At 43.2% G+C, this 144,179-nt stretch overlaps 2 protein-coding genes and 1 pseudogene across 2 annotated transcripts; all 3 read right to left on the reverse strand.

Moving 5' to 3' along the window:
* Positions 1-33,094: 33,094 nt before the first annotated feature.
* Positions 33,095-79,291, reverse strand: SDG40 (SET domain group 40). Its single transcript, XM_086483158.1, has 6 exons — positions 79,128-79,291; positions 78,903-79,050; positions 35,361-35,492; positions 35,140-35,280; positions 34,474-34,791; positions 33,095-34,406 (listed from the first exon to the last, which is right to left on the reverse strand). The coding sequence occupies exons 1-6, from the start codon at positions 79,244-79,246 to the stop codon at positions 33,669-33,671; spliced, it is 1,596 nt and encodes a 531-aa protein (XP_086339284.1). The 5' UTR covers positions 79,247-79,291; the 3' UTR covers positions 33,095-33,668.
* Positions 79,292-81,893: 2,602 nt separating this feature from the next.
* Positions 81,894-82,830, reverse strand: LOC147441576 (uncharacterized; annotated as a pseudogene).
* An 85-nt stretch (positions 82,831-82,915) lies between these two features.
* On the reverse strand, positions 82,916-83,937 carry LOC147441577 (uncharacterized). The gene is made up of 2 exons (XM_086483453.1): positions 83,034-83,937; positions 82,916-82,953 (listed from the first exon to the last, which is right to left on the reverse strand). The coding sequence occupies exons 1-2, from the start codon at positions 83,935-83,937 to the stop codon at positions 82,916-82,918; spliced, it is 942 nt and encodes a 313-aa protein (XP_086339579.1).
* Between the last annotated feature and the right edge of the window lie 60,242 nt (positions 83,938-144,179).

Below are 144,179 nucleotides of genomic sequence, written 5' to 3' on the forward strand. Positions count from 1 at the left end.
AAAATTAGTTTGGGAAGTCCGAGTATAGATATCCAAGGTGGCCCAAAATCACTTCATTTCCACTAGTCACTCTTAGAGAAAAGAGCTCTCGCCCTTCTTCGCGCGCGATTTTCGGAGTCCACAATCACCCTTTTACAGCACCATCTCACATGAGACATGAGGGGTAAGTTCTAAGCTTATCAATGATCAATCCTATATGGTCGGGTAGCAAGTCTAGGCTCAGGAAAAAAAACCCTAGAAACCTAGCAGTGCACGAAGTCCTATGACCAAAAATTGACCATAGCGGCCTGTCATCTCAACCAAATTCAACAAGACTTGAACTGTAGCATGCCCCTATATAATAGAACACTTCTATATCACCAGATGACCATTCGGTCGGGGTCGAGGGGGGTCCCAAGTAGAAAATATAGGTTTTTCCTAGATGCGAGAATTGGATTATGACTCCACAGACAACTTATAGACTGGTTCTATACACAATGTACATGGATGGTTTCATGAAAATAGTCAAGGAAAGCTCTGGAAAAGCAAAAAACAACTCAAAGGCTACAAAGCGTCAAATTTGACATATAAAGTCAAACTGACCCCAAATGGGCCAAAACTAGATAGGTAGCTTCAGGACTATGTAGCGGACAAGTCCATAGCTTCAAAAGTGACTAACCAACTCCACAGGCCATCTAGTCACAAAAATCAGTGATTTCAGAGTCGACAAAGCACAAAGTGATGTCAACACGACAAAACTTTACCAAATTCAATTTAGGACTTGTTTTAAATGTATTGAATGTGTCTAGGTCAAAAATTGTCAAGTCTTGCAAAAAAAATGACTGCTGTAAATAATCATGATTATTCACCCAATGCACTCAAATGAGCCCACAGTTCACTCAGAGCACCTAAATGCCATATAGTTCAAGCCTATCATGTCAGAAATGCAAAAATTTGGAAAAAATCCCTAGCTGTAAATAATCGTGATTATTTACTTTTGTTGCAAATTTTTGCATGAACTGTATGATTTTGATCTCTACATGTTTTTATGCATCTATACATGCTCCAAAATTGATTTGAAGCAAAATGAACATCATTTGTCAGCAATTCAGACTCGGGGCATTTCAGAGCGGGATTTGCAAAATTTTCTAACTTTGACACTGTATTCCCTTAACAAGAGCAATGCAAACTGCTGAGAGGCCATCATTTGTCAGCAATTCAGACTCTAGGCATTTCAGAGCGGGATTTGCAGAATTTTCTAACTTTTGACACTATATTCCCTTAACAAGAGCAATGCAAGCTGCCGAGAAGGCCAAGAAAAGGGTGTCCCAGAAAGAAAAGTTGCAAGAGTTTCCACCCTACCAACTAGACCCAAGTTCAGTTAAAGATGGCAAACGTAATGTACTTGTCAAGAGAACAGCTTGAAGAAAACAACACCACGGTTTTCATAGGCAGGTTCAAGAGTGAAGAAAGACACCAAGTGAAGAAAGACACCAAGTGGAACTGCAAATGCTTCCAAAAGAGATATATGATGTAGCTGCCAAGCTAGACATCAAAGAAGCTAACAGAAGGCTGGGCCTCAAAGACTTCTATGACCAGGAACCATGCAGTGTAGATTTCCAGAAAGCATATGAGCTATTGTCTACAATCAAAGAAGATGGGTCAGCCCAAATCACCAACCAACAAGGGCAGAAGGTAGAAGTAGTAATCACAAAAGAAATTTTGGTTGAGGCACTGAAGCTGCCTACTAAAGGTATGACGATGCGGGCCCGAGATAGAAAGACAACTAGCACATTCACCAAAGAGATAGCTACTGCCACTTTTTCAGACCTCATCCAAAGGTAGGTGGAAGAACCAGCTCGCCTATACCATTAGCACTTCCACTTTTTATCAAAGAGACCGCCACGGTACACCACCCCAAATCATGCGGTTGTGACTACCTTCACCAAGTGTTGAAGTTGACAACCAGGCAGCCAATTGATCATGCACAGTATGTGCTGACAACGTTGAAGGGCACCAAGAAAGGAGGTAAAATCACATATCTGGGTGCCCTTGAAGTGCTAACAAGAATAGCATATCATGCTATTGCCATGGCTAATAATTTGTCGCCAGCCCCAAATCAGAACACATGGATTATATCTGCACAACCTTCTCCCAGAACCACGCGTTCATCAAAGAAGGTATGTAAGTCAGATGAAGAATCTGCAGAAAGCTCTCATGAAGCTCATAGTGTGAGAGCTTAGACAATGAGGAAAGAAGGGCCCGAATTGAAGAATGAAGAAGAAAGTTGTAGCAGCACACCAAGAAGAACATCAGCAAAAGAAGGCGACATTTGAAAGAGAAAAAAAAACTTATGAAAGGAGCCATCAAGCCATAGGTGAGGACCCGGAAAGATGGGCTCCAAGAGAGATAAGGGGACCCAGAACCAAAAACCCTGCAAGGAAAGGAGGAGAGGATCCCAAGGACTTTCTTGAACACATGTATGCGGAAGCAGAACCCCTAAAGTTGAAAGAAGCTCAAGAAGCTGAGACGAAAACAAGGGAAGATGTAGCAAAGCAACAGAGACAAACTGAGGCTACTGAACAAAGTGAGACACATCACGACCAGGAGGAGATGTCTCCGAAGCCCACCTCACCCGCTACGGAGCAAGAAGGCCACCCAATACCAAGCCCGCACCTTTCACCAATAGCTAAACCCAATGAGGGCGAGGAAGCCAAGGAAAAAGAGCAGGAACAGACAGTAGCAAGTTTTGAACAGCCAAAAGAAATCGAACAAACAGAGGCAGACCCTTCTACGACCACCCAACAAGCAACAGTTGAGCCATGTACTAAGCCTCAAGAAACAGAAGCAGTTGAGGCAACCGTAATGCCTCAAGAAGAAGTAGAATGCCAGCCGCAACCACAAGCAGCCACCACAGCACCACCCAAAGAACCACGCACTGAAATGGCTGAAACCTCTAGACAGACTCAGGCAGAGCATGAAGATTGGGAAACAAACGATGAAGTCATCATACAAGTAAATGAATATGCAAAGCAGATGCAGTAAATGACAGAAAAAATGCAAACAACAGCACTTAGCCGCAACACTTAGCTGACGGATGAAGCTGAACAACACTAGCTTGTAAAAGAGAAGCAGCAGAAAGAAATGGAGGAACTGGGAGAACTTTTATTCAAGTTCTCCAATGCCTGCAAGACCAAAGATCAACAGCTCACAGAGATAACAAATGAACTCTTAACTACTACTCTATCAGTACAGAAGATCCAAGTGCAGCTCAATGTAGCAAATGCTTTGATGCAGTACTCTGAGCAAAGCATCAATGATCAGGCAACCTTTTTGAGACAAATAAGAGAAAATCCTATTGTCGCCTCGATCAAAGGTACAGATGAAGTATATAAGACTTTGGAAAAGAGAAACAAGGATCTCAAGCTAGAGCTGAAGCTAGAGCAATCATAAAGAAGAGACCTTGCAATGATGCGGATCCAAAGAGAAGAGCAACTGCTAAAAGAGATAGCAAAGCTGAAGAGAATCAATCATCTCTGAGAGAGGGAAAACCAGAGACTCAAGACAAAGCAGGACACTCTGAACAACCAATTGTTGGGATTCCCTCAGTCTCTTTTGTTGAGATGGAAACACAGTTGACAGAAGGGCTAGAGGGAGAAGCGGATTTTCAGGTACCACTCACTGAAGTTGAGCAAGTGCCAATGGTCCAGCTTTCTAAAGCTGAGGAAGATGCACTCAAAGAGCAGATTTCCCAGGAGAGAGATGCAGAATGGAAAGCAGCGATGGATTGGGAGTTGAGAGTTCTCCACTCATTCAATGTAACTCAACTCACTCCCAACCAAATCAATGCACAATGGCATCAGCAATCATTGCCATACCCTTTGATCAAAGTAGAGCTACTACAGGTAAAAGAAAGATTATACAAAGATATGCAGGCAGAAGGCTCAGAGGATATCCACCCCAAGTGGAGAAAGAGCTGGTTGAACAAGAATCCGAGATATCTGATTATTTTCTCAAGAGCACCTACATCCCTTCAAAAAGACCCAACATACTGTCCTATCTCAAGAGTAAGGTCCTGGCAGGCATACGAGGCGCTAAAAAAAAAGAGGCCTACATGGTTGAACTATCCACGTCTACCAGCTCTAGAGCAGGGACTGGCGACAGAGGAATACATGGTGAAAACCCTAACGGGCGCCATGAATTTCTTCAAGAGCCTCCCTGACCTCTCATGTGCCATGTTGTATAAGATTTGTAGAATGCTGCTCACATGCATTCAAGATTTTCACAAGCCAAAGCAAGCTAGAGCGCCATGGATGTATTTCATTGAAGGCAATAAGGGTCTGTGTTATGACCTAAGTGGCCAGCCTTCCAAAGAAGTCCTTTACAGCTTCTACGCCCGATGCATGTTTTTGCCCTCTAGCAATATGTTGGAGTTTGAGGAAGCCTTCTATACAGGTTTCTTCACTTGGCAACGAAGATATTTGGGCCAGTGATAAGCAACCTTACATCCAGATTTGTTGGCTATTCAGTCATTGAGCTTAAAAACAGAGTCACCATGCAATTCTTGCAGGTTCCTGACAAAGAAAGAAGACTCAGATATAAGAAAGCACTCCATGCGCTTAAAGACTGCCTCATCAGCCGTCAACCCGAAGACTACTTCAGTCCATGAAGCTGTGTCAAGGGATGACACGGTTGAGGAGGGGGGAATGTTAGCAGAAGGCTAACTTGGATATCATTTTTCGAAGCTTCCATTGTAAACACACATATTATTTTGATGAATCAGGAATATTGTAACTCCTACTTTCTAGATAAACAGTGTAATTGATGAGCTGGGGCTACAAGCTTCCAGATTGTATCAACTTGTTGTTAGTTAGAACTCCCATATGATTAGTTTTGACCACAAAAACCTTGGCTAAGGTATAAAAGCCAATTTTTGTAAGTTTTGATAATGAAACACAGTGTGAGCTAACGACACTCACTTCTCTCCTTCTCGCGTTTCCTACACCCTTCCCGGTTGTCATATTACTGTTGCATTGCAACCGTAGGTAAGAGCTCTACGCATTGACGTAAGCATTTCATGGTAATTCGTAGCTTTTGGTGTCGTCAACCCGCAGTTGAATTTCATCATAAGTAGGAATTTAAGCATAAAAATCATAAAATAAGTATAGGCGGAGTATTGGGGCATCATTGCTAAGCATTTAGATGCATTCTGGGTCAAAAACGACTGGGTCAAAAACTCATTGTTGCTGTTAATAATCGCAATTTTTTCACTTGACCTAAAGTAAAATATGAGACCAGAAGCATGTGTGCTTAGGTCTTATAGACATGTCCTAAAAGTTTCGTAACGTTTGGATGTCCTTTGATGTTGTAATGGTTATGATTTGTTTACCGATTAGCGACTAGCTTTTGGTGATTTCTGTCATTTGAGTGTAGCATGAGATAGATACAAGTTGTGTGTTGTTTTCCAAGAGATTGAAAACCTCATGCAGCCTCTATGCACTAATCGGGCCAGCTTCATCCCATGGATTGACAATCATATTTGTGGTTCTCGTTGTGTCTGCAATAAGATAGGAGTGAGGTTAGACACCCGTCCCACACATATGTAGTTGTGTGGCATGAACTGTAATAGTTGAATTTATATTGTAATTCATTTTGTCGGATTCTCAGTTTGAGAGGGTGGCTTGTGTCTTCTTGTCCTTCTCCTATGTTTGAAGCATATTTTTTTCCAATGCACATGTCACTTTAAATGTTCTATTAAATTTGTGAAATAACAAAAAAATATTCCTCCAAAAAGCTCTCTCCAACTAGGCGCAGAAATCTTTTTTCCTACAAATACTATACCAGTAAAATGCTTAGAAAAAGCTCCCTCCAAAAGCTCTCTCCATTCCCATCCCCACTGATTTGTAAAATTTTCAGAAACCCCCATAGGTTGTACATTTGCCTCATTGGAATTTACATTTGAACTTCCACCACTGAAAAGAGGCAACAAAGTGTCATAAATGTCATGTGAGCTTACATTATTGTCTCTAATTCATGACAGCAAGGGCTGGACAAAAACTTCCACAAACACAACATCCATTGAAATCAAAATACGCTTTGTTTGTGGATGATACAACCTGTAACCTTTGTTTTCAGCACTATAACCAACAAAAATACATTGGACAACCTTATCATCCATTTTTTTGCGCTATTTTTGTGGCACCAAAGCATATGCCAAACAACCAAAAACACGCATGTGCTCAATAGAATGCTTTCTATCATGCCAGGCTTCATGACTACAAAGCTTTTGTAGGGCTCGTATTTAGTACATAAGTGGCACACATGATGGCCTCAAGCCAAAACGAATACGGCAAAGCTTGACATTTGACCATACATCGTGCCATTTTTGTAAGTGACCTATTTTTCCTCTCACAAACACCATTTTGATGAGGCGTATAAGGCACTATACAGTGGTGTTTTATCCCACGACTAGCCAAGATTGCATTAAATTCATGAGACATATACTCCCCCCCTCGAACTAAACGGAGGGAACCCATAGTACATTTTGAGACATTTTTAGCCATAGCCAGAAATTGTTTGAAACACATAAATACTTCGTACTTCGCTTTAAGCGGAAATGCCTATGCATGCATGGAGAAATCATCAAGGAAAGTCACAAAGTAAACGTAATTGCCTAAGGACGGAGTTTGCATGGGCCCACGAACATCACTATGCACTGGCTACAACTTGCATGTGGCTCTAACTAAACCATCCTTTGGAAACTTTGAACGCTACAACTTACCCAAAATACAGCCTTCACAAACATGTTTGAAAAGTTCTTCAAGAGGCGGCAAAGAAGCAACCATATCAGATTTTTGCAAACGCAGCAAACTGACAAAATTCAGATGATCAAAACGTGCATGCCAAATTTTTGCATCTGAAATAGCCTTTGAATCCATAATTGCATTTGCAAAATTTTTCCCACACTTGTTATAGAAAGTGAGCTTATACAATCCACGGTATAAAATGCCAGATGCAACAATTTCATCACCGAAACTGAGATCAGATAGTGTACATCTGACATCCACAAATTTTACTACAAGACCAAGTCTAGCAAGTGCAAATACAGACAAAAGATTCTATTTTATCCCAGGTACATAACGTGCATCAACAAGTATGAAAGAAATACCATTTGCAGCAGTAAGCACAACCTTTCCAACTCCCTGAATCGGATAAGAGGCATTGTTGGCACAAGTAACTGAATTCCCATGAGGGACAGACTCAAGAGAGGTGAAAAAAATCACGATGTTAGGTAATGTGCTTTGTAGCACCACTGTCAAAATACCGCAAATGTGAATTTGCAACAATTGACATGCATGCATCATGGACAACAGGATTATAGGTACACTCTGCATCAAAAGCCCATTCTGTAGCATCACAGTTTCCTTTCACAAAAGACTCAACAATAGCTGCATTTGTAGTGGAACCACCCTCTTTCTTCTTAGCCTCTTCGGCCTCAACTTAGGACATTGTTTGATCAAGTGATCATTAGCTTTACAATAATGGCAATGCATATTCTTTTTGCCCTTATCACCAGAATTGCTAGACAAAGTGCAGCCAGCAGAAGCATTCAAAACACGTAATTTTCCACTCAAAGAAGTGGTTGCATTGTTGTTACCACCCTTTCTTTGAGCAGCAATAAAAGCATGTTCAACTGCACGCTGTCTGGTCCTGTTTTTTCTGGAAAGTGACTCTTACAACAGCAATGTGCACAGTGCATCAAAGTTGACAACTTTAGGATTTCCTTGGGTCATAAGTCTCCAAGTACTAGCAAAAGTCTGGTAAGAGTCTGGCAAGGCATCAAGAACAATCTGTACAAGGGAACTGTCTGAAATGACTTCACCTACAGAAATAAGTTTCTCATTGATATCCTTGACACCAGTAACGAAAGTGTCCATGTCATCTTCCTCATGCATGATCTTTGATTCTAGCTCTTTACGTAGCAATGCAATTTTAGCCTCATTGCGACTTGCATTAAGACCAACCAGAATATCCCAAGCCTGTTTTGTAGGTTTCAATTAACAAATGTGAGGAGTAATAGGGCGCTTCACAGACAACACAATCAATGCATGAGCCTACGCATGTTTTACATCCCAATGAGCTTGTTCTGTCGTAGGCAAAACAACTCTAACAACAGCAATCTTTGCACCAAGACTGTTACCAAAAACATGTGGTAGTGATGTGTGTGAACACACTTAGGACCGTCGGGGCATTTTTTCCCTCTTTAGGAGGTTTTTCCCCCCATGCATTGTATATACGCCCATTCATTCCAGGGCTATCTATCTTTCCATTGCACACTAAGTAATACACTCTCTGTTGTGTGCCTTGAGCTTCCTTCATCTTCTCCAAGCTGTGTGCATTTCCCTGCAACCCTACTTTCAACAATTGGTATCAGAGCAGGTTGCGTCCTCTCGGGCTTAGTCGCCAGCAGCTCCAGCACACGCTTGCTCACTTTCTTTGATTTCAGTGAGCTTTGGTGAGTGTTCGCAGGTCGTCAAAAATTTTGGGAGTACTCATAGAGCTTAGTCGGCTCAGATTTTTGATTCGGGTCATTTGGCCTCCGTTTCCACTACAAGCAGTATTGCATAGGCTATTTTGTCATTTTGTGTAGAATTCTTGTCAGTGTCGTTTTTTGTTTTCACATCAGGTGCAGCATTTACCATGATTGACAACAACACAGATGTGTTCAAGATGTTTGCTGCTGAGGATAGATTGGATGGGGACAATTACCCTATGTGTGGGCTTACATGATGCAACATGTTCTTGTATCAAAGGGTATCTAGAATATTGTGTAGGGAATTGATGTACGTCCTGGTTCTAAGGATGTAGGCAATGTTGAGGATGTTGCAGGTCTTGCTGCAAGGATTGCTATTGTTAGAGTTTTTTTGTCTACGAAATAACAAGCTCGTTGGGATGTAAAGGATGCGTAGACTCATGCAATGTTTGCGTTGTCTGTGAAGCGCACCATTACTCCTCACATTTGTTCAGTGAAATCTGCAAAACAGACTTGGGATATCCTGGTTGGTCTTTATGCAAGCCGCAATGAGGCTAAAATTGCATTGCTGCATAAAGAGTTGGAATCAAAGATTATGCATGAGGAAGATGAAATGGACACTTTCCTTGCTGGTGTCAAGGATGTTAATGAGTAACTAATAACTACAAGAGGTCATTTTCTGATAGTTCACTTGTGTAGACTATTCTTGATGCTTTGCCAGATTCTTACCAGACTTTTGCTAGTACTTTGAGACTTATGACCCAAGGAAATCTTGAAGTTGTCAAGTTTGATGCATTATACATATTGTTGTTGCAAGAGTCACTTTCCAAATAAACAGGACTAGGCAGCATGCAGTTGAACAGGCTTTTATTGTTGCTCAAAGAAAATGTGGTAGCAGCAATGCAACCACTTCTCATGGTTCTGCTGCGAGTGGAAAATCACCTGTTCCTAATGCTTCTAGTGGCAGCACTTTGTCTAGAAATTCTAGTAATAAGGACAAAAAGAAGATGCATTGCCATTATTGTAAAGCTAATGATCACTTGATCAAGCAGTATCCGAAATTGAAGACAAAAGAGGCTAAGAAGAAAGAGGCTAGATCCACTACAGGGTCCAATACAAGTGCAGCGATTGTAGAGTCTTCTATCAAAGGAGATTGTGATGCTGATGTTGATGCAGAATGGGCATTTAGTGTAGAGTGCACTTATGATCCTAGTGTCCATGATGCATGTATATCAGTTGCTGCAAATTCACATGTGTGGTATCAGTGTCCATGATGCATGTATATCAGTGTCCATGATGCATGTATATCAGTTGCTGCAGATTCACATGTGTGGTATTTTCACAGTGGTGCTACAAAGCACATTACCTCACATCGTGATTTGTTTACCTCTATTGAGACTATCCCTCATGGGAATACGCTGACTTGTGCCAACAATGTCTCTTATCCTGTTCAAGGAGTTGGAAAGATTGTGCTTACTGTGCAAATGGCAGTTCTTTCACGCTTGTTGATGCACTCTATGTACCTGGGATCAAGAAGAATCTTTGGTCTGTATCTGCACTTGCTAGACTTGGACTTGTAGTCAAATTTGTGGATGACAGATGTACAATTCATGATCTCCGTTTTGGTGATGAAATTGTTGCATCTGGCCTCTTGTACAGTGGGCTGTATAGGCTCACTTTGTATGACAATTGTGGACAAAATTTTGCAACTATAGTTGCAGATTCAAGGGCTGTTTCAAATGCAAAAATGTCGTATGCACGTTTTGGGCATCTGAATTTTGCCAGTTTGCCACGTTTTAAGAAATCTCATATGGTTGCTTCTTTGCCGCCTTTTGACGCACTAGTCAAACATGTTTGTGAAGGTTGTATTTTGGGTAAAATACAGCGTGCTAAGTTTCCAAAGGATGGGTCAATTCGTGCTACATGCAGATTGCAACTTGTGCATAGTGATGTTTGTGGGCCTTTGCAAACTCCGTCCTTGGGAAATTACTTGTACTTCGTGACTTTCATTGATGACTACTCCAGGCATGCACGGGTATATCCGTTGAAAGCTAAGTCCGAAGTGTTCCTGTGCTTCAAGAAATTTATTGTTATGGCTGGAAATGTCTTGAAATATGCAGGAAGGGACTCATTGCAAGATGTAGAAGTATTTCTTGGTAAAGGGCAATGTTTAGAGGGCATGTCAAAGGTTCTATGGGCACCCACTGTTCTGATCGAGGGGGGGAGTATATGTCTCATGAATTTAATGCATTTCTGGCTAGTCGTGGGATAAAACACCAATGTACAGTGCCTTATACACCTCAGCAAAATGGTGTTTCTGAGAGGAAAAACAAGTCACTGACGGAAATGGCACGATGTATGGTCAAAAGTCAAGCTTTGCCGCATTCTTTTTGGCTTGAGGCCATCATGTGTGCCACTTATGTACTTAACAGGTGTCCTACGAAAGCTTTGCAGTCTATTACTCCATATGAAGCATGGCATGATAGAAAGCCTTCTATTGAGCACATGCATGTTTTTGGCTGTTTGGCATATGCTTTGGTGCCACAAGTGCAACGTAGAAAATTGGATGATAGGGTTGTCAAATGTATTTTTGTTGGTTATAGTGCTGAAATCAAAGGTTACAGGTTGTATCATCCGCAAACAAAACGTATTTTGGTTTCACGGATGTAGTGTTTGTGCAAGATTCTGTTCAGCCCTTGCTGTCATGTACTAGAGACAATAATGTAAGCTCACATGACATTTATGACACTTTGTTGCCTCTTTTCAGTGGTGGAAATACGAATGTAAGTTTCAATGAGGCAAATGTATAGCCTATGGGGGTTTCTGAAAATGTTACAGATCAGCCTATACTCATGCAGATGTGCATGATGTACTTGATGAGGAAAGGGCTGAAAATGAGCAGGCTAGAAGTATGCCAAAATGGCTGGTGCACACTTTGCGTGATAGTAAATTGGATGAACCTTTGTCTAGTCGTACTCGTTCAGGCTCTCTCCATGCATCTTATGCATCAGATTATTATGCTTTTGCTGTGTCTAGCCTACATGGTGTTGAGGAACCTCTGTCTTTTGATGAAGCACAGAATTCAGAAAATTGGATGGCTACCATGCAATCAAAGTATGATGCACTTATAGCCACGGGATTTTGATACTCTTCGTAGGCTGCATTTCCGCTACGATGGGCTACTTAAGCCAGTGCCTATCCGGGATAGTAGAACCATGGATATTCTCAACATCCCCCCTCTCCATCCTCGTGCACGACAGACAGAGCCGTCTAGGGCTGAAACAAACAACAGAAGGACCCGATCACGGGTCGAGAGAAACGACACAGATGGGTAGGCTAAGATAGCCGCAGAGGGGCATGAGCAAGCCAGAGTGGACCCCGAGGCAGTCATGGAAGAAACAGAGACAGTTATTGAGGAGCCAGCTACACACCAAAATGAGCAAGTCATGGAGGATCCATAGCCAGTAAGGGATGATGAGGGGCAAGAGCAGGCCAGGGTGGAGCCTGAGGCATCTATGGATCAACCATGTGAAGGAAAATGATCCGGAGCCTGAGGAGCCTGAGGCAGCCAGGGAGCCAGCTCAAGAAAGGAAAGGGCAAGGCTCTGCATCACAAGGGCCATCCAACGTATTGGATGAGTCAATTACTTTAGAGAAAATCAACAAAGAGAATGAAGAGGAGTTGAGAGTTCTGTTGAGCTCAGCGCCTCTGCATGCGCAGATACAGTTGCCTGCAAGGTCAGAGGAGGCATGCATTTTCAACCTCGATCATCTAGACTTCCTGTGCATGCGCAGTTTCACCAACTCCAATGCAACGAATGAGGTCGTCAACGTTGCTTTGTGGTAATTCTCATGCTCTTTAAAAGTCACGTTTGGTTCATTAAATGGGTCTCTACCGAGACATGGGTCAATACCAATCGAGACAGTGGCTTATGGAATTGGATAGTGGTACTACTCGCTCGGTATTGACCCATGTCTTTGCGACAGTCGTCAAGTTTTTCTTTATAATGGCTCACTTACCTTAAAGACATGGGTCAATACCAAGCGATTCAGTGGCTTATGGAATTGGAATCCGCCACTGACTCGCTCGGTATTGACGCATGTCTTTGCGGCAGTCGTCAAGTTTTTCTTTATAATGGCTCACTACCGTTAAGACATGGGTCAATACCAAGCGAGTCAGTGGCAGATGGAATTCGATAGCTGCCCCACTCGCTCAGTATTGACTCACACGTTTGTGGCAGTGACAACCCGCTGAAATACCTCAAGTCTAATCTCTGCCATTTGTTCATGTTAGCCATGCTGTCTTGCTTCTGCCCCCTAAGGTTCAAGACAAAGTATACGTAATAGATCCACTGATATCGCCTTATCTACAGAACAACTCAGTTTCCTTTTTGAGTCTGATGAATTGGTTTAGTAGAGTCAACTTTGATCTAGCGCGCTTTTTGGTCACTACGTACAATCAATCGTGAGTATTTTCTTGCCTTGTAAAAAACATGTTGCATTTAGAATCTCTCCTCATCTTTGATGGTGTCTTTGTAGTGATCATTGGAGTCTGATGTTATTTGACATGGAAGCTAAGATTTTTTACTACGAAAAATCCGGGCAAAGCAGGGCGTTTCACGGTCGTGTAAAAACATAAGGCCCATTTGGGTACATTTGGAAAGCAGTGTCCCTTTGTAATGTGTTGCTAACTCAAATGGTTATGTATGTAGTGCCACGAAAAAACTTGTATGCTGTGTAGAGCATCTTTTGTTAGAACATGATCTAGGAAATATAGTCTGGCACAAACGGGAGACAACGCCCACGCAGACTGATGACTATAGCTGTGGCTGGCGAACCTGTTTGAATGCCTTGTTGCTCATCAGTCAAATTATGGATGTACCGAACGTAAGTAATATGTTGTTTTATTGTTTGCTGCAACGTATGTATGAAGCAACAAATGTTTGTATCATGCTTCTACAGGAACTTCGATTACATAACTACACCCCCAACGATGTGCGACATTTTTCTGTAATGGCCATCCAACATATTATAATCTCGGTAAACAAACGCACAAGAGAGGAAGCGGCGAGAGCTGAGGAGTTTGAAGAGGCTCGCATTAACGAAATGACGCAACGCCACAATCAGACTCAAGAAGAAGTTCGAAATATGCAAGAAGCAATAAATCAATATTATGCGGACGCCGCAAAAGTAGAGAAATGGGCTACATGTCGACGGCAAGAGCAAGAACAGTGGGAAGCTTCACAGGGGCAAGAAGCATGGGAAGCCATGGAAGAGGCCCATGATTTCGAGCGACGCGAAAGGATGTTCGAGACCAGCGTTCCCAGAGGCAGAGGTGCAGCAACCGCAGCAGAGGGCAGGGGAGCAACCAGAGTAGAGGGCAAGGGACGAGTGGCACAAACTGGGGGAGAGGACAGGGGACGAGTGGCACAAACCGGGGGAGAGGACAGTAGCAGGAAAAGGGAGCAATTTACTTGTATAAATCTTGACAGAACAACACAATATGTAAAGTTTGAAACATTGAAAATGTACATTTTTGAAACATTGTTTGACCGCCATAAAATGTCTCTGCATTAGTCATTTTGAAGAGTACATCATGGTTTGCATGGCATCAAAGCTCTTTGCGTGCACAAGGTATGTGACCTAGCTTCCAGTGGAAGCTAGGTCACTTAATTGCTTCCGGTGGAAGCAATTAAGTGAAGTGTATTTGTTAGTGACTCCTTGCACAATGTTGTTTTCTCCTTGCGCCTTGGAATCTGAAAAGAAGAAAAAGTTAGATTCTGTCTTAATGTATTAAAGACAATCAAAATTTATCGATTTAGTAAGCACCTTTCTATTGTTGAGACTGAATACATACAATTCTGGCAAAAGTGGAAGTTCTTCACATGTAAGATCTATCCTGAGTTGTGCTTGACATTGTCTCCATCACAGTAAGTAGGCTGTCTTGAAAGTAGAGCTCCATTGATAAAGGTTTGTTCTCGAGGCTGTTCTCTGTATCTTGGTCGAGTGGAATAAGCTTCCCACTAAGAAGATGATAACTAATATAGTAAAACGATACTAAGAAATTTTGAGAGCTTATAATTGAAGGAGTACGAGCGGAAGTGCGACGCGAGAGAGAGAGAGAGAGAGAGAGAGAGAGAGAGAGAGAGAGAGAGAGAGAGAGAGAGAGAGAGAGAGAGAGAAGAAGAGCACGACGATATGGTGAACTCGCTCTACTGTAATGTGTAGAGCATAGTGAGTTCTTATTAGGTTTTTACAAAAGAATATGTGTACATACCTGGCGGCCCGCCCACTTACCTGGGCGACCACATTGGGCTTTATACCCCAACAACCTCCCACTTAAATTCCAATGTGGTACTTTAAGTGTGAGAGAAGCTACTATACAAGCTAATATACAAGAGATGTAGAGAAGTGATGTACTACCCTACACCTAACTGCTTGCGAAAATACGCAAAGCTCTCTGAGGGAAGTCCTTTTGTAAGTAGATCAGTAGGATTTTCTGTGGTGTGAACTTTGACAAGCTGAAGTTGCTTATCCTCGAGCATTTCCCTGATGAAATGATACTTCACATCCACATGCTTTGTCTTTGAGTGATAAACTGGATTGCGAGCCAATTGTATAGCACTTTGACTATCACAATATAACACAGGCATCTCTTCTTTGATTCCCAAATCTGTTACTAGTCAATTAAGCCAAATTGATTCTTTGCATGCCTCTGATGCTGCAACATATTCAGCCTCTGTAGTAGACTGAGTAACACAATCTTGTAATCTAGAACGCCATGATACTGCTCCACCAGCCAATGTAAAGACATACCCTGACGTAGACCTTCGGTTGTCTAAGTCACCTGCATAATCTGAGTCTATAAAACCCTTTACACTTAGCTCCTGACTCCCATAGCATATACGCATACTCTTTGTAGCTTTCAGGTATCTCAATATTCCTTTCACTGCCTCCCAGTGTTTCTTGCCTGGGTTTGACATGTATCGACTTACTACTCCCACTGCAAATGCAATGTCTGGGCGAGTAGCAATCATTGCATACATCAAACTACCCACTGCAGACGCATATGGAATCTTATCCATTTCAGCCTGTTCTTCCTCAAACACAGGACAATCTTGTTTGCTAAGTTTCACATATGGTGGCAATGGAACACTCAGTGCCTTTCCCTTCTCCATATTGAAACATTGCAAAACCTTGTCAATATACTCTGTTTGAGATAACCAAATCAACTTCTTTGATCTGTCTCTCTCAATGCGCATACCAAGTATATGACTTGCCTCACCCATGTCTTTCATGTCAAACGATTTTGCCATCTTTGCCTTCAAAGCTTAAATTTCTTCCAAGTGCTTGCCAGCAATCAACATGTCATCCACATACAAAATAAGGATCAGCCAACTACCATCCTTAGCCTTCTTTGTATATAGACAGTGATCGAACTCACTACGTTTGTAGCCTTGAGAAAGCATAAACTTGTGGAATTTATGGTACCATGCCCTCGGTGATTGTTTTAAGCCATAAAGACTCTTTAACAATTGGCATACCCAATCTTCCTTGCCTTTCTCAACAAACTCTTTTGGCTGCTGCATGTAAATTTCCACATCTAAATCACCATGCAAGAACGCTGTCTTGACATCCATTTGGTGCAACACCAAATCTAATATGGCAACCAATGCAAGAAAGCATCTCAATGTAGTCATCTTGACCACCGGAGAGAATACTTCATCAAAGGCAATGCCTTGTTCTTGCTTAAAGCCCTTGGCAACAAGCCTTGCTTTTTTGTACTTTGGCTGACTATCATGAGCGGTGATCTTATACCTGTAAACCCATTTACAAGGTAGAGCCTTTTTGCCCTGTGGTAATTTAACTAGCTTCCATGTCTTTTTTTATGCAGAGCTGTCATCTCTGACTGCATGGCCAATTGCCAATTCCCAGAGTCCTTCATTTGCACTGCTTCCTTGTAACATGAAGGCTCATTGCAATCAGTCAACATGACATAGTTCATAGATGGAACAAACCTATCAGGAGGTCACGTGACACGTCCAGATCTACGCACAATAGGTGGCTCAGGCTTAGCCACAACCTGTGGTTCCACTCTATCCTATCCTTGCTCCTCTTGAGCCCTGACATTTTGTCTTGCACGTGCAGGTCCATCTTCTTGGAAGACAAATCTTCTAATCTCCTCAACCCTCTCTGGTTTAGAATGATATTTGGATTCATTAAAGTGAACATCATTGCTGCAGACAACCTTTCTGGATTCGGGATCCCAAAGTCTGTACCCCATCTCACCATAATAACCATAGCCTAGAAAGATGCACTTTCTATTCTTTGGCTCAAGTTTGTTCCTAAATTCCTTTGGAACGTGAGTATATGCCTCACAGCCAAAGACTCTGAGATGCTTGTATGAGGGCATTTTGCCTGACCATACCATCTCTGGCACTGAATCCTTCTGCAAAACCTTGCTAGGAGATCTATTTACAAGATGAATAGCTGTTGATACAGCTTCAGCCCAAAACCCATTTGGCAGTTGTGCATTAGACAACATACTTCTGCCCTTCTCTTGTATGGTCCTATTCATCCTCTCAGCAACACCATTTTGAGGAGGATTGTAAGGAGCAGTAAGTTCACGTTTTATACATTTTGACTCACAAAAGTCTTGAAAGGCCTTTAAAACATACTCTCCACCATTGTCAGTGCATAAGCATTTAAGCTTCTTGCCACTCTGATTCTCCACAAGTGTCACAAACGTTTGGAAAACACTAAACGCTTCATCCTTGTGCTTGAGAAAGTAAACCCATACTTTCCTCGAGTAATCATCTATAAATGTCATAAAGTAAGAAGCTCCCCCTAGAGATAGGTTAGGCATAGGTCCACACAAATCACTATGAACAAGTGCCAACTGTGTATCTCTTCTACTGCTTCTATGCTTATGTGGCTGCTGTGTTTGCTTACCATACAGACAATGTTCACAGAATTCAAAATCATTAAATGAAAAGCCAGGCAAATAACCAGAACGAGACAAGATTTCCATTCCCTTCTTGGACATATGTCCTAACCGGCTATGCCACAAAGAAACGTTCGGCTGCTCGGTTACATTGATTACATAGTTAGAGACATTTGATACATAAATCATGTAAAGTCCTCCAGACTTTACTCCATGTGCTACGGTCATAGAACCCTTGGATATCTTCCACATGATCTATCCAAAAGTGGTGACGTAGCCAGCATCATCAAGTAAACCTGTGCTGATCAAGCTCTTTGTAATTGCAGGAACATGTCTCACATTCTTCAGCATGAAAGAAGAGCCATTCTGAAACTTCAATTCAACATCTCCAACACCTAAGATCTCACATGTCTGCCCATTGCCTAGCCGAACATGATCTTTAGTGGTCACATAAGAGGTAAACCACTCCTTGTTTGGAGATACATGAAGTGATGCCCCTGAGTCTATAATCCAGTCACTCGGTTCATTTCCATCAGATGCTGTAAGAAGAGCTGAGTCCATTGTATTCTTCAAGAAGTAGATGTCTCCTGACACTAGACTGTCATCCTCTGCAACAGTGTTTGTCACATTTATTTCTTGAATCTTCACTGAGGACTTGTTCTTCTCACCATGGTCTTCAGCTTTCTCTTTGCCTTTTTCTGCTTTCCATTCTCTGCAGTCTCTTTTCATGTGACCCTTCTTGCCACAATGGTATCATTCTATGTCACTCTTGCCTTTCGCACTGCAGGACTTGCTACGAGACTGATTCCTCTTTCCACCTTTGTACTTTTCTTTGGTCCTTCCCCTGACAACTAAGGCTGTTCCTTTGCCTTTGTCCATTGTCTTTCTATTGGTTTCTTCAGTAAGCAGACTTCCTTCTACACCTGCTATGTTCAAACCATCTGGAGGTGCAGAATTACTCAAAGCTGTGCGAAAAGTGTCCCAACTTTCCGGCAATGTGATCAACAGGAACATAGCTCTAACAGGTTCATCAAACTTGACACCTTGAGCTGACAACTGACTATAGATTGTGTTGAATTCATTTAGATGATTGGACATAGGTGTCCCTTCTTTCATCTTCAAGTCAACAAGCTTCTTAAGCCAGTATACCTGTGAAGCTGCACTCTGCTTCTCATAAAGATCACTCAGCTTTAACCATGCTTGATAAGCCGACATCTCGTCTGCTACATTGAAGTAAACGCTTTCTGCCAAAGTCAGCATAATGGTAGAAAGTGCCAATTCATCCATTTCGCTCCATTCATCTTCGTCCATATCTTCTGGTTTTATCCCCTTGAGCTTTATAGGTTTTATCTGCTTCTTTTGTACCAACACGTGCCAAATCTTCTTCTTCCACAATGGGAAATTGGTTCCATCCAGCTTCTTGATATTGTAAAGAGCAGTGTCCTGTGATCCAGCCATACCTACGCTTCACAGTAGTTTACTTTCCTGGGAAAAATTCGGCAGAGTTTTCCCTGTAAACTGACCTCTGAACCAATATCAACCTGATGAACTAGTGCATGTCGCCTATAGTCTGTGTGTAGATGCGCCCGTGTCGTATGTGACACGCCTCCAAGAACTGTGAGCCGTCCTTCGATGTGTAGACAGCCACAAATCAACACTCTGGGAGTGTCGATATCCTCAGCACCTGCAGTCGTAGGCCGAAAACCCCAAATTTGCAGAGTCGGATCTGCACCCGCTGAGACCACGTCAAAAATGGCCTGCACAGAACTTTGTCGAAGCCGAACGGTGACCGAGATGACCTCAGAATGAAATTCTGAGCACACCATACCCTACGGGCTTTCCCACAAGATTTGGGGCCGTGTCCTTGCCTGTCGAATTTCACTCCAATCTGAGCTGGTGACTCAAGCCTCCTGCAGTGCTGCCCCGAGCCTCGATCTGAGCTCTGATACCAGTTGAAGGAGTACGAGCAGAAGTGCGACGCGAGAGAGAGAGAGTGCGAGAAGAAGAGCACGACGATATGGTGAACTCGCTCTACTGTAATGTGTAGAGCATAGTGAGTTCTTATTAGGTTTTTACAAAAGAATATGTGTACATACCTGGCGGCCCGCCCACTTACCTGGGCGACCACATTGGGCTTTATACCCCAACAATAATGAACTTGCAAATTATGGACTTCTTTTTCAAAATACAGATTTTGTTATGTGATTGTTTCCTATCCCAATTATCATCTAAAAAGTCCAAACAGCTCTCAGACTTGCAAATGAACAGTGTTGCGGTAGTTCTTATTTGCTCATCGAAGAAAAAATCTACAAACACTTCAAGAGGCATAAATAGTGCGAGCCGAACTATTTTTGTGGCAATTGAATACTTGAGGGACTTTTGTATATCCTGAAACAACTTATTCCTTCACTAGTTTACGAAGCAAGCAAGGACCAATCCTTGTTGTCAAAGGATGGAAGTGACAAAGGAGCTACACGACCCCAACCAATGGAAGTTCTCGGTTCCACATATGACATACCATAAAAGAAAATTCCACTATCTACAAGTTCCTTGTGTTGTCTTCCTCGGTACATTTGGTCACCAATAAACGCATGGAAAGCATCAAAAATCCCAACTATGCTCTCAACTGGTTGCCAATCTGTCCTATTCGATGGATAAATATCTGAAACATACCAAAGATGATATCCACCACTTAATATTCGAATATAATCATGTACTAAGCGAGATACGGAAATAACTTACAGTTGGGTCGATGCCTTGGAAAACTTGAAGGAGATGTTTGCAACCTTAAGTCTGCATGCTGGAAAGTATGTTGTATGAGGACCTCTTTCACCCGCTTGCTTTGTGCACACACTTTAAACTCTTTAACTTGACCTTTAAAAGCCTCCACAAAATCATTGCATTGCCTCCTCTTCCTCCTCCTAGTTTGCATTAGAACCCAACTTCCGATAGTTATTCGAGATGGAATCCATGCTTGATCGTCTGTAGTATAACTGTTAAAAATGCTAACAGAGTCAATGGTAGTGCTAGGCCTTCGAGAAGTAGACATGGTGTGTAATAGAATGAATACACAGAAAGGTTAGCGCAAATATAAAAAAGGAAAGAAGTTTTGAGAGGAAAGTAGAGCTACTCAAAGTCATATTTCGGCGGGAACAAAGATACTAGATAGAGTCTTCAATGAAAGTTCTGAAATTCCTCGGTACAGAGTTAGTACGACTTACGGCATTTATGCCTTGAAAGCGTGAAATTGTGCAATTTGATGAACCAAAATAATATTTCCTCCCTTACTCCAAAATGTCGATTTTCAACGTAACGTTAGCCTCTTCCTCATTGGTCGAGCGCCACTCTCTCTCTAGAACTGAAAGGCCCAAAAGTGAGTCCAGCTTTCTCCTAATGGCTAGCCCAATGGAATGTGTGTAAGATGATCGATTCGCCGACGCATATTACATGCAGTGTGTTGTAGTTGAATGTAATTGTCTAGTCGGCGCTCTTGCTCCATTTTCTGATGCTCTACTTTTTTATGAGCTTTGCCACCTCATCGTTTAGCTGCTTCGTCTTCTCGTTGGGTTTCTCTCTGACTTGCTGAATGTCTTTCACATACTTCTTGCAATGACGAACAGGCAGCAAAGAGATGTTTTCTTGCTTCTCTTTCATTGATGAAAGCTGAAGCCAAACAATCCATCTCTCCAATCTCCAATAAAACGCAGTAGCTCAGTGACGTTACGAAAAGGTGGTAATACATTGGTCATTGGATCTCCATGGTAAATATAGCCATCAACCCATAAGTTGATTGCCTTGTCACCAATGTTCGTAGCTGATTTTGTAATGTCTTGCAGTGGTAGGAGATTGAATGACATTTGTGTTAGCTGTAATGGTGACAGCTAGAAGCAGGTGGAGCTGGCTATGGAGGGAAGAAGTGGAGAGTCCTCAAAGATATGAGAAAATGATTATGTAGTGGAGGGAAGAAAGAGAGGGAGTGCAACTCAAATTCAAATTGTTGATCATGAGTGTAGGGAGAGAAATGTTGTTGCACATAGAGTTAATAAAGGTTTCCATTGCTCTCACATGGAGCTGGAGTAGGAGAAGAATGAGAGAGAGAGAGAGAGAGAGAGAGAGAGAGAGAGAGGGAATGGGCGAGAGAAAGACATTAAAGGAAGAGAGAGTGGGAGAGAGAGCAGATTTGTAACCTTGGAGAATTTGCATTTTTTGTTAGAAGTAGGCAGCAAAGAATGTCCCCTTAATGATTGGGAGGGGGAAGTGACAAGAGAGAAAAAGGGAGGGAAGAGAGAGAGAGAGAATAGAGGAGAGAGAGAGAGAGAGAGAGAGAGAGAGAGAGAGTTGACTCATATTTTAGAGAGAGAATACAATGAGAGAATGCGGAAAATTTGCTTTTCTGGCGGGGGCGGGGGGGGAGAGGGGGGGGAGGGAGCATGAAAAGTGCCTCCCTTAATTAGATCTAAGTGAGAGAGAGTGGTTTATATGTTAGAGAGAGAGAGGAGAGGGATGGACAAAAGAAATTTTAAAATTCATTTATCCACCTCTCTTTTGGGTTACTAAATAGACTATTTTCAAATACAAAATATAGAAATGGCATTTTTAAAAATCCTTGCATAGGCCTTTTTGCCCTCTCTTTTAGGCTTGGTCAAACTTGGCTTAAGCTTTAAGAATTCCCTTAAACTGCCAAATAAAGAGGCCCTCCTATATCCCATTCACTTCCTAATGTTTTACCTTACCAGTTGTAGAAGCTATCCTAGGATCACCTTCTATTGATTGAGCAATAAGTCGGATCTTGAGATGTTGTGCATGTGGTCCATTTCCTTCTCCACAATGGTTGGTTGTCGAGGATTTTTTGAATTTGTGTAGCAATTACATGGACATCCTTGTAATCCACTTTGTGGTTGCAATAATATCGGGCCCACGGTTCTTGGCTATCTTGTCAAGTGTGATCATTAGAAGTGCAGCCGACTCCATTACCTTGAGTTCATACTGCATATATTCTTTGTGAGAGGGATCACACACTTTTGAGATCCACCTCTGAATTTCCTCTCGAGCATCTGCTTGATCTTCTTTATCATCTGTATCTTCATCAAATTCATGTAATCCTGCTTCTATAGAAGTGCTAGGAATTTCTATAGCAGGAAGATCCATGGTCCTTTGTTCTTGCTCGGCTCTTTTAGGAACTTCTACTGTGGTTGGATGGGCCTTCATGGCACTAATGTCTAGATCTTTATGTTGTAAATCCACGGCATGTGTGGCGCTTTGAGCAGATTACTTAATGAAGAGAGGTAGATTTCACACACAAGAGATTATAGAGTAGAGAGAGAGAGAGAGAGAGAGAGAGAGAGAGAGAGAGAGAGAGAGAGAGAGATAGTACACAAGATATACGTGGTTCACCCAATGTGGGCTACGTCCACGGGAAAGCAGCCACTCAATGGATTTATACTTCAAAAAAAAAAGTAGTTTACAAAGGGATTATACTCTTAATAGAGCTCTCACCTTGCTTCACTCTCACCACCTCACACTCACCTTGTTGCATCAACTTCACACTATGAAATGTGTGTAGAAATGGCCTCCTTTTATAGGCCAAAAGGGTTGCCCTCTCTCATGAGAGGCAACCATCTGTAGCCGCCTTTGTGTAGATAAGTCCAAATCGGACCCTCCAATCCGCCCATGTGTGGTCGCCCTTGAGAAGACAAGTCCGCTTTTGAATTCGGCCACTGGCCATTGACTTCCGACCACCGGCCATTGGCCATTGACTACCGGCCACCGCCCAAGCGGCCAACCGACCGGTCATTTTTCGACCACTTTCCGACCGCTGTCCGGCCATAATATTCCAGCGAAAAGGAATATTCTGGCGAGATTGTTCGTGAAAATTTTGGTTCTCGACGAGTTATTTTATTTTTCGACGAGTTATTTTTCTTCACGCACGATGACTTCTCCTCATAATGGGGGCCTTACAAATGTCCGGTTTTACCATAGAAAATTACAAGGGGTAAATCAGGCTCCATACTTAACAATCTCCCACTTGGAGACTGATCTCCAAACCAAACCTGTGACTGCTTTCCATCCTGGCTTCTTATCCTTGAATGTCGATTGAAGATGAGAAAAAACTCAACTTCTCCTTGTTGACCACCTTTGTAAACATGTCTGCAAGATTTTCACTTGTATGCACCTTTCTTAGCTTTAGCTGTCCCTCTTCCAAAAGAGTGTGTATGAAGTGATATCTCACCTCAATGTGCTTTGTCCTTGAATGAAAGGCTGAGTTCTTCGCAAGATGGATAGCGCTTTGGCTATCACTGTACATGACACAATTGTCTTGTTTGAATCCAAGCTCTTCTAAGAATCTATGAAGCCACAGAATTTCTTTGCTTGCCTCCGTCATTGCTACATACTTTGCTTCCGTGGTAGAAAGTGAGACCACTTTCTGCAGCTTTGAAGCCCAGCTTACTATTGTGCCTCCAACCATAAATATATAGCCCGTAGTGCTCCTTCAAGTATCTTTGTCACCTGCTATATCTGCATCAACATACCCTTGAAGAAAAATATCAGTTCCTCCAAAATACAAAGCATTTGTATTTTGGAGGAACTAAGTATCCCTTTTAGATACCTAAGTATCCACTTCACAGCTTGCCAATGCTCTTTACCTGGGTTGTCCATGAACCTATTGACAACTCTCACTGCATGTGCAATGTCTGGCCTTGTCCACACCATAGCATACATTAGAGAACCTACCGCTGCAGCATATGGAACTTTAGACATATAGGCTATCTCCTCTTGTGTCTTTGGACACATATCCTTCGTTAATTTAAAGTGACCAGCCAAAGGTGTAGAAACTGGTTTTGCATTTTTCATTACAAACCTTTCTAGTACCTTCTTGATGTAATCTTCTTGAGATAGCTTTATTTTCTTCTTCGTCCTGTCCCTTGATATTTTCATACCAAGTATCCTCTTTGCAGCACCTAAATCTTTCATTCAAAAAGATTGAGACAGCTCCTCTTTTAGGTCTTTGATGTCCTGCATGTTAGCATGTCATCAACATACAACATTAGGATGATGAACTTCCTATCTCCCAAATTCTTCGTGTAGACACACTGATCCAAGTTGCATCTTGTGAATCCATGATCCAACATCCATCGATCAAACTTCAAGTACCATTGTCTTGATGCTTGCTTTAAATCATACAAGTTCTTCTTTAATATGCAAACCATTTTCTCCTTACCTTTTACTTTATATCCCTTTGGTTGAAGCATGTAGATTTCCTCCTCTAAGTCCTGTGAGGAAATGCCGTATTTACATCTATTTGCTCGAGATTTAAATCATGAGCAGCCATAAGGCTTAAGACAAGCGTAATTGAGTTCATTTTTACAACAGGAGAAAATATTTCATTGAAGTCAATACCTTTCTTTTGAGAAAACCCTTTTACTACAAGCCTAAACTTGTACCTTTTCTTCCCACCTTCTTCTTCCTTCAGCTTGTACACCCATTTGTTTTGAAGTGCCCGCTTACCTTTAGGCAACTCAACCAACTCCCATGTTTGGTTGCGATGTAGTGAGTCCATCTCCACTTGCATGCTCTTCGTCCATTCTTCTTTGGATTCGTGTTGCATAGCTTCTTCATATGATTCTGGCTCTACAGAATCTGAGATCAAGAGATGGTTGAAGAAATAAGCAAACCTTTCTGGAGGTCTACTTGCTCTTGTAGATCTTCGGGGAATAGGTTGAGTCTCTTCATTTGGTTGACGTTGTTGCACATTGTCACCGTTTGTAGTCCTTGAGTCTTCACCGTCTTCAAGCTCCATGTACTCATCACCTGTTTCTTTTGTTTGTTTTCTTTCCAAGTAATCTTTGTATATATTTTATTCATTGAAAATTACATCCCTACTTCTAAAGATTTTACCATCTTCAAGATTCCATAGGCGATACCCAAAGTCACCTTCTCCATAGCCAATGAAGAAACACTTTTTGGACTTTGTATCTAGCTTTGATCTTAGGCTTCTATCTATGTGCATGAAAGCCTCACACCCAAACACTTTGACAAATGCATAATTAACCGGTTTACCTGTCCATGCCTCTTCTGGAACTCCCCCATCCAATGCCATTGAGGGTGACCGGTTGATTAAGAACACAGACGTACTTACAGCTTCCACCCAAAGCTCAAGCGGTAGGTCTGCATGTAGCCGCATGCTTCGTACTCGCTCCATGATTGTCCTGTTCATCCTTTCCGAAATCCCATTTTGTTGAGGTGTCCTTGGGGTTGTCCTTTGCCTCCGAATGACATTTATAGCACAAAATCTTTCAAAAGCTTGGCTGCAATATTCACCTCCATTGTCGGATCTGAGGCATTTAACCTTGGTACCTATTTCATTCTCCACAAAGGCTTTCCACCTTTGAAATATGAAAAATACATCGGACTTATTCTTCATGACATAAACCCATATTTTTCTAGTCACATCGTCTATGAATGTTACATAGTACAATGAGCCACCAAGTGATGATGTACTTGCAGGACCCCAAACATCAGAATAAAACAACTCAAGTTTTTTATTTTTTCTTTCATTTCCTGATTTTTGAAATTCTACCCTCTTTTGTTTACCATAAACGCAATCTTCACAGAACTCTAAGTCCACTTCTTTCAAACCTGGTAGAAGCTTCTTTGTTTGAAGGATTTGCATTCCTTTGGCACTCATATGCCCAAGCCGGTAGTGCCACACCGCACTGTCAACTTCTGTAGTTGTTGCACAAGCTGAAAGTTGCATGCTGATAGTACACAAGTAAAGTGTACCGACCTTTTCTCCCTTGGCAACCACCAAAGATCCCTTTGAAATCTTCCACCGTTTGTTTCTGAATGCAATGTTGTGACCTTCATCGTCCAACTGTCCTGTAGAGAACAAATTTTTTCGAAGAGAAGGAACATGCCTAACATCTTTAAGCTTCCATTCATTTTCGTTAGCAATTTTGACATAAACTGTATCTTTGCCGACAATCTCACAAGCTTTGTCATCTCCCAAGTATACCCAAAATTACCTTTGATGTAATCTTGGAAATGTTGCTTGTGTGGTGTCGCATGGAATGAAGCCCCGGAATCTACTATCCAAGAATTAGACACATTGTCTAATGAGAGAATTAGAGCATCTTGCTCTACTTTACCTGCCACATTGGCCTCCGATGTTGGCTTGTTGTCTTGAGACTCAGTCTCCTTCTTCTTCTTGGACCAACAATCTTTCTTGACGTGTCCCTTCTTGCGCAGTTCCAACATTCAAGAACTGACTTTATGCGTGACTTGCTCCATCTTGAGCGATCACGACCCTTTTGGTTTTTGAACCTCTCCTTATGCCTTCCTCTTATTTCCACTGACAGCAGCACTTGATGATTCTCCTATGCTTTTCCTTCGTATTTCCTCGCTTAGGAGAACACCCACAACATCATCAAACTTAAGAGTATTTGTGCCAAAAATAGAATTACTTATAGCCATCATAAGGCTGTTCCAACTATCCGGTAGAGATGATAGTATAACAAGAGCTCGTACTTCGTCATCGAAATTGATCGAAGTTGACTTATGTTTGTGTTAAAGTCATTTAGGTGTTCTGCAACTGAACCATTCTCTGCCATCTAGATCTTTAGATTGAACAAGCGCTTCATAAGAAATACCTTATTGGATGCCGATGGTTTCTCGTAGAAGTAGTGAAGTGACTTCATCAAGTTCTCCGTGCTCTTCATCTCCGAAACATTGAAGGCCACCGTTGACACCAAGCTTAACCGGATTGTTCCCAGTGCTTTTCGATCAAGGACAATCCATGCTTCATCTGCCATTGTTGCGGGCTTCTTTGCAAGACCGCCTAGTGGCAAATAGAGGTCCTTCTGACAGAGATAGTCTTCAATATGCATCTTTCAATGTTGGTAGTTTTTGCCATTGAACTTCTCAATCTTGAGCTTCCCTTCCTCCGCCATAACTCCCACTCAATTCAAGGAATCCTTTCCTTGAGATAATTTAGCTGCGAGCAAACCTTGCTCTGATACCAGTTGTTAGGAAATATGACGTAGCTAAATAGATATTTGAGTAGATTACTTAATGGAGAGAGGTAGATTTCACACACAAGAGATTATAGAGTAGAGAGAGAGAGAGAGAGAGTACACACGATATACGTGGTTCACCAATGTGGGTTACGTCCACGGGAAAGCAGTCACTCAATGGCTTTAGTACTTCAAAACAAAAAGTAGTTTACAAAGGGATTATACTCTTAATAGAGCTCCCGCCTTGCTTCACTCTCACCACCTCACACTCACCTTGTTGCATCAACTTCACACTATAAAATGTGTGTAGAAATGGCCTCCTTTATAGGCTAAGTTCAAATCGGACCCTCCAATCCGCCCATGTGTGGCCGTCCTTGAGAAAACAAGTCCGCTTTTGAATTTGACCATCGGCCATTGACTACCGGCTAAGCGGCCAACCGACCGGTCGTTTTTGAACCACTTTCCGACCGTCGTTCGGCCATAATATTTCGACGAAAAGAAATATTTCGACGAGATTTTCCGTGAAAATTTTGATTTTCGACGAGTTATTTTTATTCACGCACGATGGCTTCTCCTCATAATGAAGACCTTACAAATGTGCGTTTTTACCACAAAAAATTACAAGGGATAAATAAAGCTCCATACTTAACACAAAGATCACAAAGAATTTACATATTGCCTCGGGGGTGCACCTCCAAAAATGTTAGTGTACGATGTGAGTTGAGAAAAGGGGTATATTATTTGATGAAATTCTTAAAACCGAGATGATCACATTTACACAAAAGGATTTTTACATGTCATATAGAAATACAACTCAAAAGTTTCTTAAGAAAAGGGAGCACTTTATTGCCTCATTACAAAATGCAATCAGTGTTTCTCTTAAAACTTCTCTTTTTGGGCATCTCAATTTATATTGTCTGCTACAGCTTGCACAATCCCTATAAATTCAAAAGGGTTATAGATGTATATCAATACAAGTGTAATATGGTTAATACTTGAGCTAGATTTATAGAATGCATTTGGAATTCCTTTTTGCTTAGCATTTGGTACTATCCTGGCTCTCTACTTATAGAGTATCTCTCCCCTTTCAACAATGAATAACTTAACTCTACGTCTTTTGAAGGCGTACAAACATTTAATCCAATTTTTGTCACAATGAATGAGTGAGTTATGTCAAAAAAATTGCAAATTTAGCTACGAGTCCTTCGGGTCTTTCACAAATTTTCATTTTTTAAGTTACCTACACATCCTATACCAAGATCTCACATGGATTGATTGTTTGAGCACAAACATGATAAGTTTTGGGGAATGTTCAACCCTTGGTATGGTTCTTAGATTTTTTTTATTTTTTTATTTTTTGGTTAAGGCGATGTTTTTGAAATCCAAATGAGCTCTAAACTAATCCACACTTACTCCATACAACACAAGCATACAAAACAGATAGCCCATAGGGCAAAATGATGAAACTCCAAAAAAAAGCATTAATGGTTAGTGGGCATACGAGTGTGTGGCCCGTTTTGTTGTGGGGGTTTTTTGGGGGTTGGGGGGGGGGGGGGGGGGGGGGGGGGGGGGGGCGGGGGGGGGGGAGAGAGAGAGAAAGAGAGAGAGACCTTTTCTAAGCATCCAATCCACTCATGACTCCCCATGAAGTGAGGGTCTCCCTCTCTTTCTTTCTTTGCCTCAAACACACACACACACACCCCCCCCCCCCCAAAAAAAAAAAAAAAAAAAAAAAAACCCAAAAAGAAGAAAAGAAAAAAAGATCCATATGTTAAGTAGATTTTTTTTAAATCCAAATGAGCTCTAAACTAATCCATACCACTCCACACACAACACAAACATAAAAGATATACTGCTACTCGGTCTGAACCCATTAATGGCCAAAATTCTCAAGGAATGCCCCCATTCAAAGGGGAAACTCCTCGGCATCTCGTCTGTGCCTTGCCAATAATATAGCACCCTCAATATATTAGGCTGCCCTGGATCCGCTGCCTGCATTCGCTGACCTGGAGTGTGCAACCCCTCCCCCCCAAAATCGCGCAGTCCTCCAACCCGTAAAGTCTTCCCTCCTGTGCATCACCACGCACCACCCGACTCTACTGTTACGTCCTTGTCTACAAAACGGCCCTGCTGTACAACAGTTCGCCCTCCCACCATCGCTTCAATATTTCCGCTCCCCATTGCAGCTGCTCTTGGGGTACCTCGCGACTATAACCTGCACCACAGCTGTAGCATTCACACGCCGTCCTACCCCACCTCTCCTTATCACCATGATATGTTGGTCGTTGGCTGCCACCATGACGACCAGCTAGCCCTCTCTCTAGGTACGCCAATACGTTGACACAGAGCATCGACTATGTCATGCACAGATATCTCTACCTCTCTCAGATTCACAAACACACAATAACGATTGAGAGGGAGAACGGAGAAGCCCTCATCTAGATTATATTGATTGCTCTGTGCCTCTCAAAGGCTGGAGCCGGCTTTTGCCACCTCGCATTTCATGGCTGCTTCACGCCTCTTGGACTACTCACCTTGATATTTTAACCGAGAGACAGTATGCGCCTTCACCCAAGGGGCTCTCTCTCTCTCTCTCTCTCTCTCTCTCTCTCTTGCCCCCAGAATAACATTTCTATCTTTTTGTGCGTGCACGCAAAACATTGAGAGTGAGAGATGGTATGCACCTCCACCAGAGGCCCTCTCTCTCCCCATCTCCCTGCACCCCATCTTCCTACGCTCCATCTCCCTGCGCCACTGTCCAGCAAACCACTCCCCAAGTCCTGCACGACCTCTGCCCTCCTGCCTCATAATGTTGATGCCAATCATCAAAGCCGGCCTGCACATGCCCTCCATCACCCTATCACCATGTGAAAACACCCTATCACCATTTGATCCGCGGTGTAGACAAACGAGAGAGAGAGAGAGAGAGAGAGAGAGAGAGAGAGGGAAATAGAGAGCGAGCCACGAATCACGGTAACCCCCGTCTCCTTGCCTTGCCGCCCAACCTCGCACTGCATTCCTTCATCTGTGCTGGCAGCTCAAAATATGCGCAAGCTCACAAAAATGATAGATACACAGACACGTGTGGAGAGAAAGGAGAGACTCCAAGATATTGGTTTCGAAAATTGGTCTGGGGTCAAAATGATGCAACTCCAAAAAGTAAAAATTAATCATATGTTCAACCCTTGGTATGGTTTTGAGACTTTTTCTGTTAAGTTGATGTTTTTTAAGCCCAAATGAGATCTAAACTAATCCACACAAAACAAACATACAAGCTATATAAAACCCAAAGGGCAAAGTGATGAAATTTCCAAAAGGCAAACAATTAATGGTTACTAGGCATATGTTCAACTCAACCCTTATAGGATTTTCATTTGTTAAGTTGATGTTCTTGAGGGGTTATTAGGCATATGCAAGGCTTTTGTATATTCAAAGTTTCCACAGTGTTTGCTTTTTTCTTTTTAAAGCAAAGAATGCAAAAAACACCAACCCATATTTTAGAGAATAGGTTGATGTTTTCCATTGGCCTTTTGAAGTTCAAACGTGACCACAACATTGGTGGATAAACTTAAGTACTAGTATGGTCAGAGATCAATTTGTGTGAAGCTTTCCAAAAATGCAATTTTGACTTTTCTTTTGTAGATTGGCCCTCCTTAGGCTTCTAACGACCCCTTAGCGTTTGCAATTGAGAATTGAGCCCATAGGCCAAAAATTTCAGTATGTGCTAAGCTTTTGGACTTAAATTATCACTCGGTTTTAACTTCGTGAAACGCTTTTGGATACTTGAACATAAATGAAACGTTGTGTAAGTAGGTAATTTCCAACAAAATTCTTGCATAAATTATTTATGAATGTCGACCATAGTAGGTAATATTGTGTGACCTCCCCACACATCCAAATTGTCAATTCAATAGGAAATTCTATCTTTAAGCCTGACTATGGCAAGGACACAATCAAGAATTGAAAAGGCGGCTTTGCAATCAAGGGTGAACAACATTGTGTACTACGCTTCATATTTCCCTCTCCTTTCTAGGCCCGTCTTGCAAGGAGGTACATGGTGCTCAAATCTCCAAAGATGTGGTGATGTAGCACTACTCCTTGTATAGAGTGAGACACCGCTTACTATACCACCCAATGATGGAATGGACCCCAAAATTTGCCCCATACCATAATCCCAAAGTGGAAAAAGGGAGCAATACAAGCAACAATAATATGAGATGATCTCAATTATTGAACAATAGCACACGCATAACCTTAATTTGTTATTTCATAGAAGAAAGGAGAGTGGAGAGATAAGACAATTAGAAGCTCCCCAAGCATGGAAAGTTTGGGAGCTTGCAAAAGCACATGTAGAAGCTTAGGGAGTGAAGAAGAAGCCTTGTAATTTATCTATAAATCTCTTGGGCTACTCAAAGAGTACTCAAGCCTCTTTCCTTAAGGTGAATATATTTGATGTGTAATGGTGGACTGTTTATAGTGGTCAAAGAATCCACTTTAAAGTAGCACCGATTCTAGCAATCTTGACAATCCTTTTTATTTTCAATTCAAAAAAACAAACTAAACAAAACAGTCCAAAATAGTTAGTGCACTATTTACCTAGGCTTCTACTACCAAGAAACACATGGTCTTAGAGGTAATTTTTTCTTTTATATACAATTGCCCAAGATTACCTTACTCTCTTTATTACCACGTACAGCTCTTTCGGCTAGAGCAAGAAATTGCTAAAAATCAAGTTACAAAGCCAGGAAGAACGGAACACCTTCCCCTAGCCTTTTTAATTAATGCACAACCAAAGCTTGGTATGTGCACAAGGCTCTATATGTTCGTATAGCATGCAATGCACATATCCATGTATCATAAACTCGTTTTTCGTCTTTTGCTTATGGAAGGCGATTATGCAGAAAGGGAGGCCACACCACAAGGGACAAGTATGTTCCTATCCAATTTACCATGGGGAAAGACGCCTAACAACAAAGGGAACAGAGGGATGAGGGAAGGGAAAAGTTCCCAACATCCAAAGCCCTATCGACTAAGCATCCCACGTCATCCAATAAGCAAATTTCGAATTGTAAAAGACTATTCAATGCTCTAATACTACAATTAATGTTTTATAGCGAAGAGGTTCAAGTTAGACCTTACCACAAAGGTCACCATGTGCAAGAAGATGTTGGAACATCAATTTGCTAAGCGTCTCCCGGCAAAGGTCCACAAATGAAGCGTTAATGTTATCAAGTCATGGAGTACGTTTCTGTTTACATGTCCTAGTACATGATGATATAACTACTGAAAGTAATGTGGGAGTGATGAAAATGTTGACAAGTGAAGACCCAAAAGTTCACAGGCTAGTGTCAAGAAGTGAAACAAAAAAAAAAAATCCATGGCAAGTGCAAACTAAACCAACACAAAGACATCGTCTGGTTAGATTAAAAAAGGAACTAAGGAGCTCTGAAGTCATGGCAAGGTATAACCATTAGCTTTACCATAAGGAAACCTAAAAATCAAAACTATACTCACAAGAAGAAGCCTCACATGTCTCTTAATGACAATTTGTAGCATATGACGTGTATCCTAGGATAGACAGCTCTCTCTCTCTCTCTCTCTCTCTCTCTCTCTCTCTCACACACACAAAGATTGAACCACACTCTTACCACCTCACAAATTTCAAACATATATGGTGAACAATAGGACAAAGCCTAGGACATTGACTCCAAACTGGGACATGAAATGTGAAGTGATGGAGCCCAGCAATTTCCAAACTAAGGGGGCCACCCAAGACATGCTCTGTAGCACCCCATCTAAGCTAAATTCATGAGTGCTCCAAACTGCCTTTGCTCCTGGAGAGGAATTTCTGCACTTGTGCTGGAGCAAACCCTGCCATTCAAAGACCACATGACACACCGTTGGATGCTGGCAACTGCAAAACAGAAGCTTTAGGTATAGTCAACCACAAGGCAAGATACAACTGAGGTGTTTGCCTGCATTAAGGAGTGTCCTTGCTTGCTGTTTTTACTTAATTCCAGTTGCTCTTTTACAGCAGTTTGCTCCATATTCAACCAATCGTTGGTTACAGGTGCCTGATAGCAAAACCCTTTTGTGGCTCCATGAACACCAATCAAAACTCTTGCCTTTGTGAACTCTTCAATACGATCATGCAAGAGATTTGGATGCCATCCCAATACGCAAAAAATAAGATATATCTTTCATCATTTTCTCTTCTCCCGACGTAGACGTAGTAGCTGTCGAACACAACGCGATATACATTTATGAAGAATCCTTTTGTGACAAAATCTCCAATTTATGGACAGCCACCATCTTTCCATCTGCATGTTTTGCTCTTTGCATGACCTTTTCCCAACATGGCAGCTTTGATCTTGAACAAACCTCCACAGCTCATCAAATATTTGCTCCTGCTCACTGGTGGATAAAGAGCTCCACCCACATACTGCATCCAGCAGCAATTTACGGCCTGCCGCACAAGGCGATTCACGATCTCCAATGAGATCAAGCAAACCTCTCAGCCCATCAAATGAGCTGCAAAGACTCACTATGTGACATACAGCTGAATCCATCAGCATGGTTGAAGGAAACCTTTTCAATAAAGTTGAGCATGTCTCTTTTAGTTGCTGATACACAATGAGATCATTTTCTATAGAAAGTTGCTGTCCTGATAGAGCAAGATGACCTTTGTGATGGCGAACATCTCCTGGAGCAAAATATAGGCGTAGCAATGCTAGAAGCTGAAATGATGGCCTACCATCAACTTCTATATGCATGCTACCATGCTTAATCGATCCAGCCAACTGCTCAGACAGTAGAGTTGATGTGAAGCCACTGAAGTTTTCTAACCTCACAAATACCTTGTCATTAGGGTTACAAGGCAGAATAAAGCCATAATGCTCCAGAAGTTCTAGATTGGTGTACAAGCCATAGCACAGAAGAACCTGAGCAAGCAGATTTTTATAATTAAGACTTGAAACAAATTAGGACTATAGCAATACTGCAGCTTACCTGATCTCCTTTCTTGTAGTCTTCTCGGGCATAGAAACAATAAGAGCATGAATTCATATCGTATCCCCCATCCGTAAGTCTATCTGTGAAATGAAGGTCTCCTCCAGCCTCATATAAATCGAGCTCACTTCCTTCTACCATACCCCTCTCCTCAACCAAAGAGAGATTCTCTACATGTGTGTCAGAAAGATTGCAATAGCTGGTCGCCTTAATGCCCTCAACATCAATATCTCCTGGGGGTGCATAGTTGAACAAGTCTCCCACAGGACATAATGTACCAGCACTGCTCCATGACACATGCAAAGTGCGTGAAGAGACCTGATTGTAGATTCTCGTCATCCGAAACAGGTACATGTTAATCAACTTAAGATAGCTTATTCATACACAAAATCTCTTTTGTATATAATCATTTTATTATATTTAACAAGCAGCTATGAACTTTTGTAATACATCTTTCTTTGTATACTTCTGTGCATTTCAAGAATCTAAATGATTGAAAAATGGTAACATTGTCTGCAAGTCTGCAGATACATCCAAGCCCAAGTACAAAGAGGATAATATAACAGGGAAAGCATTCAAGCAATAATTAACGTACATAATTGCTGGCTCCTCTCTATTTCCATCAAAACCACGAAGATATGGATGTGATGCGAAGTACTCACTCACTGTGGAGCATGCCCATTGCCAGGCCTTGAAAGTGACAAAACGGCCCTTCAATCCCAAGTTTTCCAGGAAGGGCTTAGTTTCCATCCACTCGTTGTGCGCTGTAGAGACAGCATGTTCAGCTGTCCAAACTGCATCTTCTGCCTGCAGATTTCTTATGCACAATGATATCATAACACTCTCCTCGGTGTTGACAATTCAAAATATACTATCAAGCCTAGTACCTGCAAGGCCTGAATTTGAAATTTTGAAAATTGAGCAAATGTATGATAGGATCGTGGAAGAGTCTTCAAGTAAACAAACCATCTAGACAATGGACCCTTCCCAACCTCTCTCAGTAATAGTGCAACCAATATCTGTACCAAGAATAAACAAAGACTGAGATGCTACACATAAACAGCAATACAAAAATACCATTAGCAGCACCAGGTTATTTCTAGCATATCTAAAACTCTGGCGTCTTATTGAACCGTCCAAACAACCAGATTTAAGTGTTCCACACAAGTAGACGTTGTCTGAGCTTGATGTGACTAGTAGCTCAACATAGTTGTCTCTATTCATTCCTTCTCTCAGAAATCATGAGAGGTGAAGGTGAAGTCAATTGTGCACGTTGCATTCCTTACGAAACATCCATTTTGGTGCTTCCTTTTCCGGTTCAGTTTACAGCCAAGATTTCATACAACTCACAACCCAATGGTTGTCCATCTTCTTCTTCTGCACCCGCACCCAACTCTATCCGAATAATTTACCCCCCAGGTGGTTGAATTCAAGCTCAAAGAGGTAAAAACCCGTGATCACGGATCGCCCCTTCTATCCATGGCATGGAATATAGAGTCGCACCATCAATGGACCACAACAATCCCCATTGAGCTCTGCACGCGTGAACTGCCAAGCAAGAGGAGCACTAGCCATGAAAGAGCGGGGAACACGAGGAGGTGGCAGAGCACAGAAAAGGGCGGGGGTGGAGAAGCTGCAGGTGGGGGAGCTCAGGGAGATAAAGCACAGCGGAAGCAGGTGATAGGAGGTGCCAATGCAATACAAGAAGGTGGAAGAGGGAGAGGTGTCAGGTGCAATGGAAGGGTTAAAGGATTTTAACTCATATCTAGTACTTTGCACAAACACATGGTTGCTTTACTGAATTGAGAGAACTAAACCGAACTGAACACAATGAACACGAGAGGCAAAGAGAGAGAAAAGAGAGACCTCAGACAACACATTGGTCCCAGCCACCCTCAAGGGCCCCCTTGCTCTGTTGCCAAAGCAAGTACTTGCTTTAAATTACTTGCACAAATGCTGATACAAATACCGAGCGTTTCGTGCCAATGTTGATACAAAAACGCTAAGGCTAATCTGGTGCAAAAACGTTGGGCTGAACTGATGCAAAAACGCTGATGTTGGGTTGCTGGATGGAAAAGCTAGGTACTAAGGTCTTGTGGGCGATGGATGCTCCTGCAGGTATTGGGTTTTGATGTGCTTAAAACTGAAGACCAGGTGACTCTTTTATGGGTTTTCTTGTCATTTGCCCTGCCTACTTTTTATAAATGTCATGTCAAAATCACTTATCAATAAATGGCTTAAGTGATTGTTCATATGCCTGTATGCTTAAGTGATTGTAATGTGCAAGTGAGGGTGTGCAACTATGACCTGCATGATCATGCACATCCTTCTAGAGGCTCACAAAATGCCACGCTAGATCCTAAGCTTTACTAACTAAGATTGATGTTGACCTATAGCAATAGCTTGTCCACGTGGCTCAAGCGCAATGCACATGTGACATTCCCCCCTATTACGAGTGAGACAAAATTGCCGAACTTCTTCCTGTGGATGCTTTTTATACTTATGATGCTAAATACTTCTAAGACTCATGGATGCATAAACCGATGAAAACTCCTCCAAGAAGCCAAGGCTATCAAACAGATTACCAATAAAGAAATGGGGAAGTTTGTTTACAAGCATATAAGTTGCAAATTTGGTGTGTCCCTAGAGCTACTTTCTGATAGAGGACAAGGATTTAGAGGAGAGTTGTTTAATTTCTTATGTCAGAAGCTCAATATACAGCATAGGTACATTTCTCCTTATTATCCACAATGCAATGGTCTTCATGAGAGGTTCAATGGAGAGTTGGTGAAGATCTTAACAAAGGTGACCCAGACATATGGGAAGACTTGGGATTCAAAGTTGCCTTGTGCATTATGGACCTACAGAACTGCTATCAAAACAAGCACAGGATTTTCTCCTTACCATGTTACAAACTGGTGACGTGGCTGCCCATGGTACACACACACACATGCCCCGACTGGCTGCTATGCTAATGTGGTTGCTTCAGATTTCCGGAATTCACGCGGAATGCTGACGTGGCATGACTAACGGACCCCCGCAATTTGAGGCGCAAAATCCGATGGAAGTTTCGGGCTGTTGACGTGGTAGAAGCGTACGGAAACTCCTACGCTGGCAACTTTTGGCTACGCAAAGCATAAGAGAAAGAGAGAGAGCTTTTGATAAAATTGCTGTATTTTTGCAAGGCTTTTGATTTTCAGTTTTTGGGGCTCTGCTTTTGGCATCCCTTGTAAAACCTTTAGCAGGGCTTCCACTTCTCAGAGCATCTGGATGTAGAGTCTGAGAGTGAGACCCTCCCACTCCCTTGTACTTTGAGTTGCAGATTAATACAAAAAGAAATAGCAAAAGGGGCGCCAGTCTTTGGGGCCGATATCTCTAGGCACGGAACTCCGCCGGGCCGTGCCGAATCAATTCTGAACTGTGAATTGTTTTGAAGCGAATTCCTGTCATGTCGAGGTAGAATCGTGTCCAAGTTTGTTACAATGGTATCATAGCGCGGCCAATTTCTCTTCTACCGGGAAATCCGATCCTTTTTCTAGCGCCACTTATAAATTCAAACAGAGACCAGTTGACTTCCTCATACTCAAAGGATGTTTATGTCACGTGACACATCCAGCCCTATGTGTCTGTGGACAAGCTACAGCATGAACAGGGTTCAGCCAGTCTTGATTTAGCAGTGATCTGGCACTTTTTGTGAGTCTATTCGTAGACCGTGCATGCCCACTCACTTAGTATAGATGCATATCCTCTAGTTGCACACAGCATGATCATCTGTATTCCCTTCAGAATCCATCAGATTCAGTCAGGGGAATTTTCCAATGCATTTAGCCTATTTTCCCTATTTTTTGTATTTTCACTTATTATTTTTAAGTGACTTTCCAACAAAAGTAGGTAGGGCAATTTTGCTATTAATATATAAGCAAACCCAAGTTAGCACTTTCTAGCAGAAGAGGCAACAGGAGCTCCGCGCTCAACAGGCACCTTCTCAGCAAGAACTCTCCAAGTTCCCCTTTGTGATCCCAGAACCCCCTTGGCGTTTGTTGGTCTCCTTCATCACCATACTCGGCCCTGGCATTTTTCCCATGATCACCAGCAATACCCAGACAAGGCAGTGTTTGTGGTTTTCAGCCTAGCGACCACCTCAAGGTTGTTTCCGTACGTACGTACGGTATGGTTCCGTACCGTACGGTACATCCGTACGGTATTCGTACGCACCGTACGATTCCGTATGTACTCGGAAAAAAAAAACCTCTGGAAAAAAAAAAATCGCCAACGGTGCCTATTCCCCGTGGTCGGATTAGGTGGGCGAGGCCTTTAATAAGTCCACCTATCCTATACTGGTTATTGTCACAACAGAGAATCAGAGAGTAGAACAAAGTCTCTGCACAGTGTCTGCACAGAGACCAACGAAGGATTTGCCGCCACCGATAAGGTTCTTTCTCCCTCCCTCCCTCCCTCCCTCTCTTTGTGTTTGGAGTCTGCAAGGAGGCACTCTGGAGTCCTGACCTCGCGAAAGATTGTAAGTTTTGTATTCAACTTGGAAGTGTGCGTTAATTGTGTTGCACAGTTATCTAGCGGTTACTTAACTTGTGGGGTGATTTTAAGTGTTTTCTGAAAGTTGTGGCTATGTTTAAGTATTGTGCAGTGTTTTTAAACTAGATAGGTTGTATATAAATTTGAAATTCTTTGTATTTTTAGCTTTTAAAAAATATACTACGAATTTTACGTACCTTATGGCCCAATCCATACGGTACAACGTACAGTACGTACCGAACACGTACCGAATACTACGTACCTTACAACCTTGGACCACCTTCAGATGCATTAGCGTTTTTGGATTTCATCAATAACAGACCCAGAACAGCATAGCATTTTTACTAACGCTCGGCAAACAGATCAGCGTTTTTTATTTTCAGCCTCAACTACAGCAATTTGTCAGCGTTTTCAGCCCTATGGGACAGCAGACAATTCAGCCCTAATTGGTTGCAATAGAACCCCCATTTTCAGCCATAAAAACGCAGCCAAAACAATCATTTTCAGCCACCGAAACAGTCCCGAAATTCAGCAGATAGAAGACCACAGATTTCAGCCCTAAAGTCGTCGTCGTCATCATCGGCATAGTCCCAAGTTGCATCAGTCCATTGCATCCGCATTGTACCACTTTGTGCAATCATAAGTAGACCACTCTCGCCGACAAAGTGGGGCCTTCGGAGGAGGGTTTTACAACGTCTCTGGTGTCGTATCTCTCTTCTCTCTCTATCTCTCAGTCTCATACACTTGCACGCACAGTGTCCATTCACTTTGTTCGTGATCATAGCACTTTCCATTAAGAACGGAAGGCTCTCCCTTCCATAAGAACTAAAAGGAACCTTGAGCACAGTTCAGAGCACTCATCTTGAGCAAAGCGCAAACAATCATTCCGCTGCACCTAACATTGGTATCAGAGCTTTGGCAGTATTTTGTATCACTCAAGGAAAGAACCACAAGATCCACATGAATTTTTTTTGCTTGTTGAGGTCACACGAACCCAAGCTCGCTTGGGCGTGTCGATTCCTAATCGTGTTTTGTTGAAGAGTGACAGGAATCCCAAGAAAGAAGGGCTTGTCCAGCCTCCCCTTGTGTCTCTTTTCACTCATTGAGAACGGACCGTGCACTTAGCGGCCAGCCAATCGACGTGAGGTGGGAAAAAGCAACCTTGGAAAGGAGTAGAACTCGGGTGAAGAGAAGATCCTTCTCAAACGCGATTTGCAAGCAAAAGAAAACCTCAAGAATCCAAGACCCACAAGAACCCAAGTTCCTCGTGAACTTAAGAACCCAAGATCCCACAAGAACCCACGACTTCAGTAGATGGTCATCACTCGAAGCGGAATGGATACTTCGCTTGGAGGTGATGAGCATGAGAGAGGAGAAGAAGAATTTTCCCCACCATGAGGTTTTTCTGACCCTTCCCCATCTACGTCAAGGATTGCACTAACTCCTATGAAGGAGTTGCCGCAGTTGTTTATGGACAAGAAGTAAGACCGAAAAACAAAAATAGAGCGTGAACATGAAGAAAAGATGGCAGCCATAGAGCGTCAATACACAGAAAGAGTGGCAGCCATACATCGCGAGAACAGAGCAAGACAAGCAGAACATGACCGCGAGACCAAAGCAAGAATGCAAGAGATGTTGCGACTCTTTTCTCAAATGCAGGCACAGATTCAACAGGATCAGGAAAAGGAGACTCTCTCAGTCTCTTCTTCTCCAAAGCATGACACACAGGAATTGCATGATTGTGTGAAGCATGATGATGATTTGATTGACAATGACTTGCATGATGTTTTGATTGACAATGATGAGCACCATGATTTGGATGACAAAGATAAGCATGATGATTTGAATGACATTGCTAAGCATGATGATTTGGATGCCAATGACATGTCAAGTGACACACCCCAACCCTATGTGTCCGTGGACGCTACACCAATTCCTATTTTTGGTTATTTTCACTTATTATTTTTAAGTGACTTTCCAACAAAAGTAGGTAGGGAAATTTTGCTAAGTTAATATATAAGCAAACCCAAGTTAGCACTTTCTGGCAGAAGAGGCAGCAAGAGCTTCCCGCTCAACGAGCAACTTCTCAGCAGTATCCCACACCCCCCCCCCCCCCCCCCCCCCCCCCCCCCAGCAGATTACCATCACCATCCTCTTCCAGACTTTGGCGTTTTCCCCCACAGCATCCAACATCGCCATCAAGTCCCATTGCCTTGCGTTTTCCCGCGACAAACACCGCCCAGCCATTAGCATTTTTACTAACGCTAGCTAACCAGCATCTTCACAGTTTTTTGCAGCGTTTTTCAGCATTGAGGAAACTGCAAATATCAGCGTTTTCAGCAGGTGCAAACAGCCTAAAAACGCAGCCTCACACGTACAGATCCTCAGCGTTTTGCCATCAGCATGACTGTCACGTTTGTGACTTCACTACATTACAATACTTACTCGTTGATGCAGATACGCGAAGTGCCATGCCAAGGAGAACCCCTACGCTTGGATGGTTGCCACTCTTCGCTCAAAGGACATGCCTCTTCGCCAAAAGCCACACTCCTTCGACAACTGGTCACACCCCTTCGCTCTACGAGTGCGACTCTTCGCCCAATGGTTGCAGCTCTTCGCCAAAAGGATGTGTCTTTACGTCTAAAGTCATGTCTCTTCACCAAGAGACGTGTCTTTTCATTTGTGTCTATTCGTCTCCTATATAAGGAGCCCTTGTATCACACATTCAATCAATCAAACACAGAGTCTTCTAAGTCTTGTTCTAAGTTCAGTTTCAGTTTCTTAAGTCTTAATCATGAGTTTAAGTACTTAATTAAGGATTAGCGACTAGAATCCTTACAGTGGTATCAGAGCAAATTTTTTCCCGGGACCCGAAGGTTGTGAGCCTCTCACCCTCGCCGCTACTCTCCCCCCCCCCTTCCCGGAGTGACATGGAAGCAGAAGAAAGGTGGTACGCATGTGCATACGAGCATATGAGGTAACCTAAACCTTATTTCTCAATTCTGTAAACTGAAAACAGAACACAGATGTGTGTGTGCGCGTGCACGTACCCGTGAATGGTGATGCTGGTGGCCCTGTTGTTGCCCTTTCGAGGGATGTACCCTATGGCTGTCCCTTCGTGTTCGCACCCTTTCCCGCCGGCGTGCCTCTACGTGCTCGCACCCCTTGACGTATAACCTGTTGACTGCCGTGCCTCTTCGCTTGCTACCCATTGGCGCATGAAACGCTGGCTGAATGCTGGGTTGAATTGAGCATATGCGTTGGCAGCCAGCACCCCCGTTTTCTCCTGTACTCACACCCCTTCCCAAGCGGCATGACCTTTGGCGCTCCTGGCTGTATTGAAACATAAAGTGCCGTACCTGTTGGCTGAAAGTTTCAAGCACCTCTTCGCCGAGAGCCGGTGCTCGCACCTCTTCACACACCCCTCGTTGGCTGAATTGCTGAAACGCTGCCATGCTGAAACGCTGGCTGAAAACTCTTCGCTGGCCTGAAATTCTGAAGCGCTGGACTGAAACGTCACAGGCAGCAATTCGCTAAATTTTTTTTTTCTCTTGCGCTGATTCACGCTGCTGGGCATTTTGTTGCGCTGAATTTTAATACACCAAGTGGCCTTTAATTTTAAAGAGCTTAATTGGCCAGCCAGCCCCAATTTTTTAAAAAGCCCATGTGGCCAGACCTTTTAAGTGACCAGCTCTAAACTTACCCAATGTGAACTCACTAAGAGTTACATTAAAAGAAAATGGGACAACAATGTGGCTTGTTCCTTGTGGGCAACGGTATTACTCGTGTGTTCTCTTTCCGCATAGCCCTCACCATTGGCTCCTTGCACGTGTGGGGCTCCCTCTACCATGGACACGGACTTCGAAATTCCGATACCCTATCTCTTGTATATAGAAAAAGTTCCCGCTAGCAAACTGTGGCAAATTTGTTCCCTTCACGAGATTCTTGTCATTCCGGATTCACCCTACCCAAGTCGGAGGTTATCATTATTCTCGATTCCCCGACTCCAAAGCCGAAACCTGTTCTAGACGCAGTTTCCGCTCCCAGCTTATTCAAAGAAACAGTTACTTTCGCTGAACAGTCGACATGGCCGAATCACACAATGATGACGACAATATTTTACCCGAGGATCCAATAGCAGTTCTCAAAAAGCAGATGATAGCAATTTCATCAAGCCTCGCATCGATTCACACTCGCTTGGATCAAATGCAAATGCAAACCCCTTCTCGGAGTCAACCAACAACTTCTCCAACAATACATGCATCTTCTTCCGACGCTTCAGTGGTCGACCAGAAAGAACCACTCAAACATAAGCCTTCGGAACCAAAATTTTCTCACCCAAAGCATGGTTTCTCAGAGACAACTAGACGCAAAGTACCTTCGTGCGAGCAGCAAAAGTCTCATCATGAATATTCTTGGAAATGCTACAGTTGTAAGCAACCAACTTCTTATTCGAATCATCAACAACAAAAGCAGCAATATAAAGCTTCCAACAGATCATCAGCAATATCAAGATGGGCTTACTTAGTGGCACATATATCCGACCCTAGTCGAGTACTCGGTCGTGAATGCTGCGACGCTAAACAAGTTCCCCTTCGCGAGCCATGCCCTACATTTAAGTCTTTCTTATCTGATGGTGGTAAAGTTGAAGATTTATTGATCCTTTCCTTGTGCAAGAGGATCCTTCAGAGGTCTAAGAGGCAACACTTCCCTCGACCTCCCCCTTCTCAATTGGAAGCCTTAATACCCGCTGAGAAAGCTGAAGATTCAGAAGATTCCAGTTCTTACGTGACAACCAACAAGCACATAACCCCTTCTTTGGCCGTGATCCAGGAAGAAAAAGTAGCCTCCTCACCGCCCTTGCAGAACCAAGTCTTTGTCTTTGAACAGATACCAGATGCTGTGGTGAATGAAGATTCTTCTTCAAACTTGAAGACTTTAATCCTTACCTTCAGCAGTGCAAAGGATAAAGCAGATACAGACTCTTGCAACACGACTTTAGTCGCTGCAACTGAATTGTTGGACACAACTTGTTCTATTGATAAACCTTTACAGATGGATATACCTTCAAAAACTAATCTATCTCAGTCTACAACATCCCTTCAGGAGGATTTTACTGTTCCAAACAAACCAATGGAATACCTTACAAATTTCCAACTTCAACAAAAAACGCAAGTCAATTTACCAATTTCACTCGAAGCAGATACAGATTCAATCTTTTATTGGACAAAGCTCGAAGTTACAAATGACTTTGACAAAAGCACTAATCAAGTTGCAGATGTGATACTGATACTTTTGAAAAAGATGAGACAAGTTGCAAATATGATCAGTTTTCAGTTTGGCAAAATAGTCATGATCAATAACAATGCCATGACGTGGGAATTAACAAAAAGAGCTTTGGATGCAGAAGCACAACAACAATACATTTCCTCCTCCCGGAGTTTCTACAACTACCCTCAGTTTTATTTTAAGAGGGAGGGAATGTCACGTTTGTGACTTAACTACATTACAATATTTACTCGTTGATGCAGATACACGAAGTGCCATGCCAAGGAGGACCCCTACGCTTGGATGGTTGCGACTCTTCGCTCAAAGGACATGCCTCTTCGCCAAAAGCCACACTCCTTCGACGATTGGTCACACCCCTTCGCTCTACGGGTGCGACTCTTCGCCCAATGGTTGCAACTCTTCGCCGAAAGGATGTGTCTTTACGTCTAAAGTCATGTCTCTTCACCAAGAGACGTGTCTTTTCATTTGTGTCTATTCGTCTCCTATATAAGGAGCCCTTGTATCACACATTCAATCAATCAAACACAAAGTCTTCTAAGTCTTGTTCTAAGTTCAGTTTCAGTTTCTTAAGTCTTAATCATGAGTTTAAGTACTTAATTAAGGATTAGCGACTAGAATCCTTACAATGACCCCCCGACAACTCCACCATTTTCAGCTCTTAAGATAGCAGTAAAACAGTCAATTTCAGCCCCGAAACAGTCCACGAAATTCAGCCAATAAAAGATCACAGATTTCAGCCTAAGTCGTCGTCATCGGCATAGTCCAAGTTGCATCAGTCCATTGCATACGCATTGTACATCTTTGTGCAATCAAAGTAAACCACTCTCGCCGACCAGAGTGGGGCCTTCGGAGGAGGGTTTTACAACCTCTCGGTGTCGTATCTCTTCTCTCTCCTTCTCTCAGTCTCATACACTTGCACGCACAATATTCACTCACTTTGTTCGTGATCATAGCACTCTCCATAAAGACGGAAGGCTCTCTCCTTCCCTAAGAACTAAAAGGAACCTTGAGCAAATATAGATCACTAATCTTGAGAAAATACAACATTCATTCCGCTGCACCTAACATTGGTATCAGAGCTTTGGAAGTGTTCTGCATTACTCAAGGAAAGAACCACAAGAATTTCTTTTGCTTGTTGCGGTCGCATGAACCCAAGTTCGCTTGGGCGTGTCGATTCCTAATCGTGTTTTGTTGAAGAGTGACAGGAATCCCAAGAAAGAAGGGCTTGTCCAGCCTCCCCTTGTGTCTCTTTTCACTCATTGAGAGCGGACCGTGCACTTAGCGGCCGGCCAATCGACGTGAGGTGGGAAAAAGCAACCTTGGTGCGAGCGCAAGGCCACCAAGGGGTGCGCCCGCAGAAAAGAGTAGAACTCAGGTGAAGAAAAGATCCTTCTCCAACGCGATTTGCAAGCGAAAGAACACCTCAAGAACCCAAGAACCAAGACCCTCAAGAACCCAAGTTCCTCGTGAACTTAAGAACCAAAGATCATAGTACATGGTCGTCACCCGAAGCGGAATGGATACTTCGCATACAGGTGATGAGCATGAGAGAGGCCGCGAAGATTTTTCCCCACCAGGAGACTTTTTTGACCCTCCCCCTTCGCCATCTATGCCACGAGTTGTTCTAACTCCTATGGAGATGATGGTCAAGTCAATGACGGACATGATGCTGGCACAACAAGAAGCGACTCGCGTCACTTTGGAAGCGAATCGCGTTGCGTTGGCACAACAAGATATCAATCGCCTTGCTTTCGAACGCGAACGCGATGAACGAAATGAACGAAATGAACGAAATGAACGAAAAGCAAAAAGGGACACCGAGCGTAAAGCTCAAAGGGCTACGCACTCAAGAATTTATTTCCCACGTGCTAGCCTCGGAGACCGAACCACCCAAAGATCCTGGAAGTTCATCAAGTGACGCAAGCCACGATGCGGATTCCAACCATCCAGTCACAGAGAAGTTGACTTTTAGTAAGTATGACGGTAAGATGGATGCTACAATTATTCATTCTTGGTTGCATCAATTTAATACTTATTTTGCGACAACTAAGAAGACAGGAAATAACAAAGTTTTGACGGCAGCTATGTACCTTGCCGGTGATGCCATCAATTGGTACCACGCATGGCAAGAGGCACAGCTAGCTGCGCACCTAGAGGCAGCCGACGATTTCACGCCCCTCTTTTAGTTGGGCTGATTTCCAAGACGAGCTCAAAGCGCGGTTTATGCCACCTCAGTACCTCGCACGATTGAAGCACGATTGGCGCGCTGTCAAGCAAAATGGTATGCCGGTTATGTCTTTTTCTAATCGTGTTTTGCAGCTAGGTACCCAATTACGCATGTCGGATGATGAACGCAAAGAGGCATTCCTTTTTGGATTAGACGACTATATCAAGTTCAAATGTTTCATTCGTGATCGTTTCCTGTATTTTAGTCAACATCGTTATGTGATCCCTTTTCCTAGGCATGACATATTGTATGTTGAGCACGTTTCTCTCATGGATGAGCACGAATGTATGCGGATTTTTCATGAAAAGCTGAAAAGTATGTATGTAAGGAAGTCACATTCTATGTCTCTTCCTTGGCATGACACAGTTGTAGACAGAGAGCATGAAAGTATGAGCACCAAGCGTGGGCATTTCCATTGTGTTTTGCCACGGTTGATTGCTCTAGATCATACGAGAAAGATTCGATCTCATTGTTTGCGTGTATGTGGTGAACGGGTTGTCACTCCATCTCTATGTTCATCTACATTGCATACACAGTCTTTAGAGAAGACAAGATTTTTTCCATTCAATTTACATGGAATAGGTATGTTCATGTTTTTGTGTTGGAAGTGGTTTCAGCAATTTTCAGCCATGGAGATTCTTGAAGACGAAAGAAGCACGACTCTAAACGAAGTTGAAGCATGAAGGAGCCACATAAGACTTTGTGTCGCTTTCGGAGCGGCCCAAAGAAGCAAGCATTGCAGACCGTTATGAAGTTCAAGTACCGCACGACTCACACCTCAAAGTGGGCCGACGCAGAGTCCCTTCCAGGATTCCGGATGCTATCGACGATCTCCCTCGACGCCATATAGTTCGGTACCAGTACCTCACTTTGAAAAGGAGGGGATGTCACGTGACACATCCAGCCCTAATGTGTCCGTGGACAAGCATGATCAGGGTTCAGTCAGTCCAACCACTCTAGATTTAGCAGTGACCTGGCACTTGTTGTGAGTCTATTCGTAGACCGTGCATGCCCACTCACTTAGTATAGATGCATATCCTCTAGTTGCACACAGCATGATCATCAGTATTCCCTTCAGAATCCATCAGATTCAGTCAGGGAATTTTCCAGTGCATTTAGCCTATTTTCCCTATTTATTGTATTTTCACTTATTATTTTTAAGTGACTTTCCAACAAAAGTAGGTAGGGCAATTTTGCTAAGTTAATATATAAGCAAACCCAAGTTAGCACTTTCTAGCAGAAGAGGCAGCAGGGGCTCCCCGCTCAATAGGCACCTTCTCGGCAAGAACTCTCCAAGTTCCCCTTGGTGATCCCAGAACCCCCTTGGCGTTTGTTGGTCTCCTTCATCGCCATACTCAGCCCTGGCGTTTTTCCCATGATCGCCAACAGTACCCAGACACGGCAGCGTTTGTGGTTTTCAGCCTAGCGACCACCTTCAGATGCATTAGCGTTTTTGGATTTCATCAATAGCAGACCCAGAACAGCAGAGCGTTTTTACTAACGCTCTGCAAGCAGATCAGCGTTTTTTATTTTCAGCCTCAAGTACAGCAGTTTGTCAGCGTTTTCAGCGCTATGGGACAGCAGACAATTCAGCCCTAATTGGTTGCACAAGAACCCCCATTTTCAGTCATAAAAACACAGCCAAAACAATCATTTTCAGCCACCGAAACAGTCCCGAAATTCAGTAGATAGAAGACCACAGATTTCAGCCCTAAAGTCGTCGTCGTCATCACCGTCGTCGTCATCGGCATAGTCCCAAGTTGCATCAATCCATTGCATCCCACTTTGTGCAATCATAAGTAGACCACTGTCGCCGACGAGAGTGGGGCCTTCGGAGGAGGGTTTTACAACGTCTCTAGTGTCGTATCTCTCAGTCTCATACACTTGCACACACAGTGTCCATTCACTTTGTTCGTGATCATAGCACTTTCCATTAAGAACGGAAGGCTCTCCCTTCCATAAGAACTAAAAGGAACCTTGAGCACAGTTCGGAGCACTCATCTTGAGCAAAGCGCAAACAATCATTCCGCTGCACCTAACAGTTTGCAAAGCAAGAATTAGAAGAGGTGGTTGATACACGAATTTCTCAGCTTTTTGACGTGCAGAACAAAGTTGAAAAGCACGACAAAAAGCAGAAGAAAGGAACTAACTTTCCGGGTTATTTGGGTCGTCAATCTGCTTTCGCCTTGGCAAGAAAACAAAAAAGCATGTCAGATTTGAAGGAGTATCCACTTCTTCTTCTTCTTCTGACAGTTCTTGTAGCTCTTCTGACTCGAGCGAAGAAGATAGAAAAGGGAAAAAAGCGAAGCAAAAAGCGAAGCAAAAAGCAAAGCTTCGGAAAGGGCAAGAAAAAGGCAAAGAAGCCTAGATTTCGCCCACTTTCTGATAGTTCTACAGAGGACTCGTCTTCAGACAGTTTGGACCCCGATGATCATAGATTCTATGCAAAGAAGAAGAGTTTCTATAAAGCCAACCAATATGACTTTCTCGAGGATCAAAGCAAGAAAGCCCGAGAGTTTAAAGAAGGTGGACGATCAATTAAATTTGACACGTTTTCTGGATTTCGAGATGCTTCGAAGGCTTTGGCCTTCATACAACAGTTTGACATAGCTTTCTCTGGAGGACATTACTCAAAGCACTCCAAGATTCGGATGGCTGCCTCTTACTTCAAGGGAAATGCTCGAACTTGGTGGTCCACTCTACTGTTGAACAAGAAAGCACCAGTTAAATGGCTGAAATTGAAAAGGCTTTTTATTTCTTCTTGGTTGACTCCAAAGTACGAACACGACATACGAACTGCTTGGACCATCTTCGGAAGACCACGAAAGATTCATTGGACGCATATTGCGAAAGATTCTGGAGCTCTTTTCTACCAACCTCTTCATTTCAGAAGATCTCGTTCAAAGAACAGATTGAGCGGTTTACCTTGGGACTTCCTACAAAGATCCGAGATCGCTGCTTAGAGCAAAAGTCAGATTCCATTCAGGAACTGATGAGGCATGCGAAACAGGGTTTTGCCATTCATTCAAGTAGTTTGACCTACCCCACAGATGAAATCATGACGCAAAGGACCGAACAGACGTCGAAGAATGAAAGTAGAAAGAAGAAGAGCAATCCAGAAAAGAAAGAAAAGGATGCACGACCCAAGCTCACTCTTCGAGAGAGAGCTCTCTACATCAAAGAAGGGAAGTGCTTTGGATGCGGGGAAACGGGGCACATCCCCACGAAGTACCCTAAAAAGGCACCAAAAGAACAGAACGACAAAGATGAAGACAGACCTAAGGGTTCAAAAGAAGCTGAGGAACATGGACGAAAAGGCAAGATGAAAGCAAGATTGGTGTCAGATTGCATGGGTACTGACCCAAGCACGATCGATGAGAGTACAGAACTTTGCCGAGCTTGGGGCAAAGTGAAAGACCAAGAAGCCCTAACTTTCTTTGATGGAGGAGCCAAGGCCAACTTCATTTCACCTGAATTGGCGGCGCGGCTCGAGATCACACCTGATCGGGTGGGACCACTAGCAGAGGCAGTTCTAGCGGCACCCGACAGGGACGTAGCCATTACACCTATCATTGGCAAACTTAAGTTGCATTGTCAGGGGTATTTAAGGCAGGAGGACTTCTACATAATGTCCTTGGAAGGTTGTGATGTCCTCCTGGGAATTCCCTGGTACCATAAGAACAACGCCATGGTCGACTATCAGGCGAGAAAAGCGACTTTGACTACAGAGAAGGGCCGAACTATTGTACTTGATGTGAAACTTAAGGGCGAGTCTGTCCCTATTGTATCGGCTTCGGCCGTTTCCAAATTAATGAAATCCAGTCTGTTTGTTTACTCGATCTTTTTGAAAGAGTTGAATGATGAGAATAGGACAAATATGTCTGAACTTGATAAAGAATGACAAGATTTTCTCAACAGTCATGCTGATTGCTTTTCAGAGGGCTTGCCAGGCGAGTTACCACCAGCTCGTCCTGAGGATCATACCATTGATCTGATACCTGGAAGCACACCACCAAACCGGCCACCTTACCGTGTGAGCCGAGCCCAGAATGAAGAGATTATAAACCAAGTGAGGAAAAGGGTCTTGTCCAACCTAGTACTTCACCGTATTGCTCTCTGGTGTTGTTGGTTTTGAAGAAAGACGGATCTTGGAGAATGTGCATCGATTATAGAGCTCTCAACAAAATCACCATCAAGAACAAATTTCCAATTCCTAGGATCAATGATATTCTTGACCGACTACAGGGATCCTCGTGTTTTAGCAGGATCGACTTAAAGAGCGGATATCATCAAATTCGAATCGCGTCGGGAGATGTCTACAAGACAGCTTTTCGGGCGACTTTTGGGTTATTTGAGTTTTTGGTGATGCCTTTTGGCCTAACCAATGCTCTTGCGACATTTAACCGGATGATGGACAGGATTTTTCGAGAGTACAGACTATTTGTTGGCACTTTTGACGACATCATTGTTTTCTCCAAGGATGAGGCAGAACATAGAGAACATCTGCTACAGGTCTTTCAAGCATTACGAGATCACAAGTTGGTGATTAATGCGAAGAAAAGTGAATTTTTCCTAACCGAGATACATTTTTTGGGACACGTTGTCTCAGCAGCAGGAGTGCAAATGGACCCGGCCAAGATAGAGACTATCGTGATAGGCCCGATTTGAAGAATGACCATGAAGTTAGAAGCTTCTTTGGCTTGTGTTCGTACTACAGGCGGTTCATTAGAAAGTTTGCAGAGGTTGCTTCCCATTTGCATATGTTGACGCAAAAAGGAGTCCCTTTCTTGTGGGGACCCACAGAGGTGACTGCCTTTCAGACAGTGAAAGAGAAATTGACTACAAGACCAGTTTTGACTTTGCTGGATTTGCAAAAGTCATTCGAAGTCAATTGTGACGCTTGCGGTCGTAGTCTGGGTTTCAAGGTCGGAATTGACAGCACAGATTTATGAGAAAGAGCTTTTGGCGGTCATCCATGCTCTTACTCCATGGCGACATTACCTACTCGGAGCAGATTTTACGGTCTTCACAGATCATCAGAGTTTGCGCTACTTCTTGTCACAAAAGCAGCTATCGGAAAAGAAGATGCGGTAGGCGAACATCTTGTCACAGTTTCACTTCCAGATTGTCCATGTGTAGGGACAAAAGAATTTGGTGGCAAATGCTTTGTCCTGAAAGCAGTTGGTTCTGGCTATTTCCGTGATACATCATAGGAGCTTCGAGGATATGGTCGATCAATATGCCACAGTTAAGATTTTGCAGATAGTTTCACTTGGATATGGAATAGGGAGATCGTAGCGGGATATTCCATTCGGGATGGCTACTTGATGAGGAAGACGATGTTGTGCGTTACACAACTGTTGAGGGAAAAGATTTTAACCGAATGCCACTGTCCACCTTTTACGGGTCACCGCGGCATAGCTACCACCTTGAAAGGTGTGGAGAGATACTTCTTTTGGCCAGGACTCAAGAAGGATGTGGACAATTTTGTACACAGTTGCTTGGTATGCCAGAAGGTCAAGTTTGACAGGCATAAAGCACAGGGATTATTACAGCCTTTACCCATATCCACCCGCCCCTGGGAAAGTATTGCAATGGATTTCATTTTTTATCTCCCGAGAACACAGAGTGGTCACGATGGTATCTGGACTATTATTGACAGATTTAGCAAGCAAGCTCATTTCATTCCAGTGAAGAAAACAGTGAAGCAAGATCACTGAGCGAGACTGTTTGTGGCCCAGATCTTCAGATTACATGGCATGCCTGAGACGATTGTCTCCGACAAGGACCCCGTATTCACGAGTTTGTTTTGAAAGGCTATTTGGGAGAACATTGGCACGCGGTTGCAGTTCTCGTCATCATTCCACCCGCAGACTGACGGGCAATCAGAGATTGCCAATTCAGTGGTACTAGATTTATTGAAGTCTTACATCTCGGATCAAAAGACTCGATGGGAAAAGTATTTACCTTTGGTGGAATTTGCCTACAATAACACAATACACTCTTAGACGGGGAAGGCGCCATTTGAGATTATTGAAGGTGCTACGAAAGGTTCCACCCTTCCTAAGCACGCAAGATAAGATTTTCGAAGGCAATGAGTACACGTGTGACTTGGACACAGCTTTTGCAAAGGTCCGCGAGGCTTTGCAGAAATCTCAGGAAAGACAGAAAAAGGCAGCAAATCGTCATCGTCGCGATTTGAAATTGAAGGAAAACGATTGGGTGCTCTTATGTTTTGAGAAGGCACGCCTAAGAAAGAAAAAGGGAAAGGAGAGGCTTTTTCCAAAGCTTAGTATGCCATACTACGGACCTTTCCAGATCTCCGAAAAGATAAATGATGTCTCCTTTAGACTAAAGCTGCCCGACACCTGGAGAATTCACAATGCTTTTCATGTGAGTCTCTTGAAGCCTTATAAAGGCGATGTGCCCGAAGATGGGGAGCCTGATGAGCAACCCAAAGTGGAAGAAAACGAGGAGATCCTTGTTCCAAAACAGATATTCAAACCGGCCCTTAGTGGGGCGGTGGGCTTTGGCTTTCACCCGAAATTCTTTACTTTAAACACACACAGAGAGAACGTGCAAAGGAAACCTGCGACGGGAATTAACACTTAATACACACGGCTCGGAAGCTAGAATGCTCCGAGCAGACGCCGACAACCTGTAGGCCCCAAAATTGGCGCCCCTTTTGGTATTTCTTTATACTTTGAGAGGGTAAATTTACAAAGTAGAGTCCTGGGAATCCTTTACCTGTATCCAACTTGGCCAAATTTTGGCAACGTAACAGCCCCAAAACTTGCGCGAAACCAATTCCCATGCTGGAACTCACTTGACACTTTTACTGGCATAAACCCTCTGATTCCTGCCCAAAAATAGTAAATTCAGCACATTGTATTTACTAGTTTTTGCCCTGTTTTCAGCCCCAAACAGTCCCCTAACTGTCCTCTGCCAGTGGGGCACTATTCCCAATGGTTCTGGCGTCCGTATGGCTGAAAAACACTCAATTTACAGCGCATACACAGCATTGAAAATGCACCTATACGGTGAGGTTATGACCCTCACCGTTGCCTGCTTTGGAGTAGCAATTAGCTACCCCTGTTACTGCTCAAGGAGCCTCTTGCCTCAGCACAAAAGCATGAAACCACACAGTTGTACATCAGTCAAATGAAGAGCCCTCTTGTGGGGCATCACATAACTGCGCGTAGGAAAGAGAGAGTAGTGTGTAGCGTGCAGGGCATCACTCCTAGCACCACACTGTACATGGGAGGGAAAGAAAGCACTCCATAGCTCTTAACTTGTGATAGGTTCTCAATGAAGTATCCTCCCAGCATAAATCGAGCGTCCCCCTCTGCTGCCCTTGACCTGTAATGCATCTGTGAACAAATAGATGCAAAAAGGGGAAGATTTCCATGGTTGCCAAAACTTGCGTATCGCTGAAAACGCAGCAAAACAGCCATGTAAACACGCATCTGATGCCTTCCAATGTTGAAAATGAGCTCCTTGGTCCTAGGTGAGGTCATGGGAAGCTCAAAAATGGAGAGAAATGGCTGAAAATCACAGTTATCAGCCTCCAAAACTGCTCCAAAGAGTCAGTTACGAGTTCTGTTCTCCCAAACTTGGTAAATAGACCAAAAAGTGCCACTTGGCACTCATACATGAAATTTCCCCGCATTGGGCTTCCTTGTCACGTGACACATCCCAACCCTATGTGTCCGTGGACAAGCTACACCACAGCAGGGTTCAGTCGGTTTAGTCAAGTCTAGATTAGCGGTGATCTAGCACTTTTGTGAGTCTATTCGTAGACCGTGCATATCCAGTCACTTAGCATAGATGCATATCCTCCGGTTGCACACAGCATGATCATCGGAATTCCCATCAGAATCCATTAGCATCAATTAGTGCATTTAGCCTATTTTCCTATTTATTGGGATTTTCACTTATTATTTTTAAGTGACTTTCCTACAAAAGTAGGTAGGGCAATTTTGCTAAGTTAATATATAAGCAAACCAAAGTTCACACTTTCTGGCAGAAGAGGCAGCAGGAGCTTCCCGCTCAACAGGCAACTTCTCAGCAATACCCCCCCTCATGACCCGCCATCGCCATACCTCCCACTCTTGGCGTTTTTGTCCAGATCAGCCATCGCTTGAAGCTTCCCCCTTCTGGCGATAATCCCCGACAGCTCAGCCTAAGACCTAGCGTTTTTGCTTGCAAAAACACTACAGATTCAGCCAGCGTTTTCCTCAGCAAAAACACCAGCCTCACCTCAGCCCTTAGCGTTTTTTACCATCAGCAACAACAGCAGATTTTAGCGAATTTCAGCATTGCATAGATCTGCAGTAACCAGCGTTTTCAGCCCCAAATACTAACACTAGCAACTTGCAGCATCAGCGTTTTTTCAGCAGATACCTCAGCGTTTTGCCCTTATCATTTCAGCCTGACAAAACAGTCATTTTCAGCCTTAAGACAGCGGTAGAAAACAGTCATTTTCAGCCTTGAAACAGCCCCAGAAATTCAGCATCAAGAAGATCCCAGATTTCAGCCCAAGTCGTCGTCGTCACCGTCGTCGTCATCGGCATAGACCAAGTTGCATAGTCCATTGCATACGCATTGTACACCTTTGTGCAATCAAAGAATAGACCACTCTCGCCAACGAGAGTGGGGCCTTCGGAGAAGGGTTTTACAACCTCTCGGGTATCGTATCTCTTCTCTCTCCTTCTCTCGGTCTCATTCACTTGCACGCACATTATCCACTCACTTTGTTCGTGATCATAGCACCCCATAAGACGGAAAGCTCTCTCTTTCCCTAAGAACTAAAAGGAATCTTGAGCAATAAAGATCACTAATCTTGAGAAAATACAACATTTATTCCGCTGCACCTAACATTCCTGCTTAAAAATCTCTCAACTTGTGCATCAGTTGACTTTGCAGCAGAGCAATAAAATGTTTCTTTTGTCATACCAAAGGTAGTGACGCGAACACATTTCACGACCCGAAATAGCAATTCCCTAATTTTTAGGAGATGCTTCCGTTGGGCTCCCACTGGTCATCTGACCATCTATCCTCATTGGGACCGCATCCAAAAGTGCAATGTGGCCCAACTGTCGGATACTTTCTATTGGTGATCCAACCTTGACTTTATGCCTTTATTGAGTTCACTTCCTAGTATCCACCAACTTGCTAAGTGCGACGGGGATACCTACATGATCTTGAACTAAGCCTAGACATCCTTTTACGTTACGAGTTCGAGTGCCGACCAACTTTCCGTCTGCGGGTGAAACTACCGTTCACATTGGCCATACAATGTCCGACCATTTGCAACTTCAAAAAGAGGGTCTCAAAAATTAAACAAAAATCATTGGAAAGAAACCAACAACTAAGATTAGCAGCTGCCACGTCCTCGTGACAGATATTGGCACATAAAGACAAAAAGATTAAGGGTAAAGTAATAAGGCGGTTCTTGGTTAAATTCAAGAACTATCCTGCATTGGATGCGAAGTGGATGGAGGAGGAGGACCTGGCACATACTGCTCAAATTGTGAATCTTTACCTCTAGCATTTGGATTAGCATAGTCTATTCTAAATGGAACCCCGAACTCAGCTTGGGCAGAATCTGGTGTAATGAGTATGCACAAGAGAGGAGTCGCTCCACTCCTTTGTCAATTGATTGCTTCGATTTTTATATTAAAGTCATTGATGTCTCTTTGAGTTTCAGGGATATTGTGGGCTGACAGTATTCTACTGTATGACTTTATCAACTGAAATTCCCGATAATATGATACTGATTTGTTCTTGAGTTGTTTAAGTGCACGAATTGAGAGACGAAATGACTGCAGCATTTCGGTTTGAAAGATCTCGATAGACATGGTTGCAATAAGGATTAGTCAATCGGACATTATTGAGGTCCCGAGTGGATCTAGATACGATTGCTAAATACGTTGACGATAAATCATGGTCTGAGATCCGAATGAATTTTGAATGTGATTTGTCATGTGATGTGACTGTCGATTGGTACATGTGCTAGATATGTGTTCCTAGTGCGTCGGTACTAACAGTCAGTGTCTGCTAAAACAATTTATGGCCTCTGTCTATTTTGCAGGCGTAATCGAGGGCGATTACAATGCTTTCAAGAAGGGGGTATGTCACAAACTGGTGACGTGGCTGCCCATGGTACACACACCTGCCCCGACTGGCTGCTATGATGATGTGGCTGCTGTGCAGATTTCCGGAATTCACGCGGAATGCTGACGTGGCGTGATTGTACGGACCCCCACAATTTGCGACGCAAAATCAGACGGAATTTTTGGGTTGCTGACGTAGCAAAAAGCGTACAGAAATTCCTACGCTGACAACTTTTGGCTACGCAAAGCATAAGAGAAAGAGAGACAGAGCTTTTGATAAAATTGCTTTATTTTTGTAAGGATTTTGATTTTTAGCTTTTGGGGCTCTGCTTTTGGCATCCTTGTAAAACCTTTATAAGTGTGGACAGGGCTCCCACTTCTCAGAGCATCTGGACGCAGAGTCTGAGAGTGAGACCCTCCCACTCCCTTGTACTTTGAGTTGCAGATTAATACAAAAAGAAATGCCGAAAGGGGCGCCAGTCTTTGGGGCCAATATCTCTAGGCACGTAACTCCGTCGGCGGGCCATGTCGAATCAATTGTAAACTGTGAACTATTTTGAAGTGAATTCCTGTCGTGTCGCGGTAGAATCTTGACTTGGGAGTGTCCAAGTTTGTTACATACCACCTAGTTTATGGCAAGGAAGCTTTATTGCCAATTGAAGTGGAGATTCCTGCACTCAAATTGTTGTCATTGGGAGATGAAGAGCAAACAAATACTTGGCAGAAAAGGTTATTGGATTTACAATGTTTGCAATTGGACAAAGTTTTAGCTTTGAGCTACTGTGAAGAAGTGACAAAGAAGGCTCAGCTAAAAGCAAATGAATGCGTACAGGATAAGGGAATTGCATAGTTACATGGGACGGTGGATCGGGGTCGGGAACGAGGATGGGACGGCAAAAGTCGGAAAACGGGGACAGGGGTCGGAACGGTATAAAAAAAAAAAAAAAAAGTTTTTTTGGCATTTTTTGACCTACACACATGCCACACACATAGAGCATCACTTTGACCACAAATTTACACTAAATAGACCAAAGAACACGAGTTATATAGGCGGAAATCTGCTAATAAAACATCGATGGATAAAAAAAGAAAAGTGCATGCAACAAGGGCTCAAGCGTCAAAAAGCCTAAAGGACTTAGGACAAGCCTCAAGGATAACAAAAAGTACAAAGGGCTATGTAGTAGGTAGAGTCGTAGACTCAAGAGTCTAGACTAGAGAGTGATCAATGATCATCAAACTCAAGAAGTGCTCATGAGTTAATCCTAAAAACTTAAACTCGAGAAGTGCTCATGAGTTATCAAACAAAAAAGAATAAGACATCTTAAAAACTTAATCCTAGAAATCAGACTTCACACAACAACTTCTAAATGAACAAATTCTAAGTCCTAACGTAAGTTTAATACGAAATTGAAAAATGAATACTACTATAAACCTACGAAGAAGAGGCTAGCACAAAGATCCAAACTTGACAATATGTGCCCTCAACTTCGCTGCTTGTCCAAACAGGAAGAATAAGATTATCACCTTTATCATGCATAGCTTGGACAAGAGCTATGACATCCCTATTCACGTCGTGAGTGCCCACTACCCAAGAGTAGGTGCAGGTTCTTTGAATGTACTTTACAAAACCAACGAGCTGAGTTTCTATCACCCTCCGTAGGTGATGGGCATACTCAACCATGATAAAGGCTAGCAATTGTCAAGCTAGAGTAAAAATACTAGAAGCGCTAGAGATCAAAACAACAAAAAACAAAAAAAAACAAAATAATGTGTTACTAAGTCAAACAATAAGTGGGCTTTTAAGCTCCCTACTTTTATTTAATTTACTATAGATTATCTTGAACATTCCAAAGGAAGAAACATTAAAAATAAACTTACTACGATGCAGAAATGAAAAGACGTTTTTCATTATTATTTTGAATGAGTATCCTTCTCACTGAGTAAAGAAATAAGATGGCACGATTGAACAACAAAAGCAAATTTACTGGAACAAAGAGGAGAAAATCTAACTAGTTGAGAGCAAATGATACAATACTTAGCTAAAAGAGAAATGTCTCACTATTTATGTCCACTATGAGCTACAGAGAGAATGTTAAAGTTATGGCATCTCAAGTGAACTCCCTGTAATAGACTTGGACACTCCAAGTCAAGAATCAACCGCGACAGCACCAAATAACCACTTCAAAACAATTCACAGATCACAATAGATTTGCACTGGCCCGGCGGAGTTCCGTGCCAAGAGATATTGGCCACAAAGACTGGCACCCCTTTCGGTATTTCTTTTTATATTAATCAGATCAAAGTACAAGAGAGTGGCTAGGGTTTCACTCTCAGACTCTGCGTCCAGATGCTCTGAGAAGTGAGGCCCTCACCACTAATTTAAAGGTTACAAGGGATGCCCAAAAGCAGAGCCCCAAAAGCTTGAAAGCAAAAGCAGATTCTCTCTCTCTCTCAATGAGAATTAGTAAAAAGCAAGTTCTCTTTTTCTCTTTCTTTCTCCCAAATCAAAGCGAAAAGCTGAGATTTGCATTGCTCAAAATTTCCCAAAAAATAATAATAATAATAATAATAATAACGCCTCTGCGATTTTCGGAAATTAGGGTTTCTGGCAGAAATTAGGGTTTGCGGGAATTTTAGGGTTTCTAGCAGAAATTAGGGTTTCTGCTGTCCACCACGTTATCACTTTGTGACATACCCCCCTCTTGAAAGCATTGTCATCGACCGCGATTACGCCTGCAAAACCGACAAAAGCCATAAACCGTCTTAGCAGACACTAACTGCTAGTACCTACGTACTAGGAACACACATCTAGCACATGTACAAAATCGAAAGTCACATCACACGACATCACCAGACATCACATGACATTCAACATTCATTCGGATCTTAGACCATGATTTATCGGCAATGTAGCTAGCAATCACATCTAGGTCCAATCGGGACCTCATCGATGTCCGATTGACTAACCCCTATTGCAACCATGTCTATTCGAGATCAAGTAGACCAAAATGCTGCAGTCATTTCGTCTATCAGTTCCTGCACTCACAAGAAGTCAAGAACAAATCAGTATCATAATCAGGAATTCCATTTCATAAAGTCATCTAGCAGAATACTGTCAGCTCTCAGTATCCCTGAAGCTCAAAGAGACATCAGTGACTTTAGTATCAAAATCGAGGCATCTGTTGACAAAGGAGCGGAGTAACTCCCCTCTTGTGCATCCCACTGCACCATATCTTCGGCCAAGCTGAATTCTGGGTTCCATTTGGAGTAGACTATGCTAAACCAAAACATCGAGGTAAAGTTTCACAATCCGAGGAGTATCTGCTACGTCCTCCTACTCCATCCACTTCGCATCAAATGCAGGAAAGTTCTTGAACTAAACCAAGAACCGCCTTCGGACTTTACCTTTCTTCGTATCATTATGTGCTAAAATCTGTTCAAGAACAAGGATCTCCTCCTTTTCTTCCACTGCGGGTTGCTCATCAGGCTCCCCATCATCAGGCACATCACCCTTAACAAGGTTCAAGAGACTCACATGCAATGCATTGTGAATCCTCCAAGTATCTGGCAGTTTCAATCGGAAGGAGACATCATTTATCTTTTCAATTATCTGGAAAGGTCCGTAGTATCGCATACTAAGCTTTGGAAAAAGCCTCTCCTTTCCCTTTTTCTTTCGTAGGAGTGCCTTCTCAAAAGTAAGAGCACCCAATCATCCTCCTTCAGTTTCAAGTCGCGACGATGGAGATCCGCTGCCTTTTTCTGTCGTTCTTGAGACTTCTGCAAAGTCTCGCGAACCTTGGCAAAAGCCGTATCCAAATCTCGCGAATATTAATCCGCTTCCAATATCTAATCTTTCGTGCTCAGGAAGGATGGAACCTTCGCAGCACTTTCAACAATCTCACATGGCGTCTTCGCCGTGGAAGAGTGTATCGTGTTATTGTAGGCAAATTCCACCAAAGGTAAGTTCTTTTCCCATTGAGTCTTCTAATCTGAGATACAAGACTTCAATAAATCTAAAATCACTGAATTGGCAATCTCAAATTGCCCGTCAGTCTACAAGTGGAACGATGACGAGAACTACAACTGCGTGCCAATGTTCTCCCAAATTGCCTTCCAAAACAAACTCATAAATCTGGGGTCTCTGTCGGAGACAATCGTCTTAGACGTGCCATGTAATCGAGAAATCATCGTGATCTTTCTGTGTTCTCGGGAGATCAAAAATGAAATCCATTGCAATACTTTCCGAGGGGTGGGTGGGTACGAGTAAAGGCTGTAACAATCCCTGTGCCTTATGCCTGTCAAACTTGACCTTCTGGCATACCAAGCAACTGCGCACAAACTCTTCCACATCCTTTTTGAGTCTCGGCCCAAAGAAGTATCTCTCTACCCCCGTCATGGTGGTAGCAATGCCGCGGTGGCCCGTAAAAGGTGGACAGTGGCATTCAGTCATAACCTTATCCCTCAACGGCTGTGTAACGCACAACATAGTCTTTTTCATCAAGTAGCCTTCCGAAGGGAGTATCCCGCTACTATCTCCCCATCCCGTATCCGTGTGAAAATATCTGCAAAATCTGTATATGTGGCATACTGATCGACCATATCCTCGAAGCTCCTATGATGTATCGCGGAAATAGCCAGAACCAACGGTTTCCGAGACAAAGCATCTGCCACCACATTCTTCTGTCCCTGCACATGGACAATCTGGAAGTGGAACTATGACAAGATGTTCGTCCACCGCATCTGCTTTTCTGAAAGCTACTTCTGTGACAAGAAGTAGCGCAAACTCTGATGGTCTATAAAGACAGTAAAATCCGCTCCGAGAAGGTAATGCCGCCACTGAGTAAGAGCATGGATAACCGCCAAAAGGTCTTTCTCATAAATCTGTGTTGTCATCTCCGGCCTAGAGAACAAACGGCTCTCATAAGCTATGACATGGCCTTCTTGCATCAAGACCGCACCCAGACTACAACCACAAGCATCACAATATACTTCAAATGACTTCTGCAAGTCCAGCAAAGTCAAAATAGGTCCCGTAGTCAATTTCTCTTTCAGTGTCTGAAAGGCAGTCACCTCTGTGGGTCCCCACGAAAAAGATACTCCTTTCTGTGTCAAGGTATGCAAAGGGGAAGCAACCTCTGCAAACTTTCGTATGAACCGCCTGTAGTACGAACACAATCCCAAGAAGCTTCTAACTTCATGGACATTCCTCAAATCGGGCCAATCACGGATAGTCTCTATCTTGGCCGGGTCCATTTGCACTCCTGCTGTTGACAGAATGAGTCCCAAAAAGTGTATCTCTGGTAGGAAAAATTCACTTTTCTTTGCATTAATCACTAACGTGTGATCTCGTAATGCCTGAAAGACTTGAAGCAGATGATCTCTGTGTTCTGCCTCATTCTTGGAGAAAACAATGATGTCGTCAAAGAAAGTGCCAACAAATAGCCTCTACTCTCGAAAAATCATGGCCATCATCCGGTTAAATGTCGTAGGAGCATTGGTTAAACCAAAAGGCATCACCAAAAACTCAAATAACCCAAAAGTCGTTCGAAAAGCTGTCTTGTAGACATCTCCTGGCGCTATCCTGATCTGATGATATCCACTCTTCAAGTCATTTCTGTTAAAGCACGAGGATCCCTGTAACCTATAAAGTATATCATCGATCCTAGGAATCGAAAATCTGTTCTTGATGGTGATTTTGTTGAGAGCGCTATAATCAATGCACATTCTCCAAGATCCGTCTTTCTTCAAAACCAACAACACTGGAGAGCAATACAGTGAAGTACTAGGCTGGACAAGACCCTTTTCCAAGAGGTCTTTCACTTGGTTCATAATCTCTTCATTCTGTGCTCGACTCACACGGTAGGGTGGCCGGTTCGGTGACGTGCTTCCAGGTATCATATCAATGGTATGATCTTCAGGCCCTCTGAAAAGCAATCGACATGAGTGTGGAGAAAAATCTTGGCATTAGATCAGGTCAAAACATATTCAACCTTTATCCAGCGTTCACTTCTCTCCCAAAAGAATGAGCAAGAAACTGAAGTTCATCAAGTACAATCTCTAAGCCCTTCATTTATCAAAGTCGCTTTCTCGGCCCGGTAGTCAACCATGGCGTAGTTCTTGTGGTACCAAGGGATCCCGAGTAGAACGTCACTCGCGTGCCCTGAACACCCCTGTCATTGCAAACAAAGTTTGCCAATGCTCGGTGTAATGGCAACATCCCATCCGGGTGCCAGTCGAACTACCTCCGCCTGTGGCGTCAATCTGTTGGGCGTGATTTCCAAATCGAGCCGCCAATTCCAAGTGAAAAGAAGTTGGCCTTGGCTCCTTCAAAAGAGCTTCCTGATCCTTCACTTTGCCCCAAAAGCGGCAAAGTTTGTACTTTCATTCATTAGATTCTGTGCAGGTCCCACGCCATGTGGTACCAGTTTTGCTCTTCTATCTGCCTTTTCTACCACATTCCTCAGCTGCTCTCGAACTCTCATACCTGTGGTCATCTTTATCATTCTGTTCTTTCTGTGCCTTTTTAGGGCACTTCGCGGAGATATGTCCATGTTCCCTGCATCCAAAGCACTTCCCCTCTCGGATGAAGCGAGCTCTCTCCTAAGGAGTAAGCTTGGGTCGTGCATCTTTTTTTCTTTGGGTTGCTCTTTTTCTTTCTACTTTCATTCCCAGAAGTCTGTTCGGCTCGTTGAGTCATGGCCTCATCTGTGGGGTAGGTCAGACTGCCAGAACGAATGGCAAAACCCCGCTTCGCATGACTCATCAACTCCTGAATAGAAGCTGACTTCTGTTCCAAGCAGTGATCTCGGATCTCTGTAGGTAGACCCAAGGTAAACCGCTCAATCTGTTCTCTGAATGAGATCTTCTTGAATGAAGAGGCGCGTAGAAAAGAGCTCCAGAATCTTTCACAATAATAATTCACTGTATCGCTCTTGATCATCCGGAGATGGTTCCAAGCAGCTCGTATATCTCGCTCAAACTCTTGAGTCAACCAAGAAGAAATAAAAAGCCTCTTGAATTTCAGCCATGTAACTTGCACAGTCTTGCTTAATAGAAGCGTGGACCACCAAGTACGAGCATTCCCCTTAGAGTAAGAGGCAGCTCTCCGAATCTTGGAGTGCTCTGAATAGCGTCCTCCCGCGAAAGCGATGTCAAACTGCTTAAAAAAAGACAAAACCTTCGAAGCATTCGAGTATCCTGAAAAAGTATCAAACTTGATCGAGTGGCCACCTTCCTTAAACTCTCGGACTTTCTTGCTTTCATCTTCGAGAAAGTCATACTGGTGGGCTTTGTAAAAAAATTCTTCTTGTTCGCATAAAAGTTTCCATCATCGGAATCTGAGCTGTGTGTAGACGAGTCCTCAGTAGAACTGTCAGTCTCTGGGCGAGATGTAGCCTTCTTTGCCTATTTCTTGCCCTTTCCGAAGCTTTGTTTCTTGCTTCGCTTTTTACCTTTTCTGTCTTCTTCGCTCGAATCCGAGGAGCTAGAAGAACTATCAGAAGAAGAAGAAGAAGAAGAAGTACTGGGTACTCCTTCAAATCGAGCACGCTTCTTCTGTTTCTCCTCGTCCAAAGAGGTCTGGTTCATATATTTTGCCATCTTCGGATCCTTGGCAAAATTGAGCATCATCTTTGTTGCATCGCCGATCAACTCGCGACACTCCATCTCTCGCCGCTCCGCCTAAGTAGGCCAAGGCGGGCCATACTCTCTGTCTGAATCTTCGTTGTGATCCCAGCCCGCATCTCCAGATGCAGAGGGAGTTGACTGATCCTTGTATGAAGCCATAGGTGCCGCGGAAAAAAATTCGGGGATCGGATTTCCCGTAGAAGAGAAATCGGCCGTGCTCTGATACCACTGTAACAGAATTGGACACTCACAAAACTGAGCATCATCTTCGTTGCATCGCCGATCAATTGACGACGCGTCATCTCTCTTTGCTCTGCTTGAGTAGGTCGAGGCGGGCCATACTCTCTGCCAGAATCTTCGTTGTGATCCGAGCCCGCATCTCCAGATGCAGAGGGAGTCGACTGATCATTGCCTGAAGCCATAGGTGCCGCGGAAAAAAAAATTCGGGGATCGGATTTCCCGTAGAAGAGAAATCGGCCGTGCTCTGATACCACTGTAGCAGACTTGGACACTCCAAGTCAAGAATCAACCGCGACGGCACCAAATAACCACTTCAAAACAATTCACAGATCACAATAGATTTGCACTGGCCCGACGGAGTTCCGTGCCTAGAGATATTGGCCCCAAAGACTGGTGCCCCTCTCGGTATTTCTTTTTATATTAATCATATCAAAGTACAAGAGAGTGGCTAGGGTTTCACTCTCAGACTCTGCGTACAGATGCTCTGAGAAGTGAGGCCCTCACCACTAATTTAAAGGTTACAAGGGATGCCCAAAAGCAGAGCCCCAAAAGCTTGAAAGCAAAAGCAGATTCTCTCTCTCTCAATGAGAGTCAGTAAAAAGCAAGTTCTCTTTTTCTCTTTCTTTCTCCCAAATCAAAGCGAAAAGCTGAGATTTGCGTCGCTCAAAATTTCCCCCAAAAAATAATAATAATAATAATAACGCCTCCGCGATTTCCGGAAATTAGGGTTTTTGGCAGAAATTAGGGTTTGCAGGAATTTTAGGGTTTCTGCTGTCCGCCACATTATCACTTTGTGACACTGCCCAATGTGATCTCAAAATTTATTTTGACTTTTAGGTATTTATTTTACTTATTTGTCAAAGTCTGCGTAGTGCAATTTGCTAAGGTGACTATATAGGTCATAGTTACCGCGAAACGCTCATTTAGGGTGTTGGAACGCCAGAACGGCGTTCCTAGGCATAATCATGGTAGGGAACGTCCTAGAACGGCCCAACGTACCGGCAGGTTTGCTCATATCGGAACGGGGAGGCTGGAACGGACAGGATTGGACGGGAACGGCTGGAACGGCCGGAACAGGGTAGCAAGCAGGCAGGTAGGCCGAACGGCCTGATTCAGGTCAACAATCATTTTTCCGGCCAACAGTAAAAAACGAACAGATTTATAAACGTTGGATTAAGTGTGCAAGCCTCAAGGGCCTATATAATGCAAACCCCTTCCCTTCACAACATACAAGTGAATGCTTCAATGCACCATTGCATTGTTCTACACTTCTATGCTCTACCCTCTCTCTCTCCCTCTCTCCCCCTCTCTCTGTCTCAATGCTCAAGCTCTATCTCTCTCTCCCTCTTGAGTCTTGACTCTTTCTCGAGCTGTCAAGGCTCAAGCCTACATGACATGCATTCGCCATTGAAGATTCAAGAAGCTCTCATTGCTACAAGGCTCGCCGCTCTCTCTCTCTCTCTCTCTCTCTCTCTCTCTCTCTCTCTCTCTCTCTCTCTCTCTCTCTCTCTCTCTCTCTCTCTCTCTTCATCCATGGCTTCTTCTCGTTCAACCCCCTCCGTTCAAGCGGGCAACACTCAAAAGGCGAAGGAATGGTCGTGGTGGGATAAAGTGACCTCAGAGAGCACCTTGTCGACGGCGGGAGATTCTCGTGCATGGGCATGCAAGTTTTGCTCTTACACACGGAAAGGGGGGCATGACAAAGTGAGGGCACACTTTCTTGGAGTGTCGAGACATGAGGTGAAATTTTGCACCAACATAAGCGTCAAGAAGAGGAAGGAGCTTGAGGAAAAGGATTGGCAATTCAATCATAAATCCAAGCCCGCACGCAAAGGTATCGACCCGAAGACCCTCATTTTCCCTTCTTCTTCTCTACCCGGTGTCGGTGCCGGTGGATCTTCATCGGGTCCGATTCGTTGCCAAAGGACCCTTGCCACCTCTTGGGACCCAAAGAAGAAGGAATAGGTGAATGCCACCGTGGCACGATTCTTCTATCACGACGATATCCCATTTGTCGCGGCGAGGTATGTTTTACCGATCTTCTCTCTCATTTCTTTCGTTATCACCGTTTCCGCCACTATGATCTCTAAAGTTTAAACTATAAATATTCATACTAACCTCTTCTATGTGTGATCGAAATACGTCGGAGTATTGGAAAGTTATGGTGCAACGGATAGGAGAGTACGGCACCGGTTATGTGCCGCCATCTACACAGGCTCTCTGAATCACTTTGCTCGATTGAGAGAAGGCGATCGTGGAGCAAGAAACACTCAATATTCAACATCTTTGAGCAAAACATGGCGTTTTTCTCATTGCCGACGAGTGGAGCGATACAAGCAAGAGATCTATCCATGGCCTCGTCGCATATTCGAGTGAAGAGATGTACTTTGTGCATTCTCATGATGCCACCGAGAGTGGCAAGTCCGCCGATGTCCTCTCTGCAGAGTGGACAACGGCCATAGAAACAATCAGTGAGCAACATGTGGTGGCCTTTGTCACAGATGGGGAGGCATCAAACACGGCAGCAGCAGCTATTACAGATGGCCACTATCCGCATGCGACAATGTGCTTTTGCATTGTACACTGCAACAACCTTCTAAAAGACATCGGCAAGCTAGAATGGATCGCTCCAATCATTGCTGATGCAGTGAAGATTGTTACTTTCATCAACAATCACAACTTAGTTCGGAGCGAGTACCTCGAGAGGTCGGGTAGCAAAGTGCTTCTGAAGTATTCACACACCCGCTTCGCATTCAACTTTCTTCTTGTGCGTAGGCTGTCTGAATGTCAAAATGCGGTCCGACAGGTCTTCATCAGTGATGAGTTCACCACCTCCCCCTATGCAAAGACAGTTGCAGGGATTTTGTGAAAGGAGAATGTTAGGTGCAGCGGAATGATTGTTTGCTTTGCTCAAGATGAGTGCTCCGAACTGTGCTCAAGGTTCCTTTTAGTTCTTAAGGAAGGGAAAGCCTTCCGTTCTTAATGGAAAGTGCTATGATCACAAACAAAGTGAATGGTCACTGTGCGTGCAAGTATATGAGACTGAGAGATAGAGAGAGAAGAGAGATACGACACCAGAGACGTTGTAAAACCCTCCTCCGAAAGCCCCACTCTCGTCGACGAGAGTGGTCTACTTATTGATTGCACAAAGTGGTACAATGACGATGCAATGGACTGATGCAACCTGGGACTATGCCGGTGACGACGACGGTGATGACGACGACGACTTTAGGGCTGAAATCTGCGGTCTTCTATCTGCTGTCCATAAAAACGCTATGGCTGAAAATCTGGACTGTTTTCGGTAGCTGAAAAGCGCTGTTTTGGCTGCGTTTTTTAGGGCTGAAAATGATGGATCTCTTGCACTGACTAGGCTGAATCTGCTGATGTTCATACATGCTAAAAACGCTGACTATCTGTCCCAAAAGTGGGCTGAAAATAGAAAACATTGGGGCTGTCTTGTAGCGTTAGTAAAAACGCTGGCCTGTGGGAATGATGGCGATCACTGCAAAGCTGAAAACGCCATGGCTAGGGAGAGGTTGACGATGTTCCAGAAAACGCTAGGGTTGTGGAGGAAAAACGCCAAGTCTAATGGGGTGCTTGAAGGGTACTGCGGGGTTCTTGCTGAGAAGATGCCTGTTGAGCGGGGAGCTCCTGCGGCCTCTTCTGCCATTTAGTGCTAACTTGGGTTTGCTTATATACAAACTTAGCAAAATTGCCCTACCTACTTTTGTTGGGGAGTCACTTAAAAATAATAAGTGAAAAATGTCAAAAATAGGGAAAATAGGCAAAATGCACTGGAAAAAACCCCTAGCTGATTCTAATGGATTCTGATGGGAATTCTGATGATCATGCTGTGTGCAACCAGAGGATATGCATCTACACTAAGTGACTGGGCATGCACGGTCTACGAATAGACTCACAAAAGTGCCAGATCACTTCTAATCTAAACTAACTGGACTGACTGAACCCTGTTGGATTAAAGGCCTAAATAACCCCTTTTTGTACATTTTTATACTTTGTCCAGGTTCATATTGAACCTGGACACATTTTTTAAAGGTCACTTATAATAAAAGTCAAAAAACCTAAAACTCACTTATTGAGTTTTTCCCAAAAACGTGAGCCCTCTCTCTTCTGCTAGCGCTTCCTCTCCTGCTGGCCTTCGCCTCCCCTCTCTGCACACACACTGCACTTCCTCGCGTGCTCTTTCACTTGCACACACCGCCGCGTGCTCATCAACTGGTATCAGAGCCTCGATTAGGGTTTACCCCAAACCTGCAAACGCTGAATTTCAACCAAGAAGGTCAACTTTCACACGAGATTTTGCAATTTCGTCGCCAAAGGACTAGTCCCCGGACACTAGAGAGCTGCCGGCAACCCAAATTGACCCAAAACAGGCTGAAATTAGGTCAAAAACAGGAAATTACAGGTTATGACAGCGAAAATACAGGTTTTGCAAATGATGTATTAAGGTGTGGGAATACTTTTGCTGAGACCCCGCTACCCGAAAACCCTGAAATTGCCGAAAAACAAGCCCTAAAACAGGTGTTTTAAGCAAATTTCAGATTTGCGCAGGTTTTTGCAAGTGTTTTTATGGTGCGATTACATTGGGGAAAGTGCAAATTGATGCAATCTATGCACATTTGACAAATTTTGTCGATGTATGACCATTTGTGGCTCAATTTCATGCAATTTTGATGCTACAAATTGGGGCTTTTGCGCTTACATGCTTCTAAAGGTTGTGTATTAGCCTTATGTATGTCTTCTGAGGCTACAACAACTAAATTTGTTGTTTTCGAGCACAAATTCGCTCGTTGAAATTTCCTAAATTTCAGAAATTGAATTTTGTGCCCAAATCGTCCTATTTTGCCCCAAATTGCTCCTGTGACCATTTGGAGCTGTAGTACACATCTCTGTGAGGCTATACTCTGATTTTTGCGCATTTTACCCAAAAATTCAACGTATTATCCCTCTTATTTCGTGCAACTATGGCCTCATCTTCTTCGGATGTGAAGAACCTCTTCAAGATTAGGAGGTTCGATGGAACAGGTTTCGATCTTTGGAAAGAAAGGATTCAAGGAATCGTATTTCTTAAGGATTGCGAAGGGACACTTGAACAGGGGAAGCCACAGAATATGACGGATGAAGCATGGGTTAGCATGAACAGGAAGGCCGTTACATACATTAAAATGGCCATGACCGATGAGACCGTCATTGATGTGAAAGGTCTCACGATTGCTTTTGATGTGTGGGAGAAGTTGAAGGGAATGTATGAAAATACAACGCCTGTCAACCAGGTGCACTTGATGCGAAAACTTGTTGGCATGCAACTAGATGAGTCCAAGAGCGCAGCAGAGCACTTGTCATGGTTCGCAGCTACTTTGTCGCAGTTACAGGATTCTAGTTTGCCCCCTTTTGATGATAAGCTGAAAGCTATCTTCTTGCTTATGACCTTACCTGAGTCGTGGGAAACTTTGGTGGTTTCGTTGTCCAATAACCCCAATTTGACCTTTGATGGTGCTGGGGGTTCTATCTTGAATGAAGAAATCAGGAGGAAAGCAAGTGGAGAGGGACGCAGCTCTGCCAACATGGTTAGAGGCAGGACAGAAAAGAAGAATGCTTATGCACAAAGGAGTAAGAGTAAGAGTAAAGAAAGGAGAAATGCAAGCAAAGGCAAGGGTGATGTGACTTGCTATCAATGTGGCAGGAAAGGTCACAAGAAACCCGATTGCAGGTACTATAAAGCTGAGTTAGAAAGGAAAAAGAATGGCAGAGACAAAAAGAAAGAGAAGAAGGAAGTCAAGGCAGATGCACAGGATAGCTCAAAGGACAAAGAGAAGGCCAATGTGGCTTCTAGTGTCGTGATTGAGGAGCTGTCAGATGTAGAGAACATCTTGTGTGCCACTTTGTCAGATAATGATGCTTATGACTATGATGCCTCTCTTAATGTTCATTCACACGACATGCAGATCACCAAGAGTGATCTTATTGATGCTTTGTTGACTGTCAATGATGCATTGTCCCAGACTTGGATTGTTGATTCCGATGCTTCATTTCATGTGACTCCTATCAAGGAGTGTTTCTCTACTTTTGATGCGAGCAAGCGTGGCCATGTATACCTTGGAAACAATCATGCATGTTCCATTGAGGGTATTGGTACTGTGCATCTCTCCATAGATGGCACAAATGAGCTTATCTTGCATGATGTTAGATATGTGCCGAGAATCAAGAAGAGTCTGCTTTCTGTTGGTCAGATGGATATGCATGGTTACAGCATCTTGTTTGAGAGAGGATCATGGAAAATGACCAAAGGCTCAAGGCTGATTGTAAAGGGCACAAAGAAAGGGACACTTTACTGCATGCATGGAAAGGCCGTGTTGGGCAAGTTTATTGCATTGGCTGAAATTAACTCTCACATGGAGTTGTGGCATAAGAGGCTTAGCCATATGAGCCAAAAGGGCCTTTCTAAGCTTTGTACTTTGAACAAGCTTGATGCTAAAGGCACAAAGCTTGATTTTTGTAATGAATGTCAATATAGCAAGCAAGTAAAGCGTTCTTATTACTCTGGTGTCTCTCGTAAATCTTGTGTGCTTGATCTTGTACATTCTGATGTATGTAGCATGCCTACTAAGTCTATGGGTGGTGCATGTTATTTTGTCTCCTTTGTTGATGATCATTCTAGGAAAATTTGGGTTTATTTGCTTAAGTCCAAGGATAAAGAATTTGCTGCGTTAAAGAGATTTCATGCATTTGTGACCACCCAAACTGGTAGAAAGCTAAAATGCTTGCGTATAGACAATGGGGGGGAGTACACAAGTGCTGAATTTAACAAGTTTTGTGAAAATTTGGGCATTAAGAGGGAGCTTACTATGCCATACAGCCTCTCTTCTAATGGTGTGGCTGAAAGATTCAATAGGACACTTTGTGAGAGGATGAGATGCATGTTGTCCACAGCTAATCTCTCTCATGGATTTTGGGGAGAAGCTTTGAAAACTGCAGTGCATATATGCAATCGATCCCCTCACATGTCTTTCAAAGGTGACATCCCTGAAGAGGTTTGGTCTGGCAAGCCTGTTTCATATGATCACTTACGCATTTTTGGTTGCGAAGCTTTTGTGCATGTTAGACCTGAGTTGAGGAGTAAACTAGATGAGAAGTCCATTAAAGGCCTCTTCATGGGATATGGTGAAGAAGGCGAAATGGGTTACAGGATTTGGTTACCTCAGCTCAAAAGGGTTGTACGCAACCGGGATGTTGTTTTTAATGAGGCAAGGCTGCTTCAAAACAATTGTGCCTCAAAGCATGACCATAAAAGGGTGAAATTTCAGCATGACCAGCCACCTGTTAGGCCTATTTTTGACCCTCAGGATGCACCACAAATGGCTGAAAATGTAGATGATCCAGTGGTGTTTGAGCCAGATGATGTTGGACAGCAAATTGAGGCTCCTGAAGGGCATTTGCAGCCAAGAAAAAATGTTGAAAATGGTGCTGAAAATGATGTACAGCAGCCCAATGTTGTTGATTTTGTAGTGCCACCTGATGTAAACCCATTGCCGGATAATGTGGATCATTGGGTGAGGTGGTCTACTCGTCAAAGACGGCCTGTGAGTCGATATGACCCCTCTTTGCATTACATTATGTTGACAGATGAGGGAGAGTCTCTTACGTATAAAGAGGCAAAGACATGTGAGCACAGCGACAAGTGGGAGCTTGCTATGCAGGAAGAGATTAAAGCTTTGCATGCTAATCATACTTGGGATTTGGTTGAATTGCCCAAAGGAAGAAAGGCTATTCCTAACAAATGGGTGTATAAAATCAAGACTGTTGATGCAAAACCCCCAAGTATAAGGCAAGGCTTGTTGCAAAGGGATATGTTCAAACCAAGGGCATAGACGTTCAGGAAGTGTTATCTCCTGTTGTGAAGATGACCACTTTGCGTGTATTGTTTGCCATTGTGGCTGCTCTTGATTTGGAAATGGACCAAATGGATGTACATACCGCTTTCTTGCATGGTGATGTGGAAGAAGAGCTATACATGAAGCAACCCGAGGGTTTTGTCATCCCTGGCAAGGAACATTTGGTATGTATGCTCAATAGAAGCTTGTATGGGCTGAAACAATCATGTAGACAGTGGTACAAGAAGTTTGATCGCTTCATGCTTAAACATGGTTACAAAAGAAGCCATGCAGACCATTGTTTGTATACCAAACGTGATGAGGATGGCAGCCCGATCATTCTTGTGCTCTATGTAGACGATATGTTGATAGCTGCAAAGAAAAGAAGCACTGTAGATGCTCTTAAAGGGCGGCTGAAATCTGCGTTTTCAATGAAAGACCTTGGGGCAGCTGAACATATACTTGGAGTGCATGTTACACGGCAAAGAGACAAGCGCCTATTGTATTTGTCACAAGAAAAGTACATTGAAAAGGTGTTGGACAGAACATGGCTGAAGCAAAGCCTCTTGGTGTGCCATTACAACCATATGTTAAAATCTCCAAGGATGATTGTCCCAAGTCAAAGGAAGAAGCCAATGACATGCAAAGTGTGCCTTATGCTTCAACTTGTGGTTCACTTATGTATGCTATGGTTGCTACTAGGCCTGACATAGCCCATGCAGTGGGAGTTGTGAGCCGGTTTATGGCTAATCCAGGGAGGTTGCATTGGGATGCAGTGAAGTCCATTATGAGGTACTTGAAAAGGACTAAAAACAAATGCCTCTGCTATGGTAAAGGCCCAGTGGAGTTGAAGGGATTTTGTGACTATGACATGGCTGGTGATGTGGATACAAGGAAATCCACAAGTGGCTATGTATTTACTCTTGCAGGAGGTGTTGTTTCATGGTGTTCTAGATTGCAAAAGATTGTTGCATTGTCTACTACAGAGGCTGAATATGTTTCAGCCACTCAAGCTTCCAAAGAAGCTATTTGGTTAGCACGCCTATGCAATGAGTTTGGCTTGCCTACCAAGGCACCTATGCTTGGTTGTGATAGCCAAAGTGCTATATGTCTAGCAAAGAACGCCATGTTTCATGCACGCACAAAGCATATTGATGTGCGGTATCACTTCATACGAGACGTGCTTGAGGATGGCCTTATTACATTGGTTAAGGTCCATACATCACAAAATCCAGCCGATGCTCTCACTAAGTGCTTACCCAAAGCACATCATCTATGCATAGAGATGGTGGGAGGCACGTAGCTTAAAGGCGCCATTTATGCCTTTAAGTGGGAGGTTGTTGGGTTAAAGGCCTAAATAACCTCTTTTTGTACATTTTTATACTTTGTCCAGGTTCATATTGAAAATATGAACCTGGACACATTTTTTAAAGGTCACTTATAATAAAAGTGGGAAAACCCAAAACTCATTTATTGAGTTTTTCCCAAAAACGTGAGCCCTCTCTCTTCTGCTAGCGCTTCCTCTCCTGCTGGCCTTCGCCTCCCCTCTCTGCACACACACTGCACTTCCTCGCGTGCTCTTTCACTTGCACACACCGCTACGCGCTCATCAAACCCTGTTATGCTGTAGCTTGTCCACGAACACATAGGGTTGGGATGTGTCACGTGACATCCCCTCCTTTTCAAAGTGAGGTATTGGTACCGAACTGTATGGCGTCGAGGGAGATCTCCAATAGCATCCGGAATCCTGGAAGGGACTCTTCGCCGGCCCACCCTGATGTGTGGGTCGTGCGGTACTTGAACTTCATAAAGGTCTGCAACGCTTGCTTCTTTGGGCCGCGCTGAAAGCGACACAAAGTCTTCTGTGGCTCCTTTGATGCTTCAACTTCGTCGAGTGTCATGCTTCTTTCTTCTTCAAGAATCTCCATGGCTGAAAATTCCTCAAACCACTTCCAACACAAAAACATGAACATACCCATTCCATGTAAAGTGAGTGGAAAAAATCTTGTCTTCTCAAAAGACTCAGCATGCAATGTAGATGAACCAATAGACGGAGTGCTAAACCGTTCACCACATACACGCAAACAATGAGATCGAATCATTCTCTTATGATCTAAAGCAATCAACTGTGGCAATTCACAACGGAAATGCCCATGCTTCGTGCTCATACTTTTATGTGCTCTTTCTACAACTATGTCATGCCAAGGAAGAGACATGGAATGTGACTTTCTTACATACATACTTTTCAGCTTTTCATAAACAATCCGCATACATTTGTGCTCATTCATGAGTGAAACGTGCTCAACGTACAATGTTATGCCTAATAAAAGGGATCACATAAAGGCGCTGACTAAAATACACGAAACGATTACGAATGAAACACTCGAACGATGCGTGAGTATCAATCATACGAACACATAATACTTCTTGTGAGGGTTCTTTGGACCTAGGCTCGAGAGCCAAGATCGGTTCTTCGTGTTTGATCAAATCTTCCTGTGGGTGTTCTTTGGACCTCGACTCGAAAGCCAAGATCGATTCTTCGTGATTGATCGAATCTATAAGGAGGTTAGCTTCGCTAGAAAAAGCATCAACTAACACATCATCCTTGTGAACAATCACATCATCTTCATGCAACTCATCATGCTCATGAGAAATCACATCTTGATCATGCAAATCATCATGCTTGTCATTGTCATCCAAATCATCATGCTTGTCATTGGCATCCAAATCATCATGCTTAGCAATATCATTCAAATCATCATGCTTATCTTTGTCAATCAAAGCATCATCATGCTTCACACAATCATGCAAATCTTGTGTATCATGCTTTGGAGAAGAAGAGACTGAGAGAGTCTCCTTTTCCCGAATCTCTTGCATCGGTGCCTGCACTTGAGAAAAAAGTCGCAAGAACTCTTTCATGTGTTGGTCGCTCGTTTCTTGAAGGGCTTTGTTCTCGATCAAATTCTACTTGTCTTGCTTTGTTCTCTCGATCAAATTTGGCTTCACTTTCTTTTTCTCCCAAGTCGTACTGACGCTTCATGGCTTCCATTTTTGCATCGTATTCACGATCTATGGCTGTCGTTCTTTCTTCGTACTCGAACTTCCTGTCCATAAACAACTGCTTCAACTCCTCCATAGGAGTTGGTGCAATCTTTGTCGTAGATGGGGAAGGGTCGGAAAAACCTCCTCGTGGGGAAAATTCTTCTTCGCCTCTCTCATGCTCATCACCTCCAAGCAAAGTATCCACTCCGCTTCGAGTGACGACCATTCTGCAATCGTGGGTTCTTGTGGGTTCTTAAATTCACAAGGAACTTGGGTTCTTGGGGGTCTTGAGGTTCTTGAGGTTTTCTTGAGGGTCTTGAGGTTCTTGAGGTTCTTGAGGGTTTCGTTCGCTTGCAAACCGTGTTTGAGAAGGATCTTCTCTTCACCCGAGTTCTACTCCTTTCTGCGGGCGCACCCCTTGGCGGCCTTGCGCTTACACCAAGGTTGCTTTTTCCCACCTCACGTCGATTGGCCGGCCGCTAAGTGCACAGTCCGCTCTCAATGAGTGAAAAGAGACACAAGGGGAAGTTGGACAAGCCCTTCTTTCTTGGGATTCCAGTCACTATTCAAAAAACACGATTAGGAATCGACACGCCCAAGCGAACTTGGGTTCGTGTGACCGCAACAAGCAAAAAAAAATTCTTCTGGTTCTTGTGGTTCTTTCCTTGAGTGATACAGAACACTGCCAAAGCTCTGATACCAATGTTAGGTGCAGCGGAATGATTGTTTGCGCTTTGCTCAAGATGAGTGCTCCGAACTGTGCTCAAGGTTCCTTTTAGTTCTTATGGAAGGGAGAGCCTTCCGTTCTTAATGGAAAGTGCTATGATCACAAACAAAGTGAATGGTCACTGTGCGTGCAAGTGTATGAGACTGAGAAATAGAGAGAGAAGAGAGATACGACACCAGAAACGTAAAACCCTCCTCTGAAGGTCCCACTCTCGTCGGCGAGAGTGATCTACTTATTGATTGCACAAAGTGGTACAATGACGATGCAATGGACTCATGCAACGGGGGACTATGCCGGTGACGACCACGGTGATGACGACGACGACTTTAGGGCTGAAAATCTGGGACTGTTTTCGGTGGCTGAAAAACGATGTTTTGGCTGCGTTTTTAAGGGCTGGAAATGATGGATCTCTTGCACTGAATAGGCTGAATCTGCTGATGTTCATACATGCTAAAAACGCTGACTATCTGTCCCAAAAGTGCTGAAAATAGAAAACATTGGGGCTGTCTTGTAGCGTTAGTAAAAACGCTGGCCTGTGGGAATGATGGCGATCACTGCAAAGCTGAAAACGCCATGGCTAGGGGGAGGTTGACGATGTTCCAGAAAACGCTAGGGTTGTGGAGGAAAAACGCCAAGTCTAATGGGGTGCTTGAAGGGTACTACGGGGTTCTTGCTGAGAAGATGCCTGTTGAGCGGGGAGCTCCTGCTGCCTCTTCTGCCATTTAGTGCTAACTTGGGTTTGCTTATATACAAACTTAGCAAAATTGCCCTACCTACTTTTGTTGGGAAGTCACTTAAAAATAATAAGTGAAAAATGTCAAAAATAGGGAAAATAGGCTAAATGCACTGGAAAAAACCCCTAGCTGATTCTAATGGATTCTAATGGGAATTCTGATGATCATGCTGTGTGCAACCAGAGGATATGCATCTACACTAAGTGACTGGGCATGCACGGTCTACGAATAGACTCACAAAAGTGCCAGATCACTTCTAATCTAGACTGACTGGACTGACTGAACCCTGTTATGTTGTAGCTTGTCCACGGACACATAGGGTTGGGATGTGTCACGTGACAGACAAGACAGAGGATCTTGAGTTCTGGAAGGAGCTCAAGAGTCTGGACGCACAGGTAAAACTGGTGGTTCATTTGCTTCGAGTTTTGAATGGCATGGACCCTTGCATTGCCAAGGTTTATGAGGCAATGGACCGCATGATCCAGTAGCTTGCACAGCTTGAGCCGAATGCAGAGCGATATGAGGAGATCCATGCGCTTTGCAGCTCGAGGTGGAATTCGTATGCCTCTCCTTTACACGGGGCAGCGTACATGGTGGATCTAAAGTTCCAAGGTGCAGGGCAAGAGACAGTTAGAGAAGTCCTAAACCAATTTACAGAAATCTTAAACAAGATGGTTCTAAACAGAGATGGGCGACGCATTGTCAGAGATCAGCTGAGACAATACAGAGAGATGTGGGGGTCATTTGGCAGTCCAGATGCTCAGATTGATCGCAAGAAGATAGGTTCAATGCTATGGTGGGAGGACTATGGCTATGATGGCCCTAAGCTTCAGAGATTGGCGATCCGTATTCTCAGTCAGTCAGTCAGTTAGTACCTCATGCTTGGAGCAATTGTGAAGTAACTTTAGCCACATTGCTTCCAAGAAGAGGAATCGTCTTGGAGTGGAGAAGGCAAATGATCTTGTCTTTGTCTCGTGTATTCTTCCCATTGCTCTACGCTTCCGCATCATCGACTTTGACAGAACGGGTCCCGCCTCATGCCAGCCTACCGGGTGAGCAGCACCGTGGAGTGCATCGCCGAGAACAGGTACGCCTACCTCATATACGACCACGCACAACCACAAAACAACCCACACTCCCTAATTTGCTCCTGGAAGATACTGGAGCCACCACCGGACACTCTTAACACCTACGTCCTCGGATGCTGGCCGAGCTAGGGGTGCTACTAGATGGTAGCTTTAGTTGGCTAGTTCATCTAATGTGTCTATAGACAGTTCTAGTAGCCGAAAAATTCCTCCCTCGTTATTGTTTCACATATTCTTCCAAAGATAAAAATACAATACCAAAAGTATAGTATTCTCTATTTAATGATGATTGAAGCATGCAGTCAATCCTTGATGGCCCTTCTCTAATAAGAATCCGACCAAAGAGGCCTTACTGAGAGAATGTGCTGACGACCTACAACACTTGACGACCTGCGGTGTGCCTTGCTCCATGTTGTCACATCATCATGCTGCCTAACGGTGTCTGCTGTTTCATTCTGAAATACCTCTGGAATACTGAGAAGAGGCACCATGATATGATACCAAAGCCCACTCTGGAACAACACGGTTCTCACCCCCCACACACACACACACTCGTGCGACCAATCCTTCTATAGCTTAGAGGTGAGGGGTGACTGGTGAATGTCGAGCAGCACAACTGAGCAAGAAGAGGTTATGGAGTCAGTATGATATCTGCTCACTCTATCTTTCTTTACCCGTTAGTGTGTGTTGCCATATCTTGTGCCCTCTCAAATCCCCTTCGAGTGAGACTTCAAATCCTCCAACCTTAACGAATGCTCGACAAGAAAAATAAAGGTTTACAGCTCAAATAATTATAGAGACCTGCCTAGTCTATTTCCAAATCGACGTACGCAAATAATGGGAAAAGAAAGAGGACTGCTGCTTATCATCGTGTGTCCTATTTTTACTTCCATGGACAGCTAAGGCATAAGACCCTTACTTGAAAAGAAGATAAATGCGGGAGGAGCTGCAGAGCTGTCTTCAAATGTGTGTCTTCGTTGAAACTATCCACATTAAGCAAAGCAATCTGGGGAACCATCAGAATCAGCTCTCCTTCTTTCAGGTCACGAGTAGCTGCCAAACCTCTCCTGCTCGAAACGGTGCAAAGAAGAGAGGCATGAGCTAAGAAGCCATGCACAACAGAAAGGAGAACAGGAGAGATTACCCGCCCGCTTGAGGAAAAGTAGCGATGGTGAGAGAGTGGCCAATGTAGGGTGTCGTTGCGCTGGGCGTATCCGTAATCCCATTGCTAAGCGCCCACGTCAAAAGCTCTGCCTCGTCCATTCCCGTCGCCTGCGGCAGCAAGAGACTCTTGTGTTTAGAGTAGAGGAGCCAATATAGAGACGGTCAAATTGGGAGCTAAAAAAAAAGGCTAAAATTGTTGGATGATTTCAAATCTGAGGTGCTAGGTAGGATTGCCATGTGTTGGTGAACATCTAGAGGTAAGATGATGACTTGGCACTACTCATAAGAGGCTTTCTTAAGCTGTTTTTCTATTTTCTTTGTAACTAAAATGGGGGTGAGAAGTGAGCCGGACCCGCCCCCCTCAGATGGTTAGTAAATCTCCAAAGCGTGTTTGGGCAGGTACCACTATACGGACTATTGCATTCCTTTAAAAATCCTCACCAACTCCTTTTACGAGCAATTGCTGAACCAATTTCTACACGCTCCTACGAGAAGCAAGAAGCAGCGGCATTCCCTGGTGGCAAACCTGGCGGCATTCCCTGGTGGCATTCAGCAGCGGCATTCCCTGACAACATTCTCTGCGCCAACTACACCCTTGTTACTACCGTTGCACCACATCCCTTGCACCATCCTGAGCATCACCTTAACCCATCAGGTCATCTACAAGCGGGCTGGATGGGGAGGCTCATTGTCATCGTAAATGGTGGTCCTAAATAGCGAGCGAATCATTATGGATGGCAACAACTGTCAACTATTACACCCCCCCTCCCCCCGTGCCACCTGTGCCCCTTGTAATGCCTCCCTTCAGCTGCATCCCTTAGCATCTCTTAGCTTCACCTTGAGCCATCGAATCTGGTGGAAATGCTGCCACAAACACAAGGCATGAAGTTGATGTTGCTCAGAAGGCAATTAGCTTGATGGAGTCTCTTACTGACAATCGCCTCCTTTCAAAAACCTTTCCGGATTGAATTCCTTAGCATCATCTCCCAGGAACATCAAAGGTTTCTCCACTTTGGTCTTCTGCCAGCTTCGCATCTTCTCCAACCAACAACCCACTTTGGGAGTCTCACAATACATTGCAAACGAGGTTACTCACCATCATTGAAGACACTTAAGACTTTTTGTAACACCCAGTGCAGAAAGAAGGTAAAAACACACATGCTCACTTCTCATAAGGCCTTTTCACAGATCCCATGTTGCAATCATGGTGCAAATACGCAGTGCATCAAAGGCTGGATCTTCATCTTCAACCGAGAAGTAGGCCTACACTCCAGGTGCAAATACGCAATGCCCTCCATGACACCCCAAAATCATTCATCGATGAAGCTCGTGTCAGAGACTTCGGCCTCCCTAAACATGTGGATGCATCGAGGGCTACACAATCAGCTTCAATGGGTTTTGGAAGCTCATATGGCTGCATTGCTCCTCGTAATTGAATAGCTCTCACAAATTTGCCTTAATTTTATACATTTTAGTCTCATTTTTGCATAATTTGCACTTGATGAAAATCTAATTTGCACTTCTTTGTGCACACAGAGGCGGATGGTAATCACTGAGCACTCACATAACGGCAAAGAGCACTCGCAAGCATGGTTGTCTGCATATTTAAATGGGTTCATTGATGCACTCAGAAGAGGAAGATGGTGCGGAACTGACATCCATGACATGCCTCTGCAGTACTCTTTCCAGGTGAGGCTTTGCATTCTAGCTGCCTCACTCAGTACTCGTACATGCTAATAGTACATTATACATACAGCAGTATGACAACTCAAGCTAAAGCATTGAACAGAGATACATGTCTTGGACATTATGTACATGATTTTTTAATTCATCATAAAAAATAATAAAACAAGAGAGGAAATAAGATGTCGTAACTGTTCTGAATTTCGATGCATTTATATGTGGATAAATTAACCTCCTAAAAGATTACTCAAAATGGAGCTTCTTACATGAGGGGTTGTGTCGTATACAATTCGATTTGTTAATGGGATAAAACAAAAAGTAATTCTCTGCATACATGTGGGACTAAAGGAAGACAAAAAACTGAGCCTATAATGTTGTATCTATTGATGAGCTTGCCGAAATCTTCTCCGCTCCTCCATACAGCTTGCTTTGCTAGAGGAGATAAGACAAAAAGGGTTTCTTGCATACATGGGCGTTGAATCAAGACAAAAATTCAGGCTTTACTGACTTCTTTGCTGATAAGCTTGTCGAAATCTTCTCAGCTTCTTCATACGGTGCTTGCGGGCAAAAGCATGATATGGCATATCTATGTGTAGTGGTCTTAGTTGCAAACCCTCGAGGGAACCTTGCTCCCATAGAATGGAACTCATTCTACCTTGAAATAAGGCTTGTTGTGCTTCCCATTCTTTCCTTGCATGCTTGGCTTGTTGAGCATCCACCCTTCGTTGTCGTGCTACTTCCTTCTCAGCAAGTGAGTTGAGTCTTTTCTTCTCCTTTTCCAATCTCTTCTCCTCTTTCACTTTGGCAACTTCTTCTTTCTTAGCATTCTTTGCTCTCGTACTTTCAATGTATTGAGAGGAGGTAAGAATAAGGCTATTGGTGTAGTCTACGAATGCTTCTCGATTTGCTTGTCTGACACACACTTCTCTCATTGGTACCTGTAGTATATCAATAATACGGTTGTGTTCTTCGGAAGCCTTTTGTTGTATGGTTAATGATGGAGGTTGATTCTCATCCCCAAACTCTTTCCGAGGTTGCACTTCTAATGTTGGAGGCATATTTTCTAGTCTACTTTGTTGCACTTCTGGTCTTGCTCTGGCTGATAGCTGAGCACCTCCAATAAGTTGGTGAAAGTGTCCCCCCATGAGCTCAGATTGCAGCATATTCTCACCTCCACTTCGATGCACTTCTGGTCTTGTTGTGGCTGATAGTTGAGCACCTGCAATGTGTTGGTGAAAGTGTCCCCCAATGAGCTCCAATTGTGGCATATTCTCACCTCCACTTCGATGCACTTCTGGTCTTGCTCTGGCTGATAGCTGAGCACCTCCAATGTGTTGGTGAAAGTGTCCCCCCATGAGCTCAGATTGCGGCATATTCTCACCTCCACTTCGATGCACTTCTGGTCTTGCTCTGGCTGATAGCTGAGCACCTCCAACATGTTGGTGAAAGTGTCCCCCCGTGAGCTCAGATTGCATCATATTCTCACCTCCACTTCGATGCGCTTCTGGTCTTTCTCCAGTCGATAGCTGATCACCTCCAATGTGTTGGTGAAAATGTCCACCCATGAGCTCAGATTGCGGCATATTCTTACCTTTGCTTTGATTCCCTTCTGGTCTTTCTCCAACTGATAGCTCAGCACCTCCAATGTTTTGGTGAAAGTGTCCACCCATGAGCTCAAATGGCTTTGTTGCTATGGTGATATTTGTTGGAATGTCACCAGCTTGTAGTAATTGAGTGAAGCTTAGGGAATTGGCTAGCTCCTCTTCCAGAGGCATGGCTGCTCCATCTTCTTCTAGGATTTCATTTGCCATGGAATTTAGGGCAAGAGCCGCGTTTTCTTCAATGGTTCCTTGCATGGGTGTGCTAGGAACTTGAGATAAGTCATCATCCATTTCTATTGTTACCTCTTGCGTAATGTTAATGTGATTACACGGCATTCCGTCAAACTTTACTGCTGATGCATTAAGTGGCCATATACCTGTTGCACAGAACCCATCCATGATGTTGGCCGAGGTTAAGGATGAGTTTAGAGCTTTTGAGACAATCGAGGCCAACTCTGACTTGCTGGCATGAGATGAGGCTGTCCTATGCTGCCAAATAGCTCTCTCCTTGCGGAAGTGAACCTTCAATGATTTGAAAACAGAAACATCTAGGGGCTGCAACTTATGTGAGGTATGTGCTGGTAACGTTATGATATCTATGCCTGCTTCGTGTGCTTTGGCCACAACCTCCAAGGAGACATGACTCCCATGTCCATCAAGAATGAGTAGATGTCTATTTTGTTTACTGATTTGTTGAGAGATAGCATCGTCAAAATGTTGAAGCCAAGCTTGGAAGATTTCTCCTATCATCCATGCCTTCCTTTGAACGGCCATTGCTGCCCCATCTTCATAGTGTTGAATGTAATTTCCATTAATCCGACTGCCCTTAAATATGTAATATCCTCGAATAGCACTCCTGGCTGCATTGACACAACATAAAACTGTCATCCACTCACGAGAATCGCAAGTGATTCCATAAACAAATTTGGTCCCTCTTCTTGTAAGTATCTTCATTCCTTTGTCTCTAGAACCTTGAAATCCGGTCTCATCTGTATTCCAAATATGTGAGGGAGGATAGTGATTTTGATTATACAACTCTTGAAGGTTGTCATGCAATGTTTTGACTATCTCCGGTCGAAATCTGGTTGCTCTTGACTGATCCAAGCTTTCAGAGACTCGAAAGACCAGCTTTGGGTGTCTTCTTCTGAATCCTTCCCACCAACTTCTTCGAGGAATGCTGTTTGTAAACAATGTTTCCCTGGTTTGGCAAATCTCCGCTACTTTTAGCTTCACATCCATGATTGAGACTCCATGCCCGAAATCACACTTCAAAAAGATCCACTGTAGTAATGCTTCCTCCTCTTCCATGGAGAGTATCGTCGATGGTCCTTTCTTCTTTTTCTGCATCCTGCCCTCTTCCCAATTGGATATGGCAGCTCTGCTTATGCCGAATTGCATTGAGCATTTGTGTAAGGAGAGCCCATTTTCACGTGCTTGAAGAGCGTTTGCCATATCGTGTGCTGTCCATGTTAGGTTGGGACGATTCTTTGGCTTCTTGGGCGTCATTCGCATGTCTTCACTTGCTTTCTGGGCTTGTAGGGTGGGGATGGAAATGTTTGGAGTAGTGGCTTTTGGGAAAGCCACTTTGGCTTGGCGTGCAAGAGGAGGACTTCTTTTTGTTGTTTTGCTGGGTCTTTTTCCACTATTTTTATCAATCTACCTAGTCGATGAAAAAACATTGTTGGGCTGATTTGCTGAAGTGTTTTGCCTGCTAGCCCTTGTGCTTCTTCCGTTGCTTTTTGCCATAGCTAACCTACGGATAAAAGAAGTGGTTTGAACTTTGAAAAAAGACGTTGGCAGGCATTAACAAGATTTAAAGAAGAAAGAGGACTTACCCTGTCCAAGAAAATGACTAATCTTTTTTGTCTTGAAGAAGATGTGAATATTCCTTCATGGAGAACTTCCTCTTTGGGGCAGGTGGAGCGATTGCTTCGGGACTTGGACTCCTCTTTTGGGGTTGTGAGGTAGAATCAACAAGCTTCAGACTAATGAAAGGAGGCTTCTTCCTTGGAATCTTGCATGTAAAGGCAGGCATCACATGAACTTTTCCACAGCAGCAAACACGTCCACCATTCCTATGTAGAAGAAGTGATGTACATAATAGCTCAGCAAGTTGGGGATGCCTTTCTGTCAAGCAAGCCTTACATTTGCAAGGAGCTACACCAGCCATAGGAAATGGTTTGCATATCTTTGGTCGATCTGATGTAAAGAAAGAGGCTTCTGACTCTTTTGCTTCAAGTAGAGGCAGTTGAACACCTTTTTTTCTCTGGATTCATGTTATTCCACCTTAGTTTTCGTGGATTCATGCTGATTCACAGTAAGTGTAGACATATGAGAAGTTGCAAAAGGTTGTGCAGACTCAGAGAGCATAAAAAATTTGACAAGTATCCTGTTATTTATACCTGCTACTACTGATTTGGCGTGAGAAATCTGGAGATTGGATTGAACCCTCTGCTTTGTTTTTGTTGGCTGAATGTTGTATTGAATCGTCTGTTGCTGGTAGTGACTGGCTGAACTTGTGTTCTGTGTTTCATGAAAAGTTGGAGGCCTTGAAAGAAATGGGGCGTCACATTTGATAATGAGAATTTGTTTAGTTAATGAGCTGATCGTGTTTGCTTTCATAAATGTTCTGAACTGAGAGGAGAGTGACGTGTGTACGAGTATTGAGCATCTCTCTCTCTTTTTGTGTGCAGGTGGAGAGCCGATTATGAGACATGCGAGTGGGAAGACTCAATGATTTTCCACGTTGATTTGTTTTACTACTATTGGAACATACTCATATTATTTTAAGGGTATTAATGTCTCTAAAAAGTGTCTCTCTTTTGGGGCCCGACCACCTTCTGGTTCCTCTACCCTAACGTCTTGAGTTCAAACCTCCTCGACTGCTCGTGTGACAAGTAGCCCTTAGGGGTTGTCCCCTTAGTCCATATGATGGGTTGGCCAACCTTGTCCGGCTGGGATGCTCCACCTCACAGAGTCGGGTGTGTGAGTTGTAATTTCAAGTTCCTACTCTCTCAAAAAAAGAAAAGATCATTAAAAAAAAAATTGCCCTTTCATAAGCCTACCATGTTTGTTGGTCAAGCATACCATTTTTTTCTTAAGAAACTTCTCAAAAGCATACCTTGCTAGCCATCGAAAATATGTGATCAAAATGCAGTTTCTAATCTCATGCTCACCAAAATTCTTGAGATGAAGATGAGGAAAGGACCAAAGAAACTCGACCATATTCACAAAAACCTAAAGTATATACATAGGCATGGGGTGGGAAGGTGTGCATGCCACATATAGCAAGCGCAATCAAGTTTCTTTTGGGTGGAGATTTGAGAGAGGAGAGAGGTATTTGAGAGAGGAGAGAGGTACTGGCCTTCACCTTTCATTGAAGATTGACACTTAACGCATTTGTATTGTAACAGGTGGAGAGAGGCTTGATGAAGAGAGAGACAGGCTCGATGAAGAGAGAGAGAGAGAGAGAGAGAGAGAGAGAGGTGGCCAGATGGGGAAAATGCTGCCACTTGGCTTTCCAACTGATTCGCCCTTGAGCTCTCAATTAAATTTTTTGCAAGGGAGAGTTGGAAGAAGATTGTTATCAAGATGGAAGGTCTCCCAAGCTCTTTGATGAGTCTGAAACGCCTTACTTTCTTCTTCGGTCACCAATCTATGTTCATGACCAAGGAGCAATGCCCCTATCGCCAATCTACGTTCATGGCCAAGGAGCAATGGCCGTGTCGCCTTCTCTTCCTCCGAGCAATCTTAACCCAACCTAAGGTTGTGTTAGAGGGCTATGTTGATTGCTCTTGCTAACATCATCGCCCTCCTCATCATCATGTCAAATTCTCTGATTGCCTTTTGTATGGCTTTTGGAAACACTTTTTGTGTAGCAAGCCTACAGAGAACAATGACCTCATACCAACCCGCTTCATGGATTGCAACCAACGTCAAAAGGCTAGCGTCAAGTCTGCAACTCCTACACGTGCATTTGAATTTCACTTCGTGATCATGAACTTGCAATGGATGGGGATGGTCCAGGAGACATGAGGTCTTTCCAAAGGGTGGAGGTGTTGGGATTCAAGCCAACTGGCCGGACATCCCACTTACTACTAACCCATCTACTAACTTAACCATGTATACACTTATTCTTTAATACAACAGAATAAGGAGCTGCAATAGGATAACGTTGGTGTGTGTTCCACTCAAAGCAGGTCTCTCTCTCTCTCTACTCTCGCACTTGCACTCGCACACGCTTCCCGCGGCACCTTCAACTGGTATCAAAGCAGGGTTTGTGCTTGTCGTTTTTCGTCCGCGCACGCACTTTCAAAAGTGCAAACAGGTTTCCAATTTCGGCATCGACAAATTCAGCGTTCCGAGAGCGTTTCCACCAGGTGTCCTATAGTTTTACCCCCCTTTCGAAGCTGTTCGTGCAGTCGAAAGCTTCATTAGAGCTACACTTGAGGAGTTGTATTTTTTCAACTCCACTTTTGCTACAGCTACAGGTATAGGTACAGGACACAGGTGCAGGTTGTTCAGAGACTATTTTGGGATGGTATATAGCCGTTTTATGGCTATTATGTGCTATTGAGCCAGTGTTTATGGGTTGATTAGGAGCACTTTTCGGCATCGACATTGTCTTGGGTTTTTCAGGCATCCATGTCCTCGCAGGTTCTTGCATACATACAAGACATCCAGGTTTCCTACAAGTTGTGGTGTTTTGCATCAGCACAGATTTCAGTGGGAGTATTTGATGCGCATATGCATTGTTTTGGCACTTTTGATAGTGCTTGAGCTCTTTGGAGAGCGGTTTTACTTCCCGCAGGGATTTATTTACAGCTTGCACATTTTGTTTGGCGCCTGTTTGAGCGCGTATACTGCACCTTGCAGTATTGTTGATAGTGGATGTACGTTGAGTTGTGGAAACTGTCATATGTACCTTTTGTGGAGCCGATTTGGCTTGTTTCTGGCAGTCCCGACCGTTTCTCAGACTCGGTTCAGAGGCCCTTTCTGAAACTGGGCTGGTTTCTTGTCTGCATAACCTTTTGTGAGGGTCGATAGCATGAGGTTTTCTTGAGCTGGGGGATTCTCGAATGTTGAGATCCTTTCGGTGATACAAGTTTCTAGAGTACCCCTTTTTCGTGGCCTCGCCATAGGACATGTATAGAGAGGGCTAGGTGCATTTGACTCCGTGTTGGCAGTCTTGGGTCAACTTTTGACCTTTTATGCACAATTAGTGGTTGATGCATCTGCCTTATGCTTTGAGAGCATTACCTTTGATGCGTTACTGATCTCTTGTGACAATTTTGGATTGAGATTATGTCAGTTTTTCTAGGGAAACTCTGCTGAATTTTTTCCAGAATTACCAGTGTTTATCACCATATTATCTTTAGCTTGTAGCCATGTCATCTAATGGTGAAAAGGATATTTACAATATCCGAAAATTTGATGGACGAATTTTGCTATCTGGAAAGAGCAGATTCAAGATGTTCTTATACAAAAAGGCCAGTTGGATCCTATCATGGAGCGCCCAGAGGGTGAGTATACAGATGTTGAGTGGGAGAAACTTGATGCTACGGCCAAATCTACCCTCCGTTTGCATTTGGCCGAATCTATGTACTTTACTATAGTTGGAGAAAGGACTGCTAGAGATGTATGGGATAAGTTGTGTTCCAGTTATGAGAACAAAAGTGCCACTAATAAGGTTTTCTTGATGAAGAAGCTGTTTGACCTTCGTATGAAGGAAGAGGACACTATTTCTACTCACATTAATGAGTTCAATATCATTTTCACTCAGTTGACCACTCAGGGTCTGGTCTTCGATGAGGAAATCAAATGTATCTTCTCGCTATGCAGTTTACTCTCGTCTTGGGATACGTTCTGTACTGCAATTAGCAACTGAGCACCTGGTACCGATCTAGTGTACAATGACGTCCTTGGGAGTCTGTTTATCGAGGAGATTCGAAGGAAATCTCTCGAAGGCAAGAAGGATGGTGATGCATATGTTGCTAGTGATAGACAGAGGGGTCGCACTTAAAGTCGTGCCAAAAGCAAGGAACATGGGGGCTCACGCAGTAAGTCTCAGGGTTCTATGCGTAATGTCGAGTTCTATCACTGCCATAAAAAAGGGCATGTGAAGAAGGATTGCAGGAAATGGCAGCAAAGCAAGAAGGATAAACAATCCGGTGAAACTTCTAAGTCTGATGATTCAAACAAGGGCAAAGCAAAGTTAGAGGAGATCAATGTGCTAGAGTCTTCAAATTCTCCTATTGTAGAGACTCTTCCAACTTGTTATGCCACTTACCTCTGACGTATTGGTCTTCGCAACGGATCTACCTGTCGAGGCTCTTGTTACAGAAGATGCGCAATATGCACAAAATTGGATAGTAGATTCTGATGCGAGTTTCCATGTGACACCACATAGAGAGTGGTTCTCTACTTATTCTCACTCTTGTGGCAAAGTGAGACTTGGTGATGCTTATGAACTAGACAATGAGGGTGTCAGAAATGTCAAATTGCATCTAAGGAATGGCACGCACTTTACTTTATGTAATGTCAGACATGTCCCCAAGTTGACTAAAAGCTTGATTTATGTTTGTCAGCTTGATGATTTGGGCTACAATACCACATTTGGCAATGGTTCGTGGATAGTACGCAAAGGTAATCTTGTTGTACTCAGAGGTCAAAAGCATGGTACCTTGTATTCTATGCATGTGTCAGATGTTAGTCATGATTACATATCTATAGCCGAGCTGTCGTACTGAGTTGTGGCATTGCCGACTAGGTCATATTAGCCAAAAAGGAATGAGAACTCTGACTCGTTTTGGCTACTTATCGGTCTTGTCTTATGTTGACTTTCCTGTTTGTGAGCACTGTATCTATGGAAAACAAACTAGGTCCGTGCACTTACCATTGGGTCAAAAGCGAGCTGAACCTCTAGATTTAGTGCATAGTGATGTTTGTGGTCCTATGTCAACCAAACCTCTAGGGGGGGCCAGCTATTTTGTGACATTCATAGATGACTCTACTCAAAAGGTGTGGGCATATCCTTTGAAACATAAGGATCAAGTACTTCCTGTGTTCCAGAATTTTTTAGCACTCATTGAGAATCAATCTGTCAAGAAACTCAAGAGGTTGAGGATTGACAACGATGGAGAGTATGTCTCCAAGGAGTTTGACAATTTTTGTGCTAAAAGGGGGATTAAAAGGCAGTTTACTGCACCATATACACCAGCTCACAATGGAGTTGTTGAGCGCATGAATCATACGATTCAAGAAAGAGTCACAGCCATGCTTTCTAGGGCAAATCTCACACAAGGCTTTTGGGCAGAAGCCGTCTTGACCGCAGTGCACATTATAAATCGTTCGCCTAGTACGCCATTGAATTATGAGATTCCAGAAGAGCTATGGTCTAAACGTAAGCCCCACTATGACCATCTACGTGTTTTTGGTTGTGAAGCTTATGCTCACGTGCCTAAACAACTTTGACAGAAGTTAGAGCCAAAGTCACACAAATGTATTCTCATTGGATATGGTGCAGATGGAGAGATGGGATATCGTCTTTGGCACCCAGAATCTTGTCGATTCATCCGTAGTTCAGATGTGATCTTCAATGAGTCGAAGATGCATAAACAACCTATCAAGGAAATAGAAATTCGGAGAGTCACTTTTGAGGATGTTGCCTCAGAGACAGTGAAATCAACTCAGCGGGCTAGTGATGTACCTTCCACTAGCAATGCTCCAGAGGGAGCAGATAGCAATGGTCAAGGAGTGAGACGGTCTACTAGAGTCTCGTCCACCTACGCATTTTGAGCCAGGTCTTGATTACATCATGTTGATCGATTGTAGTGAGCCAAGCTGCTACCAAGAAGCCATGATGGCGGATGGTGTGGTGAAGTGGGAGCAGGCTATGCAATCTGAGTATAACTCAATTCTGGCTAATGACACTTGGGACTTGGTAGAAATGCCAAATTATGCGAAAGCTTTACCTTGCAAATAGGTTTACAAGAAGAAATTTACCTCAGGTGATCCGAATCCAAAGTACAAGGCTAGACTTGTAGCCAAAGGGTTCAAACAGCAAAAGGGAGTCGATTTTGATGAAATCTTCTCGCGTCTGGTTAAGATGACAACGCTTAGAACCGTACTTGGTCTTGTAGCGATTGAGGACATGGAACTTGTTCAAATGGATGTGAAGACAACATTTCTTCACGGGGATCTCGATGAGGATGTTTACATGCAGCAGCCTGAAGGGTTTGTTTAGGAGAATGCATCTCGTGAGGAGCTAGTATGTAAGCTCAAAAAGGAACTTTATGGCTTAAAGCAGGGTTCGAGGCAGTGGTATAATAAATTTGATGCATGTATGAGGTCTCAAGGATATAAAAGGAGTGAAGAGGATCACTGCTTGTACACAAGAAAGCTAGATGATGGCTCGATGATCATTCTAGTTTTGTATGTTGATGACATGCTTATAGTTGGGAAATCCATTGCGGAAATTGCCAACTTGAAGAAAACACTTAGCAATAATTTTGCAATGAAAGATTTGGGGGATGCTACACACTTTCTTGGCATGCGAATCAAAAGAGATCGCAAACATCGTATTCTTGAGTTATCTCAAGAAACATACATTGAGAAAGTTTTGCAGCGTTTCGATATGCAGGGGGAAAAGCATTGAGTACCCCAATGCAGGCACTCTTGAAACTCAGCAAGGAAGATGCACCCAAATCTGATGTTGAGCGAGCTGAAATGGCTAAGGTACCATATTCTTTGGCAGTGGGTAGTCTCATGTATGCTATGGTAGCCATAAGACCAGACATTGCTTTTGCAGTGGGAGTGGTGAGCCGATATATGGCAAATCCTGGCAGCAAGCATTGGGAAGCAGTGAAGCACATTCTTAGGTACCTCAAAGGTACGGTCGACAAGTGTTTACGCTTTGGGAACAGTGATGCATCCATCGTGGGTTATGCGGGTGTAGACTATGCGGGTTGTGTTGACAATAGGAGATCGACATCTGGCTATGTCTTCATATTTGCTGGAGCAGCAGTATCTTGGAGATCATCTTCAAGATTGTACGTCGTCTTCCACTACGGAAGCAGAGTACGTTGCATTGTCGGATGCAAGTAAAGAGGCTATATGGTTATCTCGATTGGTCAAATACTTGGCATTGATGAGACTCCAGTGATATTTGTGATATTCAGAGTGCTCTTTCATTGGCAAGGAATCCCATGTTTCACTCCAAATCGAAACAAATTTAAGTCAGGTATCATCTCGTGAGAGATTTCTTGGCCAAAAAGTGTTGGAATTAGGGTTGCAGAGAAACACACACAGTTTGGAGAAGACGAAGGATAGCCCTAGAGTGATAGGCTTATATACAATGCACGGGAAGAAAAACCTCCTAAAGAGGGAAAAAATGCCCCGGTGGTCCTAGTGTGTTCACACACATCACTACCACATGTATATGGTAACAAATCCCCCCTGGAGTGATGCGGTGAACGAGAGTTGGCACATGAGTAAAGGGAAGTGCCATGCCCTGAGGACAGGATCAGTCCACAAAGGGGAGTAAGCCCAAAGCTTTGTGGAAAGCTTCAAGCTTCTCACGAGACAATGCCTTTGTGAAAAGATCTGCAAGGTTGTCTTGTGTTGGCACATAAGCCAAGCTGATCTCTCCTGCTGAGAGCCTCTCCCTGCATAGTGGTAATGCACCTCAATGTGCTTTGTGCGAGCATGAAAAACTAGGTTCCTCGCAACTGCCAATGCGCTCTGACTGTCAGTGTAGATAATGTTGGCAGTGTCCTGTCCAACACCCAAATCAGCCATAAGGCGTCTGAGCCATACACACTCAACCGTAGCTGTGAAGACTGCCATGTACTCAACCTCACAACTCGAAGTGGCCACAGTAGGTTGCTTCTTGCTCAACCATGATATACATGAATTGCCAAGCATGAAACAAAAACCACTTGTGGACACTCGCGTGTCAAAACAACCAACCCAATCTGAGTCCGAAAAAGCATGTAAGTCTGGCGGCAATGATCCCCCCTTGGGATAAAACAAGCCAAGATGTAAAGTGCCACTAAGGTAGCGGAAAATCCTCTTGACAGCCTGCCAATGCTTAGACCCTGGGCTATGCATAAATCTGCTGACCTGTGAGAATGCAAACTGAATATCCGGCCTCGTGTTGCATACATAAATGAGGCAGCCAACAGCAGTTTGGTAAAGAGTGACATCAGCAGGATCACCAGCATCATGTAGAGTCAACTTCAAACCTGTTTCCATTGGAGTGGCAATAGGTTTGCAATCCTCAATCCAAACTTACATAGCAATGTCTCTATGTAACTTTTCTGACACAAGGCAATACCACCATCACACTGCTTAAACTGTATACCCAAATAATGATGCAACAGCCCCAAATCTTTCATCTTGAAAGTAGCATTCAAATCAGCCTTAAATTCAGCAATATGTCTCTCATTTGGTCCAGTGATCAGCAAATCATCAACATAAAGAACCATAATGAGAAGTACATCACCCTCACGCTTTACATACAATGTGCTTTCTGTTGGACTATTACGAAAGCCTTGTTTGACCAAATGAGTGTCAGCTTCTCATACCAAGCACGAGGAGATTGCTTCAACCCATACAAAGCCTTGTTACATTTGCACACTTTGTCCTCTTGTCCTTTTATGACAAAACCGCGAGGCTGCGTTACATAAACTTCCTCAAATATGTCACCATTCAAGAAAGCAGTAACAATGTCTGATTGATGTACATCCCAACCAAAATGAGCTGCCGATGCACATAGAAAACGCACAGTAGTCATACGACAAGTGGGAGCAAAAGCCTCTTCATAATCTATGCCTTTTTGCTGTGCATAACCCTTTGCAACAAGTTGAGCCTTATGGCGATCGATCTCACCATCCGGCTTGCGTTTCAACTTGTAAACCCATTTCGTACCAATGGCCTTTTTGCCAGGAGGCAAATCACATAAAGTCCATGTGTCATTTTCTATAAGTGCATCATATTCTGATTGCATGACAGCCATCCAATTTTCTGAATTTGGTGCTTCATCAAAATTCAAAGGCTCCTCAACATCATGTAAGCTAGACACAGCCAAAGCATAACAATCTGATGCATAAGATGCATGGCGAGAGCCTGAACGAGTACGACTAGACAAAGGTGCATCCAATTTACTGTCACGCAAAGTGTGCACCAGCCATTTTGGCATACCTCTAGCTTGCTCATTTTCAGCCCTTTCCTCATAAAGTACATCATGTACATCTGCATCAGTAATAGGTTGATCTAAAACATTTTCAGAAACCCCATAGGCTGTACATTTGCCTCATTGGAACTTACATTCATATTTCCACCACTGAAAAGAGGCAACAAAGTGTCATAAATGTCTTGTGAGCTTACATTACTGTCTCTGGTACACGACAGCAAGGGCTGAACAGAATCTTCCACAAACACTACATCCCGTGAAACCAGAATACGTTTTGTTTGCGGATGATACAACCTGTAACCTTTTCTTTCAGCACTATAACCAACAAAAATACATTTGACATCCTTATCATCCAATTTTTTGCGTTGCACTTGTGGCACCAAAGCATATGCCAAACAACCAAAAACACGCATGTGCTCAATAGAAGGCTTTCTATCATGCCATGCTTCATATGGAGTAATAGACTGCAAAGCTTTCGTAGGACACCTGTTAAGTACATAAGTGGCACACATAATGGTCTCAAGCCAAAAAGAATGCGGCAAAGCTTGACTTTTGACCATACATCGTGCCATTTCCGTCAGTGACCTATTTTTCCTCTCAGCAACACCATTTTGCTGAGGTGTATAAGGCACTCTACATTGGTGTTTTATCCCACGAATAGCCAGAAATGCATTAAATTCATGAGACATATACTCCCCCCCTCGATCGGAACGGAGGGTGCCCTTAGTACATTTCGAGACATTTTCAGCCATAGCCAGAAATTGTTTGAAGCACATAAAAACTTCGGACTTCGCTTTAAGCGGAAATACCCATGCATGCCTGGAGTAATCATCAATGAAAGTCACGAAGTACAGGTAATTGCCCAAGGACGGAGTTTGCATGGGCCCACAAACATCACTATGCACAAGTTGCAACCTGCATGTGGCCCGAACTGAACCATCCTTTGGAAACTTAGAACGCTGCATCTTACCCAAAATACAGCCTTCCCAAACATGTTTGACAGGTGCTTCAAGAGGTGGCAAAGAAGCAACCATATCAGATTTCTGCAAACGCAGCAAACTGGCAAAATTTAGATGACCAAAATGTGCATGCCAGAGTTTTGCATCTGAAATAGCCCTTGAATATGCAACAACATTTGCATAATTTTGTCCACACTTGTCATACAAAGTGAGCTTATACAGCCCACGGCACAAAAGCCCAGCTGCAACAATTTCATCACCAAAACTGAGATCATGAACTGTACATGTGTCATCCACAAATTTGACTACAAGTCCAAGTCTAGCAAGTGCGGATACAGACAAGAGATTCTTCTTGATCCCAGGTACATAAAGTGCATCAACAAGTGTGAAGGAATTGCCATTAGCAGCAGTGAGCACAATCTTTCCAACTCCTTAAACTGGATAAGAGGCACTGTTGGCACAAGTGACTGAATTCCCATGAGGGACAGACTCGAGAGAGGTAAACAATTCACGATGTGAGGTAATGTGCTTTGTAGCACCACTGTCGAAATACCACACATGTGAATTTGCAGCAACTGACAAGCATGCATCATGGACATCAGGATTGTAAGTGCACTCTGCACTAAACGCCCATTCTGCATCAACATCAGCAACACAGTCTCCTTTCAGAGAAGACTCAAAAATGGCTGCATTTGTAGTGGAACCAGCATTTGCAGTGGAACCACCCCCTTTCTTTTTAGGCTCTTTGGCCTTCAACTTTGGACACGACTTGATCAAGTGATCATTGGCAACGCATCTTCTTTTTGCCCTTATCACCAGAATTTCCAGACGAAGTGCTGCCAGCAGAAGCATTAGGAACAAAATTTTTGCCACTCGCAGCAGAATCATAAGAAGTGGCTGCATTACTATTACCACCCTTTCTTTGGGAAGCAATAAAAGCCTGTTCAACTGCACGCTGCTTAGTCCTGTTTTTTCTGGAAAGTGACTCTTGCAACAGCAATGTGCATAATGCATCAAACTTGACAACTTCAGGATTTCCTTGGGTCATAAGTCTCCAAGTACTAGCAAAAGTCTGGTAGGAATCTCGTAAGGCATCAAGAACAGTCTGCACAAGGGAACTATCTGAAATGACTTCACCTGCAGAAATAAGCTGCTCATTGATATCCTTGACACTAGCAAGGAAAGTGTCTATATCATCTTTCTCATGCATAATCTTCGACTCCAGCTCTTTACGCAGCAAAGCAATTTTAGCCTCATTGCGGCTTGCATAAAGACCTGCTAAAATATCCCAAGCCTGTTTTGCAGATTTTGCTGAACGGATGTGAGGAACAATGGTGCACTTCACAGACAACGCAATCAATGCATGAGCCTGCGCATCCTTAACATCCCAATGAGCTTGTTCTGTCGTAGGCAAAACAACTCTAACAGCTGCAATCCTTGCAGCAAGACCTGCAACATCCTCAACATCGCCTACATCCTCAGAACCAGGACGTACATCAATGCCCTACACAATGTTCCAGACACCCTTTGACACAAGAACATGTTGCATCATATAAGCCCACATAGGGTAGTTGTCCCCATCCAACCTGTCCTCAGCAGCAAACATCTTGAACACATCTGTGTTGTTGTTGTCAGCCATGGTAAATGCTGCACGTGATGTGAAAACTGCCCGAAAATAGGAGAAATGGAGCGGGAACAACCTGTGCTATATAGCACAAACCGTAGAAGACTATAAGGCACATGTTATGCATAAAACGACACTAACAGAAATTCTGCACAAAATGACGAAATAGCCTGTGCAGTACTGCCTGTAGTGGAAGCGGAGGCCGAAATGAGCCCAAATCAAAATTCTGAGCAGACCGTGCTCTTCGAGCTCACCCAAAGTATTTGTCGACCTACGAACGCTCACCAAAGCTCACTGAAATCGGAGAAAGTGAGCAGGCGTGTGCTGGAGCAGCTGGCGACTAAGCCCGGGAGGACGTGACCTGCTCTGATACCAATTGTTGGAATTAGGGTTGCAGAGAAACACACACAGTTTGGAGAAGACGAAGGAAGCTCAAGGCACACAATAGAGAGTGTGTTACTTAGTGTGCAATGGAAAGATGGATAGCCCTAGAGTGATGGGCGTATATAGAATGCACGGGGGAAAAAACCTCCTAAAGAGGGGAAAAATGCCCCGGCGGTCCTAGTGTGTTCACACACATCACTACCACATGTATATGGTAACAAAAAGCTCATTGATTTGGTCAAGGTACACACTAATGACAACCCAGCAGATGCTTTGACGAAAGGCGAGCTCGCTCTTACCAATGGTTTCGGATGACCAATCCTATACAGTTTCTCGAGCTTAGTCATAAGCACACATATAAAAGCTCACAATATATCTCTCTCATTTCTTTAATTTTGCTTTTGAACATCTCTGTGTATGCATGTAAGTATGTGTGTGTGTGTGTGTGTGTGTGTGTGTCTATCTTTATATATATATGTCCACAACACACATCATGTACTCTCTGTCTCTCCCATGTTATCATCCCCCACCATCCCCACCTCTCTCTCTCTCTCTCTCTCTCTCTCTCTCTCTCTCTCTCTCTCTCTCTCTCTCTCTCTCTCTCTCTCTCTCTCTCTCTCTCTCTCTCGCCGTTTGTATCACATAGGTCATGTTAGCCCTCTAAAAGGCATTACTATAACTTTTTGTATGTGTGTGTGTGTGTGCGTGTTTGGGGGGGGGGGGGGGGGGGGGGGGGGGGGGGGGGGGAGATATATACTATATATCATACCAATACAATATCATGCCCATAGCCTAGACACATATTCTTACAGAGATAGACTCACCCAACATTTTTGCCTTGGGCTGCACCTTGAGCTTGTACGTGTGATTTTGCCCTTCTTGATGCTCTCTAAGCCACCATGGTGTTGTTTAGGTGCTATGTTTTCTCCCTCCAAAATTTGAGAGTGCAATTCGGTCTCTATTTGTAGCTGCTCATAGCCATTTTTCTAGATATACTCCTTGAGAGATATTGTTGACCTTTTGCAAAAGCACAAAGAAAACTTAGCTAACTTTGTGTGCATGTGTGTGTTGGAAGAGAGAGAGAGAGAGGGGGGGGGGGGGGGGGGGGGGGGGGGGGGAGGAGAAGGGTTTGGTACTCCCAAAACTAATAGAGGCTAGTCAGTACTCTAGTAGCGAATCTCTATTGTCCTTTTCCTTCAATTGTCCTCAGGTGCACCAACACTATTGCCTTGTTGGCCCTTTCCTTGCAAGTGTAATAGCACCAACTTGAGCAGTTGCCCAAGCACTTTGATGTTCAGATGTTCAGTTGTGTCTCATTGTAATTGCAAGAAGAGCTTCATCTTATACTATCTGCGTTTTGCTTTGAAAGACACCTTAGCTCTTAAAGATTGCAGTTACGCCTCCAAATCAACCTCAATCTCAACCACCAATATGCTCCTTGCATACATTGGCCACAAGTTTGTATTCAACTTTATGGTGAAGCTGACATGTGCAAGCATGGGTGATTGCATTTGGAGAAGGGCCCTCATTTTTGCATTCGATGAAAATAACCTAGAGATGCTTTGCCTAGCCCAAGTTACAGATTTTATCCAATAAGTGACATCTAAGAAGCAACATCCTGAACCAAACCTCATTCGGAGAAAAGCCCTAAATTTTCATTCGAAAAATATCCCAATGCTTCTTGACGTTGTAGGCTTGCTCCTATCAGGGTTCCTATTTGTGGTAGCCTCACGTCGTATCCTTTGAAAACAATTGAGATTTCTTTTTTTTCATGTCCATGTTGACAACTTGCAGCCAAGTGTCAAGCCTAAAAAAGGCTTGCCATAGTAGTAGAGTAAGTAGATGCTTGGTAGTTGTTGGTCGAATTGAGAGCTTATGATGGCATAAGCTATCTCATTGTGAAAACTTACAACATCGTAATGACTTCATTGAGAAAACCGATGGGTAATCTTTCAAACCCACAAATGCATAGAAGAGTGTCACACCATGCATAGCGACACTTGGGGATTCATACATTAAATTATAATCTCAGGTGGAGCAATAGACATGTGCTTAAGGATCTTAGAAAATTCACAATAACTTTATGCCCTTTATATGTGCTCATGGAGTGTCACCTTCAAAGACTATTTTGTCATTATCCAAGGAGAGATTACCACATAAAGAAACCTTTGATTGTGTGCATTATGGATCATGCCCTAATATACATTCCTATACCAAGTCTCAAAAAAAGGTAGGGCTTCTTTATCCAAATCCTAGTCAAATCAAAATATGGCCATCTCAAATTTTTGCAAGCAAGATTTAAGGTTGGCTCAAATTTTGAGGATTTTAGTTGAAAAGTTCCACCTTCTTAGAATGGGGTGAAAGATAGCCAAAGTCGGCTCCATAAAATCATTTTCCCAAGCCCTATCCTATACACAGGTGAGAGTAAGAGGTCTTAGGTTCAAATTTCATCGTTAGATCTTTGAGATCTCTTAGGGCTCTCTCTCTCTCTCTCTCTCTCTCTCTCTCTCTCTCTCTCTCTCTCTCTCTCTCTCTCTCTCGGATGACAGACTCAGTAAATGTTGCTTGCTTGTTTGCTCGTGTCCAGCTTGATAATTTGCATTGGTGCTACTTTACTAACGCTCTTTGTTCCCTACCCACCACCTCATAGTTGCACATGTCAACACTGAAATAGAGAACATACCTTTCTCTTGTGTTGTAGCCTCACCCCAACACTTTGGAGCCCTTCTTGAAGCGATTTTCTTCAAAGCACACCACCATTATCCTAGGCTGCTTCAATAAGTGTCATAATAATCAATATCTAATTCTCCTAAATGATTTTCTCATATTAAACTGATCATTTAATGTGGGGAAGGCCAGGGGAGAAAAAGTTAGAATATTGGTTAAGCTAGCAGACCGGCCACAGTAGGGATCCAAAGGAGGGAAAATAGGGATCCAAAGGGGGGGCCATCTGCAAAAGAGACATGTGCAACAATGGGCTAAAAAGACCCTAAGGTTCAGCCCATTAAGACTTCCAAAATGCTAAGGTTCCAAAATTCAAAGGTTGTGTCCAAAGGTCAACCCTAGGGAAAATTGGATGCTTTGTGTGCGCCCTAAAAGTCTTTGCACATCCCTACATGGGAGGGGGCGAGCCCTAAAGGTAGGGGATGAGAGAGAAAGCCACACACACACACACAGGCTCCCTTTACACAAAGGGAATGAGGGACACATGTCAGCTCCCTAGGCCAGATGCCCACAAGGTGTGCCCAATTTCTATTGGATGACCCTTGAAGTGGACCAATGAAAATTAAGCTAGAGTAAATCTAGTTTAATTAATTTAAAAAACATTTAATAAAAGAAACCAATGAGAATTAAGTCTCCTAGAAGACTATTGGGCAGTCTCCCAAGGGGTCCAATGAGCATTCAGGAGCCCCATGGCTTGCCTGATTCCTATTGGCCAGGAGGCAAAGGGGTCCAATGAGAGTTTAGTTTAATTATTTAATTACCTAAAGCTCTCACAAAAGGGGAAAGGGGGACACATGTCAGAAGGCTATCACTTATGCTGCTTAATTGTAATTGGCTTGACTTGGGGAGGGCCAATGAGGCTTCAGGAAGAGCATTTAGCAAGAGGGCTCGCCCAAGAGAGAGAGGGGGCTGATTTTTGCAAGGCATTATCACACACACACTCACACAAGCTCATGTGTGAAGAAAGAGAAGACTATCTCTTCCCAAGCTTTAATGGAGAACTCATCACCTACTCCAAGCTTGTGAGATAGAAGACTACATCAACACTCTCTTGGCATGTGGATGCAAATCCAACCAAGAGCCAAGCTTCAATGCATGCTCATCTCCTCTACCAAGCTAATTACTAAGCTAAGCTATGCTACATATGAGTGATTATGTGAGGAGATGTACAACTTTCTCGTAAGATACTCCTTCTTCCTCTCAATCTACTCTCATACCCTGCTAGCTCTCACCATCTTCGAAGGTGTGTGAGGCCTTGGGTCTGAGAACGGGGATAATTCAAGTTGTGTTTGTTTAGTGTTTTGCTTAGTGCATGAAGTTTCCATCTTCATTGCACTAGCTAGTCTTGAAGGAACACAAAGAATTGTATTGTACAATGTCTCTCTTGATGGGAGAAACCATAATACAAAGCCTTTTGGAGGGGGGACCCGCTCCATTAAAATCCGGTCCTCAACTGTTGTCAATAGCTTAATTGCTCTCTCTTTTGAAAGTATTGTCGATGCTATCTAACTAGGTGTTATGCTTTTTGTTGCTCTCTCCACCCAATCACTCTTGTAATTCTCATTAGGAATCTATTCTAATGAAATGCCCACTATGTTCATGCTAATTTCCGCTACACATAAGTTATTAGGCCATTAAATGTTACATTGGTATCAGAGCTCAAGGTTTCTCTTTTCTTGCTCAAGAAGGGAGGTCCTCAAGCTAGCTACAAATGGTTGGTATTATTAATTTCCTGTGAGTAAGTAGAATAGGGATTTTTGAGCCTTGCAGTGCGCCTGTCTTCGTGCAGTTAACGGGGCATCACCGTCGAGAGCTATGGTCTTAATAGTGGAGTCCTACGGGGCTTGCCTACGTTAACCACTATTGAGCTATTAGAAGCTTGACAGGAGCCGGTGCTGTTTTGGTGTCGAAAGACCCTCTCTTCTATTCCTTGCAATTAATGGTATTCGAGTCGCGGGTACAGTAGCTTGAGTGCTTTTTCTAAAGGGGTAAAGAGGAGTAGCAACTAGGGCTTGAAGTGCCAAAGTACACCTAAAAATTTTACACCTAAAAGTTGTTAGAATGGCTGACAATAGTAAAGAGAGTGAAATTAATGTTGATAACTTTGATTTTGCTCATGAGCAAGCTACTAATGATGCTTCAATGCTTGTTAACTATCTTGTTTCTAGGCTTCAACAAGCCATGGGCAATCCATCTCTCCAAAGTGAAGTGCAACGGCAGCTCCATGCTCACGGGATTCTCCAAGCTCATCACCATGACGAGAGAACACCTAGGAAGCCTCCTTGTGAGACTACCAAAAGAGGTCTCTCTCCAATTCGGGAAGAAGAAGAGAATCCATATGAAGGGCTCAAGAATTTACTTCTTGATGATGCATCTCCTTCCAAAAGGAGAACTCAAGAGCCTCCACCGAAGGAACGAGAAAGAAGCGAGTCTCCCGCCACCTCGGCGGAGATGGCTCCACGAAGACGGCGGGCTAAACTCTCTCCATCACCACCAAAGCGGAGAAGACCATCACACTCTTCTCCACGCCATAATTCAAAGAGGGATGATAAAAAGCAAGAGAAGAAAAAGGCGAGAAAGAGGACACCCTCTTCTCCATCTTCTTCATCCTCTTCCTCTTATGAAAGCTATGGTGAAGACGACAAAGATCAAGACAAGAAAAAGGCGAGAAAGAGGTCACCCTCTTCTCCACCTTCTTCAAATTCTTCACCTTCTGAAGAAAGTGATGGTGCAACCTTTGAACCATCAAAAAGAAGAGGTCATAGGAAATCCTATGCCGCATGGAAGAGGTCGTCCAAGTTGAATAAATTCAAAGAGGGAGGGAAGAGCATCTCTTTCCTTACCTATGATGGTACCTTTGGTGCTACGGACAAAGTATTGGCCTTTATCCAACAATTCGATGCGGCGTTTGGAGATGAGGGCTTCACGGAGTCCTCTAAGCTACGCCATGTAGCTATGCACTTTCAAAAGTCCGCCAGACAATGGTGGTCTAGCCTATGAGCCAACGGTGAAGCTCCACGAACATGGAAAGCTTTAAGAGCTTCCATTATGAAGTAGTTTTTGGCCACAGATGCCAAAGACAAAGTACTCACCGAATGGCGAAGCTTAAAGCTCTCTCCCCATGAATCTATCCACAAATTTTGGGACCTACAACTAAAAGACACTGTCTTCAAAAAGTTGGATTTTGGAGAGCAAAAGCAACAATTTTGTGCGGGCTTAACCGAAGAAATGGCGGAGTATGTCAACTCCCAAAGATCACGTACCATATCGGCGGTAATACACCACACTATGGTCGCCTCTCGAATCAATTTCCAAACGGGGGCAAAAAGAAATAATAAGCCCCCGGAAAATAAGGGTTCCAATGAGCCTAAGGGGAAGGACAATGTCCAAAAGTCTCCTAAGGGCAACTCCAACAAAGCTAAAGAGAAGGGAGTTTACAAAGGTAAGAATAAACTCTCTCCTGAAGAGCTTGAGCGTTATCGTAAGGATAACCAATGTTTCAAGTGCGGCGAACGAGGGCATGTGTACCGCGCTTGTCCCTAAAAGAACAACCGCCAAGATCCTCCTAGAGCTTCCTTGGTTGAAATCCAAGAGGAGGAGACTCACCAAACTCACCACAAAGGATCTCCTCTATGCCATGCTTGGGGAAAGGTAAGAGAACATGATGCTTTTATTCTCTTTGACCCTGGTTCTACTCACAATTTTATATCTATAGTGTTGGCCACCAAGCTAGGAATACAATCCTACGAGATGGGAGATGTCCTACCCGCAGACAGTGCCTTCAAGGGGCAAGAAGCTTCAGTCACTCCCTTAATCGGGAAATTGAGGCTTCATGTCCAAGGCTATGTGGACAAAGAGGACTTCTTTATCTCTCCTCTCAAGCATGAGGATGTAATCCTAGGGGCACCATGGTTTGACCGCCTGGCTGCCGATGTTAAATTTCCTGAAAGGAGAATCTCCTTTAAGTTCAGGGAAAAAGACATGTATATAGATGCTAAGGAAATGGGTAACACCATCCCCATTGTACATACACCAGCTTTCAACAAGTCAATAAAGAGCTCTATTTTCGTGTACATGATTTTTGTTAAAGACTTTCAAAATGAACCTAATGCTTTAGCAAAAGAAAATAAAAGCAACCAAAAGGAATTAGAGTTATCCAATTTTCTCAAGGGGTTTCAAGATGTTTTTATTGACGACATCCCTTGTGAGCTACCTCCTAAACGAGGTAATGATGACCATGCAATTGAACTTCTTCCAGGAAGTTCACCGCCTAATAAACCTCCTTATAGAGTTTCTCAAGCTCAACAAGAGGAGATTATGTGGCAAGTGCATGAGTTAGTTGAGAAGGGTATGGTTAGGCCAAGCTCATCTCCATTTTGCTCACCTGTGCTATTAGTGCAAAAGAAAGACGGCACATATCGTATGTGTGTCGACTATAGAGCACTAAATAGGATCACTATCAAGAATAGGTTTCCCATTCCACGAGTAGAAGACCTATTTGATAAGCTACAAGGATCGACCTACTTCAGTAGGGTTGACCTAAAAAGTGGCTATCATCAAATAAGGATAGTTGATCAAGACATTGTAAAGACCGCATTTCGTACTACATTTGGTCTTTACGAATACATTGTCATGCCTTTTGGCTTGACCAATGCACCAACCACATTCAACCGCTTGATGGAGAACCTGTTCAGGCCTCATAGAACCTTCACTGGAGTGTTCTTTGATGATATTATCATCTACTCTAATTCATTGGAGGAACACAAGCAACACCTCCAGGTAATATTTCAAGTTTTAAGAGAGAATAAACTTTATGTTAATCGAAAGAAAAGTGAATTTTTCTTGCAAGAGATTGAGTATTTAGGTCACATTATCTCTCAAGATGGCATCCAAATGGATCCATCCAAGTTAGAGGTAATAAAAGGATGGCCTAAACCAAGGAATCTGCATGAACTGAAAAGCTTCATAGGTATGTGTGCATACTATAGACGCTTCATAGAAAAGTTCTCACAAATTGCGGGACCATTACATGACCTAACAAAGAAAAGCGTTAGGTATACATGGTCTATTAAGGAGAACAATGCTTTCGAAAAGCTTAAAGAAAAGCCTATCTCTCAACCTGTGCTTACACTACCGGATCTCTCAAAACCATTTGAGGTCCAATGCGATGCTTGTGGTGATTGCCTTGGAGCTGTTTTGCTCCAAGAAGGGCATGCATAGGCTATGAGAGTCGAAGGCTCGACCCTGATGAGCAAGCTCTAGGCATATACGAAAAAGAACTCCTTGCAGTTCTACATGCCTTAGACTCATGGAAGCACTATTTATTGGGGACTCCTTTCATTCTGCGAACGGATCACCAAAGTCTTAAGTACTTCATGACACAGACCAAGCTCTCCGACAAACAAATGAGGTGGGCAAATTTCCTTTCGCAATTTCATTTTCATATTGCTCACATTGCTGGCAAGCATAATCAAGTAGCTGATGCACTCTCAAGACGGTCGAGAGTGAATGCGGTTTCCATAGCAACTCACAATGATCTACCTTCAATGATAGATGAGTATGCTATTGATCCCGATTTTAGAGATGTGATTTCAGCCCTTGCATTAGGGAAGAACGAAGAACCATTTACTTTACAAGATGGTTATCTTCTCTATGGCAATAGACTATGCGTTACTAACTCACTACGTGAGAAAGTAATGTATGAATCTCATGCTCCACCTTATGCGGGGCATAGAGGGATTCAGTCTACCTTAAAGGGAATTGAAACATATTTCTATTGGCCTACCATGAAAGTGAGCATACAAGAGTATGTTTCCAAATGTGTGGTATGCCAAAAGACAAAATTTGATAGAGGGAAGCAACTTGGATTGCTTCAACCCTTGCCAATCCCTAATTCACCATGGGAGAGCATATCCATGGATTTTATCTTTGGATTGCCTAAGTCTATCCATGGGAATACGGGAATATGGATGATAGTAGACAGGTTTAGTAAACAAGCTCATTTTATACCTGTCAAAAAGACTATCAAAGCCCATCAAATGGCAACCCTCTGTATTTCACAAATTTTCAAGTACCATGGCTTGCCCGTGTCCATAGTGTCGGATAGAGATCCTAGAATGACCAGTAATTTCTGGGAGGGTCTCTTTGAGAATTTAGGAACAAGGCTAAACTTCTCTTCGGCCTATCATCCACAAACTGATGGCCAAAGTGAAATAGCTAACCTAACCATTCTCGATCTACTAAAAGCCTATGTAACGGAAGTAGATCAAAGATCCCAATGGGAGAAGTACTTACCCTTAGTGGAGTATGCTTACAATAACACTGTACATACTTCCATAGGAAAAGCACCTTTCGAGGTAATTGAGGGAAAATAAAAAAGTCCCTTGCTACTTAAGGTACATGGGAAGATCTTCGCTGCAGATGAGTATAGCCGAGACCTACAAGAATCTTTCCAAAAGATTAAGGATGCTATCTCTATCTCACAGCAAAGGCAAAAGGCTGCTGCTGACAAGCACAAAAGAGCCCAAGCCTTTAAAGAAAACGATTGGGTCTTGTTAAATTTTCCCAAGGCTCGATTAAGGCACACAACGGGCAAGAATCGTACGGGTCACCCAAAGTACTATGCTAAACTAGCAAAAAGGTACTATGGTCCCTTTCAGATTCTTAGGCCAATCAATGAGATGGGCTATCAACTCAAGTTGCCCAATCATTGGCTCATACACAATGCTTTTCATGTGAGCCTATTAAAGCCTTACAAAGGAGAGCCACCTCAAGAACCAACTATTGAAGACCCACCGGAGATCGAGGACCAAGAAGAGGTGCTGCAGCCCGAGTCCATTCTCCGACATGAAGACAAGGTACTAAGAGGCGGTAAGACTATCCGACGATATCTTATTAAGTTTAAGAATTATCCTTTTGAAGATGCTAGATGGATGCAAGGCATACAATTAAAGGATAACCTAAACCTTGTCAATGCTTACAATGCTTCCCAAGAGTAAGCAAATGTACAAAATGTTAAAAATGAACAAAATTTTTGTCTTATAAGACTCTCTTTTTCTTTATTTGTGCACAAAAATGAAGTAGTATGCATGCTTAGATCAAGTTTGCGGAGACGACGTCTCCCAAACACCAAGTAGAGCTTGTCACTCTACTATGGAAGACTGATAGGACTAATGTGCAGACATGCTTGCGGCAACCTCAGGCTCTCAAGCGCCAAATGGACTAGTTATCCATTGTGGAATGATGTCGTAGGGTAACATAGGGATCCTCTACCCGCTAAGAAAAGGACTCATGAACATGCTTTATCTTCTCTACACCATAGTCGAGGACGACCATGATTTCAAGAGAGAGGTAATGTCATAATAATCAATATCTAATTCTCCTAAATGATTTTCTCATATTAAACTGATCATTTAATGTGGGGAAGGCTAGGGGAGAAAAAGTTAGAATATTGGTTAAGCTAGCAGACCGGCCACAGTAGGGATCCAAAGGAGGGAAAATAGGGATCCAAAGGGGGGGCCATCTACAAAAGAGACATGTGCAACAATGGGCTAAAAAGACCCTAAGGTTCAGCCCATTAAGACTTCCAAAATGCTAAGGTTCCAAAATTCAAAGGTTGTGTCCAAAAGTCAACCCTAGGGAAAATTGGATGCTTTGTGTGTGCCCTAAAAGTCTTTGCACATCCCTACATGGGAGGGGGCGAGCCCTAAAGGTAGGGGATGAGAGAGAAAGCCACACACACACACACACACACACATGCTCCCTTTACACAAAGGGAATGAGGGACACATGTCAGCTCCCTAGGCCAGATGCCCACAAGGTGTGCCCAATTTCTATTGGATGACCCTTGAAGTGGACCAATGAAAATTAAGCTAGAGTAAATCTAGTTTAATTAATTTAAAAAACATTTAATAAAAGAAACCAATGAGAATTAAGTCTCCTAAAAGACTATTGGGCAGTCTCCCAAGGGGTCCAATGAGCATTCAGGAGCCCCATGGCTTGCTTGATTCCTATTGGCCAGGAGGCAAAGGGGTCCAATGAGAGTTTAGTTTAATTATTTAATTACCTAAAGCTCTCACAAAAGGGGAAAGGGGGACACATGTCAGAAGGCTATCACTTATGCTGCTTAATTGTAATTGGCTTGACTTGGGGAGGGCCAATGAGGCTTCAGGAAGAGCATTTAGCAAGAGGGCTCGCCCAAGAGAGAGAGGGGGCTGATTTTTGCAAGGCATTATCACACACACACTCACACAAGCTCATGTGTGAAGAAAGAGAAGACTATCTCTTCCCAAGCTTTAATGGAGAACTCATCACCTACTCCAAGCTTGTGAGATAGAAGACTACATCAACACTCTCTTGGCATGTGGATGCAAATCCAACCAAGAGCCAAGCTTCAATGCATGCTCATCTCCTCTACCAAGCTAATTACTAAGCTAAGCTATGCTACATATGAGTGATTATGTGAGGAGATGTACAACTTTCTCGTAAGATACTCCTTCTTCCTCTCAATCTACTCTCATACCCTGCTAGCTCTCACCATCTTCGAAGGTGTGTGAGGCCTTGGGTCTGAGAACGGGGATAATTCAAGTTGTGTTTGTTTAGTGTTTTGCTTAGTGCATGAAGTTTCCATCTTCATTGCACTAGCTAGTCTTGAAGGAACACAAAGAATTGTATTGTACAATGTCTCTCTTGATGGGAGAAACCATAATACAAAGCCTTTTGGAGGGGGGACCGGCTCCATGAAAATCCGGTCCTCAACTGTTGTCAATAGCTTAATTGCTCTCTCTTTTGAAAGTATTGTCGATGCTATCTAACTAGGTGTTATGCTTTTTGTTGCTCTCTCCACCCAAGCACTCTTGTAATTCTCATTAGGAATCTATTCTAATGAAATGCCCACTATGTTCATGCTAATTTCCGCTACACATAAGTTATTAGGCCATTAAATGTTACACTAAGCATTCTCACCCTGTAAAACGTACTTTAAGGTGCAATTTTGACACATTCAAGAGCAAAAATAGATAAATCCTACAAATTTTGTTATTGTTCTGAGTAGTGTCAACCACCTTGAGTTGTATACTCCTTGACATCAAGAGTTTCTACTCTTTTAGTCTCCTCTCTCTTCCTTGCTTAGCTTTGCGCCCGGTTTTGGATAGCCAACTACAACTATATATCCACCCTGCCTTCTAGATTGATGGGGATGGGATCATGCTAGCTAGGGTGGATGAAAGATAAACAGCAAGTGAGTGTGTGTTGGCTAGATTATTACTCAAGTGAATTAGGTTCCAAGATAAATTAACTTGGACTCATAAACACGATCTTGAGTATTTGCTAAGCCATCACAAGCTCACCATAAAGAAGGGAGATGTAATGCAAAATAGACTTGTGTTTATTCATTCATGGAAGGAGCTTTAAGTAGCTCTACAACCTTGCACCAATGCATGTGGGATAATTCCATCTTTCCTCTCTTTGACCCTACTCTAGTACTCTAGGACAAAGCTTACACTTTATGATCCTCTCCTTGAGGTTTGGACTAGGAAGAAGTTGAAGAAACTCTGGCACACTCCAATCCAGGAGAAAAAAATAACATCTCCAATCCTGGAGATCCCCAATCCAAGGGACAAACTATCTCTAATCCAAGAGACTCTCAACACCTCCCCTCAAACAAATATATAAAATTGAGACCAAGCTAGTCCAAGCTATCTCTAAAGAAAATACAATTGAAGGGGAAATGCCAAAACAAAAGCTAGAGAATGTCGCCGTAGACTAGAAGGCTATTGTCCCTTCTTCTTCAGTCTTCTTTTGCCAAATACACTTTTGGCCTTGGATTTTTGCTGGTGCTGCCTCTGTCATTTTTGAAACACTTGGAAGGAAGGTGACCCTACTTCCCGCAAATTCTGCAAGTCTTTGATGCTAGATAGTCCTTGCTATGTGCCCTTCTTTGCTGCACTTGAAACAAGTTTTGTTACTAGAGCTAACTATAAAAGCTCCTCCCCGTGAAGTAGCATTCCTCCCTTGCTTCTTCTCCTCAGACATTAAAGAGTTGATGACATCTTGAAAATATGGATTTGGATCCTTCTCTTCAATGATGGTCATGATTTGGTCAAAGCTAGGTGGTAAGGTTGCTAGAAGAAATGCAATTTTGTCCTCCTCTGGTACAACACTGTTTACATAAACTAGTTGTGTGGTCATGCTTTTGAGGTGATTGACCAAGCTTGCAATATCTTTGTTATGTTCCATTTGTAATTTGTATAAACCTTTCTTTAAGCTCACTATGCTCTTATTTTTCTTAGCTCCAAAGTTCTTTTCAAGTGCTTCCCATGCAGCTGATGAGGTATCACAATCATCAGTAAAGTGTACATAATTGTCATGTAGTGCAGTGATTATGATTCCTAATGCCTGCTCGTCCTTGGCTTGATTTTGTGCACTCATAGCTCGTGTTAGTACTTGTGTACCAGTAGTGAATGTAGGATCAATGAGCGTTGAGCGTTGGCTTGACTATTCCCCACAATTGCTTTTTCATTAAGTAGCCTTTCAACTTGGTTTGCCAAGTATAAAAGCCCTCCTTGTTAAATTTCCCAAGCCCTTTCTCTTCCATTGCCTTGATAGAGGGGTCTTAGCTTAGGAGACTCTCCTAGCTAGTGTCTACCTCTTTACATGAGCACGAATACCCCTTGGGAGATAGAAAATTTGTCTAGAGGCAGACATCACTTATATTTTTAGAGGTCAGTACCAAGCGAATAGGGGCATAGGAAAGAGTTTGCCTTCCCATATTCGCTCGGTAGTCACCTCAGAAAATAGTAATAGCAGACATGACTTATATTTTCTGAGGTCAGTACCAAGCGAATAGGTGCATATGAAAGAGTTTGCCTTGCCTTATTCGCTCGGTAGTGACCTCAAAAAATAGTAATAGCCGACATCACTTACATTTTCAGAGGTCAGTACCAAGCAAATAGGTGCATAGGAAAGAGTTTGCCTTGCCTTATTTGCTCGGTAGTGACCTCAGAAAATAGTAATAGCAGACATGACTTATATTTTTTGAGGTCACTACCAAGCGAATACGTGCATAGGAAAGAGTTTGCCTTGCCTTATTCGCTCGGTAGTGACCTCAGAATATAGTAATAGTAGACATCACTTACATTTTCAGAGGTCAGTACCAAGCGAACAGGTTTGCATCCTCTGCAACAAAATACCTTATTTGCTTGGTAGTGACCTCAGAATAGTGTACAAGCAAGCGAACAGGTTTGCATCCCCTGCAACAAAATACCAATGTGAAGGAGACGTTTAAATCCATGCAGTCCTAACTGTCATGTCGTTCCCTCCCATCACCTCCCCTAATCTCGGGGGATGGTACCATTGATTCTCTCTCCCACGTCCACCTCTCATGAAACCGCATGGCGGTACCACCCCTCACAGACCACTCACTCTTAAGCTAGAACCCAGGCTCTGCTTTTTAGGCATGTCCATCTAGTCTACTTAACCAACAATTGTTTCAGAACCTCCCTCAGGGTTTCGCAGAACAACTACAAGAAGCTTAGGATAGTGGTGATGCCTTTCCAAGGTATACTCCCGCAGCGCCAGTAGCACCGCATCCGGGCCCTCCTCATGAGGTCCCTCCTTGGCCATCCCCCGATGTTACCCTTAATGTTCTCGATCGACACAGCCCGAGATTGGCTGCTGTCAACACTGGAGTCAATTCTCAAGGTAAGCCGCTGGTAATTCTTTGCTTTCTGCTCCCAATTTCCAAGCTCCTAGTTTGAAGAGGTTATTTGCTAAATGCTCTGTGCAGGATGCTAGCCTGAAGCTGCAGCAAATGCTGATCGTCAAGCACAGGGTCTCAATCCTTAAAGACTCTCTGGAAGCAAGAAGGCCTGAAGACATGCAGCGATTGCTCGCCGAGAATGGCTCTGTAGAGGCTATCTTTAATTGGCTACAGGAGATGAAGGATGAAGTGCTTGAGCTAGCCAGTAAATATGAGGAAGCCATTAACTTTGCCAACAGGCTTCAGGAAGAGATAGTCTGGCTGTGAAGGAAAAGGACTACATGGTTATTGCAAACCCTAAACCCCCGGAAATTAGTAGGCCACTCTTTGTAAAGTCTGAAGTGTTTTCTAACTCAAACCCGGTGTTAAGTTGTAATTTTGTTTCTTTCTTATAAATTCAAAACGCGTATTTGGAAAAAAAAGAAACCCTAAATCCGCAACAAATAGGATTTACCTTCCCCTTATTTGCTTAGTATTGACCTCTGTACTAGAAAACATCACTTAACTTTTCTTTTGGTCAGTACCAAGCGAACAGGGGCATCGAACTAAGTGACCTTCCCTTATTCGCTTGGTACTGACCAAGGACGATGGTCAGTACCAAGCGAACAGGTGTAGCAAGTAGGGTTTAACTTTCCTTATTCGCCTGGTACTGACTACAAAAAATACAAGTGCACAGAAGGGTAGTAAGTAGCATACCGATTCACTGTGTGTAGAGTTCCGCATCACTGAAGCACTGCAAAACAAGAGTAAGAGAAGGAGGATGCGCGAGAGTAAGAGGTGATGGAGTTTGCTTACCGCGTAGCATCGATGGGGGTAGAGTTAATTAGAATGATGCGCATTAGAGGACGCAAAAAGAGGTAGAATAGTTGAAACTTGAGATGTTTGGCGGGGGTACTGCCTCAACTTAGAATGCTTACCTCGGGGAGGGTGACAACTTCACTTATGCGCGAGATTGTGGTTGGTAAATCGTACAGTGTGCGCTCCTTGCCGCACTGTCGAAGCAAGGGACTTGCCAATACACCGTGTGCGAGCCACAAATGGCTCCAAGCACACAACAAGCCTAAACTAGCAAGATCAAGAGAGCAAAGGGTGTGTCACTCACCGCTCTACGCTCGCCTTCGTGGTGGATTGCTCGCCGCGATGAAGAAGAAGCTGCAGTCGTGCCGCGCTCAACCGCTTCGCGGCCGTGGTGCCTTCGTAATGCTCGATCGCACACACACTTTCCCTCTCTCTCTCTCTCACATACACACACACACACAAGGAGGTGAAGAAGAAGAAGATGGAGTAAGAGCACTCTTCTATTGCACAAATGAGAGAATGAGTGAATTTTAGGTTTAGTTGGCTTTTATATGAGCTCACCCCATTCACACTTGGGCGCCCATGCTTAGCCAACTAATCCCTTGAATGTCCCGGTTAGAGTGCGCCTCTCATCGGCGATCACTCTTACCCTTTTCTTATTGGTCCGACAAGCCCGGTACCTGACTCTACCAAATACATAATACACGTCCGTCGTAGGTGATGGGTGTCCGTGAGCCGTGAGGGTTAACATGCCCCCCTTCCTGATGTAGATTCCGTCCTCGGAAGCTATTTGAGATTAAGCTCGTTCGTCGAGGTGGAAGAGCATTTGAGATGAATGTCCTTAGCCTTCTTCAGTCACTGCAAAATCAAACAACATTGGCACAGTAACTGCATTCTCATAAGTGAGTAAAAAGCATATGCAGTTTTAGGTAGACAAATTGATTGGTAAAAGAATTTCAAACAATTTGTCAGCAATGAACATTAAATTGCAATGTAATCAAATGCATAAACACATGTAAAGGTAAAAAATTAAACAAGTATGGGGTCGCTAATTTGATGGTCGAAAGGCACTAGAGATCGAATATTAATACCATGGGTAAGCTTCTTAATTTTCTCTGGTCAATTAAGTTGTTTAATCGCGAGAGCCAAGTATTCATGTTCGAGGGCTGACTAGAGGCTATATCTAGAAGACCTTGTAGTTAAGCTACCATAAAAGGAATTTCTCATGAAATCATTGCTTGACTGATTACTTTTTCTTTGACCCCCCAAAGTCTTTTCACAGTGATTCAATTTGATGTGTGTGCTTATTTTGTATGCCTTGGGTTTTTTGCTTTTCAAGGAAAAGCGCCCACACTGGGAACCTCTAGGGCTCTAGTACCATAGGCAATACATGTGAGTGAAGTACCAAATCAAGCTGAGATTTCTCTTCCAACTTAAGATTTTACAGTGTGGCACTTTGATTTTTTGTTTGTTCATTTTCAACATTTTAATTTTGTAACTTTGGGGGGTCATATAACACTGATACACCTCCCCAGGCTCATCACACTAGTTAACTCCCTTTATAATACTTAAGCTAAAGGTCAATAGGGTCAAGCCCACTAGAAAGCCCTAGTACATTTCACACAATGCTGCCTAAATCGGATTAAGAACCTAAGTAACCATTGATTATTAGGAAGGCATTCCCCATGGTATTAAGAGAAGATTTCTAACACCTAACTTGGTCAAACTAGTTTGTCAGACTGCTTGATTTTTAAACCTAGACAAGTGATTATGACAAAAAATTACATTGAATTAAATGTTTGATACTAAGCAAATGAGGTGAATATTAGGCTACCAATCACAATTAAAGCAGACAATCATAGATGCAAGAAAGATAAGGGGCAATGCTAATGGACAAGAAACACCTGTTTGTGTCGATGGTCGCGCTTGATTTGAAGAGTGAGTCGAGATAAAGATTCCATGAAGGTCCAAATCCTACCAATAGCAACACGCTCCTGTACACACTAGGAAACAAAAGGAATACCTCCAGGAGGCACATTAGTGGAAAAAGGTACCAACACTTATTGAACACAACAAAAAACATAAGGAACCCTAACCTAATTATTTGCACTCCCTCTAGAGAGTCAAGGGAATAGGATATTGTAGAGGTTGGGGGGAAACCCTAAGGCTAAACCCCTATCCTCGTCGTCGAGATAAACAAAGTCATCATCCATGAGACCATATGTGCCATCCGTGTAGTCGTGTAAATTTTCTTCTTCATCATAGGTGCTTATGTTTACTAAGAAGGTCACTAGACGCCTATAGTTATCTTGGTCAAAAGGGTAGGCTTGTGCAATGGGAGAAACGCTCTCTATTAACAATGGATCAGACCTGGTCAAGAGACGTATCAGCCATTCTAACTCCTCAAAATTCCTCTCACATGCTAGCGTACCTATCAAATCCCATTCACATGCAAGCACTGGAAAGACCATGTGAAATATTTGTGAAAAGTAACGAGGGTACCTCTCACCCAAGGCAGGAGTGGATGACTCTAGTGTACTAGCCATATCTGTACACGCAAATAGATGATGGTTAGAGTGCAAATATTACAAGGGTCGTGTTCTTGTGCATAATTTGTTTTTATGATTTGTGTTATGGCTCTTGCTCTTTTACTTTTTTATCTTGTTTTTGTGAGTATAAGGCTTTATATATACATTCCCTAAGATTGGAGATTAAGGGGTCAGGGGGAAAGGTTGAGAGGGAAGCAAGTGAATAATGGATGTCCACAAACACTCCCCCCTTCCTTGGGTAGATCATACCGTTTGAAATGATGTCGTCACCCTTTGAAACCAATTGTTCCAGTTGGTAATAGGTGAGGATTTTTTCCAGTAGTTTTCTATTACCCTAGGTGCCTCGTCAAGTTGCAAGGGTGGTAAGGTACTCTCCCAGGATCGAACTTGAAGTGTTTCATCAGGTGATTCTTGAACACTGGGAGGTGTGGATTCTTTTGTAGCTTCATGGAGGTCCACTACTATAGATGGAGGCTGTGTAGAAGCTTTTACCTCTATGGATGTATTACATGAGGAGCTAGAAGCTTCAGGGAACTCCCCCCTTCCTGAGCTAGGTGGAATAAATTGGTTTTGCCTTGGAGCCCAAACTAGCTCTGGACTAGGTGTGTAGCATTCTGTGATCTTTCCCTTCCCACGGTCTGCCATTGGATTTAGCGTTACACTATTTGACTCATATGGGTTTGTTTTCGATAGGGAAGGACAAATTTTACGTTTAGGTACCCAAATTTGCTCATTTCCATCATAGTAGCCTTGGGCTTCTAATAGTCGTTTTGGAATCCATCGTGATTTGGTCTTGAATCTCCTAGAGCGCGCTCTTGGTTCTCCAGGGAAATTTTTTCTTGAAATGGATGGGAGGGTTGAGGTAGTTGGAAGTAAGGCCTTGGGGACCCATTGATATGTACTCTTAGGTCGTGCAGGTTGAGTACTTGCAATATTACTGCTTGCTGCAACTACAAGTGTTGAAGTGCTAGGTTCATGGGTAGCCGGCAAAGACGAGTTAACCACCTTGGCTTGTGAATGTTGACTGTCCTTCAACTTTGCTAGAGTTTGCAATGTAGGTGACTTTGCTTGAATGATAGGGGTAAGAGTCGGTGGTCGCGTCGTGGCACTACCAGTATCCCAATCAATAGTGCATTTGGTTGCCAACATCCACGTGCGTCCCAGGTTTACGTTGCCTTCCATAGCTCCCGCGGGCATGACTAGAAACCTCTGCACTTTGCTTCCATTGTCATCGACAATAGGGGTCTGAAGGACTCCAAGAATAGCAGTTTTCTTTTTATTAATGCCCTTGACTTGCATCGTACTCGGGGATAGGGTCGGTTTCCCTAATTGACACCAAACTCCATAGGATAACAAATTTTGTTTAGCTCCCGTATCTAATAAGGCATTGTATAGTACTTTCCCATAAGGGCTATTTAGCTCAATTGGGTATCGTAGGGGTGGATCAGATTCTAATGAGTCGTCATCTGTGTCCTTGAAAAATGCTTGCGTGATTCCCAGATTAGCCTCTCGTTGGCATCTAAGACGTTGTTGTCGTTCTCAAGCCTCAATTCTTGCTTGGATTTTTTTAAGCTCTGTTTGTTCCTTGGCAGCCTTCTTTTGATGGATGGCTTGCAACTCTTCCTGGCTTAGAGGATCATAATATCTTTTGAATTTACTCCCATTAAGGAATCCAATGGTTTCAACTCCATCTAGAGTCTCCACACGAATGGTAACTTGCGGGGTAATTTCACACACTCGATATGGTCCCTTACCAGCGTATTTCAATTTCTTCTTTTCATTACGTACCCCGTACATAAGAACTTTATCACCAACCTTGATGTCTTTATCCTTTAAATGTCTATCAAACCACTTCTTTCTCCTATCCTTCTCCACTAGAGTATTTCGCACAGCTAATTGCCTTTCTTCATCTAGCCTTTCCAGGATATATAATCGCTCCACTGCTTCCATTGGTAGGTATTCGTTGGGCTTTGGCATACACAACCTTTCGCTCCCCCGTGGTATAAGATTTAAAATGTTCAGGAGCCGTATGTAAGTCAGCAAGCTCTTGTCATGACGGAGACCTTTCTTTTAGTTCTGCCTCCTTTTGTTGTTGTGCTAACTCTCGGTTTTGACGTCTTCTTATAGTTCGACTCAATTTCGGCTCTGTAACCTCCAATTGAGCGAGGTCAATGGGTCGCGGGCTGCACCACATGACACTTTGGAGATGTTCACCCCAATTGTCTACTAGCTTTCGATGAGCATCACATGCCCCTAGATAGCTAAGCCATTCTGCAGTAGATCTTTCCTTGTTTATCCTAGCTCTCACATTTTCTCGATATCGTCGTCTCTTATATGACCTTTGTTTCTTGTTAAGGTTTTGATTTTGGTAAATGTTTGAACTCGACTCGCTTGATAGGTCTTCGCTTGTATCTTCTTCACTCTCATATAAATTACCATAGATGGTCGTACTAGACCTTGAGTGTTCAGTTTCTATACTTGGCTCACTCGATGTTTCCTCAGGTTCTGAATCCATTTCTCCCTGAGATTCCATTTCTGATGTGTATTGGCCTGAAGCCTTTGAGGAATCATCGGTTTCACTCTCAGGTAGGTGTGCCTCTTTCTTATCATCGGATGTTACATGCGCTACACCTAACATGTTTACTGGTGCAATGTGTGGTATCTCTTCCCCATCTGGTGTTACCCAGGTTGTTCCTCTAGCTCCCCATGTATCTATAGTTGCCGCTAGGTGTACCCAATCGACATTGTCTGACTCAGCCATTCCGGGTAGGATATCCATATAAGGAGAGTTCTCCCCAATATCCGTGTCTTCGTTACACGTGTAACAATATTGTAATGGAGCTGAGTGAATTGTTGTGTCTGATCGATTATCAATGATGAATTTATTTCCTAGAGGATGCGTTCGACCACTTAAAAGATCAACTCAAATGACAGAGTCTTGGAACTGTAAGTAGACGTGGTTTTTGGACCAGTCATGCACCATTTTTGCTTCCCTCATGAATGGACGCCCTAAGATCATCTCAAATGACATAGGATGCTTGGAAAAATCCATAACAATGAAAGTTTGCCTTACCTTGTGTCCCAAGACCTTGATTCTGAGATCCTTTAGCATTCCAATAGGCGTAACCATAGATCCATTAGCCATTTTTACCACTACGCTTGTGGCTTCAAGGTGAGGTCGCCCCATAGACTCCCAACAACTCTTTGCCACCATGCTGACTCCCGCACCACCGTCAAGGATCCCCTTTACAGTTAATCCTTTAGTAGTGATTGGTAGAGTAGCATTAGATTCATCACCTTCAAAGTATTGCCCCAACTTGTTAACGGGTACTTCAATTACAGATTCATGTCCTGCTAGGCCAGATGGTGGTGCTAAATGTTCCTCATCATTCATTACCGAGCCAGGTTTGTTCATATGTGCAAACTGTGGTAATCTGGCCTGTAATTCTCCATTGAGGAAGGCTCGAAGAGCTGAGACTAGCTCGGGGTCTTTATATAGTTTGGACATGATGGTGGTTCTAACTTCTGAAGACATGAAATCCATCAATTTGGCAACATTTAATGGCATCTTGTGGGAGGTAGGACCCTGACAAGAGAATGGTGAAGATGGAATCTCCACTTCCTCAAGGGGGTCGGGCATTCCCTCACCAAACATTCTGTCTAGTAGGAAAGGTGTGTGTCCACTTTCAGATGTCCTACCCTCACTCTCTTCCCGAATGATACTGGGTATAGCTAACGGTCTGTAGTTCTTGTGAGGTTGAACTTGTGTGGGAAACACTGTGTCCGACATCTGGATATGTTTGGGTTCAGGTTCTACTGTTCGTTGAGTTTCTTCCACCAAACCCCTCAGTTGTTGGACTCGTTCAATTTCCACTGTTGGGTTTGGATAGGTTCCAATCTTTCTCTTGCAATCCTCATTTTTTGTCTCTCGTGGCTTATCTTGGGGGTTCGCAACTGGGTGGTTTAACCTTGAATACTCTTTTGGTGTTCGTCGTAATTCCCTCTCATGATCCTCCTCACTGGCTTTTTCCTTTGTAGTAACAGTTTTGGTCTCCGTGGTCTCTATCGAATTTGAGTCATCCTCAGGGTCATTCATATACACGGGATCCTCTCCTATCCCTATGTTAGTCTTTGAACTAGGTTTTGAGCTAGAAGCATTAAGGGATTTCTTCTTCGTGTTTTCTTCTTTCTCGCTCGGCCAATGGATGCAGCATCCCTCTCTTCGAGGATGTAATTTTGCTTTTGGAGCATCGACCGTGTGAGTGCATTCACTGGTGTTATGTTTATAGTTGGTGGTGTCCCATCAACAATCTCTATTATGTTCAATGGTGTGATTTTCGGTGCGTTTGGATTGTTAGGACACTGTGCGATCAAATGATCTATGCCACAACGATTACAAGTGAGTATTGGCATTGCCAATGCACTCCCTTGACTTGTTTGCATTAGTGCGGCATTCTTTTGCATTCTAATGGGGCACTCAGCTACTCGATGTGGTCCACCACATTCGTAGCACTGAAGAGGTGGTCTCTTGGTAAAACTATTAATGTTTTGGCCTCTTGCTGCTAGCGCAGTAGCTTGATATACCGGTTTGATTTGTCCCCAATGGTCTTCCATATAGTACATGGGACACTCCTCAAGCATGTCGACTCCATAGGTGATACTAGAGTCTATGTCCTCTTCACAATCTACATAAGTACTAGATGACTCGCAACCTATTTGGTTCATAGGTGTAACTCTTGGATGAGGGGGTTGCGGTCCTAGCACTGGAGGTGGCAACGGTGTGGTTTGGACCACATTTTGGGTTCTAGGGACCATGTGCTGTAATGGCAAATGTTGCTCCATGGGTGGGGTAGGCATCAATGCAGGAACTCGAGGTGAGTCTGCCCAAGCTATAGGCGGTCTATTTTCCATGATGCGTTTAAGCATTAGGCAATCCTTCGCTTGATGGCCATACCTACCACACGCGTTACAAGTCCCGTTAAACTTTACTCTGAAAGTAGGGCATTCACTCGTAGTATGTGGGCACAAGAAAATTGAGCACCATTGTTGCTCCCTTCTTGGATACATATGAGTGTTTTGTGGAGCACAATTACCCCTAAGGCTTTCTTGGATGGCCTTGGTGAGATCTGCCAAAGTCATCTCAGATATCGTTTGCTCTTTCACGACTGGCTTTATCTTCATTGGCTCATGCCCTGACGCTTGCGAGCTACTAGACTTTGGCTCGGCAGACACTCTTTCTCCTGCAATCATTAAATTATCCTCCAATTGGATTGCATTCATGGTGACTGCTTCCCAAGTAGTGATACCTCTAATGACTAGGCCATTATAGATACTTTCATGTCGTAGTCCCCTAATGAATCTATCGAGCAATTGGTTGTTGTTGAATCGCTCGTTTGGATTGCATCGAGAATTCAAATTCTTTAGGCAACTAATGAAGTCTCTCACGGATTCACCTTCTTCTCGTTGGGCTTTCTGGAGCTGAGAGGCTACACCCCAAAGTACTCCCTCTCGTATGTGCTCTTTCAAGAACAATCTCCTAAGAGTAGAGTAGATCGTTTTCTCTTCTACTCTTAAGGTTCTATACCAATCTCCAGCCTTTCCGCTTAGGGTCAAACTCAAAGCCTTACACTTATGTAGCTCATTGTGCTCTTCCAAGGAATCGCACACATGTTCAAAGACTTCCATATGATTTCTAGCATCTCCGTCTCCACTGAATTTATGTGTGAGCTTAGCTACTTGAACTGCCTTGCTCCTAGGCTCTCTATCAGGTGCACTACGCATGTTTTCTGCAATAGAGCGACCGATAGTTTGAGCAAATGCTGCCAAATCTCCTATTTGAGCAAGTATAATGGGTGTATGTGCTCCTGGAACCACATGTGAGATGGGAGTTGGCCTTGGCCTTGGCATACGCGCGGCTCTTGGGTCCCATATTTCGTATGGTGGTGTACCAGACGGTGGTCCAAAGTTTACAGGCGTGGCCCTAGGCATAGGGGTTGCCTGATATGGCATGTTATTATTAAATGGCATGGCTCCACTTGTATAAGAGCTTGGATAATGCCATTGTGGATTGTAAGCTCTTGGAATAATCGGAGGTGTAGGAGCTACATGAGGCTGAGGTACGACAGGTGCACATGATTGATACATACATGTAGGTATAGTTGGGGGCACTGTGCTACTAGGCATCGGCGCAGTGTTAACAAATGAACTCCATGGTGTATTTCTTGTCATGCTCACCACTCGGATATGCATGGTAGCCGTAGTGTCATTAAGAGAAAGACGAGCTAGATCTGGGAAGGTAAAACTACCACTTGTGGGCTCAGATTGTACTGAGGCTCCCGACGAAACAACATATGGAGGATCAATGGGGCTCACTGAGGGAGTCTCCATTTGTGATAGGGTTGGTTGGTTGGCCTTTCCCGTATCCAAGAATCTCATTAGGCCTATTGAAGGCATGTTGATCCCTGTGTTCTGTCTTTCTAACTCGACAATCCTATGGAGGACATCACAGACTTTCTGTTGTTGTTCATCTATGCTAGTAGCACCCGATGTGGATTGTAGAACATCTAACCAACCCACATGATAGGTGTGTCCTGTGTACCGATCAGTTAAAGCTTCTGCTTGTAGGTCATATTCCCAATTTTCGTTTAGGAATATCCCATCTAGGCCTGGCGTGCTGGAGGTTTCCCTTGAAGTGGAAGCATTATTGCTCCCCATAGCTTGCCCCTCCGTGACTGCTACCTTGGGAGCACTCGGTTGCTCGGCTGGCATGATTGTTGTCATAGGAGCCTTTGCTTTCAGGGCTCGACTTTGTTCTAGCCTTTGTAGGTTCTCAATTTCCCTCTCCCTTGTTGCTTGCATATAGCGTTCGATCTCTTGTACTTTGGCAAGACTCCTACCATCGGGTAGTAAAACCTCAGAGGGAGATAGTCCTAAAGGATCAGGAGGTGCAGTGGATGGAACATTCACATGCACACTCTCAAGAAGCATAGGGTCTATTTTAGGTATGAATGACGAATTTACTTCCCCACTCCCTTCATTTATTTCATTAACCGCATGTTCGGAGTGAGTAGCTCTACTAAGGGTCTCTTTTAAGCGGCTAAACACGTTGGACCCGGGCCGTGGGCCCATGGCATGCATGTCTTGACTTGAACTATCAGGGTTTGGTGTAGGATACCCCTCCATGAATTCGTAGTCAGAGGAAGAATCACTAGACGCGATATGAGGATCTTGGGTCGCGCTACCTTAAGTCCCGGCCTAAGGTCCAGAACCTAGGGTGGAGGAATAATGGGTGCCCGCATAAATGGAGGCACTACCAATATGCTCGTGCTCTAACACTCGTCTAGAGCGTAGGTTCATATGACTTGGATCCCCTAGAAGTTTCAGTGAGGGCCCGTGAAGGCTGCTCACCTAGTAATTTTGGGTGTTTTGCAACCCAAGTCTTTTCTTATTTATTTTTTTTTTGATTTTTTGGTCCTTTTTTTCTGACCCAGCTATAGAATAGAACGTATGATAGCTCAAAATGAGCGTCTCGGTCAGAGGGACGTGCCGTGCTTTACAGCCCTCCGTTTGGTCACTTTATGTCCTAGGAATCCCTAAAACCGTCAATTTCTAGTAGGGAACTAGGCCCAAATTAGAAAGTCTAAGGGTGCAAGTGGGAAGAGAAGGGAGGAGAGTGGAGGACTTGCCCCACATGCTCTCATTCCCTCTTGAGGGGGTAGGGTATATATATAAGAGTGAGTCTAGTATATATCATAAGACTGAGGACAGAGGCTTGGGCTTGGGCTTGGGGAAACGATCCCGATCAAAATTTTAGTGTAGCCGCCCAGTCACTCACGCTTAAATATTTTCGGTTTATTTATTTATTTTTGGGCGCGCGCGGTTTTGGTGACCCTTTCTTGGCCACACACACCGTCACCTACCTAATCTCCTAGTCAACAGCTCACAGACAGCTCACTACCTTCTCTACTTCCTAACAGTGCTGCTAACTACTAACTAATCTACTAACTAATCTGTTAACCACTCTCCTAACTGCTTGCTGACAGTGGGCTAACTGTCCACCTACTTCCTCTCTCACTACCTTACTGTGCAAAGACTGTGTGCAGGCAAACCTTGACAGAAAACTGTTTACAGACTGTGTGCAAGCAGAAATTGCTAATTGCCTTCCTACTTATTCATTCACTGCAAACAAGCTAACGACTACTAATTGTGCAAAGACCGTGTGCAAACAGAAAACACAACATTATGCAGAAATCACAGAACTTGCAGACAATACAAAAATTAACAACTTGCAGAAAAACAACTCATTCCTCTTCCTCTTCCTCTTCTTTCCTACTACAAACAACTCATAGGAGAAGCACAAAGTGCCACTTGGGCTTAGTGCAGGGCGATTCCCCGGCAGCGACGCCAAAAATGTGCGCTCCTTGCCGCACTGTCGAAGCAAGGGACTTGCCGATACACCGTGTGCGAGCCACAAATGGCTCCAAGCACACAACAAGCCTAAACTAGCAAGCTCAAGAGAGCAAAGGGTGTGTCACTCACCGCTCTACGCTCGCCTTCGTGGTGGATTCCTCACCGCGATGAAGAAGAAGCTGCAGTCGTGCCGCGCTCAACCGCTTTGCCGCCGTCATGCCTTCGTAATGCTCGATCGCACACACACTCTCCCTCTCTCTCTCTCTCTCACACACACACACACACACACACATACACACACACACACACAAGGAGGTGAAGAAGAAGAAGATGGAGCAAGAGCACTCTTCTATTGCACAAATGAGATAATGAGTGAATTTTAGGTTTAGTTGGCTTTTATATGAGCTCACCCCATTCACACTTGGGCGCCCATGCTTAGCCAACTAATCCCTTGAATGTCCCGGTTAGAGTGCGCCTCTCATCGGCGATCACTCTTACCCTTTTCCTATTGGTCCGACAAGCCCGGTACCTGACTCTACCAAATACATAATACACGTTCGTCGTAGGTGATGGGGTGTCCGTGAGCCATGAGGGTTAACATACTGCATGGGAATCTGAGACCATTTATTACTGGTGTCCTTGTGAGCACAGCCCACGTGCCTTTTTGAGTGACCATTTAGGGTCAGACAGATGCCAATCGCCCTTGCAGTCGCCATCTCCATCTCCAAGTGGAACAAATAGATCGCCGCTGCCTTTGCCTTTTCTGTGCTCTTCCCCTTGGCCAGCTCTCGTGATCCTGCGTTTAGAGTCAGACGCCGATCACCCTTGCATTCGCCATCTCCATCTCCAAGTAGAACAAACGGATTGCCATTGCCTTTGCATTTTTCTGCGCTCTTCCCCTTGGCCACTTCTTGTGATCCTGCATTGAGAGTTAGACGCCGATCGCCCTTGCAGTCGCCATCTCCATGTCCAAGTAGAACAAACAGATCGCCGTTGTCTTTGCATTTTCTGTGCTCTTCCACTTGGCCACCTCTCGTGATCTTGCGTTGAGCGACCTCCACTGGGTTGAGTCCTTTGTTGCCGCGTCGCCATTGCCACCTTCTGGTTCTTGCTATCGGTGGCCTGCGACATCACCATCCAACTCGGTGCCATTGGATATTGCAGAGACATGTTCTTTCTCCCTGCCTCTTCCCTTCCTGTGTGCTGTTAACTGTGTGCGCACCGAAGCCACTGTGTTAGGGTAAAATTAAAAGTCTCGAACCGCATGCATGGTTGGAATAATTCCTCCTTATGTGACCGTACCGCATGCATGGTTGGAATAATTACTCCTTATGTGACCATGCCTGAGTTTGGGCATAGTGAGTGAGTAGGCCTATAAATCTATCACTGATACCATTAAATGCTCTGTTCTTATCCACCTGTTCCGAATGCTTGGGTCACAAGACAGAACCAAGCCAATAGGGCCCTTCGGAGATTCTTGGGCCCCTATTCGCTTGCTTCTGACTCAAGAGCCTGTCACCTTTTATGACATTAGCGCACGGGATAGAACCAAGCAAATAGGGCCCTTCGGAGATTCTTGGGGCCCCTATTCGCTTGGTTCTGACTCAAGAGCCGTCACCTTTTATGACATTAGCGCACGGGACAGAACCAAGCAAATAGGGCCCTTCAAAGATTCTTGGGGCCCCTACTCTCTTGGTTTTGACTCAACTAACGTCATCTCTTATGACATTAGCGCACGGGACAGAACCAAGAAAATAGGGCCCTTCGGAGATTCTTGGGGCCCCTACTCGCTTGGTTCTGACTCAACTAATGTCACCTCTTATGACATTAGCGCACGGGACAGAACCAAGCGAATAGGGCCCTTCGGAGATTCTTGGGGCCCCTACTCACTTGGTTGTGACTAACCTAACGTCACCTCTTATGACATTAGTGCACGGGACAGAACCAAACAAAAAGAGACATTGAGGGGTACTCGAGGCTCAATATTCGCTTGGTTATGTCACCAAATAGTTTTGCCTTGCTTTTTCTTTCAGTCATGGGGATCATAGTACTGGGGACAAACGTGAGCGAGGATACATGTGAAGAAAAACTATTCACGTTCTTATATAACGCTCGTGCTCATCACCGTGCACCAGAACTATTAGGAATGTTCAATGCATAGTTTTCTATATAGAGGATTATAGATTGCTCATTTGAGTACCTATAAACCCATTTGCAACAGTATGAGGCAGTCACTTGTGACAATTCCATGACAGTTGATGGCATGAGATATGTGCACCCAGCCGACCTTGACACTGACAAGAGTGCTTCAAGGAGACTGAATTGCTGTCTAGAAAAGTGTCCCTCCAATGCACTGCTTGTACAAGACAGGTGTATGAATCACTTCAAAAAGTGTCTCTTAGTGGAATTCTACCATGGGTTTGTCTGTTACTTATACTTGCAGACGGATGGTGAGTCAGAGACTTCCCAGTCAACAACTTTCGGTAGTTGTCCATTGGCGCCGGAGGAAGAGGTAGAGGATGTGGAGGTGCAGTTCGACCGAGAAGAAGAGTGGGTAGAGGTACTAAAGGAAACATTTGATGCGGGCTTAACTCTTGTTTCTCTTGCGGATGCAGCAATAAGGTCCAAGCAAGAAAGTACAAGTAAGGAAGTGACTTTGCCTCTGAATTGTGCTCCCAGCTTTGCTATGGCGGGCGACACCCACTATGTTATGCTCACAGATATCATGCATGAGCTCAATATACGGGAGGACTACTGCCTAGTGGCAATTATGAATTTTTGTGAGGCACACATGGGGTTTGTGGACGATGATGCAGTGGACCAACATCTTATTGCTGACACAGCTGTTCGCGACTCATAGTTCACTTCAGGGTGGCAACAGATCAAAGATACGTTCAATGAAGCGAAGTCCGGAGAGGCCAATTTTCCAACAGATGAGCAGTTTGAATCGACAACAAAACAACTCAGCTTGGAAAACAAGGGTAGGCACGTGGCACCCAAAGATCAGGTAATGAATAGTCAGTCTATTCACTTGTGGGGGAGGTCGATGTTGGAAATGGACGAGAATCAGACGGTAATTTTTGTCGTGCATTCAGATGGTATTAGAGATGGCCCAGTGATAAAATATCATGATCATTTTTTTTGCTGCCAGGTGCTAGTGTATGACGATTAGTTTCCTTAGAAGAGCGGGAGGCTCACGACAAGGACTTGTCACTGGAGTCCAAGGCAAGGATGCGGCGTTGTCTCACTACATCGGGCGTTTCAACCACAAAAAGGTTTGTAGAAACAATTCAAGTACGTGGAAATTGTACTCATCTCACTTACGGCCCATAAATTCATTACAATTTTTATGTAGATCATAATATACCACAAGGAATACTCCGATGACAATGCAAAGTTTCCACTGTTTGCAATGAAAGTTATTACAAGATTGTGTGATGGGCACCCCCTCCCACTAAACGCAGAAAGACTAATTCTGATTGAGAAACAGTTTGCTCTATGCGTATTTGGCATTGGGTATGGGTGCCAAGCACTCAGAGCCCCCTATTTCATGTCCTACACAACTCAGGCTCTGGCTGCAGGGGTTGAAGACCTGGAAAGCTTAGATCCATACAACAAGCGGCTGTTTCTGAGGGAAAGAAGATGCCTAATGCCCGTGGGGATGCTGCCATCAACAGAGGAACGAGCTCGTCTATAGAGCTTGCACATCGAAGAGGTACAAAGTGAGGAAGAAGGAGGTACATCGAAGAGGATAAAAACGACGGGCTCAGGTCCATCTTCTCCCGCTCTTGACTCGTGACCGTCATCACCTCGCATGGCGCTCCGCCGCATTTGAAGCTCCCCAAGCTATCTGTTTCTTCTCTTTGCGGATGTGTTGTAAAGACCGTGTAATTTCTGAACTCTTAAGAAGTTCCTTCTGCCTTGCTCTATGAATTAGTCGTCTATAAGTCCATTGGTGTAACTCTAATAGGCTATTGGCCTTTTATTTTCCTCCCCCATGTCTAGTGTGCTTAAAATAACCTGCTCTTGCCATGTAGTGGGTTTTTTCCATGCCTTGTGTGGACCATATTGATAGTGAGCCGTATGTCTTGGCAAAATATGGACCATGGTTGAACAGTATGTGCTGCATTGAAATAAAACAAAATGGTCAATAGAGTATAATTTAAAAATTTGTTTTGTATACGTAGAATGCCAACCCACCATGTAATGTGTGATATGTTGCCCACCCTACCCTGTAAGGTAAGCCTTTTTCCAATTCAGCAAGGCTGCTTGAAATGATGTGAGCTTACTTTGGTCCCAAGAATGTTGCTCAATGTAATGGAAAATTTTATCTAGTGATTTCCACATGTTCGCCTTGTGATTATGGATTGCCCCACCACCAGCATTGTCTTTAACCACTTTATGTAATTGTTTCCGTTTGTTGAACAGGTTTCTCCTTTCTTCTCTATCTGAATCTTTGAGGCTAAACCCAAGAAACTTTCTTGCCTTCACTGCGCCTATCGATGCTTTCCTCGGTACCTTGTATTGACTTTGAGACATCTTAGGGTCCTCTTTGATTTTGACATTGCCTCCATGCAAACCAATGTCTGAGAGCACTCCCTCTAATGCTTTGATCACTCTTTTCGACTCACTCTCTGGCTTTAATATCCATGCAAAACATATGTACAAATGAACCACCTTTTCAATTATTCGACAGAGTGCATGAAGTGTACATACATGAACTCTACTCAGAGGAATATCAAGCACTGGTTTAAAAGTTTTATCTTGAAGATGTCTGTTGGGAGCTCTATTCCATTGCACACTCTCAAGTGATTGTGCATCAGCCATGCAATATAAGCATGGATTTGCCACAGCTGCTCCGTGTGTTATGTTGTACATACACTTAAGAGTCTTTAAGTCACCTGCCATGTGCCATTCCACTGTGTAGTCACCAAATCCTTCCACTGAAAGAACGGCTTTGTTTCTTTGTTCACTGATGATAGAAGGAATTTGGGTTCGACTAAAAACCCAATCGAGGATTTCAAAATTTTCCTTATCAACGTGCAGTGAAAAACGAAAACACAAAATCAACAACAAAATAATTAATATTTTTGTTATCATAGAGTGAACGAAGTATACCTGAAATGATCCTAGAGTTAGAATGTTGTTTTCTGATTGCACGCTGAAGTATTGTGGATCCTCTTTCGTTATTGATGGATCCAGAGCTCTGTTCATGCGGGGAATGGTGACTCTCTCCAGCTTCTTGTTCTTCAGGACCTCGCACTCGTCAAGCTTTAAAACAAACTTGAGAACCCCACCGCACTCGTCTCGACTAATGTCAAAGAAGTGAACTGCATACCTTTGCAATGCTTCAAGATCAACGAAGAGGTTGTTGTGCTCGTTAAACTGTACCTCTCTGCCGCCCTTGCCTAAGAACATTGCTTCAATATGGAATGGTGACTCAAGTTTCTCAAACACCTCATCGTTTACGTGTCGGCGAGTAGCCTTTACATGTGATGGCTTTGGCAGCAATGATCCTCTCTGTAGTTTATTTTAAGACTTTTTAACTAATGCTTTGAAGAGTGCCCTATATCCCATCTGTGAGATGCCACTCTCATCAAGTATTGCTTGCACTTCCATTGGTTCCAGCTGATTCTCATTCATGAAGGAGGTAAGTAGCCTCCCTTTCAACTTACGAATTTTTTTTTGAGTTATCATCTCTTCAACTACTTCTTTTGGAACTAGACGGCTGTAATGCACTCCGGCATTGAAGCCTGCACCGTTCGAGTTTGGATGCAGTTAAGACCTGCCAAAAAAGCACCATGCGTTATGATCATGTATAGGAAAGTAAGTGTATCCATTTCTTAATGAAGCACATTGAAGAAACAAACTTCGAGTTACCTTAAAGCTCATATTCGTTTTTTCAGGCCACCACTATCAACCTTCATGTTCTCAATGTTTCACAGATCTCGTTTTCTTTTCCGACTACCAAGCACGGTGTCTTTCTCTTGCAAACTTGTGATCTTCTTCTCAAGGCCTTGGATTGTCTCTCTGTTTGATGAAATCTTTTGAGAGCATGCTTCATTAAGTTTCTTCAGCTGCATGTTCTCCATCGCCATGAAGTTTCTTTGCCTTTTCACATTCAATCCTCTCATTTCCAAATGTTCGGTGTATCCCAATAGCCCATCCTTTCCATCGCCTATGAAATGTAAGAGATTAGTGATATTAGCAAAGGGAGGTGGCGCATTTGTCGTAGGATCCTTTGGATAAATAGACCCATCGGTCCACAAATCCAAATGATGTTCCTTGTTTGTCCTTGTAAGTTCTTTCTCCTGTTGAGATAAGAAAGACTCCCTCCTACGTTTCTGCAACGGTGCGTACTCTTGCAATACATCAACATGAAGATGACATGTGTTATTTCTTTAGGTAAGTGTTAAAGATGAAGGGGCTGAGGATTGTAAGTTAAAATAGTGTTTTCATCAAGAAAAGATGCGTTCTCCATTCCTAGAGTTGATAGAGAAGAAGACGGAGAAATATCTCAGGTTTTGGGAGGGAAGGCCATGTTTTGAAGTTTAGAGTTGTTAGAGTTCGTGTGGCTTATGTTTCTGGAGGGAAGGCTTGTAAGTTGGCATTTCAAATCATTAGTCATACGGTTAGTTGGATTCCTGACAAGAGAACGAAGGATAAGAATGATAAAGACGGCGGCTACCTACCAAAGAATGTCATTTTGGATTTTTGTTGCGCAGAAAAGTATCACATAAAATGCACAATTTGACATTTTCATTTTCTCTCTCTAAGCCGACATGGCACTTCTTACAGGGCCCAAAAGTGAGTCCAACTTTCTCCGAATGATATACTAAGCACAAGAGACACATGATGTCTATGTTATCTTCAAATAGTGGAGCTCGATAGAAACGTATCCGTCAAACTCGATAAGGATACAAATGCAAGCTTCTAATTTCTTACATTTTTTGCAAGTTGCTGTAATATCATTTCAATATGCAGGAAATTGGCTCGGATGATGATGGGAATCGATTCCGATGCTCAAACAACTAGACGTACTCTGCTGCAGCATATCATCAATCCAAAGGAGTTTCTGGAGATATTGGATGATCTATCGAATGCTTACATTACTAATGTTTTGCGACATAAGTATTTCAAAGAGCTAAAGAGAATTGTTTGCCTCAGGAGATGATGGAGGTGTGTGACAACGCAAGAATAAGTTTCAAGGCCTACAAAGATTTGTACATACACACTAGGTCACATGGAAAAAGGTTTGTTTAGGTTTCTACCAACACCTTATCGTGTCAGCATTACAAAAAGGTGCGCCAATAATGATGTTGCAAGCTTGTTGGGTGGATTTCAATATGTGGAGGATGTCATGCCATTAGAAGAAAGAAAATCCTTCCATTACAATAAGTTCAACAATGTCTATTTTGACTTGTTTAAGCTCCATGAGTCAATGATTAGATTTTATGGGTTGACACAGGGAGAGTATGATGAAAAAGTTATATTTGTAATGAAACTTGATGAGTGCCAGATTGTCAAAGGTCAACGACTCAAAAGGGTAAGCGTTACGCTTATGAACTGAGCCTTGGTGGGCGTCGAAGTTGAGCTAAATGCCAATGAGAAGGGAAACATTTGTTTAGGTGTTCAGTCAGAGAAGAATATGGTGGCTGGCAAATTTTCATCTACCACACAAGACACATGAGTCCCTGAAATGGTATTTCAATCACACCCCAATCGTTTATGTTATTCGACAACAACAAGAAGGACAACGATTGTAGGTTTTAGGTTTGGGTATATTCCAAGTTGAGTGGCATTTGGCAGGAGACTTGAAAACTCTCAAGTGTATGTTAGGATGCAAGCAAAGTGCAATGACGCTCTTTCCATACATTTATTGTTGCCACAGTAAAATATAATTGGGAACTGAGGGCAAGGGTGGAAAGACCAACAAGTCAAAGGGCGGTAAGGATAAGGCTGACAAAGCTGCAGTCAACTGTGTGAAAGGTGTGCCCACTATACAAACAGTGGGTAAAGCACTACAACAATGGTTTCAAGGTATCCTCAGTTGTAACCAGAGTGTACCCCCTAATCGAGACATGGATTATCCAAATTGGGATCCTATTCTATCGATTCCACGTATAAATGTGCATGTGTGCGCCCTTCATGCCCGTCTACGAATTCTTAACCAGTTGCTTATGCTCCATATTAATTATGCTTGGAATATGGAGCTTGTATAAATAAGAGAAGAGTGGATAAGAGAACTCAAATCTATTCAATCAAGTGTTGGGCTACATGGGGGTGCAGTTGAGTTATCAAAGGACCACAAGGCATCTGGAAGTACACAGGATCATCCTAATAAAATATGTATGGGTGGTAGTAAAGCTAGGCATTTTCTTTCAGACTATTCTAACTCCCAAAGTCCTAGTGAGTTTCAATCGTGGAAAAAGATATGTGACATCTACGAATTCTCAACAAGTTGCTTATACTCCATATTAATTATGCTTGAAATATGGAGCCTGTAGAAATAAGAGAAGAGTGGATAAGAGAACTCAAGTCTATTCAATCAAGTGTTGGTCTACATGGGGGTGCAGTTGAGTTATCAAAGGACAACAAGGCATCTGAAAGTACAAATGATCATCCTAATAAAATATGTATGGGTGGTAGTAAAGCTAGGCATTTGCTTTCAGACTATTTTGACTCCCAAGTCCCAATGAGTTTCAATTGTGGAAAAAGATGTGTGACATTACCACCTACAAAGGTAACGAGCAGCCCTAGGAATTAAGCATGCTTGTGTGTGGCAGTCTCTAGATGATATTTTTTGTTTGCTTGAAAAGGCAAAGCTAACTTGTGCTGAGATATCCACCTTAAAGTTTTTAATCAATAGTTTCACAATGCAAATGGTGCCTAGTGGGAGATGCACATAACACATTACATGGTGGGTTAAACACTTCATCTTTGTAGTAGAAAAACATCAGTGTTTGAACTAAAGTTTAGTTGTTTTTTCAGTACATTCTTTTTGTATATATTTCTTATTTTTATTAGTATTATTGAGTTTTTAATTTTTTTTAAAATAAAAATTTTAAGTACTATACAAGTCAAAACTCACAACTTGAAGTTCATTTCTTGTTTGCACATTCTAGAAGATCCTCTTGACCACAAATGAGCACACACTCATATCTTGCATCACATGGACGATTCACACAAGCAGACCACAAGCACTTACACCACTAGAAAATCTGCAGCCAACCAGTACCTCATGGAGAATCTACGGCTTCAAATACACATCCTCAGACACAAGTGGATAACCCAACACCGCAACCCACTCCAGATGCCCAATAGCCTTCCCAACCATCAAATTGAGATGATCAAACCACCATGCAACATATTTTTGATGATCTTGCACCACTAAAATCATGCCAACCGCACACCTTTGCCATAACCCCCACCAATTTCATCTCTACACAGAGCCACACAAGAAACACGAGCAACCAAAGAGGAATATTGAGGTCTGCTACAAAATCAGGATCCCTGACCTGCTGTCACAGCACCTAGTGCTCAGGAAATCATGAAAACCAAGCCGCAAAGATTTGGACCTCGATACAAACAAAGGGTAATACAAGTAATACTATGTGACCCGGTTTTTGAAGCACAAGAGGCCAAGAGAAGAAAAATATGAAAAAGAAATAGGCAACTGAGAAGGAAGCACAAAGAATGCAAGAAGAATAGAGAAGACAAAAGGAGCAAGAGGAATCGCAGAGAGCTGAGGCCGAAGAGCTCAATTGACAAATAAACAAGCTCGAGCAGAGGCAGTGAAGAAGGCGGTAGAGGATAGAGCTCATACCACCCAATAAGTAAAGACTGGAAGCTCAAGGCCTTCTAAAATTCCTCAAAGAGCCAAGCAATGTGCAAAGAGGAAGAAGGACAAGGTGACGCCCGAAGAACAACAGGCCCAGGAGGAGAAGAGGAAAAGTAGAAAAATGATCCTCCTCAATGGGCCAGTCAGGCGGCTCTTCACCATCGTTAACAACACAGAAGAAACAGAGATGGAAGCCAGGCACACTTGCTTTGCGGGAGATCCAAAAGATCAGAAGAGCACTGAGCCAATCATACCCAAAGCGGCTTTCTCTCGGGTGGTGAAAGAGATAATGGATGAATACATTGATTTCGTTACACGCATACAACGCATAGCTTTACTGGCCATACATGATGCCACCGAGGACATTTTGGTGCAACTGTTTCAAGATGGTGTTTCTTGTATGGTGCATGCTAAGCACGTAACCGTGAAAAATACGGATTAACTCTAGCAATCAATTTGCAAAATGAAGGATGCCCTTATAAGAATTAGTTTATCTCATGTACTCTTTCTTGATGAGATGTGTAATCTTTTCATGTAATATCAAAGAGTCGAATTTTTACCATTCTATGCAATTGTAATATTGTACATTGTCTTTTTAAGTATTTAAATTATTCAAGTTGTTAAATTTAAACTCTCCTCGAGCATGCAAGCACCCATTGATGGATCTGGTGATCCGTGAGTGCAAGGGAAGGAGAGAAGGAGAAGGGGATGAGGAGAAGACAGAGGTGTTTGGTGGAGCATTAGAGAGTGTTGAGTCTCTTCTCCTTATTAGCAACCAAAGAATACAAGAGGGTGGGCGCCGGCTATAATCAGTCATGGGCCACTGGCATGTAGCTCAACAATCTCCCACTTGAAGGACAACATGGCCCAAGTGGCTAAAGAATGTAGGGGTTATTATGTACAACTATGCAACACATGAAGCATGACTGTAGCTTCATCCTACACCCATCATCTCTATGCAACGTGTGAATCGCTCTGAGGCTAGGCTCTTTGTTAGAGCATCCATTGGGTTTTCGTTCGTGTGAACTTTGACTAACTCAATGCGTTTGCTAGCCAAAATATCCCGTACCACATGATATTACCTCTATGTGTTTTGACTTGGAGTGAAACACGGGGTTCTTTACTAACGCAATTGCAGTCTGACTGTTGTAATATAGTACTGGAGTCTGGTGTATACCAAAGTCTCCCACTAGATGAGATAACCACACAGCTTCCTTATTGGAACTAAAAAATGCAACATACTCTGCTTCAGTAGTGGAAGATGAACTGCAATTTTGGATACATGATCTCCAAGAAACTGCCGCTCCAGCGAACAAGAAAATGTAACCAGACATGGATTGCCTAGTGTCCACACAACCCGCATAATCCAAATCAGTGTATCCACTTGGATTTTCCATAAACTTGTTGACCACTCCCACTACATATGCAATGTTTGGCCATGTGGCCATGTGCTAACCATGGCAAACATGAGACTACCAGCTGCCAAAGAATATGACACCTTTGCCATCTTTGCCTTATCAGCATCCAATTTGGGACAATCATGCTCGTTAAGTTTTTTGTATGCTTCCATTGGGGTACTCAATGCTTTCCCCATTGCATATTAAAACGTTGCAAGACCTTGTGAATATACTCTTCCTTTGAAAGTTCAAGTATACCACGTTTGCAATCTCTCTTGATAGGCATACCAAAAAAGTGATGTGCATCGCTTAAAGCATCCTTGAGAAGTGCAATCTCATCTTTTGACTTCTCAGATATGAGCATATCATCCACGTACAAAATCAAAATGATGAGGGAACCATCGTTCAACCTCTTTGTGTACAAGCAGTGATCCTCTTGGCTCCGTACGTAACCCTGGGATTGAATGTACTTATCGAACTTGATGTACCATTTTCTTGAGCCTTGCTTTAATCCATACAAAGCTTTCTTCAGTCTACACACCAATTCTGCCTATGTTGGCTTCTCAGGCTTCATTGCAAAACCTTTTGGCTGTTTAATGTAGGCATCCTCTTCAAGATCCTCATGAAGAAACGATGTATTCACATCCATTTGTTGGACCAATTCCATGTCCTCAATGGCAACTAGACCAAGCATAAGACACAATGTAGTCATCTTGACCACTAGACGACGCCTTTCATTTGCTTGAACCCTTTTGCAACCAATCTAGCCTTATACTTAGGCTCGGGATCATCTGTGATATACTTCTTCTTGTACATCCATTTGCATGGCAATGCCTGTTTACCTGGAGGTAACTCTATTAATTCCCAACCTTCATTTGCTAAGATCAAGTTATACTCACATTGCATAGCCTCCTCCCACTTCACGCTATCATCCATTTGAATGGTCTCTTTGTAGCAAGTGGGCTCACCGCAATCAGTGACTAGCAAGTAGTCCAATCCTGGCTCAAAAAGCTCAGGTGCACGAGTAGATCTCTAAAGTGACCGACTGTTGGATTCCTCTCTCTGGAGCAACATGTGTGTGTGTGCACTAGTGGAAGGTGCATCACTAGCATGTCCAACATTCTGTGTAACTGGGTGGTGAGGAAACATCCTGAAACCATACTCTGCGATACTCAATGTCTTTCACTGGCTTTTTATGCATCCATCTTAGACTCATTAAATATCACCTTTGAGCTACGTATAACCTTCTTAGTTTCCGACTGCCAGAGACGATATCCCATCTTTCCATCTACACCATATTAAATGAAGATGCACTTGTGTGATTTGGGGTCCAGCTTTTGTCTAAGCGCTTTTAGCACATGTGAGAATGCCTCACACCCAAATACACATAACCTGTCATAATTGGGCTCTTTCTCCGTTCACATCTCCTACAAAACCTTGTACTTTAGTGGTGTACTAGGTGACCGATTGATCAAGTGAACAACCGTGGTAACAACTTTTCCCCAAAAAATTTGAGGTAAGTTGACCGTAGACAACATAGAAGTTACCCGTTGGTGAATGGTTCTATTCATCCTCTCAATCACACCGTTTTGAGCGGGTGTGTAAGGCGTGGTAAAATGTCTTCTAATGCGTCTTTTATTGCACAATTCCTTGAACTCGAAGGAGATGTACTCGCCTCCATTGTCACTGCACAAAGATTTAAGATTTTTACCCGATTGGTTCTCGAGCAATGCTCAGAACTTCTGAAAGACACTAAAGGCATCGCTCTTTTGCTTCAAGAGATAAACCCACACCTTTCTAGTAGAATTGTCTATGAATGTCAGGAAGTATAATTCTCCCCCTAGAGACTTGTGGCATAAGTTCGCACAAGTTGCTATGAACGAGATCTAGAGGAATACCTAACTCCTTGTCCAAAGGCGTTGATGTCAACCTAATTGTTGGTGTCCTGTGAACACTCTAAAGTTGAAAGATAAACACAGGCACATGAAGAGACATAAACCATGTTACCATGGCTTTGTGGGAATCATAGGTGCACTTCAGTACTACTTGCACATCCGCCTCAATTATCGTTTTGGTTTTTCTGCTATCAAGGCACTCTCTGGCTTAGGCCATTCCAGACTGCAAGGTTGGTGAGTAAATCGGAGAAATATTACCATACCCATTCTGCCTAGGTGTGACAGCTCAGAGGATGGACAACCAACATAGATCAACTTGCCAAGGTCAGTGTGGATGGCCTCAAAAGTTCCTGTGAAGGACTCTATTGGCTCCCACTCTACAAAATCAGATGGAAAAACATCTGCAAACATGAACGAGCAACAGAAATCTTACAATCATCAAAAGCAAAGTACACGGAAGAAATACAAATTAGACAATCTAGACACTTGATAGAGGAGTAAAATTACATTTTTCAAGAAACCTCGATGGAGCCATTGTTGTCTCTACCGTCAGTTGTGAAGCAACATACACATGCTGCACCTTTGCAAGCCTCTTGCCATCTTGTGTTTGCTTGAACTCAATGATTCTTCCATTCCAATGATGTGCTCAAGAAGCCATGTTCTCCTTGAGACCTTGTGTGCACCTCTTGAGCTGGGTTGCATTGTCATCCACATCATTCATTTGAACTCCATCGTCACCCAACATCCACAGTTGTCTTGCACATTGCTGCATGATATAGAGTCAATGACACTCCTAGGTTGTCGAGTACCTGACAATTCCATGGGGAATAGTGGCACAACCTACAGACAAACACTTATGATTAATCACTGCACATCCATGTTCTCAGCTATATAAAGAGCAATATTTTTTATGGTACACAAAGATGGTTGATGCCACTTACTGCTATACTCCTTGTTGGCTTAATGGGGAAGATAATTTTGCAAAGCTTGAGAGGGAAGTAGATCCTCTCTAGAGAGCTTAATGGAGAAGGAGCATGAAACCTATTGAGGAAAGAAAGAGGGATGATCAAACAGAAGGATATGTTGCAGATCTTCAGCTTTAGGTAGAGGTGTTTAGTGAGGCTCATGGGGAGCTTCAGCTTGAGGAGAATGCAGCAAGCTTGAGGAGAATACAGTAAGATTGAGGAGGGAAAGGGGGTTCAAACTTCTGCTACAAAGCTTTTGGGAGGGAAAAGTGAAAGGAAGGAAAGAGAAGCAACTTGCAAGGTGAAGTGAAGAGAAGTGAGAGATGGTGCAGTACAGAGAGAGGGAGCGAATGATCTGCACATTTTTGAGGGACCCCCTTTTAGGAGAGAGATGGGGAGAAATGGCAGGCACTAGAGAGAGAAAGGATTAGTTTTTACCCAACTATTTAGAGAAAAGTTCGGTTTTTTGAATTTATAAGAGATTTTCTCTTTATATTTTATAAAAAGAATACAAGTTTGACCACTTACTTTTAGGCCCTTCCATACCCACCATTTCAATCCACATCACATCCACCCATTTGCCCCTTTCATAATCTCCTTTTGAATCCCATGGCAAATAAAGAGGCCCCCTTAGACCCCATTCCCTTCCTAATGGACCGGCAGTGTTGAACTACTAGTACTCACGAAGCCAACAAATAACTTTCCACCAAGTGAGAAATATATTGTCCATAATCTAAGGGGCGTTATCAATCACATGAAGGATGTTCCAGAATTGGCTTGCCAAATGCTACTGAAAATTTCAAAGATGATCATCACATGCATCATAGCATCGATGTTTTTTCTCTACTTCGACAGCATGAGAGAGAGAGAGCGGCCTGGCTCTCCTCTAGCATAGCCTCGCCATCGGCTATCCTCCCACGCTCATTCCCGATTGGTTTGGCTCTGATGGTTTCCCTTAGCATCCTCGACATTTCCCGACTTTGATAGACCAGGAGACAAATGAGAGAGAGTGGCATTGGATCTCCTCTACCACTTATTTGGAGCGGCTTGGTTTCGCAATGTCTCCTTGGCAACCCCCTCCCCCCCTTGGCGGAAATTCGGCTTTGAAAATTTCCCATTTGCTAGCTTTAGCTACACATACCAACACATAAGTTTGATGGACCATTTTGGAGCGGTTTGCCCTTGAGCGAGCTCGACTCTTGGACAACAGTTTACGACCATGGGCGGCAGGTGTACTTTGTTTTTGGTTCTTGATCGACGTGTTTTTCAATCGACAAGGTAGTGTGCACCAGATTCTAAACGATTTGCTCACAGGTTGCACAATCCTTCCATTGCACATTTTGCGGCACAAATAGTGCTTATGTATGACTGTGTGGATCATTCCAGAGAGTAGTTTTAGCACGATTTGGTGCGTTTATGCTATGTATGCATATGTGGAGATAGATTGAGCTAGTCACGGTTCACAAGAGGCAGATTCACAAGTTTACAGCATTTTGGACAGGTGCAGTTGTCCATAGAGCCACTCGTTCAGGAGTGAGCTTGTTTGCCAGCATTGTGGCAGTTGATGTATACCAAATTGTGGATTTTTCTATGAAACACTAAGTATCTATTTTCATGCATTTTTCGTGAGATTTTTTGCAATTTTGCTCAAAATATAGAGAAAACTCTGTTCGTTTGTCCCCAGATTCTTGCCATGTTTTGCAGGTATTTGTAGCCTACTCTCTGATGGTTTAGTGATCGAGTTTTTTACTCTCACTTTGATAGATTTTATCAGCCTTGTACACACTCTCGTATGAGCGAGAGTTGCATATGCTTGTGTGGCTTTTTGGTGATCTTTTCAACCTACTTGGGATGCGTTTTGAGCATTGTTTGCTCACTACTTGTGCATATGGTTATACACTTTACACTTGGTTGAGCTCTTTGTCCCAGACTTGGCTCACTTAGTTTAGTGATGTTGTTTATGCTTGCAGATTGTGGACCTTTATAGAGTTGTTTAACGCATATATGAGCATCGACTTTGATGTGATTGATCATGGTTTTCATGCTTGTGTAGTGGTAGAGTGATCTCCCACTACGTTGCTAGTTTGGTATGGTTTATGGTTGAGATTTGTGCTTGAGCCTTTTTCTTAGTTTATAGGGGAGACTCTATCAAATTTCTTCGAGGATTTCTCGTCATAGTTTGGTTTCTTAGCATCCATTTAGCAGACATGTGTGATAGTTCAAAGTTGATAGTGATGACTCGTGGGAGACAACGGTCTCGTAGTTGCGAATACATGCGATGCTGGCATTATGGTCACACAGGGCATATTAGGTCCCATTGTTTCGAACATATGAGATAGTAGTGGAGATGTATGTGACTAGCATCACATATTTTTGCAAACCTAGGTGGGGGTCATGGATTGCGATCCATGTTCCACCACCCTTGTCAATTGTGATTCCATAGCTTGATTTTGCCCATTGAGTAGAGTCCTTGGGTGAAAAAATCATTAAATTTGGACCTCACTTGACTTCCCAAAAAGTCCCTTGACACTTATCTCAAATTTTGACTTGGTTTTGATTGATTCTGTTTTTTTGCATTTTGGATCATACACAATTGTTCTTGTACTGATAAGAAGCATATTTGTGAAATCCTATGTAGTATGAGTGTCCCAAGTGGGTGTAGCAGGCAAAACTCCAGGAAGGAGCTCTAGGTCACAAAGCTCTCTCTCTCTCTCTCTCTCTCTCTCTCTCTCTCTCTCTCTCTCTCTCTCTCTCTCTCTCTGTGCAATGTCTAGCTAACAATGAGGTTTACCTTGCCCTATTTGCCTATATGTGTCTGGCTTATCCTGAATGCAATTTGCATACTTACCTTACTTGCCCACATTTTTCATGTCATACCACCTGTGACTTTGACGGCTTAGTCAATTGGACATTTGGTCATCATTTGGTCCTGATTTTGCAATCCTCGTTAGTTTAAAGTTAGCCCAAAATATGATTTCTGTCAAATCACTCTGTATTCATCATGCTCAAATCTCTTGCTTTGTAGGTCTGGTGTTTGCTTTCACAACTTAATTCCAAATTTCCAAGCTCTGGTTATTTTTTTAAAATCATTATTAGGTTAAAATGCAAGGAGAATCATAAAATTTATTATTATTTGACCAAAAAATCAGCCAAAATTATTCCTCACACTTGTATGTACACACTTTCACTCTAGACATTTGTCTTGTTGAAATTTCAATACTTTGCTAAATAAGAGTAAAGTTCTTCTAAAAACTATCAAAAAACGAATATTTAAAGCATCAAACACACTTACACATAATCTCTCGTCAATTTGCAGCGTGTTATCTTGCAATGTGTTGCATTGGCTACTGTGGCCACTATTGTTACTTCCCCCTTTCCATCTTGAGTCGTTACGTACGAAGGTTTGTGCGGTGTGCATGGGCGACAACAATGTATCTATGCATGGCCTTGTAATGTGGCCCTATCATGCTTAGAGAAGAGATGTAATGGGAAACACCGTGATGTGCAAGATATGGGCTTTGAACTAACTATTTAGTGGCTTTTTCTGCCAAGGTTTCCTTCTTTTTACATCCTCCTTACAATAGTAGTTGAAGGTGAGCTGCCCGTTTTACAATGGTTGGCTTGTTTGGTTGTTTTTGTATGGGCGTGCTCTTCACTCTTTGAGTAGGTTGGATTTTGGTGATCCACTTAAGTTTTTATTTTGGAGACTGCGGCATGGTTTGTGTATTTGGTGGTTTTGGTCTCCATTCCCATGTGACATCCTTTGGTTCGTTTTGCTTGTGGATGTTGTCTTTTGGAATCCGTTTGTGATCTTGCGGTCCACATGAAGTGTTGATTGGTTGATTGAAGTGCTTTCATCGTCGATAATTTGAAGCTTTGCTAGCTTTGTCACTGGGGAATTTATCGTACTTCGAGTTGAAAGATTGTTTAGCCAGCATTGTTTTTGGAATCCATATTTGTTTTGGTTTTGATTTCAAAAATGATTTTCGGATCCAAATTTTATGTATCTGTCCTTGACATTTACTGACGTGTAGCTTTGTTGTAGAAGCAAGTTGTTCCCTTAAAAAATTTATATCTATCAATAGTATATAATTTATTCCAAACACTAAGTTGAAAGGAGTTATATTTTGTGGTGTTTTATATGCTACCCGATATGCCCATATGGTTGAATGTAGCTTCAGTTCCCAATGTGTCCTAGATTCATTGACAATATTTGCGAGCACTGTGCACAAAACTTTGTTGGTACTCTCAGCTTGTCTAATAGCCTGAGGATGATATGGAGCTAATTTAGAATGAATGATCATAAATTCATGCAACACGAATTCAATCATGTCTTTGAGAAAATGCCTACCTCAATCACTCAGAATTTTGATAAGAAGGCCATAGCATGTGAAAACATTCTCATACAAGAATTGTGTTGTGGTGCAAGCATCATTCCTTTGGGTTGCCTTAGCCTCAACCCACTTGGTTAGATAATGTGTTGCCACTATAATGTATTGATGCGTTCTACAATGCCGGTGGAGAGATAGGCCCCACAAAGATTAATCCCCACTTGGCAAAAGTGCGTACTCCCATCATTGATCTTAGCGACATGTCATCTCGTCGTGCTGATACTTTAGTACGTTTTGCATTGGTTGATATGTTTGCGTGTTGACATTATTATATATACCCATAATTTACACATGATCCTGTTGCAAATATAGCACTTTTTTGCATGGCTCAATGCATAATCTGAGTATGCCATCTTGTCCAACAATCAGCACTAGGTCACAAGATTGCTCAATGATTGATGGTTGTTTCTTGATCTGTAGTGAACCTATGGTGAGAAAAGGTATGACCTGTTCGCTCCATCTTGGTACCATCTGGATGTTGAAGAGATAAGAGTATGACAAATCATCTCCAACCCCTATAGGAGATTTCCCATGCATCATTCGTGACAAATGGTCTGCTCTCTGATGTGTTGTTCCTTTTTTGACCAACACCGTGAAATCAAACTCAAGCAATATTAGGAATATCAAATGATGTGACCTGTATTGCAAGGTTTGTTTACAAGGTATAACGATGCATGATGGTCCACAAAGAACACGAATTTGTTTGCAAATAGGTAATGTCTAAACTTTTTTACACAGTAGATCATTCCCAAGCCCTCTCTTTTTGTGGTAGTGTAATTTTGTTCTGCGTTGTTTAGCTATTTGCTGGAGTAATAGATTGGAAAATCCATGTTGTTTTCTCCAAGTTGAGCCAAGATACACGCAATAGCGTATGCCGATGCATCAACATGGACATGAAAGATGTTCTTCCAATTAGGAGCAGAAATAAGTCTCTGCTTCAATTGTTGAAATGCTTTCTCACACTCCTCATACCATTCGAACTTAGTGATGAGTGCATAGAGAGTTTTTGCAATGATCGCTTACATGTAAATGAATCTACAATGATACCCACAATGGCACATGAAGGCTTGTACCTTTCTAATTTTTGTTGGTCGTGGAAGAGCAGCAATTACTTGTATATTTTCAAGATCAATGAAACACCGTTTTTGGACACAATATGTCCCGGAATCTTGCCCTGTCTTACCATGAATGTAATGGAATTTGCCTATTCAATTTGAGAATAGCGGAATTTAATGAGAGTACTTTCAAGAAATGATTTTGTGAGCATAGCGGGTAGACATAATTGAAGATAGCAACATAATCATAGCAATTAGTTAACTTGGCATAGACAATACTTTTGCAAGAGAGAGAGTTTAGAGAACATGACAACAATTGAGGACCGGATTTATGTGGAGCCGGTCCCCCCCTCCAATAGGCATTTGTATTATGATTTCTCCCATAAAGAGAGACTTGTTACAATACAGTCTTTGTGTTCCTTGTGACCTAGGTGATGCCATGAAGATGGAAGGCTTCATGCATCACAAACATAACATAAACTTGAAGAAAGCTTTAACTATCCCAAGCCTCAGTCCCAAGACCTCAAACACCTTCGAAGGTGGAGAGAGCTAGCAGGGAATGAGGGTAGGGAAGAGGAAGAAGAAACATTTCGTAGGAGAAAGAATTAGTTCCTCACTTATCATACTCTTGTTGCTAGCATACATAATAGCATAGTAATGAAGAATAAGGAGATGGCAAGCTTAAGCATTGAAGCATGGCTCTTGGTTGGATTTGCACTCCATAGCCAAGAGTGTTGGTGTAGGCTCTCAACCTCTACTTGCTTGGAGAGGGAGCTCTTGCACTTTGCATATCACACAATGAGAGTGCTTGTGAGTGTGTGTGGGTGAGTATACCCCCTAGGCACCCCCCTAGCTTGCTTGGGTCGACCCCCCCTTGTAGCTCATGCCTGAAGCTCATTGGACCCCTCCAGGCCTAGCCAATCACAAGCAAGAGCCATTACAAGCAACATGGGTAGCCTTGGGACAAGTGTCCCCCTTTCCCCTTTGAGAGAGAGGACTTGATAAATGCTAAAACAATTAGATAATTCATGTAATTTATCATTGGACCCCTTTGAAGCCTAGCCAATAGGCTTCAAGCAACACATGAAGGTAACATGGGTAGGGGCCTGACATGTGTCCTTGCTGCCTCTTCAAGATGGGCTTCCCTTGTGTGTGTGAGTGGGTGTTCTCTCTCTAGGCCCTAGGAAAAGGGCTCGCCCCCCCTCTTGTAGGAATGCTTTTGACTTTTAGGTGATCAAGCACCTTACTCACCAAGCATGACAAAGCACTTGAACTAGGGGGGGTTCCCACAAGCATCTCAGGCAAGCTTCTCAAGGCACCTCAAGTACTTTAATCATGCAGCAAGTCAAGCACCTCAAGCATGGAGCCAGTCAAGCACCTCAAGCATCTTAATCAAGCACCTCAAGCATGAAAAACACCTCAAGCATGACAAGCACCTCAAGCAGGACAAGCACCTCGAGCTTGGGCCGGGTTCCCACCTCAAGCTCACAGCCCTAGCTTACTTAAGGTCAAAAGGACTTTTACACACATTTATTGGAGGTCTTCAATGAAGCTAACCCTAAGGTCTTATGCTCCATTGGTTAGCCTTGCTCTTTGATAGACCATCTCCCTTTTGGGCCCCTTTACATTGGCCCCGTGTTGAGATAGATCTAAAAGCACATACCTATATCTTAACACTTGTTCCCGTTTATTCTCCCACATTAAGTGATCAATTTAATATGAGAAAATCATTTGGGTTAGTTAGATATTAGATTTTATGACATTACCTCTCTCTTGAAATCATAGTCGTCCTCGACTATGAGGTA

The sequence above is a fragment of the Adiantum capillus-veneris genome, chromosome 15 (assembly GCF_014529385.1).
Source record: "Adiantum capillus-veneris isolate H3 chromosome 15, ASM1452938v2, whole genome shotgun sequence".
In the NCBI taxonomy this organism is placed as follows: domain Eukaryota; kingdom Viridiplantae; phylum Streptophyta; class Polypodiopsida; order Polypodiales; family Pteridaceae; genus Adiantum; species Adiantum capillus-veneris.

Excerpts from the sequence above, each read along its gene's own strand:
- SDG40 (XM_086483158.1), bottom strand. The coding sequence starts at position 79,246 with ATGGACGAGGCAGAGCTTTTGACGTGGGCGCTTAGCAATGGGATTACG. Across the intron at positions 79,051-79,127 it reads ACTTTTCCTCAAGCGGGCGG|GAGAGGTTTGGCAGCTACTC; the intron begins GTAATCTCTCCT and ends CGTTTCGAGCAG. Across the intron at positions 35,493-78,902 it reads CGCATTTATCTTCTTTTCAA|ATATTGGTTGCACTATTACT; the intron begins GTAAGGGTCTTA and ends TTCTTGGTACAG.
- LOC147441577 (XM_086483453.1), bottom strand. The coding sequence starts at position 83,937 with ATGACGCCCAAGAAGCCAAAGAATCGTCCCAACCTAACATGGACAGCA. Across the intron at positions 82,954-83,033 it reads GGCCAAAGCACACGAAGCAG|GTTCACTTCCGCAAGGAGAG; the intron begins GCATAGATATCA and ends AAATCATTGAAG.